The 144,179-nt window shown below is 43.2% G+C and overlaps 7 protein-coding genes, 1 long non-coding RNA gene and 1 pseudogene across 16 annotated transcripts in view; 6 read left to right on the forward strand and 3 right to left on the reverse strand.

Moving 5' to 3' along the window:
* Window positions 1-1,426: 1,426 nt before the first annotated feature.
* Window positions 1,427-4,444, forward strand: LOC103717000 (putative glucuronosyltransferase Os03g0107900). The gene is made up of 3 exons (XM_039123666.3): window positions 1,427-2,516; window positions 2,613-2,854; window positions 3,503-4,444. The coding sequence occupies exons 1-3, from the start codon at window positions 1,821-1,823 to the stop codon at window positions 3,984-3,986; spliced, it is 1,422 nt and encodes a 473-aa protein (XP_038979594.3). The 5' UTR covers window positions 1,427-1,820; the 3' UTR covers window positions 3,987-4,444.
* A 722-nt stretch (window positions 4,445-5,166) lies between these two features.
* On the reverse strand, window positions 5,167-32,634 carry LOC103717001 (zinc ion binding protein). 7 transcript variants are annotated; one of them, XR_015976226.2, is made up of 13 exons: window positions 32,272-32,628; window positions 30,890-31,003; window positions 24,671-24,774; window positions 22,612-22,658; window positions 22,443-22,543; window positions 20,770-20,857; window positions 20,110-20,218; window positions 17,645-17,816; window positions 13,430-13,501; window positions 8,824-8,937; window positions 8,617-8,739; window positions 6,113-6,275; window positions 5,167-5,578 (listed from the first exon to the last, which is right to left on the reverse strand). XR_015976226.2 is itself a non-coding variant. In XM_088718057.2 (12 exons), the coding sequence occupies exons 1-11, from the start codon at window positions 32,374-32,376 to the stop codon at window positions 8,647-8,649; spliced, it is 1,119 nt and encodes a 372-aa protein (XP_088574183.2). In that variant the 5' UTR covers window positions 32,377-32,634; the 3' UTR covers window positions 5,167-5,578; window positions 8,617-8,646. The 7 variants fall into 7 exon arrangements, 5 of the variants coding, with proteins under 5 accessions (XP_088574183.2, XP_088574185.2, XP_089785699.1 ...); XM_088718057.2 differs by lacking the exon at window positions 6,113-6,275 and having other exon boundaries at window positions 32,272-32,634; XM_088718059.2 differs by lacking the exon at window positions 6,113-6,275 and having other exon boundaries at window positions 8,617-8,733.
* Window positions 32,635-39,975: 7,341 nt separating this feature from the next.
* Window positions 39,976-44,137, forward strand: LOC103717002 (ACT domain-containing protein ACR10). Of its 2 annotated transcripts, XM_088718061.2 has the most exons (7): window positions 39,976-40,474; window positions 40,775-41,011; window positions 41,256-41,333; window positions 41,601-41,706; window positions 42,102-42,447; window positions 43,040-43,324; window positions 43,536-44,137. In XM_088718061.2, exons 1-7 carry the CDS (start codon window positions 40,321-40,323, stop codon window positions 43,671-43,673), a joined length of 1,344 nt encoding a protein of 447 aa, XP_088574187.2. In that variant the 5' UTR covers window positions 39,976-40,320; the 3' UTR covers window positions 43,674-44,137. The 2 variants fall into 2 exon arrangements, with proteins under 2 accessions (XP_088574187.2, XP_008803450.4); XM_008805228.5 differs by lacking the exon at window positions 41,256-41,333.
* A 2,145-nt stretch (window positions 44,138-46,282) lies between these two features.
* LOC120110108 (uncharacterized) lies at window positions 46,283-47,296 on the forward strand. Its single transcript, XM_039124044.3, has one exon. The coding sequence runs from the start codon at window positions 46,283-46,285 to the stop codon at window positions 47,294-47,296; it is 1,014 nt and encodes a 337-aa protein (XP_038979972.3).
* Window positions 47,297-81,062: 33,766 nt separating this feature from the next.
* On the forward strand, window positions 81,063-85,294 carry LOC103717420 (putative cysteine protease RD19D). The gene is made up of 4 exons (XM_089929574.1): window positions 81,063-81,563; window positions 84,180-84,299; window positions 84,434-84,677; window positions 84,839-85,294. The coding sequence occupies exons 1-4, from the start codon at window positions 81,081-81,083 to the stop codon at window positions 85,120-85,122; spliced, it is 1,131 nt and encodes a 376-aa protein (XP_089785700.1). The 5' UTR covers window positions 81,063-81,080; the 3' UTR covers window positions 85,123-85,294.
* LOC149768049 (uncharacterized) lies at window positions 85,078-86,529 on the reverse strand. Its single transcript, XR_016399843.1, has 2 exons — window positions 86,202-86,529; window positions 85,078-85,978 (listed from the first exon to the last, which is right to left on the reverse strand). It is a non-coding gene; the product is annotated as an uncharacterized LOC149768049 (long non-coding RNA).
* Window positions 86,530-91,954: 5,425 nt separating this feature from the next.
* On the reverse strand, window positions 91,955-95,798 carry LOC103717436 (receptor-like protein EIX2). Its single transcript, XM_039123956.3, has one exon. The coding sequence runs from the start codon at window positions 95,641-95,643 to the stop codon at window positions 92,299-92,301; it is 3,345 nt and encodes a 1,114-aa protein (XP_038979884.3). The 5' UTR covers window positions 95,644-95,798; the 3' UTR covers window positions 91,955-92,298.
* Window positions 95,799-103,248: 7,450 nt separating this feature from the next.
* On the forward strand, window positions 103,249-104,028 carry LOC149768050 (uncharacterized). The gene has a single exon (XM_089929912.1). It carries the CDS (start codon window positions 103,249-103,251, stop codon window positions 104,026-104,028), a length of 780 nt encoding a protein of 259 aa, XP_089786038.1.
* Window positions 104,029-144,176: 40,148 nt separating this feature from the next.
* The window catches only part of LOC149768051 (putative cysteine protease RD19D), a 5,473-nt pseudogene continuing 5,470 nt past the window's right edge, over window positions 144,177-144,179 (forward strand). Inside the window, exon 1 of the transcript XR_016399844.1 lies at window positions 144,177-144,179. This exon is cut by the window's right edge and continues 523 nt beyond it. The product of XR_016399844.1 is annotated as a putative cysteine protease RD19D (transcript).

A 144,179-nucleotide genomic window follows, 5' to 3' on the forward strand; every position in this document is an offset into this window, starting at 1 on the left:
GAATGCGATGCCCGATCCACTCAATGAAAGCCCCTGTTTCACTGTTCGGGCTCGTTTGGTTTGCAAGAAGCATTTTCTCTTCTAGAAATATGGTTTCTGGAAAGCAAATTTCTAGAAAGAGGATGCATAAGAAAGTACTTTTGGCATGTTTGGTTGACCATAGGAAAGTGACAGATTTCCAAAGTGTTTATGTTTGGTTAACCATCCACTTTCCTGAAAAAGTTATGTATAATTCCTATTATACCCTTAATAAAAATTAGGTCTTTAATGCTTCGGAAGGGTTTTTTTGGAAAAAAATAAAAATGGAGTGATTTCTGCCTCATGAGAAAATAACGTTCCCATAATGAGATGCCTCTTGTTTGGTTGGAGTTTTCAAAGGAGAGAGATGGGAAAGTTATATTCCCATGGGAATATGATTCCTATATTTCATGGGAAAGTCTTTTCCATGAAAAACATGGGAAAGTTACTTTCCCATAAGGCGGGAATCACTCCATTTTTACTTTTTTCCAAAAAGATTCTTCAGCATTAAAGAAGCATTAAAGAGACATTAAAGACCTAATTTTTATTAAAGATATAATGGGAATTATAGATAACTTTCTCAGAAAAATGGATGACCAACCAAATATAAGCATTTTGGAAATTTGTCACTTTCCTATGATCAACCAAACATGCCAAAAGTACTTTCCTAGGCATTCTCTTCCTAAGAATTTGTTTCCCAAGAATCATATTTATAGGAGGGAAAATGCTTCCCGCGATCCAAACGAGCCCTAAGAAACATGGAAAAATTATTTTTCTATGAAATGTAGGAATCATATTCTCATAGGAATACAACTTTTTCGTCTCTCTTATTTAAAAATTTGAACCAAATAAAAAATATCTTATTATTTTTTTCGGTTTTTTTTTTTTCCGCGGATCAAACGTGCCCTTAAATTTTTCTGGTTCAAGTTGAAGTATTCAACGAGCAACGATCCCATAAGGTCAACGGGAAAAACAAATTATAGGGTCACATCCAGCCCACGGTCATGTGAACAACCCCAGAACCCACTGTCTCTGATAAATATATAACAACTCAAAGAAATCTGAAACTTCACCTAAATTAATTAGAAAAATAGTTCTTGAGTTCAATAATGGCCAAAGACTTAGTTGGGCATTCCCCTTCTTTTCTTTCACATCATCTCCTTCCTCTCTCCCTGGATTCTGGAAAGCTTCTGTTCAAAAGTACCCAGAACTGAGTACCCATCAGACCCCATAAATCTAGTTGTTAAAAAATAGGCGGCAGGAGGTTCCTACGGATGTATATATTGTAGATTTGTTTAGTAAATTTAGATTTTTTTTTTATAATAATGGCTCACACACAATGAATCTAATTGTGACCGACAAAATCATAAAAATGATAGTTCACTCAAAAGCTCAGCCAGTTTAGCTTGATTTTCCTATACAAAGCCATTGAAATGGTGAGAAAAAAAAAAATCTAACCAACCATTTTATTTGCCTCTCTCTATGGATATGCATAACCATATAAAAGTTATATAATTTTTTTTAAGAAGTCTACCGATGTTGTAGAGCCGCGGCCACCCTCCTATGGCGCCTCTCCGACCCGGATCCACTCGTTTAATAAATCCGGTTTTTTTTACCAAAAAAAAAAGAAACCACGACGTTCTCTCTTCTCCCACCAACTCTCTGATCCTCATCCTCTCTCTTGAGTAATACTCCTCTAATTTCCCTTCACGTCCAATCCACTTCCTACTCCGAAAACCCCATCCCACCCTCTTGCAAATCCACCAAACTCCTTCCCTTTTCTCCATCCCTTCTAACTACCCATGCAGGAGCTCAAAGCTTCCGGCCATCACTCCAGACGCTACTTCCCCTCCCACCCATCCTCCTCCTCCTCCTCCTCCTCCGGTCCCATGAAGCTCCTCCCCAGAAGAACCCACCTCCACCACCCCCACCCCCACCAGCACTACGAGAAAGCCCTCCACCTCAAGAAGTACTCCAAATGGCTCCTCTGGCTTGCCCTCTCCGTCTACCTCTTCTCCTCCTCCTTCTCCTCTTTCTCCCTCTTCCCTCGCCCCACCCCTACTTCCCTCCCCAAAACCACCCTCCCCCTCAAAACCACCCCTCGCGCTCTCATCGAAGCTCGCAATACTTCAACTCAGCCTCCTCCTCCTCTCAAAATCTATGTGTACGATCTGCCCTCCAAGTATAATAGAGACTGGCTGGCGGACCGGCGGTGCGAGACCCATTTGTTTGGGGCGGAGGTGGCGCTCCACGAGGCGTTCCTCGACTTCTCCGGCCGCGCTCTGGACCCCAACGATGCGGATTTCTTCTTTGTCCCTGTCTACGTGTCTTGTAATTTTAGCACTCCAAATGGATTCCCTTCGCTCCACCACGCCCGCCCTCTTCTCACCTCCGCCGTCGAGCTCGTCTCTTCCCATCTCCCTTTCTGGAATCGCTCCGGCGGCCGCGACCACATCTTCGTCGCCTCCCACGACTACGGCGCATGCTTCCACACCATGGTATCATTATTTTTATTATTTTTATTGTTACTATTATTTCTATTGTCATTATTATTTGAGTATATTAATTACTTTCTTTGTGGGGGGTGCGAATAGGAGGACAGGGCGATAGAGGATGGAATCCCGGAGTTCTTGAGGGAGTCCATTATTCTGCAGACCTTTGGGGTGCGGACGCCGCACGCGTGCCAGGAGGTGGAGCACGTGCAGATACCCCCGTACGTTCCACCGGATATTGAGCGGTGGCCGGCGCCGGAGACGGTGAAGAGGGATATCTGGGTGTTTTTCCGGGGGAAGATGGAGGTCCATCCCAAGAACATCAGCGGCCGCTTCTACAGCAAGTAAGTTGTGGTGGTGACGCGTTTTTCTTTTTCTTTTTTCTTTTTTTGGGTGGGTGGGTGGGGGAGAGGGAGGATGGTGGTGACGACTGGTGACTGGTGACGTTTACTTATCCTTCTCCGTGGAGCAAATAAGCTTTGTGGATTCTTTTGGATGCCGATGGTCTAAAGTGACGGCCGCTGACGTCTAAAATTTTCAATGCTGGGCGGCATTGTCCTTGACAGGAGCTTGGACTTCTTGATTTCCCGTTATTTCGAGAACAACGGCCGTTTGGTAATGCAAGCTCCGTTATTTTTAAATTGCAAAACTTTTCATCTATTCCAAGGCTGTCTTTATAACCGTTGCGAATTGCGATGCCTCCCGGCACGATATTCTGGAATTTTGAATACTAGGTGCCGTTTGATTTATTCGCTATTCCTGGAATAAGATAGTCCTTCAATTATTTCTTTCCAGCAAGAGAAATAAGGTATTTTGATTTTTTTTCCTCAGAGATACGTCATCAAATGGTAGCTAGATTTTACGGTTATTATCTGTTATTGGGGTATGTTATAGCGGGACTTTGAAACTTCCACATGTATCAATAAGGCTTGATGGTGCAAGTGACGTCCGTTACTTTTTATTAATTACGCATTATTTTTTCCCCGGTGCAGGAGGGTGAGGACCCAGATCTGGCACCGCTACGGCACCAACCCTCGGTTTTATCTCCGGCGAAAGCGGTTCGCCGGGTACCAGTTGGAGATCGCGCGCTCGGTTTTCTGCCTCTGCCCCCTCGGGTGGGCCCCATGGAGCCCGCGCCTCGTGGAGGCTGTCGCCTTGGGCTGCGTCCCCGTCATCATCGCCGACGGCATCCGCCTCCCGTTCCCGTCGGCCGTCCGGTGGCCGGAGATCTCCCTCGCGGTGGCGGAGCGCGACGTGGGCCGGCTGGAGGCCATCCTGGACCACGTGGCGGCCACCAATCTCTCCGCGATCCAGCGCAGGCTGTGGGACCCGGCCAGGCGGCGGGCACTTCTCTTCCACCGTCGGATCGAGGAGGGCGACGCCACGTGGCAGGTGCTGAAGGAGCTCGAGGAGAAACTGGATCGGTCCTGGCGGAGGCGGCGGGAGGACCAATTGGAGGTCGACGCGTGGAGGTAGCGGGGAAGGTGGGGGACAGCTGGCTTTTTTTTTAGGCTCCTCGCTTTCACGGGAGCGGCGGGCCGACCCACGGGCGATTATCGCTGGGTTGCTGAGTTGGCGTCACGTGATTCGGTGATTGTACAGGGACCATGGTAAACTATACTTTATTTTGAACAAAAAGATGACTAAATAAATAAATAAACAGAATTGGTTTGAAAGGTAAATAAGAATCAAATATGATACCGGAATATACTCGAGATCATGAAAGGAAATTTTCGGTGAGGACAAAAGAATTTTTTTTATTTGAAATTTTGTTTGTTTAATAATGAGCATTGATAGGTACCAAGGGTTTTGGGTGGCTGGATGAGATTAAAGTAGTGGAGATTAGGTACACGTGGGAGGAAAGCGGACAGGGTTGTAATAATTATGAATTAATTCTGATATAAATGAAACTGGACGGTTGGTGCCTTTTTCAATAGATTATTTAATTGGGTTTCTGTTGGCAGAAGGGAACCGTAAGTTACCAGGGGAAGGAGACTCCGTTAATTATTTATGTTTTTTATTGATAATCTTAATTATTTTTTAAAAAAATAAAATTGGTAATTTAAAATTGTTTATAGAGATTCGAGTTGCAAAATGTTAAATAGCAAATTAAACGTTCATTTTATGCAGTGAAATATTGTAAATTAATTGGTTTTTTTGCTTATCTTATGGCTCACGGTCACCGTACAATCACAACCAAGATATTTTTTTGCATGTCTCGTTTTAGAAGGCTATTAGAGTCCTTTTGTTGATTCCATTCTTCAAGTTTCTAGGGTTGAGAATGGTTATCCCAATGACAATCCATCTAGAGATGATTTTTTAATGGTGAAGACTTTTTCACTTACTGTATCTCTCTAACTTTCTATATATAAACGGTGTAGAGGCTTTCTTTTTATAGAGCCTTAGAGAGGTGTAGAGGCTTTCTTTTTATAGAGCCTTAGAGAAGAGGAGATAGCAACCTTTCAGGATTTGACAAAGTCAAAACCTCATCTGTTTTCAACACAAAAGTACTTATTAAAGACTCTAGAGTTTATGGGGCAGGAGAACGGATGTCTCATTTTATGGAGAACCTCTGTCCTACCAGAATTAAAACCTTGATCATACATTGCCTAATTAGAGTTTTATACCATTTTCACTAACAAAAGGTATACAAGAATTTTGCAACTTATGGTATATGCCATGCATCATGCATGGCTGCCTCTGCATTTGTGAGTAAGATTTGTTTAAATAAATAATATTAGCAGTGAAATTTATAATAATTTAATTATTTTAAAATGTGTTAAGCAGAATATTCAACATTTTGTTCTGTCGATTTAGCTTGCTGCTTCCTCTGCCGATTTAGCTTGGAATTAGAAGATCCTGCTATTCCGTTCTTTCCATATACGCCAGCTCCCTGTGATTATTAAACTTTCTAGAGCCGGAGACGCTGTTTCACAGAGTTAATAGCTAACCACCCTTCCCATAGCTCGGAGTAATAAGCCGGAAGCTGCATACGTTCTTTCTTGGCAGCATCAGGTGGTCGGTCGTCTCCTCGCTTCGTCTTTGTTTTTTTTTCGCCAGTATCTCGGCTGCAAGAAGTTTGTTATTATAACATAGCAAAAATTTTTAGGGCTCATTTGGCTCGCAAAAAAAGAAATAAAAAAATGGTCAACAAAACAAAATATACAAATATCTCGTGTTTGCAGATTGACGACCTGAATTGAGAAATTAGTATAATGTAAGCTCATAATACCTACCAACTTTTAAAAGAGTGAAATTTTCGTATTTATTTTCTGAAGTTGCTAATTTTTTGAATTCATTTGTTTATTCTCTTGGTCACTAATTTTATTGAATTAAATAGAAAGCCTGGTTTCGTGTCGTGATAGAGCCATTTACAAATTTTTTTTTATAAATTCCTATTTTCACAAAACTTCCTGTATGATTTATACAGCTCTAGTTTACTTTTTAGCAAATAGCAGAGGCTGAGGGATTCAATTTTTGAAAAAAATAAAATAAAATCAAGTACTACTCCTAGAAATTTAAAAAACATCCGTCCCAGTTGTTAGTAAAGTGAGATATAGATATCATGGAAGTAAGATGTCGGATTCTGTGTTGGATATTACCTAATAATTCAGATAGGCCGCAGCCATCATGCTTCACGTGAAGGAGAAAGTGCCGCTTTCTCCAGTTGCCAAGGACGGGCTTGTAGGGCCCATCGTCACAAAGGTCTTGGCCCACTGATGTACGACGAGGAAGCCATGATCGGAGGAGGTAGCATAATAATAACTACAAAAAATAATTCCATAGTTTTGACATTATCTTCATTTTGAATAAAAATTGAACCAAGTGGTAAGGATGCATATAGAATAGATGCCCATCTCAAATTTATACTAAAAAAATACTCATATTTATATTAAAAAATCATGATGTTATATCCGGTTCCACACATAAACCTGAACACAAAGGCTTTTGTATCATTTAAGTATTATCCTGTTATAACAGTTTTTAATGTTTTCATTGTACATCCAAATAAAAACTGATACTTTATAAAATAGTTCTATTTGCTCTTATCTATGATAATAAAATTATAATCTAATGGTGCAAGAGAAAGGGTGCCCACCGATCGAATTGGTACTTTTTTCTTTACATTTTCAAAATATTCATCCCTGTTGACAAAGTGATTGATGACATGTAATAGAGTGATCGACTTATGCACATATTACTGCAAAAAAAGTTAAAAAAAAAAGAAAAAAAAGATTGAAACTTTATCAAGAATCAGGAGGGGAAGGCAGTTACTCCATGATGACGATGATTCAAAGGGAGTGGATGGCCAGAATGAAAACGGAGAAAATTAAGGGCAGCTGAATGAACTTCAAAGATGTCTCAAAGGTATTTTGTTCTTTCAAAATGATGGGCTAATAGCGTTGGGTTGTTGACAAGTGTTAAACTTTTAAGTCATTTTGAAAATTTGAAAAGCTAGTTTAAAAGTTTTCTTTGAATCATTTTGAAAATTTGAAGGATTAATCTAAAAAAATTTAAAAATAAGATGAAGTGTATAAAAACCGTGAAACTGTAATTTTTATTTTATTCACCCAAATTCCCTTATCATGCAAGAGTCTCTCATTTTTATTTTTATTTTTATTACATTTGAGATAATTGGCTATCCACCTGGTGGACAATGGTGGGTCCTTCGGAGTAAAATTCATAGCAGGACTACAATTGGTTTAGAGATGTAATCACACCAGGCTTGATTTTGGATTTAACTATACTTGGTTTGAAAATAGTTTTGAGCTTGAAGTCCAAAATCATGCTTGATTTGTTTGCCATTATTTCAAGCTCAACTAAAGCTTAATTTGGAGTCGAGCCAAACACAAGCGCAATAAGCTTGATATTTTAATTGAGCAGAAATCAACTGGAGATAAATCAAACTCAGTTCAAGCTTTAACTTGATTCTTAATTTCACGCTTTGTTTCAAAGGTTGGTTCAGCCCTAAATTAATATTGATCCAAAGAATAAAAAAGATACACCACTTACAACCTTAATTTAATGATTCATTATATATAAGATGTACATTAATCTTTATCCTTAAATCCCTTCCGTAAACTATATGAAAGTGAGTTACTTTTTAATTTTTCAATTTAAAAATGACCCTAATCAAATTACTCCATTAAATAGCTCATAATAGTTAAATTAGTTCTCTCACTTAAAAGGCTTAAATATTCCGAAGTTCTATAAAACAGGGATCATAATATTGACGAACTTTGAGAGAAAATTTGATTTAGAAAGAAAGTAAGAATTCAGAACTTCTAAGACGATATATTAAAATATCTAGAGTTTAGAAACTCTCAAGGGAGGAGAAAGAGAGACTTGTTTTCCGCATTAAAAAAAAGTTAGTATTTAAATATTTTTTAACTTGAGATTTTTGTGTTTGGTTGAGAATCTGGTAAATAGTTATAAATCATTCCATCTCGCAAGAAAGTTCCCCTTGAACCGTTCTTTTCTCAGAAAGATAAAACAAGTATTCTGAAAAATTGGTACAGAACAGATATTTCATGTTTGGTCTTTCTAACCTATTTACCCCACTAAACCGAGGGGAAAAAGTTTTCTATGAAAGGATGGCATAGTTTAAACCAGATTCTCAACCAAACACAGCCTAAAAGATTGTGCTTATTGACAATTGAATTTGCACTTCTCTACTCTATGCACCATTATTCACTTCAATATCATCTGAAAAATTAAAGATCTGGACACCACACAAAAAATAACCAAACAGGAAACTAGTCTATTCTTGCATCTTGTGCTATTCTTCTCATGAAAATTGAGCACTATTTGCAGATGATAATCTAACAGATGCATAACTAAAGAATTAGGACTGCATAAATTTCCCAAAAAAGGGACTCACATGGACTAGTTACATGAAAGTTCTTGTTCCTTTCAGATTAAGAGACTGCTCTACAGCTACCACTATGATATATTTGCTTTTACACTAGCAAATACAAACCTATTAATTCCTATTTTCTTTGTAGATCTTCTGTTCCGCCATTAAGAGAGATCATGTTCTGTTTATCAGTTCTGAAGCTAAAAATTCTACACCAATGATTTGACAGGTTAGAAGCAGGAAAAATACCAGAGCATCCAGTGTCGCACTTCCATAACATCAAATGCCAAACAGAAAGCAATTTGAATAGCAGGGGAGATATAATGCACTATCTTCCACCTCCATCGGCTGCCTGAATGGATTTATCTGAATCTACAGCACAGGTTGCATCACCATCATCAAAGCTTAATTTCAGATGAGCATCATCAGACAGATAAAACAGGAGAACAAACATACTGGTGGCTTGAGAGGTTGACAAGTCATAGTGCTTATGCAACGGGCACCAAGATATGCAGCTTCTTCGCAGAAGTCAGAAAATACCGCTGGGACACCCATCTCCTTGATAAGTTTCTGAAAGACATAGCATGTGTAAGCTGTATGCAACTTTTCAACTTACCTGCAGTAACTAGTGCAGCGTCTCTAAAACATTGTACTGCAAGCAGCAAAGATGCAATGTTTGGTGATTATCTCGAAGTCCACGCAATTTGATGATCATTCAAAGTTTTTACACAAATAACCAACTTGGAAAGAAGCATGAAACAAATCAACAAATTCGAGGGCATAGTGACCAAATTTACGTACATGAAATACAGTAGTGAGGTCATGCCAACTATGCTTCTATACAAGCATGCAAAATAGCAGTTCATACATAAAATGTTATTTGAAATTGTATATAACTATCACCACCCTCAGTAATAACAATACAAAAGAAAACTTAGAAACAGAGACTCCCGTGTGGGTTTCAAGGTGTTGAAGCAAGTTTGTGGAGAGCAATACTGCTGTGCTTCTTCAGTTTCCCATAGAGAGAACACTTCGAAAAGACAATAACCAGAAAATGAATGATAATAGCTGAATTTGTATATGAGCAGGCTACAAACAGTAGAAATGTCGTGGGCAAGAAGAGAGCTTAGTGATGGTATCTTAAAGACAGCAAATGACACAAAAATACTGCAGTGCAATCAGAGGCACATAAGGTAACAATAGACTCACAGTTTGCCCATCACAGGCATTGTAAGGCTGATAGATGGTAAGATGAATGAAATTTTTAACAAGCTAAAGATAATGTGCAAAATCAGGAAAAGGCTAACCATTATGTGATCAAACTTTCAGCTCAGGCTTGATTTGCACATGGCACAGCTGGCTTAAGCATTTTGGGGTGGTTTTACCATCAATCAAATGAACCTAAATCTGACATTGTTTTGTCGAGAAAGTAGATATCCCAGATAATAGAAATCTCAATTTCATAACAGTAAGAGGACTGAGGTCATGCCAAACTGCAAGTCCTCCTTGATTGAATGAATGTGAAATAAGATAATACCTAGTAATAATCAGGTTGTCCATAGAGCAAAATTGGAAAATACTATCCCCTATAGAGATATTTAAATTAACAAAAAATGGTTAGGCTTTGCTTCGAAAAGGGGGCCACCAAAACCAAATTTCTCGAACAAGGCCCAAGGTTCTTATTTGGGAGCAGAACTAGCTTGATGAAGACAAATATGTTGAGAAAGACAATTTATTCTGGAAAGAACAAACTTTTATCAAGTAGAAATATTGTACAGATCCAAGACCTCCCCATAAATGGCTAGCCGGAAGGTATTGTTTATGTGCCTTGGCCCTGCATAAGTACCTAATATCTTTCGAGCAGACAACCAATGTAAGACTAAATATACGCCCGAACAAGTCTTCACATACTCCCCCTACTTAAACCCTAGCATCCTTGCAAGGTTAGGAGTCCAGATCCAATTAAATACAAATCAAATCAAATCCAATCACAAATATTACAATCAGCTTGTGGTTAGCCTCAAAAGGGCTAATATTGCAGTGTCTCCTAACCCACATGGGTTATAGGCCGGATCCATTCTGATACCATTTGTAGACACCCAGGTACTCACGAAAATGGCTAGCTGGTAGGTATCGTTTAAGATCCTTGGCATTGTATAAGCACGCAAGATCTCCTCAAAGCACAACTAATGTGGGACTAAATGCACACTTGCATGGGTCCTCACAAATGTGGTCTTCATTCCTAACAAGTAGAGGAGCCCACCCATGAATTACAACAACAATCATCAACAGCCAATAATGGTCATTTGAGCATGGCCAAAAATCTCCTCATAATCAATATGATGCTCTTGATTAAATCCAAATGCCACCATCTTGTAAAACATGAAGAAAACATTTGGATCCACATTATTAAGGGATACTTGCATAACATATGGATCATGATCACTTTGGAAAGAAATTAGATACCAGGTCTGTGTGCAGCAGATTGTATTAAGCTTCTCAATCTTAGCCTCCTTGTAAGAGATAAGTATGTGTACAACAATCCATATGAACATACAAATGTAAAAGGACAATGAAAACTCAATTAATTAGCACCATTGAAGGTCAGAAAAGGCTTAGGAGTCATTTGATCACAGATAATTTTGAAAATGCTAGCCGTGCCTAGGAGAAATCAAAGAGGTAGTGTTGTCATCTATAGACACCTCAGCAGGACACTGCTGAATGAAAATGTTGAGAAATGAGATGTTGGGGAATTCGCAAAAGGTCAAACCTCCAAATAGAGGTAGATAAGGAGCACAAGTGGGATTCAGAAAAACTGATGACTATAGTTAGGAAGGACATAAAGATCATGGAAGGTGTGGAAGTGAAAAATAGGCAAAAGAGAGGATGGCAACATTTCATGGGCAAGACCGCTGGTTAAATACATCAAAGAAAATGGAGGCACACCCATAAGACAAAAACCAATTAAGCAACTTATATTTACTAGAAAGGTGATATCTACCAATAAGAGGAGAGAGACTAAGAAAATAGAGAAAGAGCGAAAGAGAAAAACTGAGCTCCTATGGTGAAGGAAAAGCACCTCTGCAGTATTGCTTCACTAGCGAGAATTAAGGCAATACGAGTGTCATTGTTCCAGTGGTGGGAATAGGGTGCAAGTAGCAGTGGAGCTGCAACTGGCATGCATGGAGAAGAAATGGGAGGGCCCAGGTTTCAGGAATGAAGATAGACCAATGGATATCGATTTATGGACGTCTATTGGCAAGCTTAAGGCAAAGCCATGAAGGAGAAGGGGGTACAAAAATTATCGCAAACAAAGAGCAGTAAGGAAGCTAGGGTTTTCGTTTAAAGGGGATGTAGCATTACTTTATAGGTCAAGGCCATCCATCGAAAAGCAAATTATATGGCTGTTGGAACATCTGGAAAGGGCGTTAACTGTGGAGGGTTTTTTTTCCTTTTTTCTTTTGTAGTAGAAAAGCAGTGCGATGCAAGTTCTATGGAATGCTATGAAATATTCTACAAATGGGACTCACCATGCTCTCCCAAGACCCATAATGCTCCACTGAGGTGCTTATGAAGTTGGGTGGTTTAGTCCTAAATGGATAAGAATGCGGCAGATGCTTCCCAGAAGCCTGTGGTCCCAGTAAGAAGTTTGGGTCCTGTCATCCTTGTTTTGTTTTCTGCCTTCTATTTGTCTTTCTTGTTTAGTTACTTTCCTTATTGCATTTCTTTAATAATACTTTAGGTGGGAGGCTTCCACCTCTCTCCTTATTCTCAAAAAAAAGTATCTAATATAAAACATATATATGATGTATATTAATGCTACACATGTATAAATTTTGTAACATACATGTTCACTGTTTATGAAGGATTCAGCTTGAATCCAAGCTCAAGCCTAAACAGGAGATGCCCAAACCCAGCCCCAAAGCAACCAGGCCTTGACTTTCTACTCATTGGAGAAACACTGGTGACTACTTAGTGGTTTTGTTAACTATAACACTCATCTCATTTCTTTGTTTGAACTTTGCATTATAGCACCTCCAATCTAGATAATTCTTGTACCTTCTCTGGAGCAGAGCATCATTTGGTAAAATTCAACCCTCTGGAACATCATTTCGTAAAAGTCAACCCTCTGCATATACTACATTCTTAATGACCAATCTGGTTTTTTAAAGCAAAACTTGTATGATCCAACAAAGTTTCAGGGAGGCATTTGCAAGAGTATCAGGGGAAAAAATTGCACTTACATCTTAACATTTATTCTAATATTAAACCCAAACTCCAAACTGCCTCTTTGTTTGTGAGCCTTCAAGTCATTTGTCTCCAGATCTCTCCCTCTTCAAACCACTATAACAAAACCCATCTTAAATTAAAATGCCCCTCTTACTTCTTGCTCATGGGAGAGAAAAAAGGAGATGTGCACCTCCCAAAATTGCGGGGTGTAATTATCAATATCCAGGTTAGGTGATAACAACCATGGATACTACCTCCCATGTGCATTGCATGGGCTAGATTCTAGTGCTTATTGTACTATCCATATTTACAGTCTTTTTTTTCTTGCTCATGCATATTATAATCATTCTTTGTATGACAAAGTTCATATATAGGTGATATATAAAAACCGTAGATTGTGTCATTCAATCATTGGGCATCAGTCCTTTATATAGTATACATTGTGACTCATGCCCTAATAAAACACTGTTTTCACTCCAATAAATGCTTGTAGTTTCTTGATGCATAAGGTATTTTGTTCTTCCTTCAGAAAAGAACAGCAAGTGCAATTTTGTCATTACAAATTTGGAACACAAGAAGCATCAAGTACATGACAGATCCTAATATATGACAGGTTTTAAAGAATGGAAACATGTACAATTAGAACCAAGTATGAAAAAGCAAAACTTTCAACTAAATGTTCGATGCTTCATATGTAGATATCATACATGGCAACAATCACATTATGTCATTGTAAATGTCAACAGAATAAAAATTCAAACCCCTGTAAAATAGTTAGAATTGATAATGAACTCAAGAAGAGTGAAAGTTTGTGAGAACTGAGAAGACATACAATTGTTGGTAACCAATTGGAATAAGCAGCAACACCAGCATTTGGTGCAACAATCAGCTGAGGATAGGAATCCTGTTAAAAGTTTGGGAGAAAGTTAAGAAATAACAAATAACACATCTAAAAGATTTGGATATGCACAAGGAAATTCAAATTTTTTCAAAAGATCAGACATAAATGTGGTACTTAAATTGATAAATATCAACTCCTTACATATATGACGACTTCACACTTGATTTTAAGCTAATTTTTTTGGGGTAAGATAGAAAAATAATTTATGAGCTTTCTATGTAAAGAACAAGCTCATGAAAAACACATGATAGGGTCATTCTTAATCTACAGGAACATAGCATAAATCTGAACATACGAAATCAAGTACTACACTTACTCTCTGGGAATTCACAGAAAGCAAATAGAGTTAAAGCTAACTTGCCTCGGTTTTATCTATATCAATTATCAGGATCAGGACTTCACATGTATGGAGCTTGAAACAATTTAAGTTGAAGATCAAGTAGAAACTCATTGACCACCGAGCCTTTTATAGTAAGGACCTTTTAGATTAGTTAAAAATTTAAGTCATTTCTTATTAGATGAAAATATCATATTGATGCCTCTCAAATCTCTTTGGCTATCTCAAAAAAGGTCACAAGCAGATCCAAGGTTCCAAATTGTACATGATCTATGTAGATGAGCAACTCTTCGATCTTGACATAAGTGAAGTATTTCTCCTTCCCTTGAGCCCTTGTAAAGGATTTGAATGTTGTTGGCATGGGAAGAGTTATTAAAAATCAACTTAGTAGAAGTAGAAATATCTCAAGTGTTTAAGTTATAAATTTTAAAATTGGAGTACAAAAACAAAAAGATACCAACAAAAATATTTATTACCGACAGAGAATCAACCTAAGGTTTGCCGGACCAATCGGTACCATACCATATCGGTAAACCAGTATGTAGTCTTGTACCGTACCGATACTTGGTACGTCTCGCCATCGTGTACCGTACCGCATACCGACATTGTAATGGATTAGTACCGATATGGGGTTTGGCACTGAGACAGTGAACCTTGAATCAACCAAACAAGAATTAAAGTATAAAAACATAATGTGACAAACTGTGCATCACTTAGATACCAGTTTATATAAGACTTTAGGCTTACATAATAGATCAAAAATAAGACCCTTAAATCAAAAAAATATGACGAATATTTAGGATTTCATAAAATATTAGAAAACTAAAAAAAGATGTAAAAAGATTAGTAAGGCCAAATATGCAGCATATGATAATTTATATGATAAGCTTGAGTTAGAAAAAGTGAGAATGAAATTTACAAAATAGCTAAAACTAGCGTAAAGAAAACTAAAGATATTGATCAAGTTAGATGCATTAAGGTGAGGATAATAGGATAATCAGTGATCACTGAACCAACCCAAATCAGCCAGTTCAGTTCATACCGAATCGAACTGACACCAAGTCAAGATGGTTCAGCAGGTCAAATCAGTTCGGTTATAAAACCTCCACCTTTGTTTGATGGTTCAAGAGCCTTCGAGAGCTCTCTCATCCACTTAGACATGGACACCGCTCACTCCCCCATCTTTGACGCCGACCATCACCGATAGGCCTCCCTCACTCCCTCTCTCTCCGCCAAATGCCGCTCGCTCCCCCCTTTATAATGCCGACTATCGCCAATAAGCCTCCTCCCACTCCCCCGTTCCTTTGTCTCTCCATTTGATGCCGCTTGCTCCCCTCTCTTCAACAATGTGACGTCATCGCTAGTAAGCCTCCCCTACTCTCTCCCCCTTCCTCATTCCCTCCCTCCCTCTCCATCCCTCTTTCTTCCTCTCTCTGCTTCTCCCTCTCCTTGTTTCAGTAATGCCTCAGAACGGCATGGTGCAAACCTATATCATGCCGAACTAGTCGCCGACCGATATGAGCCTTAGTATTGGTCCAGCAGACCTGGAGGATACTAATGAAAGATGAGGAAATTAAAGAATGATGGAGGTATTATTTTAAAAATTCCTAAATGAGAATCTTACTGAAGAAATATTTATTGAAAAAGTACAAGCAAGAAAAGGCCGAGGTTTTAGTCTTACAATTCATAAAAGTGAAGTAGATAGCTTTCAAAGAAAAGCAAAGAGGTAAAATATTACGATTGGATGAGATACCTTATTAAGGTTTGAAAGAACATGGAAGATATTACATTAATTGGATTGCTAACTTATTTAAATTATGAAAAATAAAAAAATAACAAATGGGTGGAGAAAAGTATTGAAGTACCAGCTTATAAGAATAAAAGTCATCTATAAATTATTCTAACCATGGTCTGTTGTGCCGGTACCGGGCATCGGACCGGTTGCCCTATGGCACGGGTCGGTACAGGCCCGCATCGTGTCGTGCTGGGCTTGTACCGACACAGTAGAGAAGGTGGGGGAGAGGGCGAATGAGAGGAAAAGAGAGAAGGGGAAGAGAGAAAATGCCGTGCTGGGCTCGTACTGACACAGTACGACCGGAACCGTCTAGTTTGGGACGGTTCCGCTGACCCTTGTTCTAACTATCAAGAGTTAAGCTTATGAATCACACAATGAAATTATAGAAAATGATAATTGAACAAAGATTAAGAAAAGTAACAACAATTTCAGATGACCAATTTAGAGTTATGCCTGAAAGATCAACAATGGAGGGTATCTTTTCACTTAACAAATGATAGAAAAATATGAGAAAAAGGAAAAGTCATTAATGATCTTTATTGGATTTAGAGAAAGCTTGTTATAGAGTGTGAAGAAAATGATTTGATGGGCTTTAAGAAGGAAAGGTATACATAAACAGTATATTGAACAAATTAAATACATGTATGCTGCCATTAATAAGTGTTAGAAGTTGTTGCAGAACAATAAATATTTTTCTAGTCATACTAAGCTTACATCAAGGATTGACAAAGCTCAAATCTTTTTGAATTAATTATAGATAAACTCAGCTAATATTCAGGAAGATAGGGTGTTTGTTATTTGCGGATGATATAGTATTAATTGATGAAAAAAAACTAAATTAAATACTAAATTGGACTTATGGAGAAAAACTTTAGAGGATAAGGGCTTAAATTAGTACAACACAGACAGAAAATATGAAATATAAATTTAATGAGACTAAAAATATAGAGGTAATATTAATTAAAACTGAAGGAGAAGAGATATCACAGAGAGATAAATTTCATTATTTAGGATATACTGCACAAAATAATTGAAAAATAAATGAAAAGATATGTAACAGATTTAGAGCTGGTTAGATTAGATGGAAATGTGCATCTTGAATATTATGTGATAGGTGCATATCTTAGAAATGAAAAATTTTATAGAACAACTAAAGCTACAATGTTATATGGGTCAAAGTTCTAGGCAATAAAGAAATTACATGAAAGAGAAGAGTGTGGAAGAAATAAGAATGTTAAGATGGATGTATCATAAAACTAGAATAGATAGATTAAGAAATGAGCATACCAAAAGAGTTGTAGGAGTTGCACAGCTTAAGGACAAAATGATAGAAAATCGAGTGAAATGGTATGGACATATGCAGAGAAATTTCAAGAAGGTTCTTGTAAGGATAGGTACTTTAGTTTGTGTTGTAAGTTGTTAAAACAAAAAAAGGGAGACCCTAGGTAACATGGATAGAGGTTGTAAGGAATCATATGAAGAAACTTAGAATAACATCAAAGGTGACCATAGAAAGGAACACTTACTGAATAAGGATCCATAAAGCCGATTCCACATAGTTGGCAAAATGCTAGATAATTATGATCATAATTATGATACTAATTTAAAGCAAAAGGAAGTTAGAGTGATATTGTTATCTCTATGTAATCATTAGATTTATTTCTTTGGTTGTCGTTTCAATATTTATAATTTATTTGTCTATTGAAAGTAAAATTTAATGTTAAAGATTTACTCAATATTTGCATGGAAAATTAATTTAGCAAGCAATCTGATTAATTACTTCTAAAATAAAATACAAGAACAACATTATAGGGAGTTCACTACTACCTAAAAGAAATGCTAGATCCTAGAAGAGTGTTTGCTATTATCATATATGAATCTGCAACATGTACACTCACAAGGCAGCTCTTCAGAAAATGTCATGCACAACTTACAAAGGTTAAGTTTCACTTTGCATTTAATGAATTGATCTGGTAGTATATTAGTAAAAACTAAGTAGTAAGATGGAAATAACCTTTATTATATCCATATATCTGTCATGATAGAAACCCTTGTGAAGCTTTAGCACCACTTTAGATGTTTGTCCATTTGATCCCCCAGTATCAGAATCCATGCATGAAGATTTACATGGGCAGCTCTCCTCAGAACACTTAACATATTCGCAAAGCTCTAACATCATGCCATCCCTATTAGCCGAAATACAATAAGAAATAGGGTCAATTGAAAGCAACTAGGAAAATAATGATTGCTCTATAAAAGAAAACAAAATTATAGATGAATATTTAGCTCATCTTATAGATGAATAATGATTGCTCTATAAAAGAAAACAAAATTATAGATGAATATTTAGCTCATCTTATAGCCAATTAAAAACAAATCAGCATACACCCGCACACTAACAGGTGTGGAGAAAAAAGAAGTATAGAGATAATTGTGGAGATGAGACTATAACCAATAAGCTCAAAACAATTTATTTGTTAAAGGTTCTAAATTTCTTCTAGTCATTCACAATTACAAAGGTCATACTTTCATTGTCCAACCATTCTCTTCCTGATCCTTCAACATGAATTCCTTCCATGCCTTCTCAAGTTACCCTCCTCTTTTTATTCCTCCAGGCAAATTCTACCTCTATCCAAACTAACACCTCCTGTCTTTGCTGTACATAATTAAGCCATATTGAATACTTTCCCTTCACTTGCTAACCCCTAGAATACTTCCTTCCAAAGGAACCAAAAAAAGAGCATATATAGTAAGTAGTTTAATTGCAATATAATAGATGACAAATGGTAACCAATTCTAAACTTCTTTGACCGTTTATTAGAGTGATAAGCACCTCTAACATGTCATACCTTCCTTTGCCAATGCCTAAAAGGATTAAATCTTATCACATACTTGCGATCTACGATTACCTCACGATGATATTTTGCCTGCACTCATGAACATTGACCGATTAACTATTTTAGATTCTTCCAAACCAAAGTACGCCATACTGTACTGACCCAGACGATATGGAGCATACCATACTGTACCGGTTTAATACCAGTAGAGGGGCATACCAATACTCGGTACACCGAACCAACCCCCACATCAAGCGTACTGCCACAGTAATAGCATGGCATTGGTACGAGACCTGGTACCGAGACGGCATACCTTGCTCCAAACACTCTCACTCACTTTCTCAAGTTATTTCTCTCCCTGTTTACATTTAAATCGCACAAAAACCAGAATCTCAATGTTTTGGAGGTATGTAATATTTGATACACTTATGAAGAAAATATCAATTGAATTTTGGACGTCTCCTGCCAACAACTTAAGTGCTTACAATGTGCAACTAGAATCCATATATTTTTACTCACTGTACTTGCACGGAACTACCAAACATTTCATTGCTGGTCCTCGCCATGCTGGATGTCAATCATGACCGACAATGTGGTTTCTTAATTCAAATGACCACTCAGGTCAAGCATCCTTACTGGCAAGGTCTAAGCTAAAATCCTCACCTAATTGTTGGTCATCTGATCATCTCTGACTATGTTAAGGGGTGTGTAATACATAAATGAAAATCAATATACAAAATAAAACTTTAAAAAATGGAAAACATATAGGCTCATATTCTCAGTGATTATGTTCGTGATATATAAATGCAATTCTCTACACTTTTAATTGCATTTCAGAATATTGTTACCTGTGTTGTTTAAAATCTTGACTGCTATAACAGTTCTAGAGGTCCCTCGTCATGTCAAAAATAATATACAAATAGTCAACAGCAGTTATTCCACTATGACAGCCTGATTTGAGCCTTCTAGTGTTTACACGAAAGCAATTATTTTATACTAATATTATACTATAATACAGGATAGTTTATCTGAAAATTAATCGGCAGACAGCATTTTGTAGCATGAGACTGATTTTTAACTGATTATCCAGTCAACATGTTATCCCAATAAAAGTCGAGCAACAAAGTGGAATGGGCAAATAAAGGCCAAATCCTAGCTGCCAGTTAAGCAGAATTAGATATTAAGCATATTCTGTTGCATTACTTTTCATTTGACCCCTTTAAATCTATATCTATCCACTTTAGCATCACTACCTTCAGTATCCAATAGAAGTCAAAACACAGGCAACCCAAACCCAAACTTCATTCATTTGTTACACTTGATCAATTCATTTAAACTAGTGTTTCAGAAAGTTATAGATAATTTTTTTAAATATATAGGCATGAGCAACCGATATACAATAAGGAGGGGTGCTTCTCAGAAATCTATGGTAAATCAGTAGATTGTGGAAATGACAAGCAGTCAAAATAGAACACAGGAAGGCAGATATAAAGTAGGGGGAAACCCTCTTAAGATCTATGATGATGTGTGTAATTTGTTAAAATGCTGACTTGGCAAATTTTAAATTAATAAAATTAGACATCATGAGTAAGAAAGAATACTCTCTTAAATATCTAGCATGAAGTGAGAGATGAAAACCAACATAAATTGGGGAACTGCTGGTCCAACAAGTTCTATTTGCAGCTGAACAGCAGGAAAAAGTGCCCGCAACTCTCCAAACACCGCAAGTTGCCAAAGCTCTTTATCAGGACCTTTAGACATTGATTTACAAAATCAATTGTAATGAAAAATTTATGAGAATATGAATAAAATATAACATATTTACATCCAAACATTGATTTGCGATTATATTTTGAATAGTAACTTGAATATGGAATTATGGGCCTCCCTAATGATAATAGAAAGTTAGAAACAATTGAGATCAAATGCTTCACAGAAGAAGAAGAAATTTGAAAAACAGTCTGATCCTACTCCACAATTAACTCTTCATAAGCCAAAAATGTTTCATTGGTAACCTCAAATATGCTCAGTTGCTTAACAAGAAGAAGACTTTTCTTTAAATTACAAGAAGCAGATAATTTTGTTATCTGAGCACTAATTATTATGAAACGTCAAAGTGGATGAGATATAGCAGACATCAGAAAACTAGCCTTGCAACTACATCTAGATGCGTTGAGCTCCATCACTAAGAGTTTTACAAGAATATTGTAAGAAAAAACTATCACTGATAATTCAATAATAATCCAATTTCTAAAATATAACTCTTACATATCCATAATCAGGAAGTTTCAAGAGTTGTTACCTAAATAATGTATGCACAATCTGTTGCCAACTTCTGAAATTAAACTTCGAACAGCTAAGAGTTGATAGCAGTGGTATATGGTAAGTGGCTGTAAGAGAAGATGACAAAGCTAAGATAGACTAATACAATCACACAGATTTTCTATACTCATTGAAAAGAATATTGAAGTCACGTAAAACATTGTTTTCAACAGTTCTTACGGATGTGCAATATATTATATAAGTCCTTTTAAAAGAATTTTGGGTATAAAATACCATATGAAGATACAGAACACCAATGACAAAAAGAGTTGACTACAGCAGATAAAACTTTGGTAGGCACTCTCAAAAAATTGATTCAATATAAGGGTCTTTTAATATATTGACATCAAGTCAGGTGACTAACCTAACTTTTTTCTTTTAAAAAGATAATAGCTTTAGCTTGACTAAGAATACACAGGTAAAGAATTATAACAAGTGTTGATTATGTTTATATGAGCAAGGATTAGTCTGTCATATAAATGTATTATATTGTACTAAGCCAGCACGTCATATGCGTTGGCAAGGAAAGATTTGTGACATTGCCTAAAAGACACATAACTAGCACATTATGGGCCTGTTTGGATGCCCCAACAGCTAATCTCCATGTTAAATATTCTTCAATGAGAAACTTCTGCCAAATTAAGTTGGTGATCAATAAAATAGAGGAATATGAGGAGCCTAAGATTCCATTTTTCCTGACTTTTATAGTAAATCACAAATTTAGCGGTTTCTATTATCCCTAAAAAATTGGAACAACTGATTAGTAAGCCCCTTCGCTCCCTCAAACTCCTACTAATCTTAATCAACAAAAATACAGAATATTGCCCTGCAGGGTTTTAAATACCAGTGGGACAGCAAGGCTTCCACCGTCCCAACTGTCAGACAAGGCACCATGCCAAGTGTCCAAATGGGACAAGTTGGGAAGGAACAGGAAAGGGACGAATATCCACCATCTTGAGTCTGGACATGTGTATGGCAATCCACAATATTAAGAGAACCGATGCGGCATATTTGCCTCATGCTATAATGACAACATGTGGGACATCTTATGGAGAGACAGCATTGACAACATAAGATTATTCTCTAAAAAATTCTTGTTCTCCTTGTTTCTGTCTTCTTAGACGATAATATTATGATCAGAATAGTTATAGGCTACATATTTTGTTCAGAACATAATCTGGAGTATAATGGGTGAGTCGGTGAGAAGAAAATTAAATATGACATGTCTATACCAGAAGCAAAACATCTATCTAGAAAGGGGTCGAATTTTACTATGGCTTGCCAAATGATGCATAAACTATTGTCTTGTTTTTGGCTGACAACAGCAGGCACCAGTTAACACTATCCTGCAAGTAGACTGTCATTACAATTACATTTGGTTTAGAAACTATAGCCTTTTAATAATTCAGTATACGCTGTTCATCAAATAATTCCATGATGAGTTTTAGGCCGCAGAAAGCTTATGCAATAAAATGGCAATTGGCTAGCACATGCAGATGGCTTACCGTTCCAAAACTGTCTGAAAAAAAAAAAGTTGAACTTTGTGTACCACAGCATGCATTACTAACACAAACTAGAACTAAAAACAAGTTATGGAATGTCCAGAAATAAGCTTCAAGGTATATATATTGTAAAATTGAAATTCTGACATACCCAATGAAGTAATAAAGCAACTGGTGAATCAAATGGAAGGCATCGCCATTCATAATAATCTTTCCAACTCCTCAAACAAGTTGATAGTGGACTTTTTGGTTCTGTTGCAGTGAAATAGTAGTAATCAAACAAAAGGTCAAAACAAGGATGACAAGAAGCAGAAACTTACCAGTACATGGGCATAGGGAACTTGGAAGTTTCCAATCATCAAGTATCCTGCTAACGAAATAGTAGTTAAACAGACATATAAAAAACAAACTGCCAATTGTTTGCAAAGAAAGGCATAAATTAAACTTATATTGCATGAATATCAAGTATTCTTGATCGAAAGCAAGTATTCTGATTTCAATATTTACAAAATTCAGAGGATTCTCAAAAAGCCCAATTAAGATAATACTATCCTATTGAGGCCGTGTTTGAATTCAGGACAGCTAACTTGGGGTTGGTTATCTTTAACTCTAGAGGACCCTTATTCACTTATTGTTGGTTAGCAATATCCCTTATTTGGTTGAAGTTTGAGGGTTAGTGGGATAAATTGTGGGGAACAAGAATGAAAAGTAAGAGGGAGAAGAGAGCTCCATGGTTTGATCTTATTTAAAACTTATTTCACCAAGGGGTGAAATAAGTTCGCACAAATAAGCATCTTTTTCGTTGCACTGACTGGGCGAACCTAACCTGGGGAAATAAGCTGGTGTCTTGGATGTTAATGGATAAACCCCACACTAACCCCCATTAACTTGGCATCAAACAGGACCTAAGTATTTTAGCTACAATAATGAAAACATGGTTGCAACGTGCTGATAAGGATCAAAGACATAGTTCTTCCTATCCAACACTACAACTTTAGAGTGTTGATTTATCTAAAACATTTTTGTATCAAGTTTTTTATTTTAACATACCATGAGCACACTAATTAAGGATTTGATCTAGATCTGTCAATAATTAGAAAGCTGGATAAGTTACTATGTGCACAACATTATCATAAAGGTTGTGCAAGCGTAAACGTAAAAAAAGAGGTAACTGATATTGTTTATTTGTGACTGTCAGCTGGGAGCAATGTCCTGATCAATTTTATTAGAATCAACCTTCATCCTGTAGCCTGAGTGCAGCTCCTGTCCAATACTTGGGACTAAATATAGGAAAAAAGCAACAAAAAAAAGAAAAGAAAAAAAGTAGAAAATGGAAAATACAAAAAATACAAAAAATTGTAGGAAATACATAAAAGATTGTTTGAATTATTTTTCTATAAAAAAAACAGCTGTCATTAGAAGAGAGGTGTTTCATCTGAACATGATAGGATCATTGGATGGAGCAAAGACAGCATAATTTTCAGTTTTGTCTGAAGTATATAAGTTGTGTTAGCACTTAGCAACATAAGGAGTAAGTTAATTTCCAAAAGTCTAGCGCAAAAACAATCAGGTGACTGCATGATGTTTGGATTAAAATCAATTCTTGCCATTATGGTATGTCATCTAAGTTTCTCTAGTATATCTCAGAAATATGTTGAGGAGGCAACAGGTTAAAGGCATTTAAATTGTCATATTTAGTATTGATTTATTTTCCCATAATAGGCCATGACGAGATATTAGGCATATGTTGATTTCCAATATTTCTGTTATTCTATTACTATCAAAAAAATGCCTAGAAAAGAAATTTCATAGATATTTAAAACTATGTTAGAACTGCATAATTATGTTACATCTCTGCAAAATCCACATTTGGTGTAACTGAGTTGGTTTTGATTTAGAAATAAAAAGATTTAATCTCTTCAGAAATATTGTCTATGCATCCATTTATCGCATAATCCAACTCTTCCTTGATTACAAATTCACATGAATTTCTTTCTGTTTAATGTAGATGAGCCCACATCAAATGGCATTTCAGCAATCATGTATAGCTTGGAGCTCTGAAAATGAGTGGATCCATTAACATATTGTGTCAAACAAGACTTGAGAAAGAAGAAATAGTCCATTAAGAACCACAAAGTCTACATTATCCCTTCAAACCTAAAATTAGAACTGTTAACTAACACAAGGACAATGACATATTCGAACAAGTAACATTTTAATATTTTATATTTATAACAGTAATAAAAAAAAGGTAAAATCTTTGAGAAACCCCAAAGAACAAGTCATGTAATGACATAGAAGGTTGTTTTTTTTTAAAGTAACAAGTCATAGTAGGCAGTTTCCCACGATGCGCCAATGAAAAATATGATGGAGAAAAACCATGAATAATTGGTAGAAACCACTGCTGGTTTACAGCTGCATTCTGATTTCCATAGCCCAATTTGGTGAAGACCCTTAGACATTAAAAAAGAACATCTCGTGACCTGCTTTCCACGCCCATAGTAGAAAATGGAAATAATGTAATTAAAAGGTAATTGACTAATTGCACAATATAGAAAATGCATTACTTAATTAAGATTCAAAGAATATGAAGCAGAATACATAATATTGTTTTATGGTTAATATAGAATCCAGGAATTGTGGGCAAGGCTGCTAATTGAAAAGAAAACAAACGTATTTTAGAACAACTGTTCAGGCATTGATTCTTAGAAGTCAATGTCATGACCATAAAATGAACAAATGTGACTGCATACCATAGAACTATCATATTGTGCATGAGTCAGTGCAGAATAATAGTTTTCACGCATAGAGAAGGTAATTTTTGGGATTTGTTAGAGCATTCAAACAATCTGAAACTACATAAAAAGACATAAGATTCCATGAGAGAGATATGTACCGATAACAATAAGAATGCAACAAAGTTTACATCAAGGATCTCACTCTGCCCTTCATAAATTAGGTGAAAGTGGACTTTTAGATAATAATTCTACTAGCTAAACCTTTTGTGCATTAAAATGTGCCTAAACTGGAAGAAAAGAAGATAATATTGGAGACAGCAAGGAAAGCTAACAACCAGGAGAATTATTGACATTTAACCAAAAATAGGGATCTGAAAAAGACATACAGTGTCAAGCCTAGCCGCTAACACAAGCTTCCTCAAGATTGTTGAAACGAAGAAAAATTCAAGTTATCACAACCGCAAAACTTTGTTTAGCAGATGTAGATTGAAAGAAATCAAAAAAACTTGATGGAGACAAAGTCCAGGAATTCGTTTACTCTGTCGAAGAAACTTGTTGAAAAGATAATGATCAATGAACACAACTGTGAGCTCAAACAACTAAATATTGCAAGCATGGAATGCCGTACCGGCCCGTACCGGCCGGTACGGGCCGGTACGTACCGGTCCGGTCCTAGACCGGTACCGGAACGGATAAAAAACCGGTATTTCCCGGTTTTTTATCCGAACCGGCCGGTACGGGTGCGTACCGGCCGGTTCGGGCTCGTACCGGCCGGTTCGGAGCCCGTACCGGCCGGTACGGGCCTCGTACCGGTTCGCACCGGTACGATTTTTTTTTTTTTTTTTAGAACCACAGCGCCGCGCGCTGTGGTTTTTGAAACCACCGGTACCGGCCGGTACGGACCGGACCGGACCGGTACCGTACCGGTCCGGCCGGCCACCGGTACGCCGACCGGTACCGGTACGGCGGACCTTGATTGCAAGCAACCAAAAATTCAGATTAGGAGTTCCACTTAATGACAAAAAAGTTGCTATAAAGCAATGCAGCTAGAACAATATGCAAGAGGTCATTTGAAACAAAAAATTCTGCAGAGACTAGTGGATTATCTGTAGATCAGGAAACAAAAATGATTCTAGCTTTTGCAAGATTAGCCAGTAAAACAGGAGCAAATCCTTGGAGTTAGCGAGTTGCCAAAAGGCTCCAAATTGATGGGGACTTCAGCTCACAGCTTATATAACCAACTTGAATATTGAAACCAAGGTTTACCATACTGGTCGGTGCATAACGACCGTACCACACCGGTAGTATGCAGTACAGAGGGTGTACCAACACTCGGTATGCCAAACCAAGTACTATACCAGGTGTGCCGACATTGTAATTGGATGGTACCAGTATAGAGTCCAGTACTGATATGGCGACCCTTGATTGAAACTGATCTAAAACTAGTAGAAAGCTCAAAAAAGAGGATAGTAGCAATGTTTGAGAAGTCACAAGTCTCTTTCTCATATAAGGCAGCGCTGCTGCATATAGTTAATCAATTATACAATATAAGGAGATAATGAGACAAGCCTGTAGAACAGATTTTCTCATATAATGGACTCTGATTAGGGTCTGGACCTGCATATAGTTAATCAATTATACATACAAGGAGATAATGAGACAAGCCTGTAGATCAGATTTTCTCATATAATGGGCTCTGATCAGGGTCTGGACAGCACAAGTGTCACCAAGAAGTGCAAAAGGAACCAAAAGCTGAAAATATGTTCATTTTATTTTGCATACAGCATGAATGCCGTTCCTAATACCAGTATTAAAGTAATTAAGAAAACAGGCTTTGAATATGAAAACAGGACAACATGTGTCGTTCTGATGATATCTTCAAGAACAGACTTCTCAATCCAGATTCCTTTAATATAACATAAACCAGGACTCAGATCCCCCATTCCATGTGTCCACATGGTATTCAGGCTGTGAAACCTGCTCCCAACATATTGTTTTTTTGTGAAATTGGAGTCATAATTCCAAAGCCCTGGTTCTTGAGCATCAGCTGCAGCAATATTATAAAACTTCAGCATTTTATGAAACCGAAAAAATTAAGAAAATATCAAGGCATTGAACCTTTCTTATGATGATAGAGATGGAGATATATGGGATATTTAAAAAAAATCATAATATTGAAAAATAGTTTATTGCTGAAATTGCATTTGTTAGATTATAGTTTGAAGCAAGGTCTACCGTACCAACCCATACCAATCATGCCGTACCAATACGCATTGAGGTTTGGTTGGGTATATGAGTCAAATCATCCGTACTAGTCCAAACATAGCAGAACTGCTCCATACCATCAGGTATTGTCCGAAACTAAGGTGCATAACGTACTATACTGATCCGTACTGGCTAGTTTCAGACAGTAATGTGATAAAAAGTAAGAAAAAGAAAGTCAAGAGCTATCTCTGTACATGGTACACATTATCATACCGACCGTACCATACCAAACTAGTAGATCCCGCTATGGTACCCGACAACCAAGATTGAAGACCTTGGTTTGAAGCTACATAAGTTAATTTTCTTAAAAATGAAATTAGCAACATTATGTTTATAATGTTTCAAAAAAATGAAATTCAAGCAACCAAGTTTAAAAACTCATTTTTGGTTTCTACCACCCACCAAATAATTTTGTCTCACAACTTTGCTGGTTTTAGAAGGACCCGTCCGGTATCAATACTTTCTGAAAGAACATTTATAAATATCAAAATAATTGAAAAATCCAAAATAAAGAAGAAAATGAATAGACATCATCCTGAGACATGTTGTACTACTTGGAACTTTAGGTGCATCAAGTTATAGTAGATTCATGCCGAAACAATCAAAAGTTATATTTTCAAACATAAAGAAGAAAAAGTTAGATTTCACATCAGCTAAAATTGTAACATATCATTGGTTATTTGATGAAAATGTCAATGTCTTTGAGACTTAGGCTCTAGAATATTCAAATCTATCAGCAAATTTACTTCTTTAAGTTTCATTGAAACCCTGAATCAAAATGTTTCCAATTCTTCTATAGACTTGCAAAATTCAAAATAAACTTTATAAAAAGCTTAACAATATTTGAATATATGAAGAAATGAAGAAAGCTATAGAAATTCACATTTACGAAATAAATTCCGCTACATCAATTAGTTTTAGCAATAACTAGACCTAGTTATAGATCAGAGATCAGTTCAAACCAAAATTGAAACATTTTGATTTCAATATCCAACTTTCAACTAAAAGTATGAATCATCTCTAGCAAATTACCACTTGATATGTGTATATCAAGATCGGAGGAACCGATACCGGACCCCATACCGGTTCCTCGACAGGACGGTACGGGCCGTGCCAGGCCCGTACCGACACAGTGAACAGATGGGAGAGAGGCAAAACGAGAGAGAAAAAGAGAGAGCAAGGGAGGGAGGAAGAGGACGCTGGAGGAGGGATGGCGGAGCCCGCGAAGGGGCCGGCGCCACGGAAGAAGGCCGCTTAAGTAGCCGACCCCCTATTTCGTTCGATTCGTAAGGGAAGTCGGCATATCGATTGCCGACTTCACTTATGAATTGGCAAATTTTTTAAGCAACCAACTCCTATTTCGAACAAAACAGGGGTGGCCGGCCGCTTAAGCAGCCTTCTTCCTTGGTAACGGCCCCCTCGCGGGCTCCACCGGCGTCCCTCCCCGCTCTCTCTTTCTCTCTCTCTTCCTCTCTCGTTCTGCCTCTTCCAGAGGTCGGCCGCTTAAGCGGCCCTTCTTTCCCGACACTGGCCCCCTCGCGGCCTCCGTCAGGCTCCGCCGACCCTCCACCAGCGTCTCCTTCCTCTCCCTCTCCCTCCCTTTCGCGCTCGCTCTCTCTTTCCTTCTTCTCCAGCTCCGAAAATGCGTCCCATTTTCTGAGCCCGAACTGTACCAATGAGCCACCTGTACGGTTCGAAACAGGCGAAACCGGCCGGTTTGGGTCGATTCCACTGACATTAATGCATATCATTGCACATCATTCAAAAATCAACAAATTTTTAATTATTATCAAGTCCCAAATTAAGGACAACTTAGAAAAATATATTATAGTAGCTATAGGAGTTGTACAAATTAAGAACAACGAAAAAGAAAATTGATTGAGATGGCATGAATACGTACAATGAAGATCTGAGGAGTCTTCTATAAGGATACATACTTTAGTTTTGTTAAAACTAGGAAGAAAGGAGGAGGATGGAGGCTGTGAGGAAGGATATGAGGAGAAATTTGTAATAACATCAGTGGTGGCCCTAGATAGGACTACTTGGCGAATGAGGATCCATAAAGCCGACCCAAATAGTTGGAAAAAGGCTAAATGATTATGATTATGAAGTCACAAATTAGAATTTCAAAATGTAATGTTTCTTAGTCTACAACAATAAAGGAAGATAACTAAAAGATAAAAACTACTTGACATAAACTTTTGCATCTGACTAGAATATACAACAAAAAGCATGCTACTGCATTGATTCCGATATCTAATATCTAAGTCTAAAACTTAGTACTCACCAATACATCTCTAGGACAATTAGCACTCTCCGATGCCTCCCCACTGAAAATTGAGAAAGGACACAATGTTGAAATTTCTCCATGTTCCCAAATTCATAATTTCCTTGGAGATACTAGAAGTTGGAAAACTCTGATACCCCTTAACTAGATAACATGTAGGCCAAAACATTAAATTTTCTAAGTGCTTTCAATCTTCCATGCAAATAACATCCCTAATGAACTCCTGCAGATAAGGATTCCCGATGCCAACATAAAAGAGCTTGATGATTGGGGTTCTAATTACCCAAAACATTGTATAAATCTAAAATAAATGATAAACCTCTAGTATCCCGTCATTCAAGCAATACGTCCAAGTGTTATTAAAAAGTTTTTATTATATAATTAGTTCATAAATAAGTTAGAATTAATTGAAGAACAATTTTAGCTATTGTCATGGGAGCAGCTGCTTTAGTTGTCTGTATCACCTACAGCAATTCAGAACTTATCAACTCTATATAAAGAGCACATTTGGCAGCATAATGAAGTTAGGTATTCGCTTTCAATAGATACTGTTTTCTAATCTTTTCAAACCTTTTAAAGTGGAAAACACAAAGAACTGAGAATAAAATTTCTGAGAGTGCTTTGTTGTTTTACTGCAATTAGCCAAATACACTTGTGGGCTGACAGCTATGACATGAGAAGAAGTTTGACGAAGGAAATCAAGAACCAAGCAACCCATTAACTAAGGGCGACCACCTAAAATAACACAAATGCACACACAAGCACAAGACACAGGTAGTTCATTCATTAATAAGGTAATCATACCATCAGCAGTAAGAAAGAATAACATATACATTGCATACTAATAGTGTACAGACATGAAGTCAACACTGTGAGTCTCAACTTCATCCATGTTAAGAACTGCTATTTGTTAACACAACATGCTTCAACACAGCCAAAGCTGATGTTGCATGCAAAGAGTCTAGATTTACAAAAATATTTTTTTGTGAAATAAATAGATATAAAGCAATTTCTTAAGAAATTACCTCCAAGCTTTGTTGAATATTAAGATTAATATGATTAAAAAAATAAAATCTGAAATAACAACATGGTAAAATCAGGTTTCTTTTGCATGCACCAATTTCCTTATAGTGAATATTCAGCAATCAATTGGCAAAAATTTAAATATATCGAAGCACCACTGATGAAAAAGCAGAACAAATGGAGAAAAAAATACAGCATCCTTAGGTTTCAATATTATCTACAACACAAAAGCTGTTATTTTAGTATAATAATAGCAAACAATTCAAACAAACACATGCTAGTTACCGAGCGTATCACTTCCATAGAGAATGTAAAGGGAAAATCATTCAAGAAATCTGCATGTCTCATCTGTTCTTCAAGCCGTGCACATTCGTCTTTATGTTCATTCCAATGCAACATCTGGGAGAGGAAAACATGTAAGACGATGATCGTACGTATCCTATTACATTCACTAGCATATATGGTGTGAACACAAGAGAAATACAAAGTTTTTTAGCACTGATTATCTATACTGAAATATGCAATAGTACCTGAAGAATTTTTCCTAAGTTCTTAAATAGCTAATAAAGTTGAGATTAGTAACAATAAATTGTGCACCGGTCCTGCATATTGAAAGTGCCTAGATAACAATCATCAGATTCAAGGAAATAAAGGAAAAAAGAATTCCACTCTTTGCATGCAGCAACCTCCGATATATAAGATACATGCAGGATCAGTATGAAAAGCATGGCGCTCTCTAAAATAACATTGTCACAGTATTATATCTACCCATAACTCTCTAAAAAAGACATTGCAGTTTTCTATACTTTTATTCTAGAGCACCATATTTACATGAGTATTGTCCATGCTGGTCCCTTTACGCATCCTTCTAGCCTTTTGTTTCTTCATTTTTTGATATTCTCCTCTTTCCTTGTCTGCTCTTGCCCCATTATGAGCTTGAAAGAAGTAGGTTTTGGTTTCTTCATTATTTTTTCAATATATAAATCATATTTTTGACAAACTCTGACAAATTTTGCAGTATTTTATGTTTATCATATGTAGATAGGGCCACACTGTAATTTTTTGGATTTGATTATTATTATCTTAATCCTGTATCAGGTCATCAGATATCCAAATGTAAATATATAGGCTATTCCACTAAAATTCCTCTTATAAAGTAAGTTTTTCGACCTCGGCATACATCAGAAACCTGGAATCAATCAGCATGCGTCGTAGGTCATATTTCGATGACACATGACAGTCATTTGTTCCTTTTCTTTTCTGTTTTTCTTTTTCCTTTTTTTTTTGGTTGCCTTCAATTCTTTGCCGAATTATGGTCGGGTTAGTGGGGAAATTTGGTTAACACCTGATAGGCGTATTTATTACTGGTACGTTGAATAGATAGAGATTATCATCAGATTTCACCCACCGTTCTCTTGAGTATAGAAATTGGAGCAAGATCGCCCTCGAGATGGATCACTTATCCTTTTTGTTATTATCTTTCACCCGGAACAGACCCATTCAAGAATTTTTTTAAATAACCCTAACACGTATTTATTCTACTGTTTGGAATTCTCATGTGATCATAAGCGTAGTCTCTGCCTCATAAACCAACGAATCATATATTAATCAAAAGGAAAAACGAAAGTAGAAGAGATCTTAGCAAGAAAACTAGAACAAGAGAGAACCTGGTGGGAGGGGGAGCAGTAAGCGACGGCACCGCAGAGGCCACAGCGACGGGTGGGCGGGCCGGAGACGCATGGCCCTCCCCTGCCCCTCGCAGCACACTCCATGCCCTTCTCCCCTTTGTCTTTGCTTCTTTTTTTTTTTCTCAGAAAAACACCTAGAGGCAATGCTCCGGGATCTTGATAGCTTGAAGTAGCGCTGTCCCCTCTCCCTGCTTAAACTTGGCCGTCCGACCGCGAATTCAGAACGTGCTTCCTCTCCTCGGAGCCCCACACCGGCTACCTCGAGGTGATCTTCGACGGGAGAAGCAGCTAACAAGGGAGAAGCAGTGAGTTCTATAGGCCCGATTGGGGAGTTGTTGTTTTTTTTTTTTTCGGTGAAGTAGAGCTTTTATAAAAAAAATATTTACTGTTCAATAACTAAAAAATTATGCCATTTCAACATACGTTTAATAATCAAACTGCAAAAATATTTTTGGTATGATAAAATGACCATAAAGAATATTATATAGCATTATACAACAGAGTATAATAAAATATAATATATATATTTATATATAATATATTATAATATTACTGTAATGTAATATAATATTATTATAATATAGTAATATAATATTACATACTATAGCATAATAATTCAATATAATATTAAATTATTTAATATAACATATCAATGTATTATAATATAATATTATATTATATTCTATTTCATCTAAAAGTAATTTTGGAGGGTCGGAAAGTGTTTTTTGGCCCTCTAAAAACTCCCCCAAATAAGGCTTTAGAGAACACGCCAGACTAATAGTAGCAGGGCATCAGCGGATCTACAATACATATATCGTCAGTGCCGAGCTCAGAGCCATATGCGAGGTGTGTTGGGTGCAAACCGCATTCTCCTCGAGGGAGACTCAACCACTTGGATGAGTGTGGTTTCTATCGGGCCATACATATTTAAAGAAGACGAATAGTACTGTTGACTAGGTTGCCTTCTTTGCGGCTCACCATTTTGAAGGTTTCATCTGAAAAAACCAGATATATGCGCCTTATCCTCTATACTATTTTTTCTTTTTTGATTTTGTTGGCTGCACCTATATTCATCGTAGGTCGTTGTACTAATTTTATATATATATATATATATTGTATAAAAAATTATTGGGCCTCTTTCGTGGTGGTGGTGTTTTTGTGTTTTTATTTCCCCGCAAATCAAATTAGTTGAAAATTATGTTGGAAACAGCATTTGCACAAGACTCCTGTCATTCCATACCTCTAATTTCATGTTTTTTAAAAAAAAATGTAAAATTTGGCTGCCGAAAAGCTCTATCCTTTTAATATTTCTGTTAGATACATGTCCAACCTGAAAATTTGATGCACTATCTTCTGTAAAAAGATTCATATATAAATGTAAGCTGAAATGGTTTTCTACACTCGGGGGAAAAACTCATATTTAACATCTTCTGCAAAAAAGATTCATATATAACAAAATTTGATGGACTATCTCTGTTATGAAAAAGAGTTTACAAAGAAACATGAAATTGACAAATGGAGAAATATGTAAACTGAAGGGTTTTAAAGAATTTCAGAAAGTTGAATGAATTTTATGGAATAATTAGATAACCATGAAAACAGCATATTATCAAGATGGATATCCCATGTCGCTGCCTCAGGCGAATATTGTAAATATTAATAATATTTGCTGGAATTTCAGATGAGAACTTTGCAAATACAAATAATATGATATCCCATGTCATTACATCAGGAGAATCATTGTCAGCTTTTCGTTTAGCACCAAGCAGCAGATAATGCACATTTTGATAGATAAAAACATAAGCATTTTTATTTCACATAAAAATTGTGAGATACCCCTCAATGTGATATGATGCTTTTAGCATGCTTGCCAAGCAGAAGGGATGGGTTGGTTACTCATCTAAAACTAGAGGTGTGTTCTAAATAGGAGGGTTAGTTATATGGAGACGGTAATATGGACTCTCCATGAAATACACATTTAGTATAACCTTTTAGGAAACCATTCTACACCAAATATTCTTCAACAGATTTTGGAGCGAGAGAACAATAATTTACACATTTTCGACATGGACATAAAATCTTCTTGTTTATCTTAGATTTCTCAAAAGCAAATTTAATGAAATTCTGTACTCCATCCAAAAAAAAATTTTATTGGATCTCGACATATTTATCTAACTTTTGTCTATTCTATTAGAATGCTGATTGAACTACAACTTATCTAAAAAAGATAAACAAAATTAGACATTGATCTATTAAATATACTTCAAATATATTTAAGTATACTTCAACTTTAATTTTAATATAGCTTCATGCATCTCCCATGGTAGATGGCCTGGTCCGCATATCAAAATACTTGATTATTCTACTATTAATCCCTAGGTTTATCTAAATGGCGCTTCTTGCCGCTCTGCTGCTGGTACCACTATGTGGTTCCATTACTTTATAACACATAAAATCTCTTAACTATGTCATCAGTAATTCATGAATGAGTGTAAAATTCATGTGTAATCGGAGAACAATTGAATAGTTCTAGATTAATTCATTTTTGGAGAATAATTAGGGATTTTTCTATCAAAAGAAAAATTAAGAATAATTGGAGAATTTCTCAATGGCACAGGAAATACTGTACTATACTTTTAAGTTTCAGTTTTTCTCTCAAAAAAAATCCCAATCGTTGCACTGATAGCTTACCATGCAAAGAAAGGATCTTGTGTGGCTTAATCAAGGACCTGTTTGGGTAATCTATTAAGAGAGAGCTGAATTTCCTACTGGATTCATGAATTGGGCTTCTCGTTTTAGCATGGCTGTATCAACCAACATACCTCGCAGCTCAAATTCTATAGGAAGAATAAAATGACTTTCATAGCTCCATTTCTTCTTCCTGTAGCCTAACAGATCCACAAGCTGTGATTTAGGCTGGAATTTGGGCAGGCTCTTAGACGGGTCGACAAGCCTGACTATTGTACAATTTTCAGTCCAAGCCTGCAAGAATATCATAATAGGTCCTCGTGTTCTTTCCTTTCTTACGTTCCTCTAGGTCGGGCGTTACAACTTACAACTACTAGGATTTTTTTTTGCAATAGTGATAATTCAATGATACTGCTTAGGGATTAAATATGTGCGATTAACCATAATACCATAGTGACTGATATTTAACATCACTCCCCAATCCCCAACTAGCTTTTTTAAAGAAAAAGGGAGAAAAACTAATATCTAGGTTAAAATTTCTTTGCCATGTTGGTTAAAATTTTTTAGCAGTTAACACGAATGCACTTTCTCTAAGACATCTTTAATAACATCTAGGTTTTCATATCCCTTGATGCTAGGTTGGCGTAGCCTTCTTCACCTAAAACCATGCGGCCATCAACCAAGCCATTGAGAGTAATTTCTCATTCAAATGTCAACCCTACGTCACGATGTTTTGTTCAAGTATTAAACTCCCTCAGGAGCGGCCTAATGTATTTGGAGGCTTGAGGTCGTTTTGTCTTTGACTCCACAGTGGGTCAGCCTAAGGCGAACTCATAGAAAATTTTTTTTTCTTTTTATTTTATCTTTAACATCTTTTTTGTAATGGATCTTTTTGGGGCTGGAACTTTAGACGACCGCCTTAATTACCTACGAGTTGGACCGGCCCTGATATATGGAGCAATGAGTTGCTGCTTCGCTTTACGCCGCCTTGATAGAAGAGAATGGATTTAACTCGCCATCAATGGGAGGATATTGGGAGGATGCCTACGATATGGGGAGGATTACAACGCCCATCGCCAGTGGCGGTGAGCTCAATCATTTCCTAATGAAAGGACCACCTGCGATTTGCGACCATCCAAAGTTATTAGCTAGTCAAACCTACTCGCCTCTAGGATTTGTGACCATCCGGTTTCGGGTCTTTCTTGTACCCATCTTGACAAGACCGGACTACAGCGGGAACCCCATTTACATACATGAAGGCAAGTAAAACGTAACTTCAGGGAGATAAAAGATAGGGGATGCTTTTATTAAAAGCAAAGTAAAAGATAGGGTAAGACTGGATAGAATCCCAGACGGTGGGTAGGGTTTGGGTTGTATCTTTCTTGCGAATCAACCATCGAATCGCCGTACTGCTCTCAAAGCATTTCGACTCTTGTTTTCATCCACCCGACCATTTCACGGTCCAACAGTTGAAGCAGCGAAAGAAGGTAAACGATAAACAATTTCAGAGTCACATTATTTTATAATGTCAATTATTGGATTGCACCTCATACAACTTTCGAAGCATTTCACATATATCTCAAAGCGGTTATTTCACGATCCAACAATTGACTTCAGAAAACAAGGTGAATCATTCTTTTCGAAGGTGCAACCTAAACAAGGTAAGTAAGCAAACAGTTGAGTTTTTAACTCAAACTTATATTCAATGAACTATGATCACGTTGAACCCATCAAGGTTTCACCAACAATCTTGTTTTATCATATTAGATCTTCATCGGAATTTTTAGAAAGCATTATATCCGATATAGTAAATATTTGTTACCTAATATCAAGAGAAATCGAAGTTTCTGGCCTTAGTATAGTCCGAAGTACTTTACTTCAGTGCTAGCCGTAGTACCATTTCAGCCTAATTTAGCAATAGAAAATGCCATGTGTCTCGTTAAAGACTTTTAAAAGACTGTTAATGCATATCAAGAATATGGTTATGATTTTCGGCAACAGTTACACTACTTCGGCCATAATTGTAATACTAAAGTAGTTATCACCATGTGTATATCGTGACAAGTTGTTGCCAAATAATTATTGTATATCTATCTTTTATATAGAGAGAATCGAAGGATTCTCAAATAGGTTATTTTTTTGACCCTACTCTCTTTCTTATACTATTTTTTTTGGAATTCGACTGACTTATTGTCGGATCTGAAAATTTTGATTTCATGTTGGATTTTCTTTCGTGGATTTCAGTAGGCATTTCACTTTGGATCAAAGCTGACGTCACCTTCAACTCAGGTGTGAGCTGACCTCAGCAGACTTTTGGATTCTAGCGGCAACAATACCTATTATAATAGTTGTTATTTGCCTAGCCTAGAATGATGGGAAGAGAACGGCCGACCTCCAATAATTTGGAATTTAAAAAAAGGGAAAGTGCAAATATCAGGTAAAACTGTCATGTATGATGTAACTTGTAATATCAGAAAAGAGTTCGAAACTAGTACAACGGATGTTATTTTAAGCCATATGAGAAGGGATTTAGGTGGAACTTGTCTTGAAGCATCCGTGAAGAAATGGCACGTGGAAGTTCCCAAGAGAAAATGGATGGGACACGAGGCGGCTCCGCAGTCCCAATCCTCAGCCGACCCCCTTCCCCCGGTCACTTCCCCGCAGGTGAGATATTACCCCGTATAAGCGGTAAGGGCCCGTTTGGTCCGTCTAGAAAAATATTTTTGGCATGTTTGATTAATCATAAAAAAATAACAGATTTACAAAATACTTATATTTGATTAATCATTTATTTTTTAAAAAAAATTATATATAATTTTTATTATGTTCTTAATAAAAATTAGATCTTTAATGCTTCTTTAATGTTGAAGGTATTTTTGGAAAAAAATAAAAATGGAGTGATTTCCGCCTAATGAAAAAGTAACTTTTCCATATTTTTAATGGAAAATGTGGAAATCATATTCACATGGGAATACAACTTTTCCATCTCTCTCCTTTGAAAACTCCAACCAAACAAGAGGCATCCTATTACTTTCCCGTTGACCACACTTTCCCCCCTTCTTTTCCTGCGAACCAAACGAGCCCTAAAAGTCTTAGATCGTAAGCTGGGCGGGACCACCCTCTACTTCAGAGTATTTGGTCAATGGTCCGGAACAAAATGGCATTTCAGACCAAGCACATTTTTATAAAAGCTAATGTGCTGCAGATTGAACGATCGCGCATGTGCCAAATCACTCTCGCGGCACATTGTGAATCTGAAAAATTGAATTGTCTAGAACATTTCGTGATATGTTGTTTTCTGATTTTATTAGGTGTGTCCGTACTCATATAATCTGACTCATCCGCTTAAGTAAAAAAAAAAAAAAAAACCTTGACCGTCCACATGGCCGGCGCCAAGGTTATACTCGAACTAGAAACTTTTTCTCTCTCTCAACCATAGGCATCACTTCGTTGAATAAATAGTAAAATTTGATTATATCGATCAATCTCCTTGAAATATTTCCTATGCCCAGCTAATACGTTTATAGAATCATGCAAGTGAAATTTAATTTCACAAGAGCTATATGAAGCAAAAGATGGTGGCCGTGGTAGGTCTGAGGATCTTACGCAGGAGAGCAAACTCTTCTTAGGCGATGAAGTGTAGCATTTTTTCAAGTCACCTTCTCCATTCTTCTTTCCAACTAGGGAGGCTCGTTTCAAGTCGGGAACTCGTTTTTTCAATTATGAAGTATGACTAAGTGGTCCTATTTATTTTGGATCTTTTTTAGTTTGCAGGATGAATAAATTAAGATATTTTTGGTTATTTGCTGGTGACCTTTGCGTTTTCCCTTGTTATAATTATTTTCAAGAAGAAGAGGTCCCTCGACAGGAGGGGTCATTGGTTTATGGTCATTATTTTTAAATTAAAATATTTTAGAATATACAAAACTAATAATAGTAGTAATTATTAATAATAGTTATTAGCAATTTCAGTAAATGTCCATTGTAACAATATAATAATATTTTCAAAATTTTAGCTTAAGAGTACATAAATGACAAGAAGTAGCTCAAAATTACTCAACCCACTATCTCCAAAGTGTAGATAAAAATTTTAAATGATATTACGATTTGACCTTCATCATAAATTGTCGATAGATAATACAATGACCCGCATACAAGATATAAAGAGGTCCTTCATCTTAACCTTTCTTGAGTACTCTTTGATCATTAATTAATAACTTATTATTATTTAAATTTTACTTAGGAGGAGAGGCCCAAATAAAAAAGGAATAATCTATAAGAGGCATTTGGTATGGATGATCATTTTAAGATCAAAAATAATAAAGGTGGAGGTGACGAGATTACTATATATAGCTGCACCATGGTAATTTCATGCGGCAATGATTTAAAATTATCCTCACTTCTCAAATTACTGCCCAATACAGTAATGAAAAATCCATCCTTGAAGTTGAGCATTCAAGATCACCAAGAGTAATAAACTAATAATCTTGTGCTAAAATTTGGAGATAAAAATACTCCCCAATAAAAAAAAAATTTGATATATCAATATACCTACAACATTATATATTTTATTATATCGATATTACATATATTATATTATAATATATTATTAATCATATCATATTATATTCAATTATATTTTTAAATTATAATAAAAATATATTATGATACTTTATATTTATATTATAAGATTATTTAATATATTACTTCTATTTGTCTTATTTTCTAAGTATTAAAATAATAATATATTATAAGTATAAATAAAAATAATAATTTTATAAGAATAATGAATATATTGTTTAGTATTAAGAATTTATATGATTAATAAATATATTTTATGGAATAGATTAAGAATAGTTTTAGTATTATATGATCAATAATTTTAAATTTTTATAGAATACTAAATAGATTATTCATAAATATCTAAAAAATTTTAATTATTAAAATATAGCATATCATATTTTATCTTAAACCACCCAAGATAAGATTATCCTCAAATAAGAATCATCAATGTTCTAATATTATACGCCGGCGATCCCACTTGGCTCACCAAACGCCACCATAAGGAGAGCAACGCCCGCAGCTCCTCAGAGATAGAGATTGAGAGGAGAAGCCAATCCAAGCAGAGGACGAACCCCACTATCGCTACCTTCTCTCCTCTCCAAATCCTTCTCTTTTTTGCGCCTTCTCTGATGGATACTCCACTCCTACGCGGAATTCAACCACACTGGCTCTGAATCCCCTGCTCTCGCCAATTAGAAGGATGAAAGGGGAGAGAAGGGAAGGAGGAGTGGTTTAGAAGAAGGGAAGGGTGAAGAAGAGAAGGACAAGAAAAGGGAGATGGGCATCCCTAGCGACGATGTGGTGGTCATCCGGCAGCCGGAAAGCGCCGGCGAGCCCAGCGTGATCACCGTCAGCTGCCCCGATAAGACCGGCCTTGGCTGCGACCTCTGCCGTGTGATCCTCTTCTTCGGATTAAGCATTGTGAGAGGAGGTGAGCCCTAAGTCCGCCCAATTTCATGTACTTCTCCTCCTCTTTTTCCCACTAAAAAAATGATTTTTACGAGGTTTGTGGATTCAGTTTTGAGGATGGTTCCTCTTTTTCTGCTGAAGATTGAGTTTTTCTGGTTGTTATTTATGGAACTTTGATGCAACTTCCTCTTTTTCTGCTAAAAATTGAACTTTTTCGAGGATCGAGTGTATAACTTTGATGCCAGTTCCTCTTTTGCTACTGAAGATTGGATTTTTGAAAGGATTTGTGTGGAAATTTATGGTGCGTTTTGTGTTGTTGTAGATGTGAGCACGGATGGGAAGTGGTGTTTTATAGTGCTTTGGGTGGTGGGGAGAGGGGAGGGGGCGACGAGGTGGGGGCTCCTGAAGAAGAGGCTACTGGGGGTGTGCCCGGCGGTGCTGTCAGCGTCAGGCCTGTACAATAGCTGCTACAGGCAGCAGGAGATGGTGGCGGCACAGCAGCAGGCGCAGTTGTTTCTCCTAAAGTTCTCGTGCTACGATCGGATGGGCCTCTTGCATGGTGGGTGCTTAATTTCTTGCCCTTCTTCTTGTTTTCTAAGTTCTGAATATTTCTAAGGATGGAGTTTTTATTCTTATTTCTTGTTAAACCTGAATTTGCTGCTGCTCTTATCTCTTCCTAAGTTCCTTTCCTTTCCTTCAATGTTCTACTTTTGATAGTTAAAAGATTTTAGGTTTTTCTTTTGGAGAGTTCGGAATCTATGTTTTCCTTTTCAATTGATGGAGATTCTGTGTAATGATTGCAGATTCTTTCTGTGGAGGTCTTGTTAGCAATAAATTTTGGGGAGATCAAGTGAAGATTCATATTCTTGATTTTTGGATATGTTGCTTCTTCTACCTTTTGATCTAGATTCTCTTTCTATAATTCTTAGAATTTAAGCTACGTTTGCAGTGCTTTGTTTTACTGGATTTAAAAGTCTTTTTTGCAGTGCTTCTAATTTTTCAAGTTTAGTGTGGGTATGTGTCTATATATGTAAGTGTGTGTGTGTAGTTAAGGAAGCAGCTGGGTGTTAATTTGAGAATTCAGGATGTATAATTTAAAAGTTTTGTGGGAGAAAATTAGAGTTTATAATGCTTGTGAGGTTGTGCAGATGTGACCCAGGTACTTTGTGAGCTGGAGCTCACTATAAGGAGGGTGAAGGTGTCGACCACCCCAGATGGGAGAGTTATGGACCTCTTCTTTATCACGGACACCAGGTGCCATATAATGCCTTTTATCTCTCTCTGTTGTCAAACTTTTACATCTCTCTCATTGGAAACAATCTTCTGTTCTCATATTTTAAATTGCTAATCATATATCCAAAAAGGTTTAGTGCTTTAATAGAAAATTTAGTCTTTGAAAGTCTTCACAAATGTACGGAAAGTCTTCCAACTTTTAGTGACATGTAGCTTATCTTTCCTTTCCCCATTGTTTTATGTAATTGTTGTTAATGACATTCAGTTTGTAATCAGCTATAAGACTTCCTATGTTTTCTGTTCATGTAGATTGCTTGGAGTCTTGGTGTTGCTTGTTTTAGATGAAGGTCTTCTTTTAAGGTGTATTTACCTCTTCTATCTTATCTTTCGATCACATTTTTCACTATTGGTTTCAGGGAACTTCTTCATACAAAAGGGAGAAAGAAAGAGACGTATGATCAATTAAGAGCTGTTTTAGGGGACTTCATGACAAATTGTGATATTGAACTGGCTGGTGCAGAGATTGCCTCGTATATGCAAGCTTCACCTTTTCTTCCCCCTGCAATCACAGAAGAAATGCTTCACTTGGAGCTTCCTGTTCCTGAAGAATCACCTAGGGAATCTCCTTTCCCATATAATAATCCTTCTGTCACAATGGACAACTCCCTTAGCCCTGGTCATACACTTATTCAGATCCTTTGCCGTGACCACAAGGGCCTGCTATATGACATAATGAGGACTCTTAAAGATTATAACATCCAGGTAACAATGTCAAATTACATTTTATAAAGCATCTTTCTATTAGACTTATGGTTTGTTTTTCACCATCTTCATGTTTGATATAATTATAATTTATCTGCACTGTGCTTCTGTATGCTCATTCTTAAGTTTTTGGTGAACTAACTAGATGCATCTAGCATTACCAAATATAGCTGTTTATCATCTGATGATGTTTTTCAAATTCATTCGATCATGATAAAGAGAACTTTTAGTTGTGGTGATGCACTGTTAAATAGCCATGTCATTGTTTATAGGGAGGCAAACTGTGCTGCCGACTGGGTTGCCTCCTTTGCTGCACATCACTCAAGGGGCTTCATCTGGGTGAACCACGTGTTTGCGCCAGCTCCTCTATGTAGTCATTTGTTTTCTGATTTTGTTGGCCGCATTCACACTCATCGGGTGTGAACCGCCGATGTACTAAAAAAAAAAAAAATCCATGTCATAAGACTACCATCTTATTGCTGTATTTCTGCCAGCTTGCATATGTAGGGGGAGAAACCTTTCATCTAATTAAGTCTTGCATCCTTTCTATGTATGCATATAAACTGAAATACTCGTATCCAATGCATGCCAGATATCCTATGGGCGGTGCTATGCAGCCCAAAATGGAAGCTGCGAGATTGACTTGTTTGTGATGCAAATGGATGGGAAGAAGATTGTGGACACAAACAAGCGGAAGGCATTATGTTCGCGCTTGAGAATGGAGTTGTTCAGCCCACTCAGAGTAACTGTGGTGAGCCGTGGGCCTGATACAGAGCTCCTAGTTGCAAATCCTGTTGAATTATCCGGCAAGGGCCGCCCTCTTGTTTTTCACGACATCACCCTTGCCCTCAAAATGCTCCGCATACGCATCTTTTTGGTATGTTTTTTTCCTACTTGCATCTTTATTGACTGATGCAAACTCATCTTGCCATTCTCTTTCTTTCTTTGATGTTGAAGCTTTTGCCTTCTATTCCTGCAAACTGGAGTATAAACGCTTGAAATCTTCCTCTTATTTTTTTGTTTTTCCCTTTTCCAAATGATTGGTTTTCTGATAAAATTCAGGCTAAAATGCGATTTTTTATTTTCAGGCTGAGATTGGGAGGCATGTTGTTGGTGATAGGGAGTGGGAAGTCTACAGAATCCTCCTTGGTGATGATTATGAACTGTCTGCATCGAAGAATAAGATTGTAGATGGGGTGACTAAGATGTTAATGGGTTGGGAATGATGGGCATCAACTCTCATTTTCTTCCAAGCTCTGACAATTGCTAAATCTCAGCAGGCTCTGTAGATGGGGTGATTGAGATGTTAATTAGCTGAGGAATGATGGGCATCAAGACTCATTTGCTTCCAAGCTTTTAGAATTGCTAAAACCCTGCAGGCAAAGGAGCTTTTTTTTTCTAAAAAAAAAATTTATTTTTTGTACAGCATATCTCATGTATTTTTTGAGAAAATCGAAGTGTGAGATAGCCTTTTTATATACTTTTTCTTATATATAATAATTCACAAATACTTAGGGGTCGCTGCAGATGAAAGGAGAAGATATAGGAGACAAAATTATTGCTGATATAACTTTGTAAAATTGTAGTAGAAAAGATTATATTTGTTCAGTATCAACTTAGAGCTTATTGTAACAAATTTCGAATGTGTGCATATGTCAAATTCAACAATTCCTTTTGTACTGTTTTGAAATAGTTGTGCATATGAAAGAGTTTCTGGAGAGCATATTTATTGAAGATAATTTTAAATTTTTTGAAATATCATTTCAAATCTGGCCATTGCTTCCACCTTGCAAGCATGCCAGGAAATGTAGTTTCTTACCTACAGAATCTTGCCATCCCTTCGGCTTGGCAAGCATGCTAGAAACATCATATTACATTGAGGAGTGTCTCACAATTTTTTATGTGAAATAAAAATTATTACGTTTTTATCTATCAAAATGTGCATTTTCTGCTCTCAATGAATTCAGGCTCATGAGGTTTTGTGCCAAAATACGACCATCTTGGATGCTTAAATGGAAATTTAACATAAAGAATTAGAGAGAATGCCATCTTCGAGTTTGTCGATGAAGATCTTAGGGAGAACGCCATCTGATACCTAAGCAACTACCTTTTCGAGATCTCCATTTCTTTTGTGAATTTTCTTGGATTTCTTTATTGATTTTGGGTACATCTGTTTTGAATTAGACTTTTCTCTAAGAGTCTTTGTGATGGATTATTGGTTATCATTGTTATAAATTTTCTGAATTTTTTTGCGTTCTTTTGTTCTTTACTCCTCTAAGAGAGATTTTGTTTTTAACAAGAAATGTACTATAAATTGATGATATTCTGATAATCATTAATCACCACTAATCAATTTCTTGGATCTTGGCTTGTACAACTAAATTTCATATGACCTGAAATCCTTTAAAAGTGATTTTTCAAAATGGGACAAGAAGGGCAAGTAAATCAAACATTCTTGTTAACCTAATTGCTTCAACATCAAATGATTTAAATCCTACAAAACATAGTAGATTATACAAGAAAATTACAAAGAAATAACAATATGTTTAATTTAAATATTATGAGCATAATGGGGAGAAACAATCAGTCAAAGAATAAAACTACACGGACCACAACTCAGGGCAAATTTTTTTAGAATAAAACGTATTGGAACTTTGGCAGCTACACTTCAAATTACACTTTTAGATAGTTGAAAAAAATGGTATCTATGAGAACGTCTCATGCTGTAATCCCAAAGTCCAATTTATACACCTGTGACGTTTGGTGTCACCCCCTAAAATCGTACATCAACTGGAAAGGAACAGTTATCCAATCACAATCGTGCATTTAGCTTGACGGTCGAGGTTAGGATGAGCTCCACGCTACCTATGGATAGGGACTGATGAAACCCATTCAACCACAGCCGTTGCATCCGTCGTCCGCAACCGGACTTGATGACTGCACGAATCTCGGAAATTTCAACCGCATCTATTCTGGAATTCGCACAGCACTTTGGTTGCTTCTACTCTTGGAAATTAAATAATAATAATAATAATAATTAATCATATAAAACAATTCAGTTCTTGGTAAAATTATATTGTAATTACCGCCAGACCAACGGCTCCGAGTCCGAAAATGGCTACCGTGGAAACCGCCTCTACTTCCGCCACCTTCCACGCCGCGCCCACCCCTGCCGTCAGATCACGCGGCATAGCACGACGATAGAAGCAAAAAAAACAAAAAAATCTCCATCAACGTGGATAAGCGATGAACCCCGACCGTCCGTTAACTTTCGGCATACCGGTGGAGACGCCGCAGCTAAGAAGGCAGGCCTTCTCCAAGGGGATGCCGGGGTCCACCTTGGTGAGGTGGGCCACATGCACCATGGTGTACCGACTGAAGCGGGACACGAAGGGCGTGTTTGGTTCACGAGGTTGGAGTTTTTAAAGGTGGAAGTCAAAAAAAAAAAAATATTATTATAAAATCTTGACTCTTCATCTTCATCTCTAGATGGATATTCATCTGAATTCATCCATGACTATTCAACTTCTCGTAACCCTCCAATTTCTTCATTAATGATGAATTAATGTATTTATGGCCTTTAATCTTATAGCCTTTGATCTTTCTCCTTTGGCCTATAAATAGATGATATGTAATCTTGTATCGGCAGGTGAAAAGTAAGAAAGAATAAAAGAGCCATTTATATCTTATGCTCTCTTGTGTTTTCTTTCTCTTTATTTTCTATTGCTTTATTACTTTTACTTTTAGTTTCATATCATGTTATCAGCACGAGGCTCTAACCAACTGAGTGTCTTCACTTATTTGTGGTAATATATTTCTTTCCTTTTATTTCATAATGTCAAATCTCACCAAGCTTGAATTTGTAGCTCTTGACATATCCGGCAAAAATTATTTGTCATGGACTCTTGATGCCGAGATCCATTTGGACGCAATGAATCTTGGAGAAACTATAAAAGAAGGAAATGACGCATCCCTGCAGGATCGCGCCAAAACAATGATCTTCCTTCGCCACCATCTCCATGAAAGCTTGAAAGCCGAATATCTTACAGTGAAAGATCCATATGTCATTTGGACAAATTTGAAAGAGAGATATGATCATCAGAAATATACGATCCTTCCAAAAGCCCACTACGAATGGATTCACATACGGCTGCAGGATTTTAAAACTGTAAGCGAGTATAATTCCGCAGTATTCAGAATTACCTCTCAGTTAAAATTATGCGGAGAAAAAATTACTGAACAGGATATGTTAGAAAAAACATATTCTACTTTTCATGCCTCGAATGTGCTCCTGCAGCAGCAGTATCGAGAGCGGGGTTTTAAAAGATATTCTGAGCTGATATCATGCCTACTTGTTGCTGAGCAAAATAATGAACTTTTGATGAAAAATCATCAATCACGACCAACTGGTTCAGATCCATTTCCTGAAGTGAATGCTGCATCATCTGTTCATCATAGATATGACCGTGGTCATAGTCATGGATGTGGCCGTGGACGTAGTCGTGGCCGTGGTCGTAATAAGCATTGGTATCGTGGAGGCTACCATGGCATAAACTTTAAGAAATCAGCAAACAAGGAGGAGAAACTACAGAACTCCTCTAAAAATAAAGAAAGTGATTGCTATCGATGTGGCATGAAAGGACATTGGTCACGTACCTGTCGTACGGCCAAACACCTTGTTGACCTTTACCAAGCTTCACTGAAAGGAAAAGGGAATGATGTAGAAACAAATTTTGTTGAAGATCAAGATCCACTGAACATCACCAATTTAGATGTCTCCGATTTTTTTGAGAATGATGATGGAAAGTTTGAACATCTGAGTGGTGATGGAAATGTTCTATATGATTAAATCTTGTTTTTCCTTTTAGAAATCTACTTTACTTTGAAGCATGTTATCTCTTTTGTAATAAAATATATATGGTGCTCCATTTTCTTAATTGCTAACTTCTATGTTTTATGCATCTTTAATGCTTATACATACTTTATTTTTATTTTTTGAAGAATATGGATTCATTTGGAATCAATGATGGAGATTTGTGTCTGGCAGACAGTGCAACAACACACACCATTCTCAAAAGTAAAGCATATTTTTCCCAGCTAAAACTAGCTGAAGCAAATATTAACACAATATCTGGTATTTCAAATCTAATTGAAGGCTCCGGAAGAGCCTGTATGGTATTGCCTGGATCAACAGTATTATCAATAAGCGATGCCTTGTTTCGTAGTAGATCCCAAAGGAACCTACTAAGTTTTAGAGATATACGTCGAAATGGTTATCATATTGAGACCATAAATGAGAATGATAAAGAATATCTCTATATTACATCGCTTATTTCTGGCAAGAAACATATGGCGGAAAAATTGCCATCATTCTCCTCTGGATTATATTATACTTATATCAATCCAATAGAATCCAATGTTGTGATTAATCAGAAGTTAAGCAATCCAAAGACTTTTGTTCTTTGGCATGACCGCTTAGGTCATCCAGGTGCAATAATGATGAGAAGAATTATTGAAAATTCATATGGACACCCATTAAAGAATCAGAAGATTCTTTTATCAAATGAATTATCATGTGCTGCTTGTGCTCAAGGAAAATTGATTGCTAGGCCATCCCCAACTAAAATTGAGATTGAATCTCCTACGTTTTTAGAACGGATTCAAGGGGATATATGTGGGCCTATTATTCCATCATGTGGACCATTTCGATATTTTATGGTATTGATAGATGCCTCAACACGTTGGTCACACGTTAGTCTATTATCCACCCGTAACGTGGCATTTGCGAGACTCCTAGCACAAATAATCCGGTTAAGAGCTCAATTTTCGGATTATACAATCAAGAAAATTCGTCTTGATAATGCAGGAGAATTTACATCCCAAGCTTTTAATGATTATTGCATGTCAATTGGGATTACTGTTGAGCATCCTGTGGCCCACACGCATACACAAAATGGTCTAGCAGAATCTCTGATTAAACGCCTGCAGCTAATTGCTGCAGCACTAATTCGAACTAGGCCAACTGCTCATCATAAATACTCCCCATTACAGCTTGTTTCTGGCAAAGAACCAGATATATCCCATCTAAGAATTTTTGGTTGTGCAGTATACGTTCCAATTGCCCCACCACATCGCACAAAGATGGGTCCACAAAGGAGACTGGGAATTTATATTGGATTTGAATCTCCGTCAATTATTAAATATCTTGAACCATTGACTGGAGATATTTTTACAGCACGTTTTGCTGATTGTCAATTTGATGAAACAATATTTCCCGGATTAGGGGGAGAAAAACAAAAGCTGGAAAAACGAGAACTCTCATGGAATGCATCATTAATATCTCATTTTGATCCTCGTACAAATCAGTCTGAACTGGAAGTTCAGAAAATTATTCATTTGCAAAAGGTTGCAAATCAATTACCAGATGCATTCACTGATGCTAAGAAAGTGACCAAGTCACATATACCAGCTGTAAATGCTCCTGCTCGAATTGAAGTTCCAAAGGAACAAACTACTAACACATTAGCAAATGAGTCTCTTGCACGCCAGAAGCGTGGTAGACCTCTTGGTTCCAAAGATAAAAATCCAAGAAAGAGACGGGAGCAAAATAAATAAGTTGGCACACTTTAGTTCTTGATCCTCCTGAAGAGGCTATGGCACAAAAGCCAGTAGAAGACATAACTAAAGAAACAACTCCAGAAGAGTGTCAAGCGCCTGAAAATGATGAAAGAATTGCAAATATTGAGAATGAAGAAATCTCAATAAGTTATGTCACTACAGGAAAAAGATGGAACCGAAATAAAGTTATGGTTGATGAAATATTTGCATATGCAGTAGCTACTGATTTAGTAAAAGAAAGCGAGGATCTTGAACCAAAGTCCATTCAAGAATGTCGACATAGAAATGATTGGCCAAAATGGAAAGATGCAATCCAAGCCGAATTAAATTCGCTTGCAAAGCGAAAGGTATTTGGACCTGTAGTCCAAACGCCTGAAAATGTACAACCTGTTGGCTACAAGTGGGTGTTTGTACAGAAAAGGAATGAGAATAATGAGGTTGTCAGATACAAAGCACGACTTGTAGCACAAGGTTTCTCTCAGAGACCTGGAATTGATTATGAGGAGACATATTCTCCTGTAATGGATGCAACTACATTTAGGTTTTTAATTAGTCTGGCAATTTCTGAAGGACTTCATATGCGTCTTATGGATGTAGTCACAGCTTATTTATATGGATCACTTGATAATGATATTTATATGAAAGTCCCTGAAGGACTAAAAATGCCTGAAGCAGTAGTTCAAAACCCCGAAAAATGTATTCAATCAAGATACAAAAATCTTTGTATGGATTAAAGCAATCTGGACGAATGTGGTATAATCATCTTAGTACATACCTCCTGAAGGAAGGATATGTTAACAAAGCTATTAGCCCATGTGTTTTTATAAAGAAATCAAAATCTGGGTTTGTTATTATTGCAGTGTATGTTGATGATCTCAACATCATCGGAACTCCTGAAGAACTTGCAGAAGCAGTCATGTACTTAAATAGAGAATTTGAGATGAAAGATCTTGGAAAGACAAAATTTTGTCTCGGACTGCAGATCGAGCATTTATCAGATGGAATATTTGTTCATCAATCTAATTACATAGAAAAGGTGTTAAAACGTTTTTATATGGATAAAGCTCATCCATTAAGTGCCCCAATGGTTGTTCGATCCTATGATATAAAGAAGGACCCTTTTCGTCCTCGAGAAGATAACGAAGAGATTCTTGGCCCTGAAGTGCCGTATCTCTGTGCAATTGGTGCACTAATGTATCTTGCTAACTATACGCGACCGGACATAGCTTTTTCTGTCAATTTATTAGCAAGATATAGTTCGGCACCAACACGGAGACATTGGAATGGTGTTAAACACATATTTCGTTATCTTCGAGGAACAACTGATTTGGGATTATTATATTCAAAACAACCAAAACCGGAACTGGTTGGATATGCAGATGCTGGATATTTGTCTGACCCACATAAAGGGCGATCACAAACAGGATATTTATTCACATATGGTGGTACTGCTATATCTTGGCGATCTATAAAGCAAACTATCACTGCCACTTCTTCCAATCATGCCGAGATACTTGCGCTTCATGAAGCAAGTCGAGAATGTGTGTGGTTGAGATCTTTGCTTCAACATATCTATGAAGAATGTAATCTTCCAACAATCAACGAGAAATCAACAATAATATATGAGGACAATACTGCATGTATTGCTCAAATAGAAAAAGGATATATTAAAGGTGATAGAACCAAGCACATCTCACCAAAATTCTTTTTCACACATGAACTCTAGAAGAAAGGTGAAATAGATGTTCGGCAGATTCGCTCAAGTGAAAATCTAGCAGACTTATTCACCAAAGCATTGCCTGCAACAACATTTAAGAAACTAGTACAGAAGATTGGTATGTGTCAACTCAGAGCCATTTGTTGACATGCTCACATGAGGGGGAGGCTTATATGCACTGTATTTTTTTTTTTCCTTCGCCTAGGTTTTGTCCCATTGGGTTTTCCTAGCAAGGTTTTTAATGAGACAGTTTGAAAAGCATATAATGAGAATATTGTACTCTTTTTCCTTCACTAGGATTTTTGTCCCACAGGGTTTTTTCCTAGTAAGGTTTTAATGAGGCATATTCTTAAGAGATGAATATCCAAGGGGGAGTGTTATAAAATCTTGACTCTTCATCTTCATCTCTAGATGGATATTCATCTAAATTCATCCATGACTATTCAACTTCTCGTAACCCTCCAATTTCTTCATTAATGATGAATTAATGTATTTATGGCCTTTAATCTTATGGCCTTTGATCTTTCTCCTTTGGCCTATAAATAGATGATATGTAATCTTGTATCGGCAGGTGAAAAGTAAGAAAGAATAAAAGAGCCATTTATATCTCATACTCTCTTGTGTTTTCTTTCTCTTTATTTTCTATTGCTTTATTACTTTTACTTTTAGTTTCATATCAAATATATATTTTTATGAAAATATAATTTTTATGTTTTATGAAAAAAAATTTCAGAAAAAAATATAAAAAAATTATTTTTTCGTGATCCGAAATATTTTTATTTTTTCCTAAAAAGACTTTTCAAATATCCTTATTTGATCCAAAGTATTAAAAATCTAATTTTTATTAAGGGTATAATAGGAATTACACATAATTTTTCCAAAAAAGTGGATGGTCAACCAAACATAAGCATTTTGAAAATCTGTACTTTTTCATGGTCAACCAAACATGCCAAAAATACTTTTTCAAACATTCTCTTTTCCTGAATTTACTTTTTAGGAATCATATTCCTATGAGAAAAAATACTTCACGCGAACCAAATGAGCCCGAAGAAGAAGTTGTGCACCGGCTCCTTTTTGGAGTCTGTGAATCTGGTGGTCCCATCCCTCGGCATCCTCGGGATGAGGCTGAACGGCAGCTTGGAGCACAGATTGCTCCGTTCCGACCTGAAGTCCACGCAATCCTTACAGTGTGCTAGGAAAGTCGGGACCTCCAATTGCTTCAATCAGCTTGCTTTTTGCAACCATGTTTAGCATTCTATATAAGACATCCGTTATTGTATCATCCCTTCTTTGCCTATGGATCCAATTGATGGGTTGACCATTAAGAAGGGGGGCAATCTTGCTAGTCTGAAGAATTAAGGCAATCCAACTTGCTGCACCACTTGAAACTGGAACCCCTTTCTCTAAGAATAGAGATGAGAAAATCCCAATCAATATTGTCAAAAGCTTTTCTGAAATCCACTTTGTAGAGAAGTCCTTGCTGTTTAAATCTTTTGCAGGCCGCTATGATCTCCACCGCATAAGTATAGGAGTCTTGAATTTGACGCCCTTTATAAATGCCGATTGAGATCTTGAAATGAGGTTATTTATTAACTTTGAGAGCCTCAGGGCAAGAGTTTTGGTAAAGATTTTAACAGCCCCATTGATCAAACTTATGGGTTACCGTTATGCTTTCAAGCTTTTTGGGGATCAAGAACATGAAGGCATAATTCAGCTTACCAACATTTACAGCTTTGGCATAGACGTTGATGAATAGTTTGAAGGTGTCCGTTTTTGGAACCTCCTAGTAAGTGCTAATAGTATGGGTTTGGGAACCCTTCGGAGCTTGGAGCTCTCTCTTTGAAAAGATTGAAAACGGCCTTTACTTAGCACCACTATGGGAGCGGCGGACCTAGTCTCCTTAACTTATCACCAGTATGGGCTTGAGCTAAGGGATGGCAAAAGAGAGAGCTTGGAAAGTAACGTAGGATTGCAATAGCTGGCGGGTGACGATCTAAGTAGATATACCAGATTACCTTAACTGATAGCCAGCTACAGAAAATCTTATAATTTGCTCAAACTTTTTGATTAAGCCAAATAAGTGTCGCTCTATCATATATCCTTGGTGGATGTCTTAGTTACGCTACTTGTGCAACCTAAATCAACTAGCTAGTGCCCATTTAATTAATCTTAAAATACAAGTTTCCTAGTAAAAATAAATGAAGCACAGATTTTTTGCGGTGCACAGGCCACACCGTAGAATACTGTATAGCTCTTGATGGCTGCTATTAGAAGACGGATGGCTATAAAACAAGATGGCTCACGAGCGCTGCTATATCATACATGATGCTCATTGTTTGATGACATATTTGTTCAGCACTTTATGGTACAACACCTACTTACTTCAAAAGATTCCGACTGAATATCCATGTATACAAACACATAAAGTTTAAGCTCATCTATCGCCACATATATTTATGACGACAATAAAAGGTTGAGACACAGAACCAAATTCTCCTTGTTAAGCCGCTGCGCATGGCGGGTTCGGATTGTATCTTTTGCACAAAAGGATAATTAATATTCTTTCATGACGTCAATAATCGGATCAAATATTGTACAACACTCAAAGCTTTCCAACCATCTATGCGGTTATTGCGTAATCCAACGGTTGATGTCGAGGAAGAAGGTGAATCATTCTTTCACGCGAAAGAAACGGTCTGAACCGGAAAATGGCATGCCCAAGGTCGATCTCATCAATCATCACCACCCTTGCGGCCATCTGCTGCGGTGGTCTCCGCCGGGCAGCCAGCTACTCTTCTTCTTATCACACCCCGACACCTTCTCCTCCCTCCTCCTCCTCCTCCACCACCTCAACATCGACAAGATCCTGCCTCGCCTCGCCTCACTGCCACCTTTCCTTTCATTCCTGGCCGACGTTGCATGCCTCTTGCAGGACCTCGAATCGGCTCTCGCCGGAAACCTAGTCTCATCATCCTCGTCGTGACTGAGGACCGACACAGCGTTGAACCTAAGGTAACTGGTCTCCAAGGACTCCTTAGGGATGTTCTTCGAGAGGAGAGGCGACGCGCCGCCCCAGTTATTGGTCCCGGAGATCGGGTGTTGGGGTGTTCGGAATTCGACAACCTCGCGCTCTCTCCCCATTACTGTCACCCTCTGGGGTGTGCTGAATTCCGTCATGTCTCTTGCTCCTCTCCATATCATGGCTGATCTCCGGGGCGGTTCATAGTCCACTATATTCCTGGTTGGTGACATCTGCGGAGTGTTGAAGCCAAAATTGTCCCTGTTGCACCTGGCCAACCGTGATCTTTGGACCGCGCCCATCCCTGTGATCATTGTCTCCCTCTCTCTGGTCACTGGCCTCGGCATGCCTATGGGATCTAGGATGGCATCTCTGTAGACTGTAGGAGAATATGAAATGGAATTCACAGTTCTGGCCATAGAGTTCTTTTAGAAACAATGTTATGCTCTTCTTTAACATGGATCCTAAATATATATGTTTGCAAGAAGATGAGCTGCACAGAGGAAGTAAATTACATCCCACTCATAAAATGACCATGGCGTCCCTACTGCATGCGATGTCTTTGATTTTGTCCCCATGGTCCTCTGGTCATCAAAGCAGGTGAGGCCACAAAGCAAGGTATATTAGTAATTTTACAACGCGGACTTCGTTCTTGTTTGCAGAATAGTACTCCATTTCCATGGCTCCGGTAGTATCGGCCGAGGACGACCCTCTTGTCGAACATATAAGTTTTAAAATTGATAAGATTTTAGACATTTTGGAAGCCTTTGTCAGTCGATGATTCCTACTCAGCTAGGGTTGCAATTTACACCTGTGCAGAAGATTAGACATAGCTGAACACGCCATTTTGTTTAAGCCTTCCGTATTTCTTACAAAAAAGAGTCCTTTCTATGTATTAAAAAAGAAGGTAATCTGTTGCCTGAATGAAGGCAATTCTATTTATCTGTGGAAGTAGGATCAAGAATGTGGAGTACATCATGTGCAAGGAATCTCTTTTGGAAGAGTCCGGTCATCAAGAAAGAGATAAAGACTACAGAGTTCAACAACACGTATTTTTTTTATTCTTTTCAGTTTGAGCTGGTCTCTTGACCTCTTTGTTTTTACGCTTAAGATGTTGGTAATAAGATTCTTTTTCTAAAGCACGTACGGTATGAGCTTTCAAGTCTAACATGCCACCCATTATAAAAAGGCATGCTGCTCCTGGGTTCTAGGAAGGACCATATATACACACTTAAGCTATTTTCGTTTTTGGAACGCATCAGATAAAGATGACACCAAGATCAAGACCCTCCCATTATGCATAATAAAATACAACAATACTGAAATTATTTGGTTCCGTGTTGTATGTATGTATGCATGCATGCATGCATGTGCTTGTATGAAGGAGAATGAATATCTTTTACAAAAAAATTAATAGGAATAATATTTTTATCAATTTCATTTTTGAGTCTCAAAGTTTGTTGCTTATTTCAAGCAAGCTCAAATAGAAACTTAGATTTCAAACCTAAAAATATACTCTGTGAGACCCTGGAACTGGGCCCGATCCACTTGACCGGCCCAGTCCCAAGTTTTGGCCTCACGTGCGGTGCACGTGAGGCAACGGGATGGAGGGATCCATCCCGAAGAAGAAGGAGCCCCTGTTTTAGGGCTCCTTCTCCTTCTCCTTCTCCTGTGAGTCCACCGAGGGAGAGAGCCGCCGCACCCCAAGGAAGAAAGGGGGGAGGATTCTTCTTAGTGTTACCACTGAGAGAGAGAGAGAGAGAGAGAGAGAGAGAGAAGCCATGGCACGGGTGGCATTCTTCTTCCTTTGCTGCCGGAGAAGGAGAGAGGCGCCGGACGTCGGGGCGGAGGTGAGAATCCTTAGCCTTTCTCTCCTCTTCTTTCACTGCTTGGCCATGACGTGTGGTGGGTTGGAGCCGGCCGATCGCTGGATTTGGGTCCAAAACGGCTTGCTCTAGCCGTCGGCGTGTTCGCCGCCGCCAGTCGCCGGGGGTGGCCGGATTTGCTCCGCCACCTGCTGCCACTGCCAAGGCCGGCCACCGCGGCCGCCTTGGGTTCGACCGGGAGGAAAGAAGAGGGGGCGGCGGCAGGGGGGTCATGGATCCCCTGTTTCGCCGAAGGAGAAGAAGGGAGTCGGGAGAGAAAAGAAGAAAGAAGAAAAAGAAAAGAAGGAAAAAGAAAAGAGAAAAGAAGAAGAAGAAAAAGAAAAAGAAAAGAAAAGAAAAGAAAAAAAAAGGAAAATAATTTAATAATAATAAAGAAAGAGAATGGTTTACGGGTATGAACCCAAACTCGGGGTGCTAGGTACTCCTGCGGGGCCAGCCATGGGAGGATATTAAAAATTTAAGTCTTTATATATATTTATTGTGATGAATTTTAAAAGATGAATACGATTTTTGAATATTAGGTTCTGGAAGGGATTTGTGGAATTAATTGGATTTGTCGTGGATCGCGTTCGCAAGGTAAGTGATGTAACCTCTTTTTTAGATTTATCGGCAAACTATATATATGTTTCACGAATCGAATTATTCATGATTTCGAATTTGATGCATGGATTATATGTGTATTTTAGAATATTATATGATCATGATTGAACGTATTTGCTTCTGATTTGAATTGTGTTTAATTGCTCTGACATTGTATCTTTTGGCTTGGAACACTAAACATAATGTAAGAAAAGATTATGACTTGAAATAGATTCAGACTTGCAGTCGGGCTATGTTGAGGACCCTGCCAATGGGGGCTAATACATTGGTACCGCAAGAAGAATAGTCGGTGATATGACCCTACCACAGGGAACATGTGGTCATAGTTCCTGGCTGTTGAGTTGAATCTGATAAATTGAAAGAAATTAAGATATGAACGACATTTGGTTTTGACATTGTATGTTTTTTTTATATATAACTGAAATATGAAATAGAGAACAAGCTGAACTATCGACCTGGCTATGTTGAGGACCCCGCCAATGGGGGCAGATACGTTGGCAATTGACTGTCCTGAAGGACTCACCGCAAGAAGATTAGTCGGTGTTGATGATCCTGCCACAGGGAACATGTGGTCATAGTCCAGGATCGACATGATAAATTGAATATGTGAAAGAATCTTGAAACCGCGAAAAGAATCTTTTGAATTTAAGAAATATTTGACTTATACTTTGGAACTGCATATTTATTTATTTTCCACATATTAGTGCTTGATTTATCTAGCTAGAGTGTTCATTACTTACTGGGCTGTCTAGCTCATTATACCATCTCTTGTTGTTTTACAGATTTCGAGAACTAGTCTATTGGGGATTCAAATTGGGAGAGCGACTAGAAGGATTGTGGCACAAGTTATCTTAGATTAGGGTTATTTAAGTTGATTTGTTATTATGAAAAGAATAGTATTTTTTATTTTGACCGGATATTATCATGTTATTAATAGGTTCTTCTATCTGTTGTAAAAGAGAGAGAGAGAGAGAAATCTGGCATCCCAAGTCTAGGATTAATGGTTCTTGCATTAGCTGATCCTGGATTTGGAATGTTTTAGCCTAGATCTCTTTTCTCTTAATTTGTAGCTTATGCTTTTGACAGAATTAAGAAATAATTATCAATCTTGAAGAAATTAATAATTTTATTGGAGATTGTAAAGTATTCATCTCGGTGGATTATTATTAATTTAAATTATCGTCTTTGGATCCAAATAATAGATCTTGTTCATGTCTATCAGAGACTATGTGATGTATATAAAACTTCAATTCAAAGTTTGGATTTAAGCCGATCTAGGGTCTTTTGTCAATATTGTTGCGGTTGCTGATAACAATCTAGATTTGCATAAAGAATTTGTATTTTAGAGGCTTACATGGTTATGATGAAGGATTTTTGATAAATGCTAAAGATCTCGATGAAGAAAATGTTAGGAGAGATGGTTGAGTTGGTTTTACTCATTTGTATTGATTTATCGCCTTCTAATTTGGACGAGCATTGAGAGAATTCTTCTGGTTGATTTTACGTGGAGTTTGACTTAGAATCCTCTAGTTGAACTGATAAGAGAATTAAGATTCAATCAATTTTGACCCGAGGGTGAATCTAGACGGATGGCTTGAGGTAAAGTAGGGGACGAGAATCAAAGATTTCTTTTTAGGCTTTACGTGGAAATTGAAATTTTGGATCTCTTTAGTTCATAATACAAAATAGTATTTTGATCAAAAATTATTAGTGAATCCAAAGAATTTTGGTAGTTTGAATCAGAGTGCGCAACGAAAGCGTAGTGGTCTGAACTATTTTTCTAAGTTGGTCAGAAGTATTATTCCTTTAATTCGGCAAGTTTTAATAACAAAAGACTTGATTTGATTTTGAATTTTTGGATGTCGCTGCACTATCTTAGGTTCTCTAATTTTATGTCATGCTAAGGAAATGATTAACATCTTGAGACTAGAATTAATAGATCATCGATTTTGATTTTGGATCTGGAATATTTTGGTGTAGACCTATTTCCTCCTAAATCTGAAGCTTGTACTTCTTCAATTAATATCAACCCTCTATTTGAAAGAACTTGAGGTTGTCAAGTGACTTTGATGAATATTCCACTAGGGGTGGATTAGAGTTATTTATGATCTAATCTTGTGATAGATCGATTAATCAAGAGTAGTTGATATTTTGACAAAGAAACTTGATGTTCTTATTCAAAATTAAGACGTTGATTTTTATTTATGAGAGAGAGAAGTTTGATTTACATCATCTATAAAAGAACCAAATCTGGAGGTATTGGACCTTATTCTTATGATAAGATTAAATTATATTGATAAGTAGAACTATTGGAAGACTGAGGTTAGTCTTCTAGTAGAGAAGAATGTTGTTGGTTCTATGAATAATCTGAAGGTAGCTATGTAATTTTCATCAGTGGGGTTTTCTATTGTTGACAATTCTTGGGAGAATCTTGGGCATCTTAAATTTAGTATTCACGGATTGATGGTTACTTGGTTGGACTTAGATCTGGAAAGTTTTAACATGGATCTCCTATTCCTAATTCTAACATTGTTAATCTGGCTATTTGAAAGGGCTTGAGGTTTTATAAGACAAAGGTTGATCATTATATCATGGAAAAAAAAAATGAGGAGCATTTGATACTAAAACTTTCTCCTACTTACATTTAACTGATTAAATTTCTATGTAGAATTAATCAGGAGCAATTAATTTCTTGAAAAAAAAAAGAAGAATTATGACATGTTAATCCAACGCTGGAAGGTTAGTCTTATTTTGAAAGAGATCAAAAGAACTTGCTATGAATCATAGATGGAAAGGATTAAGTTTTAAAATGCCATAATTTTGCCAAAATCTTGTGAGCCTGCATTTCGAGATGGGGATTGTTTAGGAGCTCGGGAATGATATGATGTTTCTATACTTTCAAAATTTGAAGCCTTAAGTGAGTTAATTTCGAGGACGAAATTATTTTAAGGGAGAAAGAATGTGAGACCCTGGAACTGGGCCCGATCCACTTGACCGGCCCAGTCCCAAGTTTTGGCCTCACGTGCGGTGCACGTGAGGCAACGGGATGGAGGGATCCATCCCGAAGAAGAAGGAGCCCCTGTTTTAGGGCTCCTTCTCCTTCTCCTTCTCCTGTGAGTCCACCGAGGGAGAGAGCCGCCGCACCCCAAGGAAGAAAGGGGGGAGGATTCTTCTTAGTGTTACCACCGAGAGAGAGAGAGAGAGAGAGAGAGAGAGAGAGAGAGAGAAAGAAGCCATGGCACGGGTGGCATTCTTCTTCCTTTGCTGCCGGAGAAGGAGAGAGGCGCCGGACGTCGGGGCGGAGGTGAGAATCCTTAGCCTTTCTCTCCTCTTCTTTCACTGCTTGGCCATGACGTGTGGTGGGTTGGAGCCGGCCGATCGCCGGATTTGGGTCCAAAACGGCTTGCTCTAGCCGTCGGCGTGTTCGCCGCCGCCAGTCGCCGGGGGTGGCCGGATTTGCTCCGCCACCTGCTGTCGCTGCCAAGGCCGGCCACCGCGGCCGCCTTGGGTTCGACCGGGAGGAAAGAAGAGGGGGCGGCGGCAGGGGGCTCATGGATCCCCTGTTTCGCCGAAGGAGAAGAAGGGAGTCGGGAGAGAAAAGAAGAAAGAAGAAAAAGAAAAGAAGGAAAAAAAAGAGAAAAGAAGAAGAAGAAAAAGAAAAAGAAAAGAAAAGAAAAGAAAAGAAAAGGAAAATAATTTAATAATAATTGTTGCTGGAAATCGGACCCGGGGGCAATCTTCGGTCGAGGGAGAGGGAGCAGCGGGTCACCACTGCGGGGCGGCATCCGGTCGGCGGGCGGCGTCCTCCGTCTGGGGCGGCCGGAGAGAAGGAGCAGCAGATCCTCGCGGCGGGGCGGCGATCCGTCAGCTGGCGGCGTCCTCCACCTGGGTGCCTGCACACGAACCGGTGGCCGGGTTTTCCGGCGCCGGCCCTCCGACGCTCAAGTCAGTGAGGGGGCAAATAGTGTAAAAAGAGAGATAAACAGTATCTGTAGAGTGTATCCATTTTTTCAACCCCCTCCTGAGAGGCGAAGGCTCCCTTTTATAGGCGGGGGTCGGTTTACCTGCGATGTAACAGGGCGAAGCCGTAGTACGGCTCGGCATGTTGTTCAGGTCGGCGCACGGTCAGGCGAATTATTGCACTGATGTCGGCGGTGAGGGCGTCGTACAACCCGAACGAGCACGCTACCAGGCGAATTATTGCATTGGTGTCGGAGGTATGGCCGAGATCAGAGACTTATCATAGTCGACTAGACTCTGCTGGGCTAATTTGCCGTGGGGAGCTGAGAGTCCGTAGATGACAGGAGCCATGCGCATTAATTGTGGAGTAAGCCGGAGATCCGCATTTATTGTGGAGTAAGCCGGAGATCCGCATTTATTGTGGAGTAAGCCGGAGATCCGCATTTATTGTGGAGTAAGCCGGAGATCCGCATTAATTGTGGAGTGAGCCGGAGGGTTACAGCGGCCATGCGCAATAAATGCCAGAGGGGCGTCAGGGTATGGTCCTCGGCCGGACCTCAGAGGTGCATGGCCGTAGTAGGTGGTTGACAAGAGTAGACCTCGAACATCGGGGTTTTTCTTAGATCGGAGGTCTCGAGGTCAGTCGTCTTGAGGTCGGGCGTTCCGAGGTCGGACGCCGACTTCGGCCGTCCAGGGTCGGAGGTTGTGCGGCTTCTTAGGGGCATTTGTGTCATTTGGGGGAAAAATCTTATTCCCCCCAACACTACCCCCGACTTCCGAGTTCGAGCGGCTTGTGGGCTCGGACGTGGGAAGTAAAGTCTATTTCTAAAGTTGGGGGGCGAGTCTCGTCCGCACCCTTGCGCTTCTCGGAGTTTTCATGGTGAAACCTGCGCCCTTTGACGTCTCGAGGCTGCTTTATTCAGCGAACTTATGATGAAGCTCGCATCATTACGCTTCTTGAAGCGGGGGTGGCGTCTCTTGGATCGCCAAGGTCGCTTTGTGCGGTGGATCCATGATGAGGGTCCTTGAGCTCGACGAGACGGCGCCTCGATCCTGTGGTCGAGGCTCCCCGTTCATTAATGAGTGTGCCGTTTTACGTTTCAAAATGGACACGCGGCATGATCTGAGGTCGGACGTTTCCGACCTCGTGCTACCGGATCATGGATCTGGTGAGTTGGAGGCTACGTCGGGGCTCCACGTGTCTCAGGGCCTTATTAAATGAGGGGAGCGGGGGTGGCGTCCGCTCGTTCCTCAAAACGATTTGATTCTGCGGACCCATGATGAGGCCCCGAGATCCGATGGGACAACGTTTCGATTTCGTACCCGATTTATTAATCCGGAGTGAATACGGTGCCTCGGCCTCCGAGGTCGACACGTGGCGCAACCCGGTCGGGGGATGGGAACCGACCCTGTTGATCTGGGCCGTCAGGGGGGTCTATATAAACCCCTCGAGGTTGCCCTAAAGGTTTTATTTGGCTGCCTCTTATTTTTGTTGTCTTTCTCCCTTACTTCCTTCCTCAACCGAACCTTGCCGTTGGTGCCCGGAGCGATTTCCGGCGATGTCCAGTAGGTTTTCACCCTGTTTTATCTAGGGTTTCCTTCCTTTCTTCCTCCCCTAGCTTCAGTTCCCCTTTATTTTTCTGTGAGAATGGGTTTGGGTCCTGAGGAGGTAGGGTCGAGTCTGTCAGAGGAGGAGCTGGAGTTGATCCGCTCCCGTTTTTTCTTCCAGCCCGGGTTTTGCCTTGAAACCGCGGGGCCGGAGGACAGGGTGACGCAGTCGCCCCCAGGTCGGATCGCGGTCTACCGCGAGACGCTCTGGGCTGGCCTGCGGTTTTCTGTTCACGAGTTCGTGAACAACCTGTTGGCCGAGTACCAGCTTGTCCCGGCGCAGTTGGCTCCGAACTCGTGGAGGACGATAGTCGGGTTCTTGTCCCTGTGCCTCGGGCACGGGATCCCGATCTCAGTAGGTCTTTTCCGCCGGTGTTTTCTGTTGAAGAAGAATCCGGCGGACGCAGGGTGGCTATACTTCGCCTTTCGGGGTGGTATGTCACTCTTTCAGGGCGCCCCTTCCTCGATTCATGAGTGGAAGGGGAAGTTTTTCTTCCTGGCGTCCGAGGCGCCTTGGGGGTTTGACCCGATGTGGGGGCACCCTCGGTTGAAGGCCCTCAACAAGCTCTCCGAGCCCTCAAGGAGGGAGCTGAGGACCCTGGACTCTTTGCGAGCCCTCGGGAGGGGCAACGACCTGACCGAGCTCCTGCGGGAGGACGCCCTAGCAAGCGTGGGTCTGAGCTCGGCGCGCCCGGAGGGTGAGGGTGGTTGCGTTATTTTCTTTCCTTGTCCTTTGCTTTTACTGCCATTGGTCTGACACTTAACGAAATTTTTGATTTCAGATATTCCCCATATGTCGACCAGCAACACATCGCTTTTTTCCCGCCTGAGAAGGCGAGAGGCCGAGGCTGGGGGGGCCATGCCCCAACCTCGAAAGAGGGCGAGGTTGGACGGCGCTTCGACGTCGGCCGGGACGAGTGGCCCCGAGGCGGGGGCCTCCACAGCTGACCCGAGGCGGGCACGGGTCGTCATCGAGGCGGGTCCATCGGCCCCTCCTTGTCCCGCCCCTATTGCCCAGCGGGAGGGGTCGTCTACGATCCGGCTGCAGCGCCCAGGGCCCGAGCCGACTCGGGGCCCCGAAGCGAGCGGCTCTGGGACCTCGGGCTCGGGCATGCCGGGCCCTTCCCGGGTCTTCCGGGAGGAGTCAGCCGAGCCGGGCTCCCCTATTCCCGAGGGGGGCTCGGCCATCTATGATGCCGAGGTCGCACGCTCCGTGTTGCGGCGCGCGATGCTTCCAGCGGACCGGGCCGAGTTCCGGAACATTTCGCTGGAGGAGGTCGTTGACAGTGCTTACTGCAACACCGCCCGGGTAAGCTTCCTTCTTAATTTCCTTGAGTTACTAGCGAACTTGTGTGCTTTTCAACTCACGATGTCTTCGCTTCCTTCTTTTCAGCATATTCACGAACTCGACACCTTGGCGTTCATCGCCCATGGGTGTCAGGAGGAAGCCCGACAGCTCGGCCAGCAGTTAGAGCCGGCCAAGAGGAGAGTCGCCGAGCTGGAGGCGGCGTTGGCCGAGGCCGAGGCTCGGCGAGAGGCCACCGAGGCCGAGCGCCTTGCTATGGCGGGGGCGCTGGAGGAAGAAAGGGCTGCTCACGCCCTGACCAGGTCGGCCATGCACGGTTCAGAGGCGCGCTTGAGGGAGATCCAGTCCGAGGTCGCGGCCCTCAAATATGAGGACGGGGTTTCCCGCCTCCGAATCGAGCAGCTTGAGGCCCGAGAGAGGAGGGCACTCGAGCGAGCTGAACATGCCGTGGAACTCTTCAAGGAGTCGCAAGAGTTCCGCGACATGTTGGAGGAGGAGACGGTGGACGGGTTCCTCCGGGGCTTCGAGAACTTCCGGCTGCAGATGCGCCGGTACTGCCCCCAGTACGACCTTTCGACGGTCCGTCCGAGGGAGGACCTGGGCTGGGGGTCCGACACGGAAGGCCTTCCTGCCATTTTGACATCCGAGGCGGGAATATACGAACAAGACCCCGCCGAGCCTTCGACGGGGGTGGCCGAGGCGGACGGCGTCATGGAGGCGGCTCCGGCGGCCGAGACGGACGCCGTCTCGGAGGCGGTACCTGAGGCCCCTGCCCCCGACCCCGAGCCTGTGCCGGCTGAAGATCCCGAGATCATCAATGTGCCAGACGACCCCCCGGACGTTGCTCCCGCCGCTTAGGACTTAGCGTATTTTTTTCTTTTTTTATTGTATCCGGGGTCAGCTCTTAAATGGTCGACCTCCAATTTTGTAATCGGCCTTCCGGCCTTTTGTCAATAAAAAAATGCTTTTGTCATTCTGTGCTCGTTCCACCCTTTTTTGTCGTGAATGTGGCTAGAGCCTTAGCTAATCGCCTCTTTTTTCCGAATTGTGCCTTGGCCTCCTCGGATTTCAGTCATTCCGACCGGAGGGGGCCCCGAACTTGGGTTTCTAGCAAATTTCTCTGAGTCCCATAACTCGGATCTTTGAATCGCGAAAGTCGTCGCGTTCAGCCTTCAGAGAAATCCCAAGGCATTGAGGTCGGGCCTTAGCCCTTCAAGTAAGACCGGACTAGGTCTGTGCATGCTGCTATTCGGGGAGTTTGGTCGGGTTTCCGAACTCAACTCCGAACCCCTCGTAGGGAGCGCGGGCTAATAAACAAGTTATTGCCGAATGTTTTCATAGTTATCGTTCTCGGACTCTGCCGAGGTTTCGGTAAACAAGGCTGGGATTTCCAAAGGTTGCCTTGGTATTTGTGTTTGGCTGGTATACTCGCGGCCGGGACCACTTTCTCAGCTAAACATCGGAGTTTACGTAGGGGAACCGAGTTGGACCCTAATCTGTGGAGACTTTTTACAAATTGTGGAGACTTGGCGGACGGAGCACGCATAATGTAGTTAGGAGGTCGGCCTTAAGCCGACCTATTGGAGAAGCCCGGCTTTGGGGCGAGATAAGACTCCAACATTGGATGAGATTCCGTTCAGCAGTATGTAGATAAAATTTGACAACGAAGGCGTCTAGTTAGATGTACCTCTTGCATTTTCGAAGTTATGCTTCGCATGGTGGAGTAGGTTGCCTCCCTTCCTCGTCGACCTCCGGAGTCATTTTTGACTTTAGGGGGGGCTCGGGCTTCTCACGGACCCAACGGCGCCCGCCGAGGCTGAGAGGATTTGGGGAGGCTTTATTGGTTTGCAGCTCTTTGCGAGGTCAAGGGAGCTTGAGACCCTATGATCGGACCTCGGGGCGTCCCAACCTTGGTCGAGGGATCTTGCGTCAGGTCAGCGGGTCTGTGGACGCTTTGCTGACCCGTAGTGCCTCCCGAGGTCGAGGGAGTTTGGGACTCTACGGTCGACCCTCGGGGCATCCCGACCTTAGTCGAGGGATCATTCGTCAGGTCGGCGGGTCTGTGGATACTCTACCGACCTGCGACGCTTCCCGAGGTCGAGGGAGTCTGGTCCTCTACGGTCGACCCCCGGGGCATCCTGACCTTAGTCGAGGGATCTTTCGTCAGGTCGGCGGGTCTGGGCACGCTCTACCGACCTGCGACGCTTTCCGAGGTCGAGGGAGTCTGATTCTCTACGGTCGACCCTCGGGGCATCCCGACCTTAGTCGAGGGATCGCTCGCTTCGGGGATCGGGGATCGTCGACCGCTCCCGGGGGTCCACTTTGTGGCGCCCCGGGTGGAGCCACCCTTTCCACCCCTCACGGCTTCTTTCCGAGGTCGAGGGAGTCTGGTTCTCTACGGTCGACCCTCGGGGCATCCCGACCTTAGTCGAGGGGTTGTTCGTCAGGTCGGCGGGTCTGGGCACGCTCTACCGACCTGTGACGCTTCCCGAGGTCGAGGGAGTCTGGTTCTCTACGGTCGACCCTCGGGGCATCCCGACCTTAGTCGGGGGATCGCTCGCTTCGGGGATCGGGGATCGTCGACCGCTCCCGGGGGTCCACTTCGTGGCGCCCCGGGTGGAGCCACCCTTTCCACCCCTCGCGGCTTCTTCCCGAGGTCGAGGGAGTCTGGTTCTCTACGGTCGACCCTCGGGGCATCCCGACCTTAGTCGGGGGATCGCTCGCTTTGGGGATCGGGGATCGTCGACCGCTCCCGGGGGTCCACTTCGTGGCGCCCCGGGTGGAGCCACCCTTTCCACCTCTCGCGGCTTCTTCCCGAGGTCGAGGGAGTCTGGTTCTTTACGGTTGACCCTCGGGGCATCCCGACCTTAGTCGGAGGATCGCTCGCTTCGGGGATCGGGGATCGTCGACCGCTCCCGGGGGTCCACTTCGTGGCGCCCCGGGTGGAGCCACCCTTTCCACCCCTCGCGGCTTCTTCCCGAGGTCGAGGGAGTCTGGTTCTCTACGGTCGACCCTCGGGGCATCCCGACCTTGGCCGGGGAATCTGAGGATCACAGACGACCCAACATTAGAAGAGAATTACAGCCATCAAGATAAGAGAATTATTTGCGAAAAGGAAGCTGAGTCCATTGTCCTGATTGTCTTGAACCCCCAGGGGTTTTACTGGCAGTACATTCGTAGATTCTCGGAGTTCCAGCTTCGCGGGATCAGGGTCCCCTCTAGGGACTTCAATTTGTACGCCCCTAGTCGTTGCACCCGGGCGATCCGATACGGCCCTTCCCAATTTGGGGCGAGCTTTCCTTGCTCGGCCGGTCGAGAAGCCTCGGCTCTCCTGAGGACGAGGTCCCCCACTTTGAAGAGCTTGGGCTTGACTCTGGAGTTGTAGTATTGGGCCGTTCGCTGTTGGTATCTCGCCATGCGGACCCGGGCAACCTCTCTTGTCTCTTCGACGAGGTCCAAGTTGCTCCTGAGCTGGGAGGAATTGGTGTCGGGGTCGTAATGCTCCACCCTTGGAGAAGGCAGGCCGATTTCCAACGGGATGACGGCCTCAGTGCCGTATGCTAGGTTGAAGGGGGTCTCTCCCGTGGGCAGTCGGAACGTGGTCCGGTACGCCCAAAGGACATTGTACAAGTCCTCGACCCACTGTCCTTTGGACCGATCAAGCCTAGCCTTGAGTCCCTGCAAAATAGTGCGGTTAGTTACCTCAGTTTTTCCGTTTGTCTGGGGGTGAGCGACCGAGGTGAAACGGTGATCAATGCCGAGCTTAGAGCAAAATTTTCTGAAATGAACATTGTCAAATTGTCGACCATTGTCAGATATAAGGATACGGGGTAGTCCGAATCTGCAGATTATGGACTTCCACACGAAGTCCCGCATCTTTTGCTCGGTGATCCGGGCGACGGGTTCGGCCTCGACCCATTTGGTGAAGTAGTCGATGGAGACGACCAGGAACTTTCTCTGTCCGGTGGCCAGGGGAAAGGGCCCCAGGATGTCGATCCCCCATTGGGCAAACGGCCAGGGGGTGATGATGGAGGTCAGTAGAGCTGAAGGTCGGCGCTGGATATTGGCGTTTCGTTGGCACCGATCGCACTTCCGGACGAAATCCGTTGCATCCTTCTGGAGTGTGGGCCAGTAATATCCTTGTCGCAGGACCTTATGGGCTAATGCCCTACCCCCCAGGTGATTTCCGCAGATCCCTTCGTGGACCTCTCGGAGGGCATAGTCCGCCTCGGAGGGGCGGAGGCATCTGAGAAGGGGAGAAGTAAATGATCGCCGATAGAGTCTGTTCTCGTACAAGACATACCGGGGGGCCTGGCGCTTGATTCGGCGAGCCTCCGTCTCGTCATGAGGTAGAGTTTCGTCCTGAAGGTAGCAGACGAGCCCATCGATCCAGCTTGGCTCGGAGTCGATGCACATGGTGGGCTCGGGTTCCTCCGTGCTGGGGATCTGAAGATACTCGAGCGCTGTTCCCTTGGGAAGCTCGCTCATGCGGGAGGTTGCCAATTTGGATAGCTGGTCTGCCCTGAGGTTTTCCGCTCTGGGAATATACTGAATATTGAAAGAATTCAGGGCAGATATGAGTTCCCGCACCTTTTGGAGATACTTTTGCATGGATGGCTCTTTAGCTTCGAAATCTCCTTGGATCTGGTTCACTACCAGCTGGGAGTCGCTGAAGGCCGTCAGGTCTTCCACTTTTAGTTCTTTCGCCAGCTTGAGCCCGGCGATGAGAGCCTCATACTCGGCCTCATTGTTCGAGGCCGGGAATTCGAGGCGCAAAGCTTGCTCGGCCACCACTCCGTCTGGACTGGTGAGGATAAGTCTGGCCCCGCTGCCCCCCGAGGTCGAGGACCCGTCCGAGTGCAGGACCCATGGCTGCCTCGGGGCCTCCTCCACGGATTCGGGTGGCCTCTCGGGGTCGTCCGGAAGGGTGCACTCCACGATGAAGTCGGCGAGTATCTGAGCTTTGATAGCCGGCCTGGGCCGATATTCGAGGTCGAATTCCCCGAGCTCGACCGCCCATTTGGCGATCCTCCCCGCACGATCCGACCTCTGCAATATTTGCTTCATAGGCTGGTCGGTCAATATAGCTATCGTGTGGGCTTGGAAGTAAGGCCTGAGTCTCCGAGCCGAGATGATGAGAGCGAAGATGGTCTTCTCAAGTTTAGAATATCGGGTCTCAGCATCCCTGAGAACCCGGCTGGTGTAATAGACCGGCTTTTGGAGCTTGTCCTCTTTCCGGACGAGGACTGAGCTCACTGCAGCTGGGGAGACGGCCAAATATAAGTAAAGGATCTCGCCTTTCTGGGGCTTGGTGAGCAGTGGGGGAGAGGCCAGAAGGCTCCGAAGCTTTTCAAAGGCCTGCTGGCATTCTTCTGTCCACCGGAAGTCTTTCGGCCGTTTGAGGCTCTTGAAGAAGGGGAGGCAGCGCTCGGCTGACCGAGAGACGAACCTTCCCAGGGCGGCAACCCGCCCCGCGAGCCGCTGCACCTCCTTAACTGTCTTTGGAGGCGACATCTCTTGCAGTGCCCGGATTTTCTCCGGGTTGGCTTCAATTCCGCGCTGGGTCACTATGAAACCCAGGAACTTGCCCGAGGTGACCCCGAACGCGCACTTCGCCGGGTTAAGCTTCATTTGGTATCTCCTGAGCTTGGCGAATGTCTCGTTGAGATCGGCTATGTGGTGTTCCGCCGCTCGGCTTTTCACCAGCATGTCGTCCACGTAGACTTCCATATTTCGGCCGATCTGGTCTTTGAATATTTGGCTGACCAGTCTCTGATAGGTGGCCCCAGCGTTTTTCAGGCCAAAGGGCATCACCTTGTAGCAGTAGGTGCCCTTGTCAGTGATGAAGGCCGTCTTCTCCTCGTCTTCCGGCGCCATTCGGATTTGATTGTACCCTGAAAAGGCGTCCATAAAAGTTAGCAGTTGGTGTCCTGAAGTGGAGTCGACGAGCTGGTCGATGCTCGGGAGGGGAAAGCTGTCTTTCGGGCAGGCCTTGTTTAGGTCGGTGTAGTCCACGCACATACGCCACTTCCCGTTGGCCTTCTTTACGAGGACTACGTTGGCGAGCCAATCCGGGTAGGAGACCTCCCGGATGAAGCCGGCCCCGAGGAGTTTGTTCACCTCCTCAGCCGCAGCTCGTTGTCGTTCCGGGGCGGAGCCTCTTTTCTACTGCTTTACAGGCCTGCTGGTTGGCCTCACCTGGAGTCGGTGGACCATGACCTCAGGGTCAATTCCTGGCACGTCCGCGGGCGGCCAGGCGAAGACGTCAGCGTTGTCCCGCAGGAAGCTGACGAGGCGATCCCTCTCGTGGGCGCCGAGGCCGGAGCCGACCTGCACGGTTAGCTCGGGAAAATTTTCTTGTAGTGGAACTTGAATAAGGAGCTCACCGGGCTCTACTTGCTTCTTCCAAAGGGTGTCCCTCGCATCGAGGGTTTCTATGGGCAATGAGGGGCCCGTAGGCTGAATCGTCGCCTCGGCTGGTTGCTTTGCTCCGTGGGCCGCCATGTAGCATTGTTTGGCGACCAGCTGGTCTCCGCGGACCTCGCCTACTCCTTGGCCGGTGGGGAACCGCATGAGCAGATGGTGGGTTGAAACCACGGCTCGAAGGGCGTTTAGCCCTGGCCGCCCAAGGATGGCGTTGTAGACCGAGGGCAGACGGACCACCAGGAAGTCCGTCCTCACAGTGCTCTCCCGGGGGGCGAGGCCAACCGTAACAAGGAAGCTGGCCTCGCCTTCAACCGGGACCGAATCTCCGGTGAACCCGACCAGCGGGGCATTAATTCTCCGGAGATGTCCTTCTGGCAGCCCCATTTTTTGGTAGGCATGATAGTACAAAATGTTGGCTGAGCTTCCATTGTCAACTAGGACACGCTTTACATCAAACCTATTTACAATCATTGAGATGACCACAGCGTCATCGTGGGGGGTCTCGACCCCTTCTAAGTCCTCGTCCGAGAACGAGATGACTTCATCGGTGCGTGGGCGCTTCGGGGATGCTCCCTGGGCGGCTGCTCCTGCCGAGGCCCTCCCAATCATGTTGATGGTGCCGGCAATGGGCCTGTTATCGTCCGGATTCTCGGATGGTATGGTATTCTCCGCCGGCCTCCTTTCTTCATGTCGGTTCCTCACGAACCGGTTGAGTACTCCTCGACGGATGAGTGCTTCTATTTCGTCCCGGAGCTGGAAGCAGTCCTCCGTGTCGTGCCCACGATCTCGGTGGAAGCGGCAGTACTTCTTGAGATTACGGGAGAATCCCATGTCTCGCATAGGCGGCGGGGGTCGGAAGAAGTCCCGGCCCTCGATTTCCATCAGGATCTCGGCCCGGGGGGCGTTGACGGGTGTATAGTTCTCGTATCTCTCCGGGTACGTCCGAGGCCGTGGTGGGGACCTCAGTCGAGGAGGGGTCCTCTGCTGAGGTCGCCCCTGCTGACGGGGCGGGCTCCTCAGTCTGGGGAGATTCTTCTCTCGACGGGGGGATCGGCTCCTTTGTCGGCCGCGCTCCTCGCGGCGCTTCTTCTGCTTCTTAGAGGCGGGCTCAATTGCTCCCCGCCTAGAGGCAACTGCCTCCTCGGCCTTGGCATACTTCCGGGCCCGGGCCAACATTTCGGTGAAGTCGGCCGGAAAGCTCTTCTCGATGGAGAAGAGGAGTCGGTAGGAGCGAACCCCAGTCTTCAGAGCCGACATGGCTATCGACTGGTCGAGCTCGCGAACCTCCCATGTGGCGGCGGTGAAGCGGTCCAGGTACTCCTTAAGAGATTTCCCTTCCTTCTGTTTGATGTCCAAGAGGGAATCTGACGTCCGTTGTTGACGTCGGCTGGCAGCAAAGTTGGTGGCGGACTGCCTGCCGAGTTGTTCAAAGGAGGATATCGTGTTCGGCTTCAGTCCAGAAAACCAAAGCCGAGCGGTCCCTCGGAGGGTTGCTGGGAAGGCCTTGCAAAGTATAGCTTCCGAGGACCCTTGTAGGGCCATGAGGGCCCGATAGCTCTCCAGGTGGTCGAGAGGGTCGGTGATTCCGCTGTAGGGCTCCACCTGAGGCATTTTAAACCTCGCGGAAACCGGCTCGTCCTCGATCTGGCGGGAGAAGGGAGACTTGGTGGTGAACTCAAAGTCTCCCTCCTGCCTCGCCTTCTTACCGTGGAGCGCTGCGATTTGGCGCTCCAAGTGCTCAACCTTTCTATCAAGCTCTCCCACCCGCGGAACTGTCGCCGTGGTCTGCGTCGGCTCACGGCGGTCCGGGGCTGACTCAGCCTCAGAAGGCTGGAGTCTTCTGTTGAAATCTTCCCCCGGTAGCTCCCTCCGGGGAGAAGTTCGCTCTTCATTGTTGGCTCTGGAGGAGCCATGTAGATTCTGGCCGGGGAGAACTGGGCCGTTGGGGAGACGCTCCGGCGGGGCCTGGGCCTGCGGGGGAAGCGTCGGTAAAGCCTCCTCACGCCGCAGGCCCTGAACGGCGGCGGCCAGGGCCTGGACTTGCTGTACCAGGGCATTGAACTGTTCCGGCTGGATCTGAGGGACTAGGTCAGCCAAAGTTGGGGAATTCCCGACGGAGTGTCCGGGACTTTGCGGGGGACGCCGGGAGATGTTAGAGGCTCCCTTACTTCTCAACTTCATGACTGCTACTCGGTCCCTTCCTCTAGCGCCAACTGTTGCTGGAAATCGGACTCGGGGGCAATCTTCGGTCGAGGGAGAGGGAGCAGCGGGTCACCACTGCGGGGCGGCGTCCGGTCGGCGGGCGGCGTCCTCTGTCTGGGGCGGCCGGAGAGAAGGAGCAGCAGATCCTCGCGGCGGGGCGGCGATCCGTCAGCTGGCGGCGTCCTCCGCCTGGGTGCCTGCACACGAACCGGTGGCCGGGTTTTCCGGCGCCGGCCCTCCGACGCTCAAGTCAGGGAGGGGGCAAATAGTGTAAAAAGAGAGATAAACAGTATCTGTAGAGTGTATCCATTTTTTCAACCCCCTCCTGAGAGGCGAAGGCTCCCTTTTATAGGCGGGGGTCGGTTTACCTGCGATGTAACAGGGCGAAGCCGTAGTACGGCTCGGCATGTTGTTCAGGTCGGCGCACGGTCAGGCGAATTATTGCACTGATGTCGGCGGTGAGGGCGTCGTACAACCCGAACGAGCACGCTACCAGGCGAATTATTGCATTGGTGTCGGAGGTATGGCCGAGATCAGAGACTTATCATAGTCGACTAGACTCTGCTGGGCTAATTTGCCGTGGGGAGCTGAGAGTCCGTAGATGACAGGAGCCATGCGCATTAATTATGGAGTAAGCCGGAGATCCGCATTTATTGTGGAGTAAGCCGGAGATCCGTATTTATTGTGGAGTAAGCCGGAGATCCGCATTTATTGTGGAGTAAGCCGGAGATCCGCATTAATTGTGGAGTGAGCCGGAGGGTTACAGCGGCCATGCGCAATAAATGCCAGAGGGGCGTCAGGGTATGGTCCTCGGCCGGACCTCAGAGGTGCACGGCCGTAGTAGGTGGTTGACAAGAGTAGACCTCGAACATCGGGGTTTTTCTTAGATCGGAGGTCTCGAGGTCAGTCGTCTTGAGGTCGGGCATTCCGAGGTCGGACGCCGACTTCGGCCGTCCAGGGTCGGAGGTTGTGCGGCTTCTTAGGGGCATTTGTGTCATTTGGGGGAAAAATCTTATTCCCCCCAACAATAATAAAGAAAGAGAATGGTTTACGGGTATGAACCCAAACTCGGGGTGCTAGGCACTCCTGCGGGGCCAGCCATGGGAGGATATTAAAAATTTAAGTCTTTATATATATTTATTGTGATGAATTTTAAAAGATGAATACAATTTTTGAATATTAGGTTCTGGAAGGGATTTGTGGAATTAATTGGATTTGTCGTGGATCGCGTTCGCAAGGTAAGTGATGTAACCTCTTTTCTAGATTTATCGGCAAACTATATATATGTTTCACGAATCGAATTATTCATGATTTCGAATTTGATGCATGGATTATATGTGTATTTTAGAATATTATATGATTATGATTGAACGTATTTGCTTCTGATTTGAATTGTGTTTAATTGCTCTGACATTGTATCTTTTGGCTTGGAACACTAAACATAATGTAAGAAAAGATTATGACTTGAAATAGATTCAGACTTGCAGTCGGGCTATGTTGAGGACCCTGCCAATGGGGGCTAATACATTGGTACCGCAAGAAGAATAGTCGGTGATATGACCCTACCATAGGGAACATGTGGTCATAGTTCCTGGCTGTTGAGTTGAATCTGATAAATTGCAAGAAATTAAGATATGAACGACATTTGGTTTTGACATTATATGTTTTTTTTATATATAACTGAAATATGAAATAGAGAACAAGCTGAACTATCGACCTGGCTATGTTGAGGACCCCGCCAATGGGGGCAGATACGTTGGCAATTGACTGTCCTGAAGGACTCACCGCAAGAAGATTAGTCGGTGTTGATGACCCTGCCACAGGGAACATGTGGTCATAGTCCAGGATCGACATGATAAATTGAATATGTGAAAGAATCTTGAAACCGCGAAAAAAATCTTTTGAATTTAAGAAATATTTGACTTATACTTTGGAACTGCATATTTATTTATTTTCCACATATTAGTGCTTGATTTATCTAGCTAGAGTGTTCATTACTTACTGGGCTGTCTAGCTCATTATACCATCTCTTGTTGTTTTACAGATTTCGAGAACTAGTCTATTGGGGATTCAAATTGGGAGAGCGACTAGAAGGATTGTGGCACAAGTTATCTTAGATTAGGGTTATTTAAGTTGATTTGTTATTATGGACATTTATTATGATTGGTGGACTTTTATTATTTTAAGAACTAGGTTTCTGCATGTTGGTAAATGATTATTCCGCTGCATATTTAGACTTGTGAGACATTATGACTTGAGTTAGTCAATGGAATAAGATTTCAATTTATTCTGTTAAATTATTTTGGAATTTCATAATTGAGGTGTTTGGTTTAGATGCCTTGCATGCTCGTGGGGAGAGTTTCCTACGGGTGTGCGGCGGTTGGCGCGACCCCCGGCCCGCGATCTCGGGATGGGGGCGTGACATACTCTATGTCAACACTCTAGGCTGTAAAATTATTTTAGGATCTATTTTACAATTTCTAAAACATTATGAATGGCACAACCAAACGTTGTTTGAGATGATACCATCCCTTGCCACTTTAAGCCAGGGGAACGGATTCAAGGTAACAAGCCAAGGTAAAAAGCCACGAAATCAAGGTACAAAACCTCTCGGTTCAGGAGAATCCCAGCTTTAGTACAAACAGAGTTCCACTGGAATCCAATGCGACGAGTTAATTGAAGGCATTCCCTGATGTGCACTATAGGTAGTATTCTCCCATGAGTACTGACGGACGATCTCATTTGCAGCCAAATCATCCTTTCCATCAACTTGTAGGTAAAGATCAAAATGAACACATGCACCTCCTGCAGCCTCTCACTTGCACACCATCAGTAGGTAGCGAATCTAGTGATCAACCAGTGACACCATATGGTGGCACAAAGCAGGGTGGATTCAGATACTCTCATAATGAAACGGTGCATATTAAAATGAGAGGGGAAGCTAGAGGTTTCCACTAGCATTTGAATAAAGTGCAAGAACGGTTGCATGCATTCTAACATGCCTCTTGTCATTATCTAGGTTCAAAGGAAATAAAAAAAATAACAAGGATTTAAATATCAGGAAAGTTTTAAATATTTTAGCTAGCCATCCATATATACCATGAAAGTCCAGTAGCTTCTAGTGATCAGAGGTAGGAATCTCTACGGTGGATTTGGCACCAAAGCTTAAAATGGTTAAGTACTGATGTGAGGACCCATGCAGGCGTGTGTTTAGTCCCACATTGGTTATTTGCTGAGGAGATATTGCGTACTTATATAGGATCAAGAAACTCAAATATAACTTCTGGCTAGTCATTTTGGATAGCTCCTACGTTGTTACAAATAGTATCAGAGTGAACTTAGCCCAAAGCCTATGTCGACACTGCAGCATGCTGACCACGGGCCTATCGTAGTGTATGTGATTAGATTTGAATGGATTTGAATCCTTAGCATGACGAAGATGTCAGGGCTTAAATATGGGGAGTATGTGAGGATCTATATGGATGTATGTTTAGTCCCACATCAGTTATTCGCCGAGGAGATTTTTAGTACTTATACATGATCAAAAGTTCAAATAATAACTTCTAGCTAGTCATTTTGGATGAGGTCCTGAGTTGTATAACCGAGCCCATCTAGCCTTAGTCCAGAAGTTACTGGCCATTTTTACATCCTTGATCTGAGCGTATCAGGTGAAGTTTTATGGGGTAGAAGACCAAGAGGCGCTTGCGCCGTTGGAACCGCGAGGTTGTGGGTAACATTTTTCGGCGTTTGGAGGGGATAGAGACCTCGATCGCTGAGCTGCAAAGGAAGGAAGACCTAGGGGGCGTGCTTCCGAAGGACGATATGGTTGATCTTCAGGGCCTACTTGCGACTCACCATTCGCTGCTACGGCAACATGAGGTCTTCTGGAGACAGAAATCTCGTGTGCAGTGGGTAAGCGAGGGTGATCGTAATACAAGCTTCTTTCATCGGACGACAGTCATCCGGAGACGATGGAGCATGATCCATTCCCTGCGTGATAGGTCCGGCCATCGGGTGGAGGGTGAGCCTGCCATTCGACAGGTCTTGCTTGATTTTTTCCGCGCTAGATGGACAGAGGATGAGGAGGCCCATGATGGTCACTACCCTCTCAGGGTGGACGTGGGTATTGGTGAGGTTGAGTGTGCATCCCTGATCCGACCGGTGATGGCACAGGAGGTGCATGAGGCGGTCTGGGCCTTGGCAGCTGACAAGGCCCCGGGACCCGATGGTTTCCCCCCTTTCTTCTTCCGGCGGTATTGGGGTATTATCCGACCAGCAGTGGTGGAGGCCATCCAGTGCTTTTTCACCCAGGCAGCGATGCCTGAGGATTGGAAGGCCACCTTCATCACGCTTATGCCTAAGCGCCAGGATGCGGCTGAGCCTTGTCACTTTAGGCCCATTAGCCTGTGCACAACCTTATACAAGGTTGTGGCAAGGATTTTGGTGGGCAGGATGAAGCCCCTTTTACCTGGCATCATTAGTCAGGAACAGGGGGCCTTTGTAGCTGGTAGAAATATTTCTCATAATGTTATGTTAGCCCAGGAAATGATGTGGGATCTTCGGCGGGCATCGAAGCGGCACAGCTTGATGGCAGTCAAGCTGGACATGGAGCGGGCTTACGACAGGATCAGGTGGAGTTTTCTCCAGCGGGTACTGGAGGTGCACGGCTTCCCCAGGCAGTGGATTGGGTGGATTATGGGGTGTGTCCGGGGGCCAAAGTTTTCTATCTTGGTCAACGGCACTCCATCAATTTTCTTCGAGTCCACGATGGGATTACGACAGGGATGTCCCTTATCCCCTTATTTGTTTATTATCTGTGCTGATATTTTATCCCGTGCTTTGCAGGGAGCGTGTGCCAGCCGGGAGCTGGAGGCCTATGTGCCAGCACCGGGGGCTCGCCCTATCTCCCATTTACTCTTTGCTGATGACTGTCTTCTCTTGGCCAGGGCACGGATTCCAGAGGCACGGGTCCTACACAGGGTGGTGGCAGACTATTGCGTGGCATCCGGTCAAAGAGTGAACTTCCTCAAGTCTGCCATTTTCTTCAGCCCCAGCACAGAGAGCGGAGTCAGACAGGAGATCAGAGGGATACTGCAGGTACCGGAGCAAGAGGGGACGCTGACCTACCTTGGCGTCCCTATCACGGGTCGGAGGCTACGGGTGGCCGAGTGCTTGGGCTTGGTGCAGCGGGTCCAGAGCAGGCTGGAGGGATGGAGGGCATCCTCCCTATCTATGATGGGGAGAGTGACATTGGTCAGATCAGTGCTGGGATCTATTCCGGTGTACCTTATGGCCAACATAGTGGTACCGAAGACGATTCTGCTGAGGATCGAGCGCCTTCTTCGGAGCTTTCTGTGGGGGTCATATAGTGGAGGCCATGGAGTGCATCTGGTAGCTTGGGAGCAGGTTTGCCTTCCTACTAGCGAGGGTGGTCTAGGGGTGCAGTCCCTCATTGAGAGGCGTGAGGCACTCATTGCCCGGCACGCGGCCCAGTTTATGTTAGTGCCGCACAGCTTCTGGAGTCAGGTGATGGCAGCTAGATATGGTCGGGGGGCTTCAGCAGCAGCACGGACCGGTCGTCGAGTCTCCTTCATGTGGCGCGAGATCGGGAGGTACCTGCCATCAGTTGCAGCACATACCAGGTGGTTGATCGGCGATGGCCGGAGTATTGATGTGACCAGTGATGCGTGGGTGGACACCCTTCCCCTGAGTCGCTGGCCGACCATGGTTGATACAGAGGCAGTGGAGGGGCTACGGGTGTGCGATCTCCTAGTACCAGGAGGGGCAGAGTGGGATGAGGCCAGGTTACGGCTGTTCTTCGGGGTACACCTAGCTGTGAGGATTCGGTCACTCCCGTTACCAGGATGTGGGGGGCCGGATGTCAGAGTTTGGGACACTTCGAGCCGGGCCGGTGTTAGACTGGGAGACCTCTCCCGCGCCATTCAGCCAGAGCACGAGCCGGGGTCAGATTGCGCTTGGATCTGGAGGTCCGGCCTTCACCCGAGGGCAGCTCTCTTTTTGTGGAAGGTGTTCTGGGACCGCCTTCCGACGAGAGCAGTGCTGAGCAGGCGTGGCTGGGGGATCCCTGCGGAGTGCGGGACGTGTGGAGCTGAGGAGACAGTGGACCATGTGCTCTTTCAGTGTACTTGGGCGATGTCGACATGGCAGTAGACAGGGATCCCGCAGGGGGCCCGATGTGCGCGAATACAGTTCCTTAGTGTGACGCGGCAGTGGCTAGCTAGTCCGCAGACTCATGAGGAGGGCATCAGAGCGACTTGCACAGCCCTTCAGATCTGGCTGGCAAGGAATGCTCGTACTCTCGGCCAGCGCAGGGTGTCACCGAGGTTTGCAGCAGAGTTTGCTCGAGCACAGGCCACGGAGATCAGCCATATCCCTTCCTTAGTTAGACCTTTGACAGCTCGGGACACCTGGGGTTCCCCCCTTGCTCTGGCAGCTCCTCAGATGGTGTTTTTCACCTGGGAGCCCCCACCCCCGAGCTTCCTCAAGGTCAACTTTGATGGGTCTGTGTTGGATGGCGGCTCGCGAGGTGGTGCAGGTTTTGTCATACGGGACCTGCATTCCAGGGTTGTGGCCGCAGGTGGCTGCCAGTTGTTCGCTACATCAGTCCCGGGAGCAGAGCTGCGCGCTGCCTGGGCGGGGCTTCGACATGCACGGGCGATGACGCAGACCAGCTCGATTATTTTGGAGGGCGACTCAGCTACTGTTATTGGATGGATTCAGAAGGGGTTGAGGGGTGAGAGCTTAGACCACCCCTTGATCCGCGATATAGTCAGGATGATGAGAGATGGGGGGGCCATCCAGGCCAAGCATGTATTTCGGGAGGCCAATGGGGCGGCTGATTGGGTGGCCGCCTATGCGGCCCACCATTCGGGTTACGCCCTTTGGTCAGGGGAGGGGGAGCTGCCACTGGCACTCCGCGAGATATTGTATTTTGATCTTATTGGGTGTATTCATACACGTTCTGTATGAAGCACCCGTTTCGGAAAAAAAAAAAAAAAAAAAAAAAAAAAAAAAAAAAAAAAAAAAAAAAAAAGAGGAGGATGAAATATAAACACTGCAAATGCCAGTCCCAAGCATGGATAAAAGAAGTTTAGGGTTCAGTATGACAGCCAGACAAAACATAAACAAATTCGGAACTTCTTTTTTATTGGTCACTTGTCCAATCACTTTCGTTCAGGTAATGAAAGTATAGCAGATAGAAGTGCAGAAAGAAAGGGAAAATGAAAGCAGGAATAACAGGGTACTAAAAGTCACTAGCAGAACTTCAAAAGATTAAAGAGAGGAAGAAGCTTCCTCCTGATGCACGAGAAATGATGCACGAGTTGTTCTTATAACGCCAGTTTAACTCTCTGTAAAGGTTACACATTATTGAGCTACCCTTGGGCTGGACCATACTAGAGTAAAGCAGATGCACCAAAACCCATCTTTTCCATGGCTAGTCCCGTATGAATATAACAATATACACATCACTTCCAAGTCCCATTCACATACCATCGAATTAATTAGTCAAGTTGGATGTTAGGACATGAATCATTGTCTTAATCAATTGATTACTATTATTAAGGGAGTCATTAAAAAAGATATTATGAGATAATAGCTATTTCATCGTGTCATCTTCTAGCAAGAAAAGTGGTGAGCCCAACATGTGAAATGTTTAATAATGGGGTTTAAGAGTGCGAAGAACGAACTCAGGACCTCTGCTCTGATACTATGTTAAAATTACAATTTGTCCCAAAAGCTTAAATTGATTGCATAAGATAGGTTTATTTATATATTTTCTTATATAAGCATCTGCAAATATAATCTTTGGTGGGCAAATATATCTACCCGTTGTATTAAAGGTAAAACTTGGTCTCATCATCAAACTGAAACCAGGCCTCTTTTGATTAGTGGAAATAAACAGAAGGTATTTTGATTAGAGGATCATTAGTTTGCACATGAACAAGTAAAATTTCACACGGAACTACCTTATTTTTTGAGAATTGCGAGTTCGCATGCAAACTAATTCCCCAGGAAATATTCTGACTGCTGAAGGTCCAAGCTAATAAATTGCTTCAAGCTTGATAGCGGATCTTTTTGAGAGCCCCCATCCTAAGCCAATTTGATCGACAATAAGATATTTTGACTGCTTATCACTATTAATCACCAAATAAAAATTCGTATTATTATAAATAATTTATAATACAAAAATAAGCTTGCAAGCTTTTATGGATCTTGGGAAACTTTGTGAATATTGGACTTAACTGAATATAGTCAACTAATCCTATATTAAATTTTATTTTAAAGTTCGTGATTTTGTGAAGTTTTGGTGAAACCTTACTAACAATTGTTATGTGACACTGTAATTGCTGCCGATCAAGACTACCCTCTAAAGCTCGTTTATTTCTTGGCAATTTCACAAATTCTAAGTCCAGCCCCAGCGATTGTGACTTCAATTCCTCTCAAGAAGCCATTTTTTTTTTTTTGCTGATCAAGTGTTTGCAAATGGACCAAGCTGGATCAAGTATAACATGAATTTCACCTAATTCTGTTTAAGATCAAGACTTCAGATCTCTATCCAAGCATTGGCTTCCCAGGTCATATTGGGAGATAAATTCATGGTAAATTTTTTCGATCCATTGGATCACTTAGCGAACCACAATCCGGCCCAAATAATACCATGGGCAAGCTTAAATATGAAAATGTACTTGTAATTGAGATTTCAAGATACAAAATATTTTAACTTAATACCCGATTTGCAAACATAACTATGACATTAGGGCGAATGGAGTGGTTAAGTATTTCAAAGCCATGACTCCGTAGGTTGAATTGGATTACAGCATGTTGGTTGAGCCAAGTCATCCAATAAGTAGCCTATTGTATTAGTACTAATTTTGAGTCAGAGGAGACCAACTCACCCATTAAGGTTGGGAAATGCTACCTACCACCAGTTACAAAGCCATCATGTGGCCCAACTACAAACCCAACACAGGCACATAGAATGGGCCTGAAGGCCCAACCCTTGTGCTCACCCAAAGTGCTCCCGTGATGCCACGTGGATATCAAAACAATCCACGTGGACGTTAAAGACCTCGCATGCAGCCACCGCTGTCCTGCCACCTGCACTAAATTACCCAACTGCCTTTCCAATAAACCAAATTTAACAGCTCACCCTCCATGGTAGACCCGTAATATGACTGAAAATGAAGCCCAAAGTCAAACGTTACAATTGATCCCATTATAAGGAGGAGTAAAGAGCTAACCCATTCACCGACCCCCCCAGGAATCAGGATGGAGAAGGGAGGAAGAAACCCCCCATCCTTCGCCGCCGTGCTCGCCGCCGCTGTCTACTTGCTATACTGCTCCGCAGGCGCATCGGACCCCCTCGAGGATCCCAAGATCCGGCCGGTGACAGACCTTGCCGGTCACCGCCGGGTGGGAGCCACCGAGCTGCGATTCCGGGCTTTCATGAGGAGATACGGGAAGGAGTACGGGAGCCTGGAGGAGTACGGCCGCCGGCTGGGGGTGTTCGCGAAGAACCTGGCGAGGGCGGCGGAGCACCAGGCGCTGGACCCCACGGCGGTGCACGGAATCACGCCCTTCTCCGACTTCACCGAGGAGGAGTTCGAGCGGGCGTTCATGGGAATGGCGGCGAAGGATGATAAGGGCGGCGCCTCCGTGGAGTATCCGACCGCGCCGAGGATGGAGGTGGACGGGTTGCCATCAAGCTTTGATTGGAGGGAGAAGGGGGCTGTCACGGACGTGAAGAAACAGGTAAGTGAATCCGGGATTTGGTTTGCAGACATTGGCCGGCCTGACACCTCCGTTGTTAAGTATACGAGTTTCCAAAGTCGTAATCGTATAATTATATATTTATAGATAGATAGATGGATAGTTCATTCTAGGAGCTGTTAGGAAGGCAATATATTGGCAATGGTTAGAATATGAGTGACTTCACTGAATAAGTTGAACTACGTACAAATCATCTGTCATAGAAACGAGAAAGAAATCTTTGTTTCATTATAACATGCATGGATTTTACTGTTGCGAGAGATCATCTGAATTGACGAGTTACAAATTATGAATCATGATTTTGACAATGGTTAGATTATGAGTGACTAAGTTGAACTATAAATCATCAGGGGCGGCTCTATACATTTTGGGGCCTAAGGCGAATCCAATGAACGAAGCTTTTTTTTTTTAATAATAATTATTTTAATAAATATAAAATACTTAAAAAAATATATGAAAATAGATAGCTATCAAGTATACTATTTCAACAAAGATACCTGAATCTAACAAAGGTAGACAAGAAGCCTTTTCAATTTAATATAATTCTTGAATGGAAGCACATAAAAATAATTACTCTAAATGAAGGGCCACGAAACTGATTAAATAATTGAGATAATGCTTGGCAATACTGTTTACTATGTAGCCGAATAGGAAAAGGTCATCCCATGGCACTTCATGGTCAAAATAAAGAAAAGAATTTGTCTATAAAGGAACCTCTCTATAAGTAGGGCTTTCAACGAGCCGAGCCCGAGCCTGAGCCTGGGAGAGCTCGGCTCGGCTCGTTTCACAGAAGCTCAGGCTCGGGCTCGGGCTCAGGCTCGGTAACGAGCTCTATTTTGGGCTCGAGCTCGGGCTTGCTTGGCAAAGCAAAGGCTCGGGCTTGAGTTCATAAAGCTCGTTTCAATTACGAACTCTAGAACGAGCCCGAGCTCGGGCTTGTAATCGGGCTCGAGCTCAGGCTCGAGCTCGATAACAAGCTATTTTTCTCTATGTGATTATATTTTTATGAATTATGGTGCTGAAAAAAAAAATTCAGTGGAAGACTAGAGCTCGTTTGGGCTCGTGAGTTGCTCGGACTCGAGTGTAAACGAGCCTCATATTGGGCTCGGGTTTGGGCTCGTTTGACTACCGAGCCGAGCTTTTACCGAGCCGAGCCCGAGTAGCTCGGCTCATTAACAGCATAAAGTAGGGTCATTATGGGAAATTCACTCCATCTAATTAATAAAAGTCCCATCCCACCAATCTCCCCTTCAAGTGAGTACCCAAGCAGCAACTGCAACATCACAGCACAGCAGCCATTCAACCCCCTCCTTTCTTTTCTCTCTCTACCACCCAAGAGGGGAGAAGAAATCGAGAGGAGAAAACTAAAAGAATCTCCAGCCTCCAAGAAGTCCATCTCCAATCCCCCTATCTTTCTTCCGGATGGCCCAGCTGGATCAGGAGTAATGTGAGGGAAGGAAAACCAAGACCAAAACCAAAAAAGAGAAGGGATGAAAGATAAGAGTGGCTTCAGGCGTCCATCAAGCCAACCAAATCCCTCCTCTCTCTCTCTCTCTCTCTCTCTCTCTCTCCCCCCCTCTCCCTCTCCCCACCCAAAACAAAACTACTGTCCCCAACTTCCCAAATTGCCCCTCTGCAGGCCAGGAAACTCTCCACCTCCCTTCCATCAAGGGGGAAGACTCGTAGCCAGCTCGTGATCCCATTTTATATGGGGCCTTTGCTTCCCTTTGGTCAGCCTCCCGGGGGCTTTCCAGCCGGCCCTGCATATGGAACGAGAAAGAAATTAAACCAATCGTCGTGATAAAATGAGAACCAAATCAAATTGTCCAAATTGGCAATCGGCAATCTGATGCCAAACTTGTATGATTATATTGTCAATAAAGTTGACCCGGCTCTGGACTGCTCTGGAAGGGTGCTATATGCTGAGGATTGGAATTGGCATTGTACTAGAAATTGTTTGCACCCTGGATGGGAGTAAGGAAAACTGCTGGTTGCTTTTTCTCACGGCATTTGGTTGGAGGTGGACTTCGCAAATAGTGATTTCCTGGATTACCAACTCGTCTGTGAATGTGCAGTAACACCCGTAATAGTTGGGGAGTTGAATTTGTTAGAATGTGATTTTTCTTTTAGACAAAAAGAATAAAGAAGAAGAAGAATTTGGCCTGGATTCAGGTCTCACCCTCATTATCCAATTTTTGGCCAGATTTACATTTCCAGCAGGAAGATAATACTACTACACTCATCATTCGATAAGGACCTGGATTTGGATTTCTTTTACTTTTTTGTGGTTCAGGAATCAAGTCAGAATCACTGCGACTGACGGGTAACTTAATGCTATCTCGAGTAACAACTCAGCTGCATGATAAACAAAATTAGTTAACTATTGGAAACCTAGCGAGGGTGGTTTGAAGTTCCCTTAATGTCCCATGAATGACAATTTTGGATGGCATAGAGGAACGAATTTGGTCGTAATGGATTGCTCAAAGAAACACTTATAACTAGAAATTGGAAAAGAACAAAAGTAGGCAGTGCAGTTACGTGAGATATGAAGCTGCATGAAAACTACTTTTCTGAAATGGCTTGGTATTTTAAATGCAGGGAAGTTGCGGATCTTGTTGGGCATTCAGCACAACTGGAGCTGTTGAAGGAGCAAACTTTATTGCAACCGGGAAGCTTCTGAGCCTTAGCGAACAGCAGCTCATAGACTGCGATCACACGGTTGTACACCCACTGATAAATCTTCCTTTAAAATAGATGAATACGCTTCTAGAATTCTGCTTCTTCCTCTTTTCATTTTTTACCTCTGATGCATAATAGTAGTTTCGTAATTGTTGTTATTTGCAAATATGAAGTGCGACACAGTGGAGAAGGATGCATGCAATAATGGGTGCAATGGCGGTCTAATGACAAATTCCTACAAGTACTTAATGCAAGCAGGTGGCTTACAAGAGGATAAGTCTTATCCTTACACTGGAAAACAAGGTGAATGCAGGTTCAACAAGAGTAAAGTTGCCGTTCGAGTCACAAATTTCACCAACATACCTCTTGACGAAGACCAGATCATGGCCAATCTAGTCCATCATGGTCCTCTCGCAGGTAAAGCCCCCTGCAGGGATCTTAATAAGACTTCCATTTATTTTCAAGTTGATGTTTTTTTCTCCATAACAGAGCATGTAAGCATTTTCAAGTTGTAAGCTCACTCATTTCTTAGGTTAATTTTATACTGATCATTTATGTTTGTTTTTATGTTCATGCAGTAGGATTGAATGCAGCTTTCATGCAGACATATGTTCGAGGTGTCTCATGCCCATTGATCTGCTTCAAGCGGTGGCTGAACCATGGGGTGCTGCTGGTTGGATATGGAGCTAGAGGATTCTCCATTCTGAGGCTTGGGTACCGACCATACTGGATCATAAAGAACTCATGGGGAAAGCATTGGGGAGAAAATGGATATTATCGACTATGCAGAGGCCACAACATTTGCGGAATCGATAGCATGGCCTCTGCAGTGGCAGCAACATTGGCCACAGAAACTGGTTAGAAGTGTATCTTCGTGTTTAATTTAGAAGCACGAACTTGCGTGACACTAATAGTATGCTGCAGCAAACAATGTTCGCTTTGTATATATTTGTTGTTTTGTTGTTACAGTAACGTAGTTCAGCTAGAAATCTGAAAAATGTTGGGGTTGTTAGTTCCATACTTTTCCAAGTAAATCTATCTAATTTCTCCTTTTCTGCAGCTCCTATCAGCTTATTAGGTGAATATGTAATTTCCACACCCTTTACCATTACTCTTTTGTGAGTAAACCACTCTGCCTTGGCTAGCTATGTTTTCAGCTTTTCAAGATATTATTAAAGATCTCTCTCTGTTTCTCTGACCTTGATTTTTTGTTGTTTCATCTGGTTTTTGATTATTTCCTTGTTCCCTATTTCATCCGTAATCCCTTGAGGAATGTCTTTTCTCCATAATATTATATCCAAATAGGCAATCTCATCATAATTCAAACCCTGAAATTTTCTCATGGACTCATTGGAAATTTTGTGATAATAGTATCAGCAGTTTTCATTGATTCTATCTAAGAACACTGTAATCTTTTTTTTCTACTTGTGGATTAGTTTCATCTTATGGAGCATTTTATTACAATGCAAATACTTGCAGGGTGTACAAATAGGATGACTGCCCACCTCCAGATTGGCCTTCAACATAAATGGTAGCCTCTGTCCTCCTAACAAGTTACAAATCTCTCTGCTTTACCTTCTAGCAGGCCATCCTTTTTTTGTCACCCCCTTGATGAAACCTAACAAGTACGCAACTACACATAAACCAGAAACAGCGAGATTAAATCAAAAGCTCTGTTCCTCTCGCAGCTCTTGCATCAAACAGGAATTCTGCATAACCTAGCATCGAAATTCCCCAACACCACTAACTCAAACACAACATATCGTCCGATCATAAGTTCATATTTTGAAATTTAACTGCAGATCCGACATAGTAGAAAGTGCAATTATCGGTGTAAAATGAAGCACAGATTTCTTCCAAGGATATTCATCAATTCACATTCAAGACAATACCTTGTCCAAGAAATCACAAACCCGAGCTCTAGATCGATGGGATTTATACCTCAAAGGGATTCGAAGGAGAGGAGCCTGCTCTAAACGGAGGAGGACAAGGGCTTCTCTACTGCGGGCTTGGGTGCTCTTCGAGGTCCTCCATCTGCCTCCTCTTATATATCGTTCGAAGAGGAGATTCTCTCGAGCGAGCATCGTTCCCGGTTCCAAAACTCTCCAAAAATCATTATTTTCAATCTAACTCTTTTCAGCTGCGGTCGATCTCGATCAAAATCTGGAACATTTTCTTCGTGGAGAGAACACAGCCTTGGCTACTTTGTGTAAGCGTTTTTTTAGGGAGCGTTTTCTGCTTTGAAAACGAATGATGGAGCCGTAGAAGGGGTACGGTGGGTAGAGGGCAAGCCCCGAGAAAATGGCTTGGCTTTGCGTCAATGGGAAGTTGCTACAGCCGCTTTTTATTATTAAAAAAATATTTTATCTACGCCGAAATCCACCCCAAACTTGCACAAACACAGGGCTTGTTTGAATATTTTTACAGAATTAAATTAAAAATTTTATAAGTATCAAACATTTTAGCATATTTAGCTTGTATTTTCTAAAAGTTTATCCAGATCTAACCCAAGCCAGTCTTTGAGTTGTAAAAAAAATCTATAAATTGTTTTTCTTCCTACAGAATTTAAATTGAATGATATTTGGTTGATACAGAGCCATACTTAAATAGACGATTCAATCTTCGAATTCTACATAATTTTCAGCTTAATCTTATAAAAGTATTGAAACAGGCCTAAAGAGTTTTTTTTTTCCTGAGCACTGAAGGCAAAGTTAATATTTAGACTCTAATAAACCACCAACCCACCATATTTAGCACCAAAATATTCAGTTTATTAGGCAAACATAATAGCATTCTTATTAAAAAAAAATTATGAATATTTTTTTATTATTTTATTTTTAGAATTAAGTTTTGACATTAGCTATGCCGAGAGCTTGTCTAAGTCCTATAGTTATTACTGCCACATTGGGCCAGCCAATTTGATCGGAAAACCAGCAAACCAAACTCTAGCCCATCCGGTTTCTTAAAGGATTTGGAAAGGCATTCGGATCCATGAAAAAATTAGCTGGTTTTGAGGAAGAAAAACCTAAATTCTTTTTTTTCAAATTAGTAATGGGAGTCAACCCATTAAACTCTTACAAAAGAGCATTAACAAGCATAAGTAGAGAGAAACAAACTAACAACCGAAAGCATCGCTAAGCAAAACTAACAGCTGTAGGGATTGAAGCAACCTAGAGTGAGGGTTCATATTTGACATGGTATACAACCGCCAAACCACCGCACAATAACTTCTTGTTGTGTCATTTTGATTCTTTTTTATACTTATTCAGTGTCATTAGGTGAAATTATTTTAAATAGGTTATGATATTTCATAATCAAATAATTTGTATAAAAAAATAATCATTTCAATCTTTTGGAAGAAAATGATACATACAATGTATACTTATGTTATTTTTTCAGTATTTTCAAATCTTAACTATTGTAGTACTATTACAAATCAATAAGATATATTCTCCATAATATAAATAATTACATAGGTTTTAAAATTAATTAATTCATGATTATTTTCTACTTATGCTATCATCAAAGAGTAGCATAGAATGTCGATCAATGTGTTTAAAAAGTAGAATCAAAATAAAAAATTATAAAAATATACATATTTTATATTAATTCTATTTTTATATCTTAAATTTTAAAATATATTTTTAATGCAAATCCAATCTGAGTGATGGCGGCTTGCAATAAGACCAATGTCTTGGCAACCCGAATCCTTAGCCAAGTTGGTCTTTGGTCGAAATTTAGCAGCCATGCTAAGCCTGAATCCAATAAGAGATATATTTAGTAAAAGATACTAATAGATATCTTTTTATTTATTTTTCTATAAAATAAATTGGAATAATCTATCATTTTTATGGTATAGATATTTTATTATTTCTGACGAGGATCATGGATATTGCATATGTAATAACTAATTAAATTATGATTGTCGTAACTTTTATATTTATTTATATTTTTAATTTTTTTAAAATTTTTATTTCCTCTAAATATTCATTATTATATTGTATAAATGATTCCATAAGTCAATGGATTAATCCATGTTTCACCCACGGCTGAGTTGTTGACTCATAACCCAAACACTAACGAGTTAGCATCTAAGTCAGTTTTCAAGATATTAACATGGATGCCCATCTTTGGTAATATTATTATGCCTATATTTTGGTATATGTGATCTACCAATGCAGCTACATAATATAATCTCAAAATAAAGGAAAATACTTTAGGGTGCCCATCAGTACACATGAAAAGTTTTTTCAAGCCTACTCGATACTGGCTAGGCAAGTTTGTACTCAATCACTTTGTGTGTATCACACTGACACTCTTGAGCCATTCCAATTTTTTATGTCTTTTGATTGGAGGATTTTTTCGTATATATAAGATAAGTAGACATGCAACCTAAAAACAACTTTTTATATGCCAATTCTCTATAAGTAGACAAGCAACTTTGTATATACCAAATTTCTTATGCCTTCAACGGTAGGTTCTCTTTGAGGAAGAAATTTTTGATAAATTAACCCACTTTTCTAGGATAGTTTTGCAAGGACTTGTTGTTTCTTAAATGAGTATTGGTTCCAATCACTCATTAGTAAAATCACTCAATTCACCTAGATATCAATCAGGTCTTGTGCGTGCTCAATCAGTTACACGCTTTCCCATCCCAAGTGAATTAAATGATCACCAGAAGCGGATTTTAACAACCTAGGACCTTACCCACATAGGTTATTATTTTATATTCCTTAGTCCTGGTATTATTATCCACATTCTTCCTAGTGCATAATCAATGTGAATTAAATATACACTTGTATGGATTCTTATATACTCTTTCTATTTAAGCTTTGACATCTTTTCTAGGCTTAAATCCAATCACAATACTATCATCGGTCTGTGGTTCCAAAAGGAACCATGCTGTAGTGCTCCCCAATCTATATAGGCCATAAGTAAGATATAGTTTGATATCATTTCATTACAATCGACAATCTTACAAAAAAAAAAAAGCAAGCTGGAAGGTATTATTTTGAGATTCTTAGTTCTGTGTAAGTACTCAAAATCTCTCTAGCACATAACTGATGTAGGACCAAAAAAAGGCATGTATGGATTCTCTCATGGGTGATCTATAATTTTTTACTATCTAATATACTCATATTTTTGCATATTTTGTTTGAAGGGATGCATATATATATAATTGTAATTACCTCCCATGGAAAGCATATTTGCCCACCAATTTGGACTGCAGCAAAAGCTTATAACATTGTGGATGAAGTGAGGGAGACAACCATGAGTTCACATGGACGGAGAGTAATAATCCAGCTTCATTTCGGCATAGCTTTGCGTTAATTTTAGCAAACTAAATCTAGATCTACCAGGCATCCTGGGTTGGTGGCCTTGCACCTAAATGCCCTCTGACCTTCAAATACTTAATTTTTCCTATCTTAGTTTTACTAGAAACCCAATCTTTAATTCATCTAAGATTGGCATGTGATTGTAAGAAAATATATTTGAGTTATTTATAAGGTGCATGTTGAATCAAACTCAACTTTTCATTGTGTACATCTCTTAATTCTTCTTCAACTAGAATCAAGTATCCAAGTGATGGACTCTAGATTTTCTTCTCATGAATATGGAAGGCTGATAAGTTCAGATCATGTCGCCTGAATTAAATGTTGTCCCTCTCCATTTATATTCATTTTGTTTAATTTCTTGAATTAGGTCTGATTGTTTCACTCCATTTTTCACTAAATGAAGTCTTCTTAAGTAACTTCGCACCAAATGTCGAATAGCAACTTGAAAGCATAGTTTCATTAGGCTGCTTCTTCTGCACACGATTTGGTTACAATACTGTAGTGTACTTCTTTGTGATAATTAGAAGAATTGTGACTATAATTATAACCATATGGCCTTATGTGAATTATTTGGAGTCAGCAAACAAATGTCTCTACAGAAAGAAAAAAGAAAAAATGGGGACAAAATAGAGACATACAATTCCAAGAATTAACTCATGGCATAAGTTGAGGGACCCAATTTTCACTATGTTGGTTATTTATTCCTTTGACATAATTGCTGACAACTAGCAACTATCCAGTGATTGAGATGGTCAAGGACTCTGTAAAACTAGCGATAGCTTTCACTGAATTGTCCAAAAAAAAAAGCAGGAGTATTCACTAATGAGGTCGAGGTTGTCGCAGTTGCTAGAATACTACCTTCGTGCTTGCCCCTCGCTAGGATGGCGTACCCATTCGGCATAACATGTGGAACAACTGTGGAACTTTAGGAACACTGCAACCAAATGAATGACCATGTTGTGTGATACCATCCGCATGGGTTGTTCCATCTGATACTAAGGAGTAAAGAGAGGCCACCATGCATATACTAGAACAAACTTATTTGGAATGTCAAGGTTGCAGGCTTCCATAGCAAATTTCTTTTCCGTATGGGTTGTCCCATTTAATGATAAAAAGTACAGAGAGGCCACCATGCATATACTAGAGCAAAACTAGTTGGACTGTTAAGGTTGTAGGCTTCCATAGCAAATTTATTTTATTTAGTTTTACTTAGTAAAGGTAAGCTTCTACATTATTAGAAACGGTATCGGAGCATATCTGGTGTATAATCCATGTGGACTAGAAGATACTGTAGCATGGGTGGACTAATCACAGGCCGGCCGTGGTATTTGTAATTGGATCTAATTGGATTTGATTGGATTTAAATCTTTAACTTGGCGAGGATATCGGGGTATAAACAGAAGGAGGGTAATAACACCTTCCTTTTCTGGTGAGGTCCTCGATTAACTCGTTTCAAGTATTTCCTTCAAATCCTTGACTAAAGGGTGCCGTCCTTGACTCAAAGGTGCATTTGAGAATAATGGATCCCCAAGGGGATACAATTGGATCCTTGGTTCCAACCTTTTCTTGATAGAATTTATCTTGTATTCAGCTTTAAAGCAAGCCACATAAAGATTTTAACTTAAATCTTGGCATGTTGCAGCTAGGATGTGGGTGAGTGAAATTGAGGAGATCAAGAAGAGATTGAAAACAAGACCATCCAAAATGGATCCAGGTAATTGCCTATATACTTCTAGATAGCAGGCCAGGTATAGTCTCTTATGCTTGTAAGATCGAAGCCCATCCTCTTGTAATAATTCTAATAGATTTGCTTGATTGAAGGCTTTCTCTATTAATAATCAAATTTTCAAACCCCTCTTCATGCTAAACAACATCCCTTTTCTTCCTCTCCACTTCTCTTCTCAATTTAAACAATAAATCTAAGACACGTATCACAACATCTTTCTCACCTCATACTTTTTTGATCCCTTGGATCCAAACTTAAACTAAACTGATTGGATTTCTAAAATTGGAACAAGAAGTGATACAATCTTGACAACGGTGTGTGCGTTTGTAGATACTAGCATCTGTGTGTGTGTGTGAAGAGCCCAATACGGTGTCAGGCATACTTTTTGAGAGTCAAGATCTACCAAGATGGATTAATCAATTCGTAATGGTTGATGCCATTAGAGTGAGGTTTGGAAAAAAGTACTTGGGGTTTTTGTCCCTTTTGCCTAAGAATTTAAAAGAAAACAATAATAACAAAAGTATATGCACTAAAATGCATATTAGCCTCTTTATTTATGTAGCATTCCTTTGCCATATATATGCAAAAATATGTACATTTATATTTTCCAATTCCATATTATTGCACATAAATTATTTGAAAATGATCATTAGAATAAAGCATCCAAATATTTTTTCTAAGCAAAACACTGAAATAGTGAGGATGCTACACCTGTCTCTTCCATTGATAAAAAGCATCGAAAGAAAAGTTTCAGCATATAGCAAATGTAGAGAGGCTTCTAGGAGTATCTTGCTTAAGCAATTCACTCAATTACATCATTCAAGTCCTCAATATGTAAACCATTTAAATGGTTTTCAAGCATTTCTATTTATTCTAATAGCCCATATTTCTACTAATCTTTCATGCATGATGCATCACAGAAACATCAAGTCAACCTGAACCATACACGGCGGAAGCATTACAACTTTGCAACAGCTTACCTACGTCCTCTACGTCCTCGGTTTCTCTTGGACTTTGGCCTAGTAAAATTTATTGTTGCAGCCATATAAATCCAATCACATATCCTGTCAATGAATTGGATATAAGCATACCTTGTACTCCTTTTGAGCATCACTGCGGCAAAAAATCCCCAGAAGCCAACCACAACTCCCGGACTTAAGCCAACATAAAGCCATATCATTTCTGAACCATTTTCATCTTGTTTTTCTTCTGTTGGACCTTCTGCAGGTTCATTGTCGGGGCATTTTTCTGGCAGTGGTTGTCCACAAAGATACTGATTGCCAATGTAGATGGATGAATCATTCAAGGTTTGGAGTTGGTTGCCAGATGGAATCCTTCCTGACAGATTGTTGTGGGACAAGTTCAAGCGCTCCAAAAAATTCAAATCTGTGATGCTTGTAGGAATTGTGCTTGATAGGTTGTTCATCGACAGATCAAGTGACTCCAACTGCCTCAAGGCACCAATATTTCTCGGAATCCTTCCTGTCAAATGATTCCCCGATAAGTTCAAGGAATAAAGCCCACGAAGGTTTGTAAACTCCTCAGGAATCTCTCCAGAAATATTGTTGTCTGAGAGGTCTAAGCTTGCTATAAGTGAGAGCACACTAGTGAATGTGAGTTCCAAATCTTTCGTGCTTATCTGGATATTCTCAGTGTAATAGTTGATCATATTTTCAGAAAGAACAGGTCCGCTCCCATTTGGTGTGGTAATCATGGCTTTGAAATTACCAAATGATGGTGGCAAAGTTCCAGAAAGCTTGTTGTCAGCAAGATCCAACACTTGAAGAGAAGCAAGGAGTGACAGTTGCTTAGGAATATTACCATCCAACATATTTGATCGCAGACGGAGAACCCTTAATGATAAGAGGCTCCCTTCAATCCATTCAGGTATGCTACCTGACAACTTATTATTACCAAGGTCAATAGTAGTTAGATGTTTGCACTGTTGCAAGGATAAAGGAATTTTACCAGAAAAGCTGTTGTCCCTCAAATGCAGTGACATGAGTTGACTGAGAGATCCCATTGAGCTAGGAATGCCTCCTGACAATTGGTTATCAGAGAAATCAATGACTTCCAAAACAGATGAATTGTTCCAACAATCAGGGAGAACACCTGATAAATCATTATCGGCAAGATTGAGAACTTGTAGATTATTTGACTTACAAAATGTTGATGGAATGCTGCCATTGATCCTGTTATGCGCAAGAAGCAGAATGCCAAGATGGTCGACACCACCACCCAAGGTTGGCGGAATAGGTCCAGAGAATAAATTGTTGGATAGATCTATTAATCCTGGAATCTGGGTGGGGGGTAGAGGTTCAAAGCTAGGTAGCTTTCCTTTCATATGATTATGAGAAACACTAAGAAAGTACATAGGCGGACGCATGTCCGAAAACCAATCAGGAAAATTTTCAGATATTCCTGCACTAGATAGGTCCAGAAAACTCAAATCAGTCTGGTTCCGAAGCCATGGAGGGAATTTGGGCCCCAGTGGACAAGACGCCATGCTGATGTAGCGTGCTTTAAATGGAGGAAGCCAATCTTGACTCACATTTATTGTCAATGAGTTATAAGACAGATCCAAACTTGATAGGCTTGTGAGGTTGGCGAAGTGGGCTTCAGTCAGTGCACCTGCTAAGAAATTTGCTGAAAGATTCAGATAATAAAGGGCAGATAACTTCCCCAATGATACAGGAATTGAACCGTCCAATAAATTAAATCCAAGATCAAGAGTTTCCAAACTTTGGAGTTCTCTTATATGATTGGGCAAAGGACCACTGATATTGTTGTGATTCAAATTAACATACTGTAATCTGTTGGTGCTGCATCTCGAGAAACCTTCCATAAATCCTGTAATATCTCCACCTATATTGTTTTTAGAAGCATCAAAGTGGCTCAAGTTGCAGAGGTTACCCACTATTCTAGGTATCTGCCCGTTGATAACATTATATGATAAATCCAACCTGCTCAACTCACCGAGATTCCCTATGGTTTCTGGAATCTCCCCACTAATTTGATTGCCATCCAACACTAAAAACTGCAAGCTTTTGAGATTCCCCACAGTTTCTGGTATACGCCCACTAATACTGTTATATTTGAGGTCCAAGGTCTCCAAGCTTTTGAGATTTCCCACAGTTTCTGGTATGTGCCCACTGATATTGTTAGCGCTGAGGTCCAAGGACACCAAGCTTTTGAGATTCCCCATAGTTTCTGGCATCCGCCCACTGATATTGTTTCTGCTGAGGTCCAAGGACACCAAGCTTTTGAGATTCCCCACAGTTTCTGGTATCTGCCCACTGATACCGTTCCCATGGATATTGTTCCCACTCAAATCTATTGACCGCAAGCTCTTGAGACTCCATACCGTTTCTGGGATGTCTCCACTGAAGTTGTTCCATGAGAGATCTAAGACTTGAAGCTTCTGGAGATTCCCGATGGCAAGTGGTATATTGCCATAGAAATTATTGCCATAGAAGTCGTAATAGGACGCAAGGTCTAGAAGTTCAAGGCTGCTAAGATTAAACATCCAACCGGGTATGGTTGATGCAAAGCTGTTCCCAGAGAGATCAAGTGTAGTAAGAGAAGTGAAATTAACATGGGTTAGTGTAGAGGGAAGGCTAGGAAGAGTAGCAAGAGATAGACGCAAGACAGAAAGAGAAGGGAGCATATTGATCGCATGAATCCAGTTGGATGCTTTTGAGAGGTTGACATTACTCATGTCAAGATGCTGCAGGAAACGGATCGATGGTAACCAGCCAAGATTGTCAACATCCAAAGAGTACTGATTGTTTGAACGGAGATCAAGATAGAGCAAGTTTGAGAGGTTCCCGAGTTGGTGAGGGATTGTTCCACCAAACCCAGCATACGAGAGGTTTAAATACTTCAAATTGGCAAGAGATCCAATGAAGTCAGGGATCGGGGCACCACTAAAATTGTTCATGCTCAAATCCAAATAATTCAAATGTCTCAAGTGAAGTAGTGAAGGACTTACCTCACTTTCATCAGGACAACGTTCGGGATTTACATAATAATCACATGGATAAGGGTAGTGGAGGTCAAGCTTTACGACATGTCCGGTGATTCTGTCGCATCGAACTCCTCTCCATCTGCAGCAGTCTTTTTCATTCCAAGAGAGCCATCTGTGGGCGTCATAGATGCCCTTTCGTATGCTAAGAAGAGCCTTCCTTTCCCTCACTATGCAGCCTCCTGACCCGGAACTATTTCCACTGAAACAGAGGCATAGTTGCACGGATCCAAAGAAAAGGAGGAACGCGATCCAGATGGCATAAACAAGAGGAATGGAAGTATTGGTTGAAGCCATGAGATCTCCCTATGCGAAGGAGCAAAGGGGGGATAGCTTGTTGAGACAACTGAGTTCAGAGGGAGACGGGAATGGGATTCTTTAAGTGATCCTTGGTCATGTAAATAGTGACTCGCCTATCAGTGGACTGAAAAACTCGGTCATCGAAGAATAGTTCACCATGTAGCTGAGCTATTAACATAATTAAGAATCCTGGTTCCCATACAGCTGCCAAAAGGAATGGACCAAAATTAAATGCTTTAGAAATGTATTTGTGGAAAGAATGCTCCCTGCCGTAGGGAAGAAGTTTCAAAGAGCCATTTAATAAATTCAAAATTAAATTTTATTACAAAGACTCAAAATTTGTTATGTTGACTTGACCATGCCGCGTCAGAGGCATGCAAGAACAAATAGCATATTTTGGTACTTTTAAGCTAATTGCCTCTCTTGCACGCCAAAAACAAAAATCTGTCTCCTTGACAGTCGAGTACCACAAAAGATTTTGGACAAGTTGATCTTGTCAAATTATATATAAGAAATAAGCTGTATCCCACGGACTTTTTGACTGCATTGGCAGCTTGATCTTGTTGGGAAGCTTCCACTAACTTTCCCAAGATAGAATGCGGAGGTCAATTTATTGGCGGGTCATGGACGGCAATGGAATCTGCTTCAGATAAATATAACGAGATCCATCTACTCCATCTCACAGCAGCTAAATTCATGGATCTAAAAGAAACCCAGCTTCTACTTTTGTAAAAGGATCTAAAGGGATCCGTAATTATTAATACATGGTTTTGGTTTAGCTTTATGACTCACTAAGACATCCAAAACGCTAGAAAGGAGAACCATGGTTCTTCACTTATTTGTTCAGTTCACTGCTGAGATAGATGTACACCCTTGCCCATCTCAGAGTAGACCTGACTACGGTTCTAGAACCGCCGGTTCCGGTTCCACAAAAATCTAGAACCTTAACCGTAACCGAAAATAGTCGGTTCGGTTCCAGTTCTAGAACCGCCGGCTCCGGTTCCGATCCTAGACAGTTCCGGTTCCGGTTCTAAACTGTTCCGATTCCCCAACATAAATTATAAAATTTTGAAAAAAAAATAGATTGTGTAATTAATTTGGAAAAAAAAATTAAATACAAATAGATTGTGTAATTAATACAAAATGATAATTTGTACCTCATTTTATTATTTACTATCAAAGTAAATTTTAATAATACAACTAGATAACATTATAAAATGGTGCCATTCTTTTCATTTCTTTTTTTTTTTCCGGGTTCGAACCGAAACCGAATCGCCGGTTCCAGTTCCGGTTCCGGTTCGGTTATATCGAACCTGAAACCTTAACCGAACCGTATTCCTCAAGGTTCCGGTTCGGTTAAGAACCGTGAGACACGGTTCCGGTTTCGGTCCGGTTTCCTGGTTAGAACCGGACCGTGGTCAGGTCTATCTCAGAGGCTGGATGGGGCATAAATCATGAAACTATGTGAAATGTGGAAAATGCATTGTGTAGTTTTATATTAAGGGAAGCTCATGTTACCCATAGGTGAAGGTAATTAGATAAAACATGCAACTTTGCTGCCTCATCTTTCCTCATCAAAGCATTGAGCAAGAATTGTGGAACATCCCTTTCTTAAATTTATGATCTGGGTATTGGATTGGCATCATTTTATAATTGTTCACTTTGCCTATGTTTGTCTTTCACCCACATGGAACACCCCTTTCTTCTGGTACTGCTGCTTAAACTTGACGACTTTGGGCCAGTAAATAGCATTCGATTGTTTCCAATACAACTTGTTGGTATGCAAATTGAAGGGAGCATTCCTATATTTGTAATCATAAATGACTAAGACTTGATATCAAGGTTTCAAAAACCAATGAAATGGGAGGGTACAGCAAGCACCGTATCATTTTGACATGAAACCCGCACTGCTGTGGTTGCTAGATGCCGTAACAATTGTAATGGTACATACCAACCATATCCGTCCATACTAATTCGTATTGGTAGTATTGCACCAGCACCGATGTTCAATTTTTGGAAATATATTAGTTTCAGTATGTAGGTACCGTATTGATACATACCATTCTAATAAAAAAATGATTTGAGATTCGGTACCTATATCTAAAACCTTGTTTGGAATAGTTGGATAGAATGAAGCTAATTTCCAAACATCTAAATTGTTGAAGCAATATTCAATTTCATCAGCGGCCACATAATATTTGTAGCCATTTCGCTCTCACCGTGAAACTTTTTATTTTTCTTCTCAAAAAATCATGACAACATTATGCATGCAACACTGCAGCCTGAAACCTTGCCATCTAGAACCGACTCCTATATACCTCTTAGTTAAAGAGTTTTTCTTTAGGTGAACATGTAGATACATGCATTTCCAAATTAAGTTGCCGCTACCTTTGATCTATCTCCGAACTCTTACACTTATTCAAGAATTGCAAACAAAGTTTTACTTTTGAGATGTATAAATAACTAATATGTGTTATAAATCTTAACGTAACAAAACTCACTTTGTATAGTACATCTATGATCTTTTGAATGTGCATCTTTTGGATGTGCTTTGAGACACCTGTTATTGCATTCTAGGGCTACATATGCTGGTTAGGCAATTTAGCATTCTATAGTTTTCAGAGAGCAGTGTCAATTCATGTAACTTGCCCTGAAATAAAATATGGGAGATGTTTGATAACTAACAAATGCTTAAAATAATTAAATTCAATAATTAAAGTTTAAACTAATCCATGTTGGCCATACATGTGGATGAAACATATTTGAATACTGCAAGTGCTGGCTTTTTATTATCACGAGAAATACATGGAAGGTGTTGGTAGTTGTCTGCATTACGATGATCTCTTGCTGCTCATATCTCCATTAAAAAAGATGGAAGATGTTTGATATGAAAAACAAAAAATAAAATACTAAAATAATCTTAGTACTTAGTAGCTAATTGCTTTTTTTTGTTTAAAAAAGTGTTAAGATTTGAAATTTATAATGCATCGTGTAAAGAACACGCTGTAACACGCCACGTAAGCTCATTCACATATCCTCACATACAATTGCGAGGGAGGGGACGGGAACTAACGGAATCCATTAGTTCCGTCGAGAGCCGCCCCCTGTCCACTTCATCACTCCAAGGCGACCCCACTGCCGTGGACTCAGGTTCCTCCCTCTCCGTCCTTCTCCCCGCCCATCGCCACCGTCGACCACCGGATTGTTCCTCTGATCAAGTTAGAGTATTATGTGTTGGGGGAATGCAAGTTCCCCCAAGTACATGAGAGCCTTGCCGGTACGGGACCGGATGACGGCCGACCTCGGGCGGCCGAACTTGACGCCCGACTTCGGAACGCCCGACCTGAAGGGCGCCCGACCCCGGGAGTCGGACTCTACCGATTATCCACTGCGAATACTTTCCATTACGGTCCGACGCAGGAGCATGCCTTAGGCGGCTCACTCAACAATTAATGCGCCTGGTCCCAAGACATCTCAGGCGGCTTACACCACAATTAATGTGTATCGCTCTCGCAAATCTCCAGTCTGCTCTACAATAAATGCATGGTTCCCGACTGACTGTGAATCTCCAGATCGCTCTTGCAAATCTTCGGCCTGCTCAACAATAAATGCATGGCTCCCAGCTGTCTGCAAATCTCCAAATCGTCACATCGAGCCAGCTCGGCTGCAAGGCGATTTCTGGTTCCGACCTCGACATAGCATTAACTCCCGCAGCCATGCATCAATTCAGGCGGTGTACCTGATTGTACGATGACTCGCCCCATCACATCACAGGGATACCCCGCTACCTTAGCGGGGGAGGCACTCCCTCTCTCTGGAGTGGAGATTCCACCTTCTACTTATGCCCCCCTCTGACTTAGCCATCGGAGGGCCGGCGCCGAAAAACCCGGCCACTGACTTTTTGCAGGTTCTCCCCGAAGGACGCCGCCCGCCGACGGACCGCCGCCGCCAGCGCCAGCCTCTTCTCGCCGGAGCCCCTGTCTTCTCGGTCCAGTGGTCACCCCCGGGCCCAGTTTCCAGCAACAGTTGGCGCTAGAGGAAGGGCCCCGAGTCGTGGCCATGAAGCTGAGAAGTAAGGGAACTTCCAACGCTTTCCGGCGTCTTCCCCCAAGTCCTGGACGTTCCGTCCAGGATTCACCGCCCGCGATTAATCCGGCTCCTCAAATTCAGCCGGAACAGTTCACCGCCCTGGTGCAGCAGGTCCAGGCCCTGACTCCCGCCGTCCAAAGCCTGCAATATGGAGGAGCTCCGCCCATGCCGCCTCCACAAGTTCAACCGGTCCTTCCTCCAAACGGGCCGGTCCCCCAGGGCCAGAACCCCATGAGTCCCTCAGAGACAACAATGAAGAACGAATGTCCCTCCGGAGAGAGTTACCAGAAAAAAGCCTGGGCAAAAGGCTGCAGCTTTCAGAAGCTGAATCTGCCCCAGGCTACTATGGACCGGAGCAGCCTACTGTGACTCTCCCCCAAGTGGGGGAGCTTGATAGGAAGGTCGAGAACTTGGAGCGTCAAATTGAAGCACTCCATAGCAGGAGGGTAAAGGGCGAGGATGACTATGAGTTTACCACCAAGTCCCCCTTTTCCCGCCAGATCGAGGGTGAGCCGGTTCCACCGAGGTTCAAGATGCCCCAGGTCGAGCCCTACAATGGCACCGCCGACCCCCTCGACCATTTGGAGAGCTACCGAGCCCTTGTGGCCCTGCAGGGGTCCTCCGAGGCTGTACTTTACAAGGCCTTCCCAGCTACACTCCGAGGAACTGCTCGGCTTTGGTTCTCTGGACTGAAGCCGGGCTCGGTGTCTTCCTTCGAGCAGCTCGGCCGACTGTTCGTCACCAACTTCGCTGCCAGCCGACGACAGCGGCGAACATCGGATTCCCTTCTGGATGTCAAGCAGAAGGAAGGGGAATCCTTCAGAGAATACCTCGACCGCTTCACCGCCGCGACTTGGGAGGTTCGCGAACTCGACCAGTCGATAGCCATGTCGGCGCTAAAGACTGGAGCTCGCTCCTACAGATTCCTCTTCTCCATCGAGAAGAGATTTCCCGCTGACTTCACCGAAATGCTGGCACGAGCCCGAAAATATGCAAAAGCCGAAGAGGCTATTGCCTCTAGGCGGAGCACGGTCGAGCCGGCCTCAAAGAAGCAGAAGAAGCGCCGCGAAGAACGCAGCCGCCCAAGAAGCCGTTCCCCCCGCCGGGACAGAAACCTACCCCGGCTGAGAAGCCCACCTCGGCAGCAAGGGCGGCTTCACCCAAGGTCTCCACCTCGACCAAGATCTCCACCATGGCCTCGTGTATACTCGGAGAAGTATGAGAATTACACGCCCATCAACGCACCCCGAGCCGAGATCTTGATGGAGATCGAAGGCCGAGATTTTTTCCGGCCCCCGCCTCCGATGCGGAACGTGGGAGCCCCTCGTAATCCCAAAAAGTACTGCCGCTTCCATCAGGACCGCAGCCATGACACGGGGACTGCTTTCAGCTCCGGGATGAGATTGAGGCGCTCATCCGCCGCGGGGTACTTAATCAGTTCGTGAAGAACCGATGTGAAGAAAGAAGGCCGGCGGAAGACACCGTGCCGCTTGAAGACCCAAATGACAACAGGCCCATCGCCGGCACCATCAATGTCATCAAGGGAGGAAGCTCAGCCAGAGAGTCAGCTGAAGAAAAGACCTTCCTGAAGCGCCCGCGCACCTCCGAAGCTATCTCATTTTCGGATGAGGACTTAGGAGAGGTCGAGACCCCTCATGATGATGCCATGGATATATCCATGGTTGTAAATAAATTCCATGTGAAACGGGTCTTGGTTGATAATGGAAGCTCGGCGAATATTTTGTATTATCATGTCTACCAAAAAATGGGGTTAGTAGAAAGCCAGCTTCGAAAAATAAATACCCCATTGGTCGGATTTACCGGGGACTCAGTCCCGGTGATGGACGAGGTTAGCTTTTTAGTAGCGGTTGGCCTCGCCCCCCGAGAAAGAACTGTAAGGATGGACTTTCTTGTGGTCCGCCTGCCTGCGGTCTACAATATTATCCTCGGGCGACCGAGGCTCAACACCCTTCAGGCCGTGGTCTCGACCTACCATTTGCTCATGCGGTTCCTTACTGCCGAAGGAATAGGCGAAGCCCGAGGAGACCAGATGATAGCTAAGCAGTGCTACATAGCGACATGCAAAGCCAAGGAGAGAACCGAAGCGTCAAGCCGACAAGAGCTATTGACCGAGGCCTCGACCCAGGCGGCAGATCGCACGCTACCCATCGAGACCTTGGACGTACGGGATAACCCTTGGGAAAAGTGGGTAGAGCCTGGTGAGCTTCTTACCCGAGTTTCCTTACTAGAAAATTTTCCAGAATTAACTGTGCAGGTCGGCTCCGGTCTAAGTCCCCGCGAGAGGGAGCGCCTGACCGAATTTCTTTGGACCAACATGGATGTTTTCGCCTGGTCGCCCGCCGACATGCCGGGGATCGACCCCGAAATCATGACTCACCGACTCCAAGTGAAGCCGACCTGCAGACCCGTGAGACAGAAGAAGCGGAGTTCTGCCTCGGAGCGACAGCCAGCGGCAGCCAAGAGGTGGACAAGCTCCTTGAAGCTGGCTTCATCCGGGAGGTCTCCTACCCGGATTGGCTCGCCAATGTGGTCCTCGTAAAGAAAGCCAATGGAAAATGGCGTATGTGCGTAGACTACACCGACTTAAACAAGGCCTGCCCGAAGGATAGTTTTTCCCTCCCCAGCATCGACCAACTTGTTGACTCTACTTCGGGGCACCAGTTGCTGACCTTCATGGACGCCTTCTCGGGGTATAACCAGATCCGCATGGCACCGAAAGATGAAGAGAAGACTGCCTTCATTACTGACAAGGGCACCTACTGCTATAAAGTGATGCTGTTTGGATTGAAGAATGCGGGAGCCACCTATCAAAGGCTAGTCAGCCAAATCTTCAAAGACCAGATAGGTCGGAATATGGAAGTCTATGTGGATGGCATGCTGATGAAAAGCCGGGCAGCAGAATGCCATGTGGCCGACCTCCATGAAATATTCTCCAAGCTTCGAAAGTATCGGATGAAACTCAACCCCGCAAAGTGTGCTTTCGGAGTCACCTCGGGCAAATTCCTGGGTTTCATAGTAACCCAGCGCGGAGTCGAAGCCAACCCCGAGAAGATTCGGGCGCTGCAGGAGATGGCGCCACCTAAGACAGTCAAGGAGGTGCAGCGGCTTACCGGGCTGGTCGCAGCCCTTGGAAGATTTGTCTTCAGGTCGGGCGAGCGATGCCTCCCGTTCTTTAAGATCCTCAAGCAACCGAAAGATTTTCTATGGTCGGAGGAATGCCAGCAAGCCTTTGAGGAGCTCAGGCGCCTTCTCGCCTCTCCTCCGCTGCTCACCAAACCTTAATAGGGCGAAGTTCTTTACTTATACCTGGCTGTCTCTCCAGTTGCAGTGAGCTCAGTCCTGATCAGGGAAGAAGAAAAGCTTCAAAAGCCTGTCTACTACACCAGCCGGGTTCTCAGAAATGCCGAGACCCGATATTCTAAATTGGAGAAAACGATCTTCGCCCTGATTATTTCTGCTCGAAGACTCCGACCTTACTTTCAGGCCCACACCATGATCATATTGACCGACCAGCCTATCAAACAAATCTTGCAAAGGTCGGACCGGGCTGGGAGAATTGCCAAATGGGCAGTCGAACTCGGGGAGTTTGACCTCCAATACCGTCCAAGACGGCCACTCGCTGATTTCATCGTGGAGTGCACTTTGCCGGACGACCTCGAGCACCCGCTTACGCCAGCGAAGGAAACCCTGGAGGAGCCTCGGGTCCTATATGTGGACGGCTCCTCAACTCCGGGGGGTAGCGGAGCCGGCCTTATCCTTACAAGCTCGGATGGGATAGTGGTGGAGCAAGCCCTACGCCTCGAATTCCCAGCTTCAAACAATAAGGCGAAGTATGAAGCACTTGTGGCGGGACTCAAGCTGGCAAAAGAGTTAAAAGTCGGAAATCTTAAGGCCTTCAGTGACTCCCAACTGGTCGTGGGCCAGGTTGTGGGAGACTTCGGAGCGAAGGAGCCGATGATGCAGAAATACCTTCAGAAAGTGCGGGACCTCACATCCGCTATGGGCTCCTTCAACATTCATCATGTCCCCAGGGCTGAAAATCTCAGGGCTGACCAACTATCGAAGCTGGCTACATCCCGCATGAGTGAGCTGCCCAAGGCGGCGGCGCTTGAATATCTCCAAATGCCCAGCATAGAAGAACCTGAACCGGCCATGTGCATAGATGCCGAGCCGAGTTGGATGGACGAGCTCGTCGACTATCTACAAAATGGAGCTCCCCCCACGACAAGCTCGAGGCTCGTCGGGTCAAACGACTGGCTTCCCGCTTCATAATATATGAAGGCAAGCTCTATCGGAAGTCCTTCACCTCTCCTCTTCTCAGATGCCTCCGCCCATCAGAGGCGGATTACGCCATGCGAGAGGTCCATGAAGGGATATGCGGGAACCATCTGGGAGGCCGGGCGCTGGCCCACAAAATTTTGCGCCAAGGATACTTTTGGCCCACACTCCAAAAGGACGCGATGGATTTTGTTCGGAGGTGCGACCGATGCCAGCGGAACGCCAATATCCAACGCCGACCCTCGGCCCCACTTACTTCCATCGGCTCCCCCTGGCCATTCGCCCAGTGGGGAATCGACATCCTGGGCCTATTCCCCCTAGCGACCGGGCAGAGAAAGTTCCTGGTTGTCTCTATCGACTACTTCACTAAGTGGGTCGAAGCTGAGCCAGTGGCCCAGATCACTGAGCAGAAGATGCGGAACTTTGTATGGAAGTCGATCATCTGTAGATTCGGACTCTCCCGCATTCTTATATCTGATAATGGTCGCCAATTCGACAATATCCGCTTCAGAGAATTCTGCTCCGAGCTTGGCATCGACCACCGTTTTGCCTCGATCGTCCATCCTCAAGCAAATGAAGAAACTGAGGTAACAAATCGCACCATCCTGCAGGGGCTTAAAGCTAGGCTTGATCAGTCCAAAGGACAGTGGGTCGAGAATTTGTATAATGTTCTCTGGGCCTACCAGACTACGTTCCGACTACCCACAGGTGAGACCCCCTTCAACCTGGCATATGGGACGGAAGCTGTCATCCCCCTGGAGATCGGTCTCCCCTCTTCGAGGGTGGAGTACCACGACGCCGACTCCAACTCTTCTCAGCTCAGAAATAATCTGGATCTCGTTGAAGAAACGAGGGAGGCCGCCCGAGTCCGCATGGTGAGATACCAATAGAAGGTGGCCCGATACTACAACTCCAAAATTAAGCTCAAGCTTTTCAAAGTAGGAGACATCGTCCTCAGAAGAGTTGAAGCCTCTCAGCCCACCAAGCAGGGGAAGCTAGCCCCGAATTGGGAGGGACCTTACCGGATCACGCGAGTCCAGCGGTCCGGAGCATACAAATTGGAGTCCCTTGAAGGGACCCTCATCCCACAGAGCTGGAACTCCGACAACCTTCGGATGTATTATCAATAAAATCCTAAAGGGTCCTCGACATCTGAAAATACGACTTTCACCCTCCTCTTCTCCGAACTAATTTATTTACAATTCCCCTTTGATGACCCATGATTTCTTTAACGACAAAATATTTGTAGACTTCGGGAGAGCTCGGATGAGATCGAGTTGCAGACCAAGTTCGGATGCCCTCGCCACGGTACCACCGAGCTCGGTCTCGATCTCCTTCAAAGACCTTGACTAAGGTCGGGATGCCCTGTGCGCCGACCGTAGAGTCCCAAACTCCCTCGGCTCCGAGAAGACGGGGTAGTACCTCCGCGGCCCCCCGAGGCGCCCAGCACCAACAACGGGGTAGTACCTTCGCGGCCCCCCATGAGCGCCTCCTCGACTAAGGTCGGGATGCCCCGTGCGCCGACCGTAGAGTCCCAAACTCCCTCGACCCCGGGAAGACGGGGTAGTACCTTCGCGGCCCTCCGAGGCACCCAGCACCAACAACGGGGTAGTACCTTCACGGCCCCCCGTGAGCGCCTCCTCGACTAAGGTCGGGATACCCCGTGCGCCGACCGTAGAGTTCCAAACTCCCTCGACCTCGGAAAGACGGGGTAGTACCTTCGCGGCCCCCCGAGGTGCCCAGCACCAACAATGGGGTAGTAACTTCGCGACCCCCCGTGAGTGCCTCCTCGACTAAGGTCGGGATGCCCCGTACGCCGACCGTAGAGTTCCAAACTCTCTCGGCCTCGGAAAGACGGGGTAGTACCTTCGTGGCCCCCCGAGGCGCCCAGCACCAACAACAGGGTAGTACCTTCGCGGCCCCCCGTGAGCGCCTCCTCGACTAAGGTCGGGATGCCCCGTGCGCCGACCGTAAAGTTCCAAACTCCCTCGACCTCGGAAAGACGGGGTAGTACCTTCGCGGCCCCCCGAGGCGCCCAGCACCAACAACGAGGTAGTACCTTCGCGGTCCTCCGTGAGCGCCTCCTCGACTAAGGTTGGGATGCCCCGTGCGCCGACCGTAGAATCCCAAACTCCCTCGGCCCCGGAAAGATAGAGTAGTACCTTCGCGGTCCCCCGAGGCGCCTAGCACCAGCAACGGGGTAGTACCTTCGCGGCCCCCCGTGAGCGCCTTCTCGACTAAGGTCGGGATGCCCCGTGCGCTGACCGTAGAGTTTCAAACTCCCTCGGCCTCGAAAAGACGGGGTAGTACCTTCGCGGCCCCCCGTGAGCGCTTCCCCGGCTAAGGTCAGGATGCCTCGCGCACCGACCGAAGAATTTCAAGCTCCTCCGACCTCAAGAAGGCCCGCACCGTAGTTGTAAGCCCAAGCTTCTTCAGTCTCGGGCGATCGGAGACAATGCCGTAGCGGCTCTCCGAAATACTTGACAATAATGGCGAAATAACACCTACTGAAGTTCCTGACAAGTGGAATATCTCGTGGCTCGCCAACGATTTCAAAACGGATCCCGAGCCAAAGGGCGTCTCCAAGAGCTAATCGGCGAACAACGCAGCTCGCTCCACTACGGGACGTTTGCTCCCGGGGGCGCAAGAGGTACATCCCATCTTGCCCTCACTCCATTTTGTTCGTTCATTTATGTACCATTGGCGAGAGCCCGAATATACTCAGGATTTTGCCCGACCAAGTTCGGGACTCCTTTTTCAGGAGAATTTAGAGCTGAGGTCTCACCGACCCCAAGCGCACCCCTTTTAAATCGATCTCCGTATTGATTACGCGGGTCTGCCCCGAGCAGAGACCCGTTAAACCCAAACACTGAGTAATTGGCCCCGGAGAACCCATCCCTCAGTGACGGCCTCGACTTCTAGCCCTGCAGTCGAGCTCGTAAGCACCAAGGAACTCTCTTTGAAAGCTTTATCCCATTCGCCAGTGCTTTGGTTAGGGCACTAACTTGGCAGTAATTCCGTTCCAACCTACGATTCCCCCAAGGTCTGACCTCAAAACTTCTTGCAAGCCCACGGCCGGATATCCGAATTCGGGAACTTAACTAGGTTCTCTCGGAAGGCCAACTCGCAGGACTTAGTGAAACTCCTATCCGAGTCCGAGGACTTAGTAAATTTTTCTAAAGCATTTGGGTTCGGGATCTTTTCTAACTAGTTTGGCCAACCTGTGGGGCTAAGACTTGCAAGTTCGTCCAAGCCTAAAAAGTATGGCTCGGTAACAGAAACGTTATCTCTATAAAAGAAAGATAGAATAAATTATTAAAGAACATTTCTTCATTAGCAAAGAGTCTGAGGGGCAAAGTACAAAGTTAAAGGTCGGCAGAATGGCAACTTCGAATGCCGACCTCGCTTACAACAAGAAAAAAGAAAAGGAAAGCAAAACACACGGCTAAAAAGTATGCTTCCTTTGATAAGCAATCCGAAGGCTAAGGTACAAAATTGGAGGTCGGCGGAACAGTAAGTTGAAGCGCCGACCTCGGTTACAACTAACGAAAAGTAAACGAACAAAAGAGAAAAAGGAGAATCTAAGTCCTAAGGGGCGGCAGTTGCGCCAGCGTCACTCTCGGGGTCATCTATGGTGATGACCTGGGAGCCTTCAGCGGGCGCGGGCTCGGGATCTGTCATGGGGACCTCGGCGGGCGCCTCGGGAGCGTCTTCAATGACTTCCCCAGGAGGAGCCTCCGTCGCCACATACTCAGCCGCGTCCGCCTCGGCCTCGGCAGACTCCTCGGATGCGAGGGCTGCTGGGAGTCGTCATCGGATTCGGCGCCCAACCTCATCCTCAGACGGATGCCTGAGAGATCGAGCTGGGGGCAGAACTTAGCTATCTGCCTTCGAAAATTATCGAAGTCGCAGAGGAATCCATCCACGGTCTCCTCCTCCAGCATGTCGCAGAATTCTTCCGAATCCTTGAAGAAATCCACGGCCTGCTCGGCTCGCTCGAGCGCCCTCCTTTCCCGGGACTCCAGATGCTCGATCTTCAAACGGAAGACCCCGCCTTCGTACTTCAGGCCCGCAACTTTGGATCGGGCCTCCATCAGACGCGCCTCCGAAGCGCGCAGGGCCGACTTGGCCAGGGAGTGAGCAACCCTCTCCTCCTCGAGCACCTCGACGATGGCTAGTCGCCCGGCCTCCGTCGCCTCCCTCCGCGCTTCGGCCTCCGCTAGCGCAGCCTCCAGCTCGGCGATGTTAGCATCCCTCATATGCCATGAAAATTTCGAAATAATTTTCAGATTGCAGCGGAAAAACATATGCGGGATCCGTTCATCGCATGAACGTATTTTAAAACCTTTCATTTGTAGATAGATTAGAATTAAATTATTTTAAACCATTTTAAAATCATTAAGAAGATCAGATCTTCACCTTGTGCGGGTAGATGGTCTCCGCAAATCTGATTTACGTGGTATTTGATCAAGGCTCAGTGAAAGCCGCACACGCGTCCGGCCTCTACGGATATCCACACGAAGTACTGACTCGATCGAAGCCTTTGGATCTCACCGGGGTGCTAGCTCCCTTGCAGAGATGGCTATGGATGGCTGAAGTCCTCTCCTTTGAATCAACCTTTGATTGGCTTGAGAGGAGGAAGAAGAAGGAAGAACCAAAGGAACAAGAACAAAGCCCTGCAGCCTTTTTCTTTTTCTTCCTTTTGGAACCAAGATGAAGAAGGAAGAGGGCGTCTTAGGCTTTTCTTTTTCTTCTCTTGATTGTGGCTCAAAGGAGGAAGATGGAGGAGGGTACTCACGTTTGGAATGAGGAGAAAAACTATTTTTTTGGCCGAAATCCCATGCTCCTTTTTGAAGTATTAAGGGATAAAGATGAGTTCCTATTTTTTAGGAACTCATTCTTATCCCTTTAGATGGCAAGCAAGGAGGGGCGTAGCCCCTTCCTTTTCTTCTCACGCAAGCACCAAGGGGAGGGGCGTGGGCCCCTCCCTCAAGTCCAATTAAATCAACCATTTAATCAAATTAAAGGGTGATTTAATTTGGGTTCATTTCATGAGTCCAATCCTATTCAAAATAGGATTTTTATGAACCCATTTCAATTTCCTCCTTATCCTAATCTAATTAGGATTTAATTGAACCATGACTCTATTGAACTCTTCAATCCTAATCCAATTAGGAGTCATGAAATTAATTAGATTAAATTTAAAATTAATTAGAACTTAAGAAAATCCTAATCTAATCAGGACTTGTTCAAATTTCAGCCCTAAGATAATTAGGACTTTAGAAATCCTATTCCAAATAGGATTCTAATTTAATTTGAAATTCTAATCCAATTAGGACTCCAAGGATCCTACTCCAAGTAGGACTCATGATCAAGTCCAATTAATTAAATCTAATTAATTAAATTACAATCCGATTGCAATTATTCCTTCTTCGAACCACTAACTCTTAGCGGGTTATCCATTTATCAATCTAATTGATTATTTGTGATTCCTAATCACATTCAACCATCGGATCGGTCAATACCTCTAATGTGTGTGACCCCATAGGTTCTATTCTGACTGGTAGTGAGATATATTGCGATCTCTATCACAATATCATTAAAAACTTCTTTCAATGGGTTGAAACAATTCCAACTCAACTCATCAGGGTTCATCGACCATCAAGATGATCCCTGTGAGTCTCACCATCCAACAGTGACACCTAGCAGTATGTAGTGGCTACCCAGCAGAACAGAATGATGAACCTCTAGGTGCAGTTATCGTATGATACAGTCCTTCTATCATGGATCCCTACAGACCGGAGGTCATGGATAAGAAGTGCATATCTTACCCGGATCCTCGTTCATAATGGTCCGTAACAATAGTATCATGGTATTAGTACTATGGCTTTCAACCTAAATGGTTTCAATTTCAACCAATCCGTAGTTGACAGTCAGGGTCGTGTTATCAACACTTGGGCTCCCTTCCAGGCGATCGGAAAATAAAGAAATGGTTGATTCAAATCAGAAATATTTCTCAATGAGTATTCTTGTACTAAGAATAAGAGGGAGAAGTTGATGTTTGTTCCTGAAGTAAAAACAGTTCCATCGTCTGTCATATGTCTAGATTTATTCGACTTGAGTTCGATAGTGGAAAACTCTTTCTCCACTGTATATTACTACCCTGGCCAAGGTCTTAGAACTCAGTCTAATAAATCACATAGGATCTCTCATCATCTATCAAGGTCGATAGATTCCATGTAGATGCGTGCCCTACTCCTACAGTGAACTTACTGCAGCCAATCTACACTACAAGGACCCATATGACTAGAGACCATGTATATGTGCAGTCAAACTACAATAACCTCACTGTGAATAGCCGAAGCACCGCAGGTCAAAGGACCAGTCACACTACTGCAACATCAAGCAAGTCACTGACGAGTGGATAGACATCCAAGTGACTTCTTGTCTTGGTCACGCTCAGTACCCTTGTTCTCTAACAAGCACCTGCACTCTCACTTCAGTGTCCCTACACTGTGGACTCGAGTCTCGTCCATCCATAAGGAAAGCGATCTGTGCACTGATCGGATCGATCACCGTTCTCGTGATGATCCATTGATCAGGAGCATTTAGAAATTAATCACCAATGATACATGGCTCAAATTCTCAACTCTTGAGAATATGTATCATCATCTTATTAATTTCTTGGACGATTCATAGACACATAAACAATATGAATGAAAAGATGCCCATTTATTATTCAATAATAATAAAGTCAAGTACAAATTTATGTCCCAGAATAAATAATGTGTCTGCCAAATTGGCTTCTATGGCATACATCTAACAATCTCCCACTTGCACTAAAGCCAATCAGCCATATATCTAAGTCCCATCTTCTCAAGGTGGGCTTCAGTCTTCTGCTGACTTAGCTGTTTAGTGAGCGGGTCTGCCACGTTGTCCGTGGAGTCTACTCTCTGTACCTCGACATATTTCTTCTCGAGATAGTCGCGTATGAGGTGGAAATGCCGCTCTATGTGCTTGGACTTCTGATGAGACCTTGGCTCCTTAGCGAGAGCTATGGCGCCATTATTATCGCAGTAGAGTGTGATGGCATCTGATGGCATTACATCTAGCTCTGCAATGAATTTCTTGAACCAGAAGGCTTCCTTTGGTAGAATCAGCGATGATCGGTTGTTTGGAACTCTTCCAATTTACCGTACCACTATTGCACAAGAACACATATCCAGATGTAGACTTTCTATCATCAATATCAGTCATAAAGTCCGAATCTGTGTATCCTTCTATCTTTAACTCCGATGCTCCTCCAAAGATCAAGAACAAATCTTTAGTTCTTCTTAAGTACTTAAGAATGTTCTTCACAGCTGTCCAGTGCTCTTCGCCTGGATTCTAGTGATATATGCTAGTGACACTCACAGCAAGGGCTATATCAGGTCGTGTACATAGCATGGCATACATGAGGCTTCCTATTGCAGAAGCATAAGGAATCCTGCTCATGCGTTGAATCTCTTCAGATGTGTTGGGGCACATCTTCTTGGAGAGATGAATCCCATGCCTAAGGGGTAATAGACCCCTCTTGGAGTTTTCCATACTGAACCTCTTCAGTACCTCCTCTATGTACATCTTCTGTGATAGGCCAAGCAACCTCTTAGATCTATCTCTATAGATCTTAATCCCCAAAATGTAGGATGCTTCCCCAAGGTCTTTTATTAAGAACTCTTTTGACAACCAGACCTTGACCGAAGTTAGCATGGGAACATCATTCCCAATCAAGAGGATGTCATCCACGTACAGTACAAGGAACACGACAGCACTCCCACTAACCTTCTTGTAAACACATGGTTCCTCTTCGTTCTTGATGAAATCATAAAAATTTGATTGCATCATTGAAACGAGTATTCCAGCTCCGAGATGCTTGCTTTAGTCCATAGATGGACCTTTGCAACTTGCAGACCTTGTGATCTCCATCACTGGAAGTGAAACCCAAAGGCTGCTCCATATAGATATCTTCATCAAGATATCCATTCAGGAAAGCAGTTTTCACATCCATCTGCCATATTTCATAATCATGAAATGCTGCGATGGCAAGCAATGTTCGAATGGATTTTAGCATGGCTACAGGTGAAAAAGTCTCCTGATAGTCAATGCCTTCACGCTGACTATACCCTTTCGCCACTAGCCTTGCCTTATAGGTCTCTACCTTTCCATCCGAACCTATCTTCCTTTTATAGATCCATTTGCATCCAATAGGTACTATACCTTCTGGTGGATCTACTAAGGTCCAGACTTGGTTGGGATACATGGAGTCTATCTCTGACTTCATGGCTTCCAGCCATTTCTCGGAATCGATATCTAATATCGCCTCGTTGTAGGTATTGGGATCCTGTACATGTTTCCTATCTCCCATGAGAAACATTTCCTCGGTGTCCTCTACTAGTATACCTAAGTATCTATCGGAAGGATGGGAGACCCTACTAGATCTATGAGGTGGAGGATGTACTATGTGTACTGGCTCTATGTAAATAGGTTCTATAGGATCCATTACTCGTTGCTTTTCAGAGACTTTCTCTTCAAGCTCAATTTTCCTCCCACTGCCTCTATCAAGGATAAACTATTTTTCCAGGAAGACGGCATGTCGGCTCACAAACACATTGTGATCCTCTGAGATGTAAAAATTGTATCCTAATGACTCTTTAGGATATCCAATGAAACGAGCACTTATGGTCCTAGGCTCTAACTTGTCCGCCTGTAGTCGCTTGACGTGGGCCGGACATCCCCAAATCTTGAGATGACCAAGACTCGGCTTCTTACCATGCCATATCTCATATGGTGTGGTAGGAACGGATTTAGAGGGAACTCTATTCAATAAATAAATCGCGGATAATAAGGCATCTCCCCAAAGATACATAGGTAGATCAGTGAAGCTCATCATGGATCGGACTATATCCAATAGAGTCTGATTCCTCCTCTCTGACACCCCGTTGAGTTGAGGTGTATCCGGAGGCGTCCATTGTGAGACTATTCCATTCTCCTTGAGATAGTCCCGGAATTCCCCACTAAGGTATTCTCCTCCTCGATCTGATCGAAGAACCTTAAGGGTTTTTCCAGTCTGTTTTTCTACTTCATTTCTGAACTCTTTGAACTTTTCAAAAGACTCAGATTTGTATCTCATAAGATACACATACCCATATCGTGAATAGTCATCGGTAAAGGTAATGAAGTATGAATAACGACCCCTGGCCAGCACATCGAATGGGCCACATACATCAGTGTGTACCAGGGTAAGTATTTCAGTGGTCCTCTCCCCATGTCCTACAAAAGGTAATCTAGCCATTTTTCCTTGAAGACAGGACTCACAAACTGGATATGACTCGGAAGTCAATGGGCCAAGAAGCCCATCTTTCTTTATTTTGTTCATTCTGTCCTCTCCAATATGGCCAAGCCTGAGGTGCCACAAATACTTCTGGTTTATCTCATCTCTGGATCTTTTAGATCCTATGGCACTCACTACTTGCTCAGACACATTCACAGACACATCAATATGCAAGTGATAGAGACTGTCAATCATGAAACCACATGCAACTAATTTATTTCTGAAATAAATAGAACAGCAGTCTTTATCAAATATCATAACATGACCATCCTGTGCTAAACATGAAACAGAAATCATATTTCTGCTAGCAGCAGGAACATAATAACAGTCTCTAAGTAATAAACTAAATCCAGACGGTAATCGCAGAGGATAGATGCCCACAGCTACAGCAGCAACTCTTGCCCCGTTGCCAACCCGAAGGGTCACTGCACCTTCCGCCAGCCTCCTACTTTCCTTTAGACCCTGCATAGTAGTGCACAAATGAGCACTAGAACCAGAATCTATAACCCAACTAGAAGTAGAAGAAACCATAAGGTTAGTTTCAATCACGAGCAAGTCTAGCATACCTTCAGAAGGTGTGTCCTTTTTGTTCTTCAGGCTCTCGAGGTATGAAGGGCAGTTCCTTTTCCAGTGGCCGTCGATGTTGCAGTGGAAACATTTTTCTTTGTCATCGGCCTTTTTCTTATGAACTTCCTTCTTAGGCTTTTTGTCTTTCTTGTGCTTCTTTGCAGGGGTCTTTTTCTTCCAAGTAGACTTTCTCTTGGAACCAGAAGTCAGCTCAGCAGCCAGAACAGAGCCCCTTGAACCTTTCAAGGCCCCTTCAGCAATTACCAATATATTCAATAATTCGGTCTTAGTGCATTCAATTTTATTCATATGGTAGTTTACTATAAACTGACCAAATGAATCAGGAAGGGATTGCAGGATCAGATCTATCTGCAGTTCCTTATGCATGGACATACCGAGCTTCTCAAGCTCCTCGAGATCCTTGATCATAGTCAGACAATGATCATGGACAGACTGCCCCTCGCGCATCTTTGCCTTGAAGAGTCTCTTGGACACTTCAAAGCGTGCAGTGCGGCTCTGCTCACCATACAACTCTTGCAGGTGAGCCAGTATTTCCCTAGCAGTCTTCATGTTCTCATGCTGGCATTGAAGTTCGTTAGTCATGGATGCCATGATATAGCACTTGACCCTAATGTCGTCATCAGTCCACTTCTGATGCGTCTCACGCTGATCATCAGTAGGACGTGCTGGTAGCCTAGGGATATCATTCTCGAGCACATACCCTATTTTCTCACAATTCAGAACAATTTTCAGGTTCCTAAGCCAGTCTTTATAGTTGGTTCCGGTCAGTCTGTTGGTCTCAAGGATTCGGGTCAAAGGGTTTGAAGCTGACATTGTGATCTGTAGAGAGTAAAGATTCTAGTTAGACTTTGTACTTGAACTCAATTTGTTCTAGGAACTTTTAAAACAAATATATTTCCACTATTTTCTCGAATTCCTCATACTCCCCTGATGGAGAAACGAAAACCCTACGCGACTAGGATTTCTAGTGGGTACTGCGGTCTTACCGATTTACATGCCGCCTCACCTAACAGTTATTGGTGACATATAAATGGATGAGTGTACAACTCTTGTACAATGCTTCTCAAGCAAATTGCAGTGGTACTTGGTCTCTAAGTCATGAAGACCTCACCTAACAGTTATTGGCCCCATTACTTAGTTAAGTCAGACCCACCGTACAACCGCAGAAATAAAGTCGTCATTGGGTCCTCACCTAACAGTTATTGGTGCCCAACCCCACCTTTACCCCACAACATCTCATGTCTAATAGAGAGGTCCAGCCCCCCGATGCAACTTGCCCACTGTGTCCAGCCGAGACAAATCAACACCGAAAAGACTTTAGCAGCTCTACTACGGTGGAAGACCTATGGACTTAATATTGCATAATCAAGTCTTAGTGTTTGCAATTTGAGTTCTTCATAAGAGATAATCGAACAATTGGCCAGGTAAGCAGGTGGGAAGCTCCCCTTACTCAGAGAGTAAGGTCCTAATTAAGTAACCACCTTATAGGCTTGCCTAGACACCAATTAGATCAATTAATCAAATATGACTAACTCATGTTGGTTCACCCTCGACTGATTAGGGAGGTTTCGATTTAGGTCTCACTCGATCGCGTATTCACATCTCATGCAAATATAATTCTACCCGCATAGACATAAGCATTAAACATCCAGGCATTTATCAAAATAAAATTAAATGGTGATGATCATGGATCCAGGATGGGGTCATTTTACAAGCACATGCACGTCAATTGGTTTGATCGTCTTCAACTCTTGACTCGATCTTGATCCCTTAGGTCCAATTGTGATCAACTCCTTGATCCATCTTCAATCAACCCTCGATCTCGATCCGCGCATGTTGAGCTTGTTGATGTACATATCGATCAACCATCGACGTGCAACACACATCACAGATTACATCCCAGATTGCTTTAAAAATAAATAAAAATAAAATAATAAATTACAACCCTTTTTCATGAGACACGCAGGTCTCTAATACATGAATTTAAGATGCACGCAGGCATCTGAAAATTAAAATTACATGCATCACAGAACATCACAGAATATTTCAGCACATTCAAAGGATCCATCCATGATCATCACCATACGCATCACATGCATAAAAATTATTTTCAGATCTGTAATTTAATTGATTATTCCATCTCATGACTTGCTGATCATGCTAGATTTGACTCTAAACATTTGTAATCACATTATCAATGTTAGATGTATGCCCTAGAAGCCAATCTGGCAGACACATTATTAATTCTAGGACATAAATTTGTACTTGACTTTATTATTATTGAATAATAAATGGGCATCTTTTTCATTCATATTTTTTATGTGTCTATGAATCGTCCAAGAAATTAATAAGATGATGATACATATTCTCAAGAGTTGAGAATTTGAGCCATGTATCATTGGTGATTAATTTCTAAATGCTCCTGATCAATGGATCATCACGAGGTCGGTGATCGATCCGATCAGTGCACAGATCACTTCTTCTGGATGGACGAGACTCGAGTCCACAGTGTAGGGACACTGAAGTGATAGTGCAGGTGCTTGTTAGAGAACAAGGGTACTGAGCGTGACCAAGACAAGAAGTCACTTGGATGTCTATCCACTCGTCAGTGACTTGCTTGATGTTGCAGTAGTATGACTGGTCCTTTGACCTGCGGTGCTTCGGCTACTCACAGTGAGGTTATTGTAGTTTGACTATACGTATACATGGTCTCTAGCCATATGGGTCCTTGTAGTGTAGATTGGCTGCAGTAAGTTCACTGTAGGAGTAGGGTATGCACTTACATGGAATCTATCGACCTTGATAGAAGAGGAGTGATCCTATGTGATTTGTTAGACTGAGTTCTAAGACCTTGGCCAGGGCAGAAATATAAAGTGGAGAAAGAGTTTTTCACTATCGAACTCAAGTCAAATAAATCTAGACATATGACAGACGACGGGATTTGACGAGTTTTCCATGACCTCCGATCTGTAGGGATCCACGATAGAAGGACTGTATCATACGATTGCTGCACCTAGAGGTTCATCATTCTATTCTGCTGGGTGGCCACTACATACTGCTAGGTGTCACTGGTGGATGGTGAGACTCACAGGGATCATCTCGATGGTCGATAATCCCTGGTGAGTTGAGTTGGAATTGTTTCAACCCATTGAAAGAAGTTTTCAATGATATTGTGATAGAGATCATAATATATCTCACTACCAGTCAGAATGGAACCTATGGGGTCACACACATTAGAGGTATTGACCGATCCAATGGTTGAATGTGATTAGGAATCACAAATAATCAATTAGATTGATAAATGAAAACCCGCTAAGAGTTAGTGGCTAGAAGAAGGAACAATTGCAATCGAATTGCAATTTAATTTAATTAATTGGATTTAATTAATTGGACTTGATCATGAGTCCTACTTGGAGTGGGAATCATGGAGTCCTAATTGGATTAGGATTTCAAATTAAATTAGAATCCTATTTGGAATAGGATTTCTAAAGTCCAAATTGTCTTAGGGCTGAAAATTGAACAAGTCCTGATTAGATTAGGATTTTCTTAAGTCCTAATTAATTTTAATTTTAATCTAATTAATTTTATGACTCCTAATTGGATTAGGATTGAAGAGTTCAATAGAGTCATGGCTCAATTAAATTCTAATTGGATTAGGAATTGGAGGAAATTGAAATGGGTTCACAAAAATCCTATTTTGACTAGGATTGGACTCAAACAATGGACCCAAATTAAAACCCCCTTTAATTTATTTAAATAGCAGATTTAAATGAACTTGAGGGAGGGGCCCACGCCCCTCCCCTTGGGGTGTGCGTGGGAGAAAGAGGAGGGGCGCACGCCCCTCCTTGTTAGCCAAAAAGAAGAGATAAAGATGAGTTCCTAAAAAATAGGAACTCATCCTTATCTCTTAACTAATTAAAAGGGAGCATGGAATTTCGAAAAAGATGGATGTTTTTCTCCTCATTCCAGCCGTGAGCACCCTCCTCCATTTTCCTCCTTTGAGCCACAATCAAGAGAAGAAAAAGAAAAGCCTAAGACGCCCTCTTCCTTCTTCATCTTGGTTCCAAAAGGAAGAAAAAGAAAAAGGCTGCAGGGCTTTGTTCTTGTTCCTTTGGTTCTTCCTTCTTCTTCCTCCTCTCAAGCCAATCAAAGGTTGATTCAAAGGAGAGGACTTCAGCCATCCATAGCCATCTCTGCAAGGGAGCTAGCACCCCGGTGAGATCCAAAGGCTTCGATCGAGTCAGTACTTCGTGTGGATACCTGTAGAGGCCAGACGCGTGTGCGGCTTCCACTGAGCCTTGATCAAATACCACGTAAATCAGATTTGCGGAGACCATCTACCCGTACAAGGTGAAGATCTGATCTTCTTAATGATTTTAAAATAGTTTAAAATAATTTAATTCTAATCTATCTACAAATGAAAGGTTTTAAAACACGTTCATGCGATGAACAGATCCCGCATATGTTTTTCCGCTGCAATCTGAAAATTATTTCGAAATTTTCATGGCATATGAGGGATGCTAACAGTGGTATCAGAGCCATGGTTATGTAGATTAAGATTAGAATTAAATTTTTTAAGACATTTTAGATCTGAAATTTAAGGGATTAGGCTTGCTGAAATTTATGTATGCAGAATTTTCAGCTTGCTGATTTTTCTGCATACTAATTTTTAGATGCTTAGATTAATGATTCTAAAGCTTTGATAATGTGATTACAAATATTTAGAGTCAAATCTAGCATGATCAGCAAGTCATGAGATGGAATAATCAATTAAATTACAGATCTAAAAATAATTTTTATGCATGTGATGCGTATGGTGATGATCATGGATGGACCCTTTGAATGTGCTGAAATGTTCTGCGATGTTCTGTGATGTTCTGTGATGCATGTAGTTTTAATTTTCAGATGCCTGCGTGCATCTTAAATTCATGTATTAGAGACCTGCATGTCTCAATAAAAACGGTTGTAATTTTATTTTTATTTTTATTTAATTTTTAAAGCAATCTGGGATGTAAACTGTGATGTGTGTTGCACGTCGATGGTTGATCGATATGTACATCAACAAGCTCAACATGCGCGGATCAAGATCAAGGGTTGATTGAAGATGGATCAAGGAGTTGATCACAATTGGACCTAGAGGATCAAGATCGAGTCAAGAGTTGAAGACGATCAAACCAATTGACGTGCATGTGCTTGTAAAATGACCCCATCTTGGATCCATGATCATCACCATTTAATTTTATTTTTGATAAATGCCTGGATGTTTAATGCTTATGATTATGCGGGTAGACTTATATTTGCATGAGATGTGAATACGCGATCGAGTGAGACCTAAATCGAAACCTCCCTAATCAATCGAGGGTGAACCAACATGAGTTAGTCATATTAGATTAATTGATCTAATTGGTGTCTAGGCAAGCCTATAAGGTGGTTACTTAATTAGGACCTTACTCTCTGAGTAAGGGGAGCCTCCCACCTGCTTACCTGGCCAATTGTTCGATTACCTCTTATGAAGAACTCAAGTTGCAAACACTAAGACTTGATTATGCAATATTAAGTCCATAGGTCTTCCACCGTAGTAGAGTTGCTAAGGTCTTTCCGGCGTTGATTTGTCTCGGCTGGACACAGTGGGCAAGTTGCATCGGGGGACTGGACCTCTCTATTAGACATGAGATGTTGTGGGGTAAAGGTGGGGTTGGGCACCAATAACTGTTAGGTGAGGACCCAATGACAACTTTATTTCCGCGGTTATACGGTGGGTCTGACTTAACTAAGTAATGGGACCAATAACTGTTAGGTGAGGTCTTCATCACTTAGAGACCAAATAACACTGCAATATGCTTGAGAAGCATTGTACAAGAGTTGTATACTCATCCATTTATATGTCACCAATAACTGTTAGGTGAGGCGGCATGTAAATCGGTGAGACCGCAGTACCCACTAGAAATCCTAGTCGCGTAGGGTTTTCGTTTCTCCATCAGGGGAGTTTGAGGGATTCGAGAAAATAGTGGGAGCATATTTGTTTTAAAAGTCCCTAGAACAAATTAAGTTCAAGTACAAAGTCTAACTAGAATCTTTACTCTCTACAGATCACAATGTCAGCTTCAAACCCTTTGACCCGAATCCTTGAGACCAACAGACTGACCGGAACCAACTATAAAGACTGACTTAGGAACCTGAAAATTGTTCTGAATTGTGAGAAAATAGGGTATGTGCTCGAGAATGATATCCCTAGGCTACCAGCACGTCCTACTGATGATCAGCGTGAGACGCATCAGAAGTGGACTGATGACGACATTAGGGTCAAGTGCTACATCATGGCATCCATGACTAACGAACTTCAATGCCAGCATGAGAACATAAAGACTGCTAGGGAAATACTGGCTCATCTGCAAGAGTTGTATGGTGAGCAGAGCCGCACTGCACGCTTTGAAGTATCCAAGAGGCTCTTCAAGATAAAGATGCGTGAGGGGCAGTCTATCCACGATCACTGTTTGACTATGATCAAGGACCTCGAGGAACTTGAGAAGCTTGGTATGTCCATGCATAAGGAACTGCAGATAGATCTGATCCTGCAATCCCTTCCTAATTCATTTGGTCAGTTTATAGTAAACTACCATATGAATAAAATTGAATGCACAAAGATCGAATTGTTGAATATGTTGGTAACTGCTGAAGGGGCCTTGAAAGGTTCAAGGGGCTCTGTTCTGGCTGCTGAGCTGACTTCTGGTTCCAAGAGAAAGTCTACTTGGAAGAAAAAGAAGCCTGCTAAGAAGCAAAAGAAAGACAAGAAGCCTAAGAAGGAAGTTCACAAGAAAAGGGCTAATGACAAGGGAAAATGTTTCCACTGCAACGTCGACGGCCACTGGAAAAGGAACTGCCCTTCATACCTCGAGAGCCTGAAGAACAAAAAGGCAGACACACCTTCTGAAGGTATGTTAGATTTGCTCGTAATTGAAACTAATCTTACGGTTTCTTCTACTTCTAGTTGGGTTATAGATTCTGGTTCTAGTGCTCATTTGTGCACTACTATGCAGGGTCTAAAGGAAAGTAGGAGGCTGGCGGAAGGTGCAGTGACCCTTCGGGTTGGCAACGGGACAAAAGTTGCTGCTGTAGCTGTGGGCACCTATCCTCTGCGATTACCGTCTGAATTTAGTTTATTACTTAGAGACTGTTATTATGTCCCTGCTGCTAGCAGAAATTTGATTTCTGTTTCGTGTTTAGCACAGAATGGTCATATTTTGATCTTTGACAAAGACTGCTGTTCTATTTATTTCAAAAATAAATTAGTTGCACGTGGTTTCATGATTGATAGTCTCTATCACTTGCATATTGATGTGTCTGTGAATGTGTCTGAGCAAGTAGTGAGTGCCATAGGATCTAAAAGATCCAGAGATGAGATAAACCAGAAGTATTTGTGGCACCTTAGGCTTGGCCATATTGGAGAGGACAGAATGAACAAAATGGAGAAAGATGGGCTTCTTGGCCCATTGACTTCCGAGTCATATCCAGTTTGTGAGTCCTGTCTTCAAGGAAAAATGGCTAGATTACCCTTTGTAGGACATGGGGAGAGGACCACTGAAATACTTACCCTGGTACACACTGATGTGTGTGGCCCATTCGATGTGCTAGCCAGGGGTCGTTATTCATACTTCATTACCTTTACCGATGACTATTCACGATATGGGTATGTGTATCTTATGAGATACAAATCTGAGTCTTTTGAAAAGTTCAAAGAGTTCAGAAATGAAGTAGAAAAACAGACTGGAAAAACCCTTAAGGTTCTTCGATCAGATCGAGGAGTAGAATACCTTAGTGGGGATTTCCGGGATTATCTCAAGAAAAATGGCATAGTCTCACAACGGACACCTCCGGGTACACCTCAACTCAACGGGGTGTCAGAAAGGAGGAATCGGACTCTATTGGATATGGTCCGATCCATGATGAGCTTCACTGATCTACCTATGTTTCTTTGGGGAGATGCCTTATTATCCGCAATTTATTTATTGAATAGAGTTCCCTCTAAATCCGTTCCTACCACACCGTATGAGATATGGCATGGTAAGAAGCCGAGTCTTGGTCATCTTAAGATTTGGGGATGTCCGGCCCACGTCAAGCGACTACAGGCGGACAAGTTAGAGCCTAGGACCATAAGTGCTCGTTTCATTGGATATCCTAAAGAGTCATTAGGATACAATTTTTACATCTCAGAGGATCACAATGTGTTTGTGAGCCGACATGCCGTCTTTCTGGAAAAACAGTTTATCCTTGATAGAGGCAGTGGGAGAAAAATTGAGCTTGAAGAGAGAGTCTCTGAAAAGCAACGAGTCATGAATCCTATAGAACCTATTCATACAGAGCCAGTACACGTAGTACCTCCTCCACCTCGTAGATCTAGTAGGGTCTCCCATCCTCCCGATAGATACTTAGGTATACTAGTAGAGGACACCGAGGAAATGTTCCTCATGGGAGATAGGGAACATGTACAGGATCCCAATACCTACGACGAGGCGATATCTGATATCGATTCCGAGAAATGGCTGGAAGCCATGAAGTCAGAGATAGACTCCATGTATTCCAACCAAGTCTGGACCTTAGTAGATCCACCAGAAGGTATAGTACCTATTGGATGTAAATGGATCTATAAAAGGAAGATAGGTTCGGATGGAAAGGTAGAGACCTATAAGGCAAGGCTAGTGGCGAAAGGGTATAGTCAGCGCGAAGGCATTGACTATCAGGAGACCTTTTCACCTGTAGCCATGCTGAAATCCATTCGAACATTGCTTGCCATTGCAGCATTTCATGATTATGAAATATGGCAGATGGATGTGAAAACTGCTTTCCTGAATGGATATCTTGATGAAGATATCTATATGGAGCAGCCTTTGGGTTTCACTTCCAGTGATGGAGATCACAAGGTCTGCAAGCTGCAAAGATCCATCTATGGACTAAAGCAAGCATCTCGGAGTTGGAACACTCGTTTCAATGATGCGATCAAATCGTTTGATTTCATCAAGAACGAAGAGGAACCGTGTGTTTACAAGAAGGTTAGTGGGAGTGCTGTCGTGTTCCTCGTACTGTACGTGGATGACATCCTCTTGATTGGGAATGATGTTCCCATGCTAACCTCGGTCAAGGTCTGGTTGTCAAAAGAGTTCTCCATGAAAGACCTTGGGAAAGCATCCTACATTTTGGGGATTAAGGTCTATAGAGATAGATCTAAGAGGTTGCTTGGCCTATCACAGAAGATGTACATAGAGGAGGTACTGAAGAGGTTCAGTATGGAAAACTCCAAGAGGGGTCTATTACCCCTTAGGCATGGGATTCATCTCTCCAAAAAGATGTGCCCCAACACATCTGAAGAGATTCAACGCATGAGCAGGATTCCTTATGCTTCTGCAATAGGGAGCCTCATGTATGCCATGCTATGTACACGACCTGATATAGCCCTTGCTGTGAGTGTCACTAGCAGATATCAGTCGAATCCAGGCGAAGAGCACTGGACAGCTGTGAAGAACATTCTTAAGTACTTAAGAAGAACTAAAGATTTGTTCTTGATCTTTGGAGGAGCATCGGAGTTAAAGGTAGAAGGATACACAGATTCAGACTTTATGACTGATATTGATGATAGAAAGTCTACATCTGGATATGTGTTCTTGTGCAATGGTGGTACGGTAAATTGAAAGAGTTCCAAACAACCGATCATTGCTGATTCTACCATGGAAGCTGAGTATATCGCCGCCTCTGAAGCTGCAAAGGAAGCCTTCTGGTTCAACAAATTCATTGCAGAGCTAGATGTAATGCCATCGGATGCCATCACACTCTACTGCGATAATAATGGCGCCATAGCTCTTGCTAAGGAGCCAAGATCTCATCAGAAGTCCAAGCACATAGAGCGGCGCTTTCACCTCATATGCGAATACCTCGAGAAGAAATATGTCGAGGTGCAGAGAGTAGACTCCGCGGACAACGTGGCAGACCCGCTCACTAAGCAGTTAAATCAGCAGAAGACAGAAGCCCACCTTGAGAAGATGGGACTTAGATATATGTCTAATTGGCTTTAGTGCAAGTGGGAGATTGTTAGATGTATGCCCTAGAAGCCAATCTGGCGGACACATTATTAATTCTAGGACATAAATTTGTACTTGACTTTATTATTATTGAATAATAAATGGGCATCTTTTTCATTCATATTTTTTATGTGTCTATGAATCGTCCAAGAAATTAATAAGATGATGATACATATTCTCAAGAGTTGAGAATTTGAGCTATGTATCATTGGTGATTAATTTCTAAATGCTCCTGATCAATGGATCATCACGAGGACGGTGATCGATCCGATCAGTGCACAGATCACTTCTTCTGGATGGACGAGACTCGAGTCCACAGTGTAGGGATACTGAAGTGATAGTGCAGGTGCTTGTTAGAGAACAAGGGTACTGAGCGTGACCAAGACAAGAAGTCACTTGGATGTCTATCCACTCGTCAGTGACTTGCTTGATGTTGCAGTAGTATGACTGGTCCTTTGACCTGCGGTGCTTCGGCTACTCACAGTGAGGTTATTGTAGTTTGACTACACGTATACATGGTCTCTAGCCATATGGGTCCTTGTAGTGTAGATTGGCTGTAGTAAGTTCACTGTAGGAATAGGGTATGCACTTACATGGAATCTATCGACCTTGATAGAAGAGGAGTGATCCTATGTGATTTGTTAGACTGAGTTTTAAGACCTTGGCCAGGGCAGAAATATAAAGTGGAGAAAGAGTTTTTCACTATCGAACTCAAGTCAAATAAATCTAGACATATGACAGACGACGGGGTTTGACGAGTTTTCCATGACCTCCGATCTGTAGGGATCCACGATAGAAGGACTGTATCATACGATTGCTGCACCTAGAGGTTCATCATTCTATTCTGCTGGGTGGCCACTACATACTGCTAGGTGTCACTGGTGGATGGTGAGACTCACAGGGATCATCTCGATGGTCAATAATCCCTGGTGAGTTGAGTTGGAATTGTTTCAACCCATTGAAAGAAGTTTTCAATGATATTGTGATAGAGATCATAATATATCTCACTACCAGTCAGAATGGAACCTATGGGGTCACACACATTAGAGGTATTGACCGATCCAATGGTTGAATGTGATTAGGAATCACAAATAATCAATTAGATTGATAAATGAAAACCCGCTAAGAGTTAGTGGCTAGAAGAAGGAACAATTGCAATCGAATTGCAATTTAATTTAATTAATTGGATTTAATTAATTGGACTTGATCATGAGTCCTACTTGGAGTGGGAATCATGGAGTCCTAATTGGATTAGGATTTCAAATTAAATTAGAATCCTATTTGGAATAGGATTTCTAAAGTCCAAATTGTCTTAGGGCTGAAAATTGAACAAGTCCTGATTAGATTAGGATTTTCTTAAGTCCTAATTAATTTTAATTTTAATCTAATTAATTTTATGACTCCTAATTGGATTAGGATTGAAGAGTTCAATAGAGTCATGGCTCAATTAAATTCTAATTGGATTAGGAATTGGAGGAAATTGAAATGGGTTCACAAAAATCCTATTTTGACTAGGATTGGACTCAAACAATGGACCCAAATTAAAACCCCCTTTAATTTATTTAAATAGCAGATTTAAATGAACTTGAGGGAGGGGCCTACGCCCCTCCCCTTGGGGTGTGCGTGGGAGAAAGAGGAGGGGCGCACGCCCCTCCTTGTTAGCCAAAAAGAAGAGATAAAGATGAGTTCCTAAAAAATAGGAACTCATCCTTATCTCTTAACTAATTAAAAGGGAGCATGGAATTTCGAAAAAGATGGATGTTTTTCTCCTCATTCCAGCCGTGAGCACCCTCCTCCATTTTCCTCCTTTGAGCCACAATCAAGAGAAGAAAAAGAAAAGCCTAAGACGCCCTCTTCCTTCTTCATCTTGGTTCCAAAAGGAAGAAAAAGAAAAAGGCTGCAGGGCTTTGTTCTTGTTCCTTTGGTTCTTCCTTCTTCTTCCTCCTCTCAAGCCAATCAAAGGTTGATTCAAAGAAGAGGACTTCAGCCATCCATAGCCATCTCTGCAAGGGAGCTAGCACCCCGGTGAGATCCAAAGGCTTCGATCGAGTCAGTACTTCGTGTGGATACCTGTAGAGGCCGGACGCGTGTGCGGCTTCCACTGAGCCTTGATCAAATACCACGTAAATCAGATTTGCGGAGACCATCTACCCGCACAAGGTGAAGATCTGATCTTCTTAATGATTTTAAAATAGTTTAAAATAATTTAATTCTAATCTATCTACAAACGAAAGGTTTTAAAACACGTTCATGCGATGAACAGATCCCGCATATGTTTTTCCGCTGCAATCTGAAAATTATTTCAAAATTTTCATGGCATATGAGGGATGCTAACAATCAAAGCATTAGAATCATTAATCTAAGCATCTAAATATTAGTATGCAGAAAAATCAGCAAGCTGAAAATTCTGCATACATAAATTTCAGCAAGCATAATCCCTTAAATTTCAGATCTAAAATGCCTTGAAAAATTTAATTCTAATCTTAATCTACATTACCATGGCTCTGATACCACTGTTAGGGGGAGTCTCCACTCCTACATGGGTTCGGTCCTATTAAAAATAGGGTGACACCCATGTATACCTATCAGAGCACGCATCTCTATACGCCTCCAGACGGAGAGTCACGCTTCGTCACACGATCACGCGTGAGAGTTTTCGGAGATCGGTCACAACTCTTGGACCTTTGCTCTGATACCACTGTTAGCATCCCTCATATGCCATAAAAATTTTGAAATAATTTTCAGATTACAGCGGAAAAACATATGCGGGATCCGTTCATCGCATGAACGTATTTTAAAACCTTTCATTTGTAGATAGATTAGAATTAAATTATTTTAAACCATTTTAAAATCATTAAGACGATCAGATCTTCACCTTGTGCGGGTAGATGGTCTCCGCAAATCTGATTTACGTGGTATTTGATCAAGGCTCAGTGAAAGCCGCACACGCGTCCGGCCTCTACGGGTATCCACACGAAGTACTGACTCGATTGAAGCCTTTGGATCTCACCGGGGTGCTAGCTCCCTTGCAGAGATGGCTATGGATGGCTGAAGTCCTCTCCTTTGAATCAACCTTTGATTGGCTTGAGAGGAGGAAGAAGAAGGAAGAACCAAAGGAACAAGAACAAAGCCCTGCAGCCTTTTTCTTTTTCTTCCTTTTGGAACCAAGATGAAGAAGGAAGAGGGCGTCTTAGGCTTTTCTTTTTCTTCTCTTGATTGTAGCTCAAAGGAGGAAGATGAAGGAGGGTGCTCACGTTTGGAATGAGGAGAAAAACTATTTTTTTGGCCGAAATCCCATGCTCCTTTTTGAAGTATTAAGGGATAAAGATGAGTTCCTATTTTTTAGGAACTCATTCTTATCCCTTTAGATGGCAAGCAAGGAGGGGCGTAGCCCCTTCCTTTTCTTCTCACGCAAGCACCAAGGGGAGGGGCGTGGGCCCCTCCCTCAAGTCCAATTAAATCAACCATTTAATCAAATTAAAGGGTGATTTAATTTGGGTTCATTTCATGAGTCCAATCCTATTCAAAATAGGATTTTTATGAACCCATTTCAATTTCCTCCTTATCCTAATCTAATTAGGATTTAATTGAACCATGACTCTATTGAACTCTTCAATCCTAATCCAATTAGGAGTCATGAAATTAATTAGATTAAATTTAAAATTAATTAGGACTTAAGAAAATCCTAATCTAATCAGGACTTGTTCAAATTTCAGCCCTAAGACAATTAGGACTTTAGAAATCCTATTCCAAATAGGATTCTAATTTAATTTGAAATCCTAATCCAATTAGGACTCCAAGGATCCTACTCCAAGTAGGACTCATGATCAAGTCCAATTAATTAAATCTAATTAATTAAATTGCAATCCGATTGCAATTATTCCTTCTTCCAACCACTAACTCTTAGCGGGTTATCCATTTATCAATCTAATTGATTATTTGTGATTCCTAATCACATTCAACCATCGGATCGGTCAATACCTCTAATGTGTGTGACCCCATAGGTTCTATTCTGACTGGTAGTGAGATATATTGCTATCTCTATCACAATATCATTGAAAACTTCTTTCAATGGGTTGAAACAATTCCAACTCAACTCATCAGGGTTCATCGACCATCAAGATGATCCCTGTGACTCTCACCATCCACCAGTGACACCTAGCAGTATGTAGTGGCTACCCAGCAGAACAGAATGATGAACCTCTAGGTGCAGTTATCGTATGATACAGTCCTTCTATCATGGATCCCTACAGACCGGAGGTCATGGATAACTCGTCAAACCCCGTCGTCTGTCATATGTCTAGATTTATTCGACTTGAGTTCGATAGTGGAAAACTCTTTCTCCACTGTATATTACTGCCCTGGCCAAGGTCTTAGAACTCAGTCTAATAAATCACATAGGATCTCTCCTCATCTATCAAGGTCGATAGATTCCATGTAGATGCGTACCCTACTCCTACAGTGAACTTACTGCAGCCAATCTACACTACAAGAATCCATATGACTAGAGACCATGTATATGTGCAGTCAAACTACAATAACCTCACTGTGAATAGCCGAAGCACCACAGGTCAAAGGACCAGTCACACTACTGCAACATCAAGCAAGTCACTGACGAGTGGATAGACATCCAAGTGACTTCTTGTCTTGGTCACGCTCAGTACCCTTGTTCTCTAACAAGCACCTACACTCTCACTTCAGTGTCCCTACACTGTGGACTCGAGTCTCGTCCATCCATAAGGAAAGCGATCTGTGCACTGATCGGATCGATCACCGTCCTCGTGATGATCCATTGATCAGGAGCATTTAGAAACTAATCACCAATGATACATGGCTCAAATTCTCAACTCTTGAGAATATGTATCATCATCTTATTAATTTCTTGGACGATTCATAGACACATAAACAATATGAATGAAAAGATGCCCATTTATTATTCAATAATAATAAAGTCAAGTACAAATTTATGTCCCAGAATAAATAATGTGTCTGCCAGATTGGCTTCTAGGGCATACATCTAACAGGCGACTCTTTTCTTAGCCGGCTCCAGTTGCTGGCTGAGTCGCCTAGTCTCTTCCTGACATCCTTGGGCGATAAATATCAGGGTGTCGACCTCGTGAACATGCTGCAAAGAAAGCAATCATAAGTAAAAAAAAGGAATATATATATATATATATATATATATATATATATATATATATATATATGCATTAGTAGCCGAAGGAAAATTAAGAGAGCGTCTTACCCGAACCATGTTGCAGTAGGTTTGGTCGATGATTTCTTCCAGCGTCGAGCTCCGGAACTCGGCCCGGTCTGCTGGAAGCATAGCGCGCCGGAACACCGCGCGCGCAACATCGGTGTCGTGGAAGGCCGAGCTCTCCTTAAGGATTGGGGACCCCGGCTCGGCCAATTCTCCCTTTAGGCCCCTCGAAGAGCTCGGCCCAGCCGAACTTGGGGCGTCGGGGTGAGCGGCACTCGGGACCTCGGGGCCCCTACTCGGCTCGGGCTCCGAGCGCCGCAGTCGGATGATCGTCCGCCCCTCCCGTTGGGAGACGGGGGCGGGGCAGGATGGGGCCGCCGAGCCGGATGCTCTCGCGGAGCTCGAGCTCACGTGCTCAGCGGCCGGTGTTCGCCCTCGAACGGCTGTCGAGGTTCCCGCTTCCGGGCCTCCCACCTCAGCAGAGGCGGAAGTGACGCCCGGTTTGGACTTCTTCCAGGGCTTAGGAACAGCCCCGCCAGCTTCAGCTCCTCGCTTCTTCAGCCGAGCGAAGATGGATACGTTGCTGGTCGGCATGCTGGGAATGTCTGAAGCAAAAAGTTTTGTCAAATGTCAGACTGACGTTAGAAACACAAGGAAGAGAAATAAACGAAGTAAATGTTAAGAGATGAAGGAACGGACAAATGCCCTTACCCGCAGGGCGCGCCGAGCTCAGGCCGGCCTCCACCAGAGCTTCCTCGGTTAGAAACTCGGTCAGGAGGATGTCTTTCCCGAGACTTCATAGGGCATCAAAGGCCCCCTGCTCGTCTACCGAGAGACCACTGAGCCTGTTCGAGGCCTTCAAACTTGGACGTCCCCACCTTGGGTCGAACCCCCACGGGAGCTCGGAGGAAAGGAAGAAAAATTTTTCCCTCCACTCATGAATGGAGGAGGGGGCACCTCGGAAGAGTGACATACCGCTCCTCCAGGCGAAGTATAGCCACTCTATATCCGCCGGGTTTGTCTTCAACATGAAGCACTGGCGGAAAACGCTCACCGAGATCGGGATCCCGTGCGCAAGGCAGAGGGACATAAACTCGATAATAGTCCTCCACGAGTTCGGGGTGAGCTGTGCGGGGACAAGCCGGTATTCTACCAGTAAGTCACTCACGAACTCATGGAGGGGGAATCGCAGGCCGGCCCAGAGTGTATCGATGTACACCCCGATCCGACCTGGTGGAGGTCTGGTTATCCGATCCTCCGACCTTGCAAGCTCGAGTCGGAACCCAGGTCGGAAGAAAAAATGGGAGCGGACCAGGTCCAATTCCTCGTCGGTCAAAGTGGACCCGACTTCGTCAGGACCAAGCCCCATCTTGGAAAAGAAGGGAGCAAAGATCAAAGACGAAGAGAAAGAAGAAGAGACAGAAGGAAAGGAGGAAAGAGACGGGAAAAGAAAATAAAAAGCACTCGAGCTAATGTGGAAGAGCGACCTACTATGAGGGTTGCCGGAAATCGCCTTTAGGTCGCCAGAAATCGCCTTTAGGTCGCCGAAAATCGCTCCGGGCGTCGCCAAGGAGTCGGCGGCAACTAGAGAGCGAGAGAAAAGAAAAATGGCAACAGAAGCAAACAAAAGCCTCCTTTTTTAGGATTGATACAGGGGGTTTATATAGGCCCCTCCAACGGCCCAGATCGTCGACCTCTAATCCCGCCTTTCGCCTGGATCGCGCCACGTGTCTACCTCGGAAGCTGAAGTAGCACATTCACTCAGGACGTGCGCCTCGGGTACGGAATCAAGGCGCCATCTTATCGAATCTCGTGGCCTCATCATGGGCCCGCTATGCCGGATCGCCTCAAAAGACGAGCAAGTGTCCTCCCCGCTCCCCTCATTAAAGGAGCCCCGGGGCGCGCAGAGCGCCGACACAATTTAAATCTCCCAAATCCCCGTTCGGCCGATACGAGGCTAAGCACGTCCGACCTCGAATGGCTGACCTAGCTTTCAGCCCCGGATGGCCGACCTGATTTCCGACCTCGAATGGCTGACCTAGCTTCCAGCCCCGGATGGCCGACCTGATTTCCGACCTCGAATGGCTGACCTAGCTTTCAGCCCTAGATGGCCGACCTGATTTCTGACCTCGGATGGCCGACCTGGCTCTAAGCCCTAAACGGCCGATCTGACATCCGACCTCAAAGCGTTCGACTCAAAATATTTTCTGTCCAGATCACACCACGTGTCCGCCTCAAGGATCGTGATAGAGCATTTATTCAGGAAGGGCGCCTCGAGTACGGAATTGAGGCGCCGCCCCATCGGGTCTTAGGACCCCATCATAAACTCGCTTTACGAAACTGCATCGAAAGGCAAAGAGGCGCCACCCCCCGCCTCCCTTCCGTTATAAACGCTTCGGGATGCGTGGGGGCGCCAACGTAGTTTAACTCTCCTCGATTCCTGCCACCATAATAAAGGCTACTACTTCCCACGTCCGAGCTTGTGAGTAGCTCGAACTCGGAAGTCGGGGGGTAGTGTTGGGGGAATGCAAGTTCCCCCGAGTACATGAGAGCCTTGCCGGTACGGGACCGGATGACGGCCGACCTCGGGCGGCCGAACTTGATGCCCGACTTCGGAACGCCCGACCTGAAGGGCGCCCGATCCCGGGAGTCGGACTCTACCGATTATCCACTGCGAATACTTTCCATTACGGTCCGACGCAGGAGCACGCCTTAGGCGGCTCACTCAACAATTAATGCGCCTGGTCCCAGGACATCTCAAGCAGCTTACACCACAATTAATGCGTATCGCTCTCGCAAATCTCCAGTCTGCTCTACAATAAATGCATGGTTCCCGACTGACTGTGAATCTCCAGATCGCTCTTGCAAATCTCCGGCCTGCTCAACAATTAATGCATGGCTCCCAGCTGTCTGCAAATCTCCAAATCGTCACATCGAGCCAGCTCGGCTGCAAGGCGATTTCTGGTTCCGACCTCGACACAGCATTAACTTCCGCAGCCATGCATCAATTCAGGCGGTGTACTTGATTGTACGATGACTCACCCCATCACATCACAGGTAACCCAGTATCCTCCTATAAAAGGGATACCCCGCTACCTTAGCGGGGGAGGCACTCCCTCTCTCTGGAGTGGAGATTCCACCTTCTACTTCTGCCCCCCTCTGACTTAGCCATCGGAGGGTCGGCGCCGGAAAACCCGGCCACCGGCTTTTTGCAGGTTCTCCCCGGAGGACGCCGCCCGCCGACGGACCGCCGCCGCCAGCGCCAGCCTCTTCTCGCCGGAGCCCCTGTCTTCTCGGTCCAGTGGTCGCCCCCGGGCCCAGTTTCCAGCAACATTATGATACCATGGTTAGTATCCTATACACTTACGTGCTGTGATGCTGTTTGTATAATGTATAATTCCTTGTTTTGGATAGCTAAGGACATTCAGTGGACATTGGATTTCAGCTTGTGATATAAAGGATAAGGTAGAGCGAGACCAGAAACTTTCCTGCAAAAGTATTGTGAAGAGAAATAAGTGGGAAATACAATATTGTAGAAGTATGTTATTTAGAATAAATTCTTTGCATTTGTTTACACAGGACGTCAGAGATGGATTTGAACTGCCGATATTTATCTTGGAAACCAAGAAAGATTATCCTAGTAGTCAATGTGTGTAACAACCCAGGACTTCACCCAAAATGGCTAGCCGAAAGGTATTATTTGGGCTCCTTGATCCTGTATAAGTATCCAAGATCTACCCAGCGAATAACCGATGTGGGACTAAACACACGCCCGCACGGGTCCTCACATACTCCCCCCGCCTGACATCCTCGTCAGGCTAAGGATTCATATCGATTCAAATCTAATCACAAACACCACGATTGGCCTGTGGTTAGCCCCAATGGATCCATGCTGTAGTCCCCTAGTCCACATAGGTTATGGGCCGGGTCCGCTTTGATATCATTTGTAACAATCCAGGACCTCACCCAAAATAGCTAGCCGGAAGGTATTATTTGAACTCCTTGATCCTGTATAAGTACCCAAGATCTACCCAGCGAATAACCGATGTGGGACTAAACACACGCCTGTACGGATCCTCACAATGTGCTCATTCTTCTATGCTGTCATCTTGGTTTTCAATCTTTTTTTAAAGACCCTTTCAAGATCTCACTCTTTCATGGCTGCAAAGCTGTTCCGGTGGCTTTCTTCATAACATGGTAGTGGTGCTAAGTTATTGTGCTATCTGTTGCGGATAGTTTTGCAAACATGGTGTTAAATATTCCTAAAGGCGATGGAAATTAAAAATTTGGACGGTATGCAATTAGAAGCTCGGGTCATTGGGCCCGTCCGGTTCCATCCACACCAATTGTTGGAAAGTTGGAGCATTAGTTACTGTTGCTGGAAATTGGACCCGGGAGAGGCCGCGGACCGAGGAGGAGGAGCTCCGGCGAACACTGGCGGACGGCGATCCGTCGGCGAGCGGCGTCCTCCGTGGGGGGCCTGCAAAAAGCCGGTGGCCGGGGTTTCCGGCGCCGGCCCTCTGATGCTTAAGTCAGAGGGGGGCTTAATTTTGGAGAAGGAAAGGGACTGCATTTCCCAGTCCGAAGCCTTTTTTTTGGGAGGAAGAAGCCTTCCTTTTTATAGGGAGAGTGGCAGGGTTACCTGTGATGTGACTGGGCAAATTAATGGATTACCGTCACGATTGGATGTGGGCGTGTGAAGTAATGAGTTGCCGTGGATGGCCCGTTCCCATCATGGAAGGAGATGGCGCGTAGCCAGAGCTTGCTTGTGGCGCGCAGTGCAGTACATTCTTGGAAATGGTGAGGCGTTGACAGTCGTAGCAGGGTATGGTTCCTGATTAATATGTCGTGGCGTGGCCGACAAGTAAAGCATGGTGTGGTGAGGCTGTTGCAGGGCATGGCCGCAGCATATAGACGACGAGGTCGGCCTTCTGAGGTCAGCTCAGCCTTCTGGTCTCGGCCTGCTGTGATCGGCCTTCTGTGCTCGGCCTTCTTCTGAGCTCGGCAGCCTTCTGAGCTCGGCCTTCTGGTCTCGGCCTTCTGTGCTCGGCCTTTTAAGCTCGGCCTGCTGTGATCGGCCTTAGTCTTCTGAGCTCGGCAGCCTTCTGAGCTCGGCTTGGCCTATGAGCTCGGCAGCCTTCTGTGCTCGGCAGCATGGATGAGCTCGGCAGCCTTCTGAGCTCGGCCTGCATGAGCTCGGCTCGGCCTTCTGAGCTCGGCCTGCATGAGCTCGGCCTAGATGAGCTCGGCAGCTTTCTGAGCTCGGCTTGCATGATGAGCTCGGCTCAGTCTTCTGAGCTCGGCAGCATGGATGAGCTCGGCAGCCTTCTGAGCTCGGCTTGCATGATGAGCTCGGCTCAGTCTTCTGAGCTCGGCTCGACCTTCTGAGCTCGGCCTTCTGAGCTCGGCCTTCTAAGCTCGGCCTGCATGATGAGCTCGACCTGTATGATGAGCTCAGGCTTGTTGTCAGATTTGGGTGCTTTAATTGTATGTGTGGGGTGGTCTATTTTTTCCCCCAACACTACCCCCCGACTTCCGAGTTCGAGCTGCTTTTTGGCTCGGGCGAAGGAAGTAGTCCAGTCGTCGATCATCCTATAATATAGCCAAATATATACGGAGATATGCGTGCCAAGTAGGGTGTACCTCTCATGCAGTTGGAGTCAAGTGCTTCAGGTCGACTCAGCAGCCTTCTTTGGCTTGTGGTCGACTCAGCTCTCGAGAACGTCGAGACGACGCGACAGATCTTCCGCGTCGCACTTCTCCCAGCTGGCGAGGTGAAAATTCAGGCCATGAGCCCTTTTGTTTACTGTCGGAGTCGAGCGTCTCATGCCGAGGTCGGCAGCTTTGCTCCTCAACTAACTTTTGTGGATGCTCTTTTGTTCGGGGTCCGCTTTCTAGGGACGCCGACACAATAGGAGGACTCAGCTCTCGAGAACGTCGAGACGACGCGACAGATCTTCCGCGTCGCACTTCTCCCAGCTGGCGAGGTGAAAATTCAGGCCATGAGCCCCTTTGTTTACTGTCGGAGTCGAGCGTCTCACGCCGAGGTCGGCAGCTTTGCTCCTCGACTAACTTTTGTGGACGCTCTTTTGTTCGGGGTCCACTTTCTAGGGACGCCGACACAATAGGAGAAATAGTTGCCATTGGAGATCTGTGTGGGCGTTGCTTTGTTGTTATCCACGAACATTTTGGGGGTGTTTTGTTGTCAAGCACGAACGTTTTGGGGGGCCGCGAAGGTACTACCCCGTCATCCCGAGGTCGAGGGAGCTCGAGCTCACTGTCGACTCGTCGGGGCATCTCGACCCTAGTCGAGGAGGCACTACGGGAGGCCGCAAAGGTACTACCCCGTTGTTGGTGTTGAGCGCCACGGAGGGCCGCGAAGGTACTACCCCGTCTTCCCGAAGTGTCGAGGGGTCTGGGCACGCACTGTCGACACTCGGGGCATCTCGACCTTAGTCGAGGAGGCGCTATGGGGGGCCGCGAAGGTACTACCCCGTTGTTGGTGTTGAGCGCCACGGAGGGCCGCGAAGGTACTACCCCATCTTTCCGAAGTGTCGAGGGGTCTGGGCACGCACTGTCGACACTCGGGGCATCTCGACCTTAGTCGAGGAGGCGCTACGGGGGGCCGCGAAGGTACTACCCCGTTGTTGGTGTTGAGCACCATGGAGGGCCGCAAAGGTACTACCCCGTCTTCCCAAAGTGTCGAGGGGTCTGGGCACGCACTGTCGACACTCGGGGCATCTCGACCTTAGTCGAGGAGGCGCTACGGGGGGCCGCGAAGGTACTACCCCGTTGTTGGTGTTGAGCGCCACGAAGGGCCGCGAAGGTACTACCCCGTCTTTTCGAAGTGTCGAGGGGTCTGGACACGCACTGTCGACACTCGGGGCATCTCGACCTTAGTCGAGGAGGCGCTACGGGGGGCCGCGAAGGTACTACCCCGTTGTTGGTGTTGAGCGCCACGGAGGGCCGCGAAGGTACTACCCCGTCTTTCCGAAGTGTCGAGGGGTCTGGACACGCACTGTCGACACTCGGGGCATCTCGACCTTAGTCGAGGAGGCGCTACGGGGGCCGCAAAGGTACTACCCCGTTGTTAGTGTTGAGCACCACGGAGGGCCGCGAAGGTACTACCCCGTCTTTCCGAAGTGTCGAGGGGTCTGGGCACGCACTGTCGACACTCGGGGCATCTCGACCTTAGTCGAGGAGGCGCTGGGGGGCCGCGAAGGTACTACCCCGTTGTTGGTGTTGAGTGCCACGGAGGGCCGCGAAGGTACTACCCCGTCTTTCCGAAGTGTCGAGGGGTCTGGACACGCACTGTCGACACTCGGGGCATCTCGACCTTAGTCGAGGAGGCGCTACGGGGGGCCGCAAAGGTACTACCCCGTTGTTGGTGTTGAGCGCCACGGAGGGCCGCGAAGGTACTACCCCATCTTTCCGAAGTGTTGAGGGGTCTGGGCACGCACTGTCGACACTCGGGGCATCCTGAACTTAGTCGGGGCATCATTGGAGATACATACAGGAGATGGACTTCGTTGGCAATCGTGCGCCCTTATTCGGAGTGGGGCGACATTGGAGATAGGGATACCCGTAGGTCGTTTTTTGGATTCTCCGATCTAAAAATAGATGAAATATTGAAATTATTTGAAGCCAAAGTGGCGTCCTGTACCTTTTGGAGATATTTTGATGGCTCTCGAGCTTTGAAGTCCCTCAGGACTTGGCTCAGCACTGGTCTTCTTTGGCTCGATTTTCTGGGAGGTGTTCTGCGCTCGGGCTTCTGAGCTTGGCAGCCTGCTGAGCTCAGCCTTCTAAGCTCTGCTTGCATGAGCTCGGCTCGGCCTTCTGAGCTCGGCCTGCATGATGAGCTCGGCTCGGCCTTCTGAGCTCGGCAGCATGGATGATGAGCTCGACTCAGTCTTCTGAGCTCGGCTCGGCTTTCTGAGCTCGGCTTGGCCTGCATGAGCTCGGCCTTCTGAGCTTTGGCAGCCTTCTGTGCTCGGCAGCATGAATGAGCTCGACAGCCTTCTGAGCTTGGCCTACATGAGCTCGGCTCGGCCTTCTGAGCTCGGCTCGGCCTGCATGAGCTCGGCCTATGAGCTCGGTCTTCTGAGCTCGGTGGGGGCTTCGGTGATGGCAACGCTCTGAAGGAGAGCAACGTCGCGGGCGCCGTCCCTTTGCCACAGAGGCCCGCAATCCCATTTTAAAGCTCCATAACTCTCCTTCTCCAGACCTCAGCTTTTATTTCTCTTTTGCTCCAACTCGTTGACGTGAGACTTGGGTTACTACTTCTCACTGGTTGCCCCCACATACGTCATTGGAGCGGGAGCCATGCTTGATTCGAGATGGCTCGGGAGAAAGTCTCTTCCTCTGCTTAACATGATCCCGTGGAGGCGGCACAGGAGGGGCCTCCACTTGTTGCAGGCTTTGGGCTGCAATGGCCAGCGCTTGGACTTGCTGCACTAGCGCATCGAAGTGCTCGAATTGGACTTGTGGAACTTGATCTACCGGAGATCTTGGTGGTGAATTCTGGACTGAGCGTTTGGGACTTGGAGCATGATGCTGAGAGGCGTTAAAGACTCCTCTTCTCCTTAGTTTCATGGCCGCAACTCGGGCCCTTCCTCTAGCGCCAACTGTTGCTGAAAATTGGACCCGGAGGCGGTCGTCGGTCGAGGAAGGGGAGCTCCGGCGAACACTGGCGGACGGCGGTCCGTCGGCGAGCGGCGTCCTCCGTGGGGGGCCTGCAAAAAGCCGGTGGCCGGGGTTTCCGGCGCCGGCCCTCCGATGCATGATGAACTCGGAAGTCGGGGGGTAGTGTTGGGGGAAAAAATAGACCACCCTACACATACAATTAAAGCACCCAAATTTGACAACAAGCCTGAGCTCATCATGCAGGCCGAGCTCATCATGCAGGCCGAGCTCAGAAGATCGAGCTCAGAAGGCCGAGCCAAGCTCAGAAGACTGAGCCGAGCTCATCATGCAAGCCGAGCTCAGAAGGCTGCCGAGCTCATCCATGCTGCCGAGCTCAGAAGACCGAGCTCATGCAGGCCGAGCCGAGCTCAGAAGGCCAAGCTCAAAAGACTGAGCCGAGCTCATCATGCAAGCCGAGCTCAGAAGGCCAAGCTCAGAAGACTGAGCCGAGCTCATCATGCAAGCCGAGCTCAGAAAGCTCATCTAGGCCGAGCTCATCTAGGCCGAGCTCATGCAGGCCGAGCCGAGCTCATGCAGGCCGAGCTCAGAAGACCGAGCTCAGAAGGCCGAGCCGAGCTCAGAAGGCCGAGCCGAGCTCAGAAGACTGAGCCGAGCTCATCATGCAAGCCGAGCTCAGAAGGCTGCCGAGCTCATCCATGCTGCCGAGCTCAGAAGACCGAGCTCATGCAGGCCGAGCCGAGCTCAGAAGGCCAAGCTCAGAAGGCCGAGCCGAGCTCAGAAGACTGAGCCGAGCTCATCATGCAAGCCGAGCTCAGAAAGCTGCCGAGCTCATCTAGGCCGAGCTCATGCAGGCCGAGCTCAGAAGGCCGAGCCGAGCTCATGCAGGCCGAGCTCAGAAGGCTGCCGAGCTCATCCATGCTGCCGAGCACAGAAGGCTGCCGAGCTCAGAAGACCGAGCTCATGCAGGCCGAGCCGAGCTCAGAAGGCCAAGCCGAGCTCAGAAGACTGAGCCGAGCTCATCATGCAAGCCGAGCTCAGAAAGCTGCCGAGCTCATCTAGGCCGAGCTCATGCAGGCCGAGCTCAGAAGGCCGAGCCGAGCTCATGCAGGCCGAGCTCAGAAGGCTGCCGAGCTCATCCATGCTGCCGAGCACAGAAGGCTGCCGAGCTCAGAAGGCCGAGCTCATAGGCCGAGCCGAGCTCAGAAGGCTGCCGAGCTCAGAAGACTAAGGCCGAGCACAGCAGGCCGAGCTCAGAAGGCCGAGCACAGAAGGCCGAGACCAGAAGGCCGAGCTCAGAAGGCTACCGAGCTCAGAAGAAGGCCGAGCACAGAAAGGCCGAGCACAGCAGGCCGAGACCAGAAGGCTGAGCTGACCTCAGAAGGCCGACCTCGTCGTCTATATGCTGCGGCCATGCCCTGCAGCAGCCTCACCACACCATGCTTTACTTGCCGGCCACGCCACGACATATTAATCAGGAACCATACCCTGCTACGACTGTCAACGCCTCACCATTCCCAAGAATGTACTGCACTGCGCGCCACAAGCAAGCTCTGGCTACGCGCCATCTCCTTCCATGATGGGAACGGGCCATCCACGGCAACTCATTACTTCACACGCCCACGTCCAATCGTGACGGTAATCCATTAATTTGCCCAGTCACATCACAGGTAACCCTGCCACTCTCCCTATAAAAAGGAAGGCTTCTTCCTCCCAAAAAAAAGGGCTTCGGACTGGGAAATGCAGTCCCTCTTCTTCTCCAAACTTAAGCCTCCCTCTGACTTAAGCATCGGAGGGCCGGCGCCGGAAATCCCGGCCACCGGCTTTTTGCAGGCCCCCCACGGAGGACGCCGCTCGCCGACGGATCGCCGCCCGCCAGTGTTCGCCGGAGCTCCTCCTCCTCGGTTCGCAGCCGCCCCCGGGTCCAATTTCCAGCAACAGTTACTTTGTTTTTCCCTTCTTTTTTTCTATTAAAAGTGCCTTAGAGAGAACAAGAATCTTCTCTTCCTGCATTGCATGTCTGTGTTTTCTGATACTGACCAAAAGATGCTGCGATTACAAGAGCAAGCAGTTTCAGATATGCCATTCAAACTATTCTTTCCGCTTTTCATTTAAATAATGTTAATTGAAAATATTTCTTGGCTCAGGGAGGGAGGGAGATCCAACATTCGTTTTTATTGAGTTGTCTAAGAACACATAAACTGGTACATGTTTTGTTAACGTATACAAAAAACAAAAAGGTAATTGACAAGGAGATCAAGCTAACATACAACCATGTAAAGATAACATCCAGATGACATTTTCTGTTGCTTGATAAGAATCTCGAAATCTTTGAAGAATGGAAAGATCCATGATGTTGAGAATGCTGCTTGAAATGCTGTTGGATCTGATGCCCGAGGCAGTTTTGCATCCATGGTTGCAGAAGTATACCCATGTGCACCGGTGCCACTTCCTGCACTGTGGGTACCGGTGGAGGACATGCTTCGGTATCTGAGCGACTCTAGTCGGAGGCCGAGCAATGCAGAGATAGGCATCGTGGCGGCTTACTTAGTCTATCATATATGGTTGGACAAGAACGACCAGCTGTTCGAGGGCAGGCGGTCGTCCCTATGGGCTGTGATGGAGAGAGCCTTGCGGCATGCGGTGGAGGTTACTAGGGTGGCCACATCGACCTCATCTGGGAGGGCTAGGGATATCTGGGATACCTGTACTATTGTCTTAGCGTCTACGTTCAGTTATTTCTCTTGGGTACTCCCACTCCCTAGTTATTTTAAGGTGAACTTCGATGGAGGCATGGCAGAGGATGGCGCCTTTGGGGGCGTGGGTTTTGTGATTAGGAACCACGGAGGAAAATTTATTACAGTTGGAGGGCGGAACACACTTAGATTGACGGCAGTGGGAGCAGAGCTGCGGGCAGCCTGGGAGGATATCTTGTTTGCAAGATGGGTGTTAGGGGCCGACAGCGTAATCCTCGAGGATGATTCATCTACGGTGATTGACTGGATCCGAGGAGTGGACAGGTACAAAGATGGCCATCCGTTGATACGAGACACGCAGATTGGTGCAAGAGCTGACCGCCTGTTAGATTGCTCATGTATATCGGGAGGCAAACAGTGCAGCAAACTGGGTCGCCTTTTATGTTGCTCGGCACTCGGGGTAGGTCATCTGGACAAGCCTAGCATGCATTCCACACTCTTTGTATTGTTTACTTTCACTTGATATGGCTGGTTGTGCTCACGTTAGAGGTATATAAAATGAAATACCGTTTTGACCGAAAAAAAAAGAATCCAAATTGATGGAGCAAATTGTTCATCTTCCCTAAGAGAATGTAATGCTTTTCTTTTCCGGAGTTTTTTAATTGTGGGGGGTGGGATGGCTAATATCCTGCCTTTATCCAGCTGAAGTGTGGTTGTGAGTCTAAATTGTCAACAAGACATTTAGTTTGAGATGAAAAGAATTCTAGAGAAACAAAAGAGGTATCAGCAGAACAAAACCTAAAAAACCTCAAAGAAAATTAAAATATGTTGGTTGGAAATAAATGGGATTGTAGAATCTAACTTGAGCATTGTTCTTCCAACCGACAGCTCTCCTGTAGATACTTTCTTAAATATCTATGACTTTCTTTCCTTGAAAAAACTTCATATGAACTTTCAAATATGTGCTCAAACTGTACTTATGAATGCAATTTGTGCATTCTTGATGGTGCAAGATCATCTGCTTTTTGTTTGATCTCGTGACTTGGGAAGGTGGTCGTGGAACTTCCAAAGCAAAAACTGCCTTGAGAAACTCATATGATGCAAAGAAGATCGCTCCTTGAGAAACATACATAGCCAACCTCGGAGTCAAGCCCCTGAACACGGAAAAAGAGAAAATATCAGCTTATAGCAAAATTTTAGGTGAAGTAATCTCAATACTGAAGATTGCAAGCATAATTACATGCTTAGAGCATAAGTGAATCAGCTGTTCAATTGTCAACAGAGGAAGAATGATTGCACGGATTTTTTGGGGGAAAAACATGGATTCATTTAAACTATGTGACAGAGAGATAATGAAATTACAGTACTAACCTGTAAAGACCTTGCAAGCCTTCTTCCCTAGCTATTTCTTGAAGCGCATGAAGAACCCCATTGTACCTTCCAAGAGTTCCAGGAGCCTAGACAATAATTTCTTATTAGAAGTACAGAACTCTCTAAGCTCACACATGTAAATGGTTACGAGGCATAACAAAGTATCTGATCTCATATTCCCCAAGTTGATGATCATATTCAAGCCATCAGCTTCAACAAATTGCTTTCTTGCAGTTGTTTAGTTACTTATCAGGTACTTTCAGTATTCATTTTAGTTAATTGCATCTAGCGTTCATTTAATTGGGACTCAAAGGAAGGCCTGACCTCATTATGACTTTTGTAATCAAAAATGCCTCCCTAGAATTAAATATTTTATGATTTTGCTCTCAAAACTACAAATAGTACATTTATCAAATCTAATTAACTAATCGCAAATAATACATCTACCGAATATAATCTAACTTATCTAGCATTTTCTGTCCAGCCCACCTGGCCAGATTCTCAGCAGGTCTGCACAAGGAATATCGATCTGCCAAGTTGTACTGGCCTCAAAATTTTAGGCCTGAGTTGATTTTGGGTCAGGGCCAGGCACGAGCTGGATATAAGTTTACCTTTGTTTAGCTTGCCTGCCCCAAACAATTTATATATGATCAATATGTCAATAATTCCTAATATTATCCTTAGTTTCAACTCTAAAATTGCTTCCTCCATTCCTTCACGCACTTCCCCTCTCCTCCCACTTTGGCAGCTTTCCCTCTCTTTCCTCTATCCCTTCATCCCTTCCCTCCTCTGCCTCCATAGACGCACCACTTGTTAGCGACTACTATTGCACCCAAGGTATGCTATGTCCCCTCTCTATCAACTTAATCCCTTAATCTCCATCTCATGGCTCTCCTCTCCACTCCCCTGCACCACTCTCAACTACACCCTCTAGTACCTAATCGCTGGTCCATGACTCCTCTCTTTCCCAAAACTAAACCACAACCCCAACCTTCCTCCTTTCTCTTTCCCAAGCATCACCTCTACCCATGTAGGCCTAGCCCCTCCCCCTCCTTAACCCCCGTATCTCTATCAAGGCAGCCATGAAATGAAGGTTGCCTTTGAGTGTTGAACCTAGGGTTAGGCCATGCAGAGCTCATCTTACCTCAGGCCTATGGTTTAATTATTTAATAATCAGGCTGAATTTGGGCTATATTAAAGTAGGTGCAAAGTTAGCTAGTTTAGGCTCCTGCCAACTATTTGGCTCTTGACGTTGCACTATGACCAGAAATGAACCTGGCCCAGCCCAAAAATGTCTAGGTTTATTTACTATGAATGACACAATATATTAGAGTTTCCAAATATTAACAAGTTTATGTAATAGTAAATTGTACCTTCAGAAGTCACTATACATCTAATATTTGACCAGTAACAATTAGAACGATGCTTATAATATGCCCAACCTTAGAAGTTTTTTGTGTGTATCCTCAACTAACAAGAATAGAACTTTGGATTGGTTCGTTCCCCAGATTAATAGGGGTCTTAAAACTGTGGCCTTGACATATATGACTTACAAAGCAAGCGAAAGATGATTCTGATTTAAATATTTTATTTCTAATGATAGTTGAATATTCATTATCTTTTTGATTATATAAGTTGAAATTCAAGACATTCTTGGACAGCAAATCCTGAAAGTGAGACATGGAAGGAAGAATTCATGCATCTTAGTGCATCAGAACAACACAAATAAATTTAAATAATAGATGATGCCAAATGAAAATGGATAAGGTGAGGCTTAACTGTTATGGTACAAAGGCAAAATGCAGGAATTATTTATCAAAATTTCTGTACTTGGAATAATTAAATTCTATAAGAAAGAAGAATCGGAAGATAACCAACGATAACCAGCTAGATCCTTATCAATCAAATCATTTGATATGGCGGTCATGGGGCCCAAGCACAACCCAACGGGCACATAGACTGGGCCTGAAGCCCCAACCCTTGTGCACACCCAAAGTGCTCCCGTGATGCCACGTGGATGTCAAAAAATCCACGTGGACGTTAAAGACCTCGCATGCGGCCACCGCTGTCCGGCCACCTGCACTGAATTACCCAACTGCCTTTCGAATAAACAAAATTTAACGGCTCACTCTCCATGGCAGACGCGTAATATGAGTGAAAGTGAAGCCCGAAGTCAAACTTACAATCGATCTCATTATATAAGGAGTGGA

Source organism: Phoenix dactylifera, chromosome 3 (assembly GCF_051530095.1).
Source record: "Phoenix dactylifera cultivar Ajwa chromosome 3, Ajwa_hap1_PhDact_Kaust_v1.1, whole genome shotgun sequence".
NCBI lineage: Eukaryota > Viridiplantae > Streptophyta > Magnoliopsida > Arecales > Arecaceae > Phoenix > Phoenix dactylifera.

Coding starts and splice junctions, on each gene's coding strand:
- LOC103717001 (XM_088718057.2), bottom strand. CDS start 32,376: ATGGAGTGTGCTGCGAGGGGCAGGGGAGGGCCATGCGTCTCCGGCCCG. Junction 20,858..22,442: donor TTGCTTTATTACTTCATTGG/GTATGTCAGAAT, acceptor CTTCTCTTACAG/CCACTTACCATATACCACTG. Junction 8,938..13,429: donor CCAATTGGTTACCAACAATT/GTATGTCTTCTC, acceptor TATGTCTTTCAG/AAACTTATCAAGGAGATGGG.
- LOC120110108 (XM_039124044.3), top strand. CDS start 46,283: ATGTCAAATCTCACCAAGCTTGAATTTGTAGCTCTTGACATATCCGGC.
- LOC103717000 (XM_039123666.3), top strand. CDS start 1,821: ATGCAGGAGCTCAAAGCTTCCGGCCATCACTCCAGACGCTACTTCCCC. Junction 2,517..2,612: donor GCGCATGCTTCCACACCATG/GTATCATTATTT, acceptor GGGTGCGAATAG/GAGGACAGGGCGATAGAGGA. Junction 2,855..3,502: donor AGCGGCCGCTTCTACAGCAA/GTAAGTTGTGGT, acceptor TCCCCGGTGCAG/GAGGGTGAGGACCCAGATCT.
- LOC103717002 (XM_088718061.2), top strand. CDS start 40,321: ATGGGCATCCCTAGCGACGATGTGGTGGTCATCCGGCAGCCGGAAAGC. Junction 41,012..41,255: donor TCGGATGGGCCTCTTGCATG/GTGGGTGCTTAA, acceptor TAATGATTGCAG/ATTCTTTCTGTGGAGGTCTT. Junction 41,334..41,600: donor TATTCTTGATTTTTGGATAT/GTTGCTTCTTCT, acceptor GAGGTTGTGCAG/ATGTGACCCAGGTACTTTGT.
- LOC103717420 (XM_089929574.1), top strand. CDS start 81,081: ATGGAGAAGGGAGGAAGAAACCCCCCATCCTTCGCCGCCGTGCTCGCC. Junction 81,564..84,179: donor TCACGGACGTGAAGAAACAG/GTAAGTGAATCC, acceptor TTTTAAATGCAG/GGAAGTTGCGGATCTTGTTG. Junction 84,300..84,433: donor TCATAGACTGCGATCACACG/GTTGTACACCCA, acceptor GCAAATATGAAG/TGCGACACAGTGGAGAAGGA.
- LOC149768050 (XM_089929912.1), top strand. CDS start 103,249: ATGATCATATTGACCGACCAGCCTATCAAACAAATCTTGCAAAGGTCG.
- LOC103717436 (XM_039123956.3), bottom strand. CDS start 95,643: ATGGCTTCAACCAATACTTCCATTCCTCTTGTTTATGCCATCTGGATC.